Source organism: Thermobia domestica, chromosome 1, assembly GCF_964235325.1.
Source record: "Thermobia domestica chromosome 1, izTheDome1.hap1.1, whole genome shotgun sequence".
Lineage (NCBI taxonomy): Eukaryota > Metazoa > Arthropoda > Insecta > Zygentoma > Lepismatidae > Thermobia > Thermobia domestica.
In genome coordinates this window covers 188,861,296-188,990,076 of record NC_137454.1, presented here as the reverse complement: position 1 = coordinate 188,990,076, position 128,781 = coordinate 188,861,296, and the positions used below count along the sequence as shown (strand labels likewise).

General features: G+C 36.8%; 2 protein-coding genes across 4 annotated transcripts; both read left to right on the top strand.

Annotated features, from left to right (window-relative positions):
- The first annotated feature begins 27,398 nt into the window (after nt 1–27,398).
- On the top strand, nt 27,399–93,639 carry LOC145692130 (uncharacterized). Of its 3 annotated transcripts, none has more exons than XM_081767428.1 (5): nt 27,399–27,495; nt 51,964–52,112; nt 67,772–67,932; nt 77,116–77,303; nt 92,266–93,639. In XM_081767428.1, the coding sequence occupies exons 2-5, from the start codon at nt 51,983–51,985 to the stop codon at nt 93,317–93,319; spliced, it is 1,533 nt and encodes a 510-aa protein (XP_081623554.1). In that variant the 5' UTR covers nt 27,399–27,495; nt 51,964–51,982; the 3' UTR covers nt 93,320–93,639. The 3 variants fall into 3 exon arrangements, with proteins under 3 accessions (XP_081623554.1, XP_081623556.1, XP_081623558.1); XM_081767430.1 differs by lacking the exon at nt 27,399–27,495 and adding an exon at nt 27,532–27,663; XM_081767432.1 differs by lacking the exon at nt 27,399–27,495 and adding an exon at nt 29,587–30,104.
- Nucleotides 79,486–87,670, top strand: LOC145692137 (uncharacterized). Its single transcript, XM_081767438.1, has 2 exons — nt 79,486–80,817; nt 82,564–87,670. The coding sequence occupies exon 2, from the start codon at nt 82,589–82,591 to the stop codon at nt 83,627–83,629; it is 1,041 nt and encodes a 346-aa protein (XP_081623564.1). The 5' UTR covers nt 79,486–80,817; nt 82,564–82,588; the 3' UTR covers nt 83,630–87,670.
- Nucleotides 93,640–128,781: the final 35,142 nt, after the last annotated feature.

Here is a 128,781-nt window from a genome sequence, read left to right as displayed (position 1 = left end):
ATATTGATGTTGGTGTGGACAAGGTTTCCAAAATTTGTCAGTTTCATTTTTACAGGGAATCATGCATGGAATGATTAATTTTAATGTGTTTATAAAATAAATGGCGAAGGTGAATAAGTTTACATTCAACCCTCCTGACTGTTTGTGCATTGGAACATTGGAACTGTAGTTGATTGAGTGATCGACTATACTGCAAGGCTTTCTGTTCCGTGGCAAAAAAAAAAAAAAAAAAAAAAAAAACCTCTCCCAATTCGCTCCTGTCCTTTTGTCATGCTTAAGAAAAAGAGATTGAGCATTAGATGACGAATGGTTTGGTATTGCTACTATTATTATTATTTTAATATAACCTTTTTAGTTGCTAATCTGAAATATTTTGAATATATGCGTTCTTCTCTACACACTTTAAATGAAAGGTACGGGCTACCGCACTAAATTTTCTTGCTCCAATTCCTTAAAGTAAATCATATTGTGCTGCAGTTATTAATGACACACTTTCTTATGAAATACGAACGAAGTTATAAGATGTTTTCGGAAAACTTGGTCCAAAGAAAACACCAACTAAAACTAAATTACCGCTTGAGATTATTGCTTAATCAATTACTTATGCCATATGTTAGAGCTATTAATGAAATATTTTATGAAATATCAACAAAATCACACGAGTCATACTTTAGAAAACTGGAGAAAAAAAAAAAAGTCACTCTTAAGAGTAAACTATCCATTGTGGATATTCTCATGGGAGTGAAGCCACAGTGTAAAGTTATTAATGAAATACGAAGAAAATCACCTCTGGGTCGTTTCTGAAGAAAAGAAACTAAGAAGACACCCCAAAAATGAACTACTAGTCAATTTTTTCAACTATTCATGTGAATCGTTTGTGTGAAAATAGCCCGGAAAAAAAAGTACCCTACTACTACTCGACTTCTCCCAGAGAAATTACTTAATATCACAGTATGGGGATGTTATTGAAGAATTTATTTGTGAACTATAAACAAAATAGAGCCGTTTTTTTGGGAATATAACTTTTTCTTTCTTTTTTTTTTTTTTTTTTTTTTTTTTTAATTTTCACTCCAGTAAACTATCCTTATTTTTAGGGGTAGAAAGAAAATTCGACTCCTCGCCCCTGACAATCATTTAAAAACATCAAGTTTAAAATTTTGTTCATATATTTGAACCATGAGTGAGTATATATTGCTACGAACAGGCGGAAGATGTCGAAAAATACTTTTTTGTTATCTATGAGCCATGAAAGTCTTAATCCGTTGCAATCTCGAATCGATTTTTTCACGATCACCATAGTTTCTTCTTTCCGTTCGTCACTCAAAAGTGTTTTAAAAAACATATTTTCTTTTAAGGAAGTCAGTGATCTTCCTATTTCTGTAATAATACATATATTCCAGGGATCTCCACTTTTTAGTCCAAGGGCCAAGACTTACCTAGCTCATAGTACCAAGATACTGTAGCGCCAGCACTATCTTATGAAGAGCGACAGAATTACGCTAAACCACTTGTGCTTGGTTAGTCGAAGTATACAGTGACATCTTGTAACGAGTAGCAGAACTAGAGCATGTTCTGGAAAAGTTCTGCTGCGTGGTCGCATGTCTGCAAGATTCGAGTGTTTTTGAATATGTTCTACGCACTAAGGACGTGTGGTATAAATACGGGAAACAACCAAGAATTGGACAGCATCAAATTTTGAGTTCGGAGCGATAAGTGTGATCTGAAGAGGGAGATATAGTGTGAGTACTGTGTTTTGTAACTATAGCTTTTGAGTGAATATTCAATGTGTGTAATTGTGACTAGATAAAACCAGTGCATTATATGCATTTAGAACCTAGCTTGTAATGGTATTAATTAGCCTTATTTTGATTGGAATTTACATGCCTTTTATATGAATTTGTATGAATATGGAAAAGAAACGGAAGATAATGTTAGTGAGTGCAGAACATTTCAAGAACGATAGGAATATAAATATTTCATGATTGAGTCAAGCAATAAGAATAAGGCAATGTGTGTAACTTAAATTAAACACCAATCCTGAAAGAATACAGTATAAAATGTCAGTATGAGACTAAACCTTCTCAGAATTATTCCAAATTTACAGGAAGTCTACTGTTAGAAAACTATGAATCTTTGAAAAGCAGGTTGAAATCTCAGCAATTGTTGTTTAAGAAAGTAAATGCTGAACAAGAAGCATAATAATTTCCTCGTGGTTCATTCAATAGCGAAACATAGGAAACCATTTACTGACAGTGAATTAATCAAGGATTAGTGATTGCAGCAGCAGCAGAAATGTATCCAAAAACATAGTTTGTCAGCAAACATTGTGGCTCGAAGAGTATACTTGATATTGCAGAAAATATATTAACGCAATTGTTGGCAACAATCGACACTTAGAGTGGTTCTCTTTGGCCCTGGATGAGTGAACAGATGCTTCCGATACTGCTCAGGTGTTATGTTTTATTTGAGGGATAGATAAAATTTATGAAGAGCTTCTTGGCATTCATAGCATTCACGGCATGACTATTGGAGAAAATATTTTTAGAGTTAAAAACAGTCTTCAATGGAAAAAGTAAAGGTGTTGCTCTCGTAGAAAATGACGGTGGTTTAAAACCATTAATCATACATTGATTCATTCATCAACAGTCTTTGCGGAAAATGTTCGCATGTCAGAGGTTTTAAAGGTAGTCATATCAGCTGTTATATATCGCGCTCAATCGTCGTCAATTTCGCGAGCTTATTGAAGAGAAATTTAACGCGATTTTTTGAGCTCCGAACGGCAATCGAAATGTTTTTGAATGAAAAGAATCGTCCTCTGGTTGAGTTACACAACAGGGAGGGGTTATGGAAATTAGCAGTTTATACCGATTTAATGAAAACGTATGAATGACCTTAGTTTGAAGTTACAAGGGAAAAAACTATCTTGCGCCTGATTTATAAACTCACATTAAGACCTTTTGACAAACAAAAAAAAAAAAAAAAGTTACACGCTCTATAATACATGCAAACATGCAGTCATGAAACTAAGACTCCGATTTCCGATAGATTATGCAGTTGGAAGTTTCGGGTGCTTTAAAAATAAATTTTGAGTCTCGTTTTACAGATTTTGATGCAGTTGCAAGCAAAATCAAGATTTTTCAAAATCCTTCTAACACCGACATAGAAACTCTCGTCCGAGAACTTCAAACGGAATTGATTGATTTGCAGTGTAGCGATATTTTAGAAGAGAAAATATTTAAATTCATCGTTGCTAGAATTTTATGTCTTCCACTTTCAGTTTGATAAGTTGCATAAATTTGCTCGTGACATTCTTTCCATTTGCGGAACTACTTATCTGTGTGAAAATTCGTTCTCCAAATTGGATTTGTAAATATTCTTTGTATATTTCAAGTTAACTGGTGAGCATTTGGAGTGGCTGCTGATGATTTCCACAAGAGCCTGTCTATTCCACATATGCCCTCGGAAAATATGCGAACTATACTTCGGCCACACACTGGCGAATGAAGCCCTCCCTTTGCTTAGGGAAAGAAGTGAATAACGTCAGCTGTGTTGCCAATTTATCATCAGTCGTTTGGTCTTGACGCGTGAAGATCCTAGGCTACTTAGAATGGCGAACAAGACAGAGCACAGCGAAGTCCGTGAAATAATTTATTGTGGCAACGCTTCCGCATCCAACAATTGAAAGATCTCGGCCGCAGCAACTGTTTCTCCTCTTTCGAGGGAGGTATGGGAAATAACATCGACAGAAGCGCCAGCAAGGGCACAGTTGAAATAGAAAGACTCTAGTAAACTTCATCCACAACTGCAAATTATTGTCAGTGGAAGATTACAGCTACGTATTTTGGACAATTGTGTTTGTTGAGTTGATTTTCAGTTTAACGTCCTTTCAGTAGCGAGGCTATATGAGACGGGGCCTACTGATTAACGTGGAATCCAAACCACATTAGCTCCCGCCGGGAATCGAACCCGGGTCTTCCACGCCAAAGGTGCGTACGCTAACCGCTTAGCCACGAAGGAGCTCTACGATAGTCTGTCGGACAAACAGAATGGACACACGATCAAAAATAATTTCCCTGCGGTGCTTTTGACTGCGGCGACTTCTCCGTCTAGCTAATCTTCCCCCTCACCTTCCCGAACATTCCTGCTCAATCACTCCGTTATCCTTTGTTAAGTTTAACTACTAGTGATTGTTTAGTGATTCTGCGGTGCTTTCCACCGCGCGCGACTAACCGTGTAATGTTTTTTCTCAGTGTTTCGCTCTGCACATGATCTTTGCTTTGGAGATGTTTTAAGCTTTATAAACATAAATATTATTTTAATGGACGGAAGAGAGATCGACAGAGTTAAAAACTGATACCAAGTGTGAAAAAAGAGAAAATTAGAAAGGAACAGCTTAAAACAACGGAGGGAAATGTTAGGAATGGGCTATTTGGATAAATCAGCCGAGATGATCTCGTGGAAGCTTTGTCTGAGGAAGATCATAAGAAATATATATGTGTAAGTGAGTGAACACGAAAGGTGAAGTGAGGAGTCTGCGAGCGAATCTGAAGATCTTAAACCAGAAATGGCCAGTGATTCCCCGAATGTAGTGTAGAACAGTGTAAATTTGAAGATAACCTAAAATAATTAAATGTAGTGCTGTATAGGTGAAGTTTCAAAATAACAGGACCGTAAAATAATTCAATGTAAATTTGATTTGATTTCAAATTAGCGCCCTTTTCAGCATCAAGGCCATGTAAGACGTGGACCTACTGCTTAACGTGGGATCCGAACCACATGAGCTCCCACCGGGAATCGAACCCGGAAGTCCCACGTCAAAGCTAACCGCTTAGCTACAAGTGAGCTCTAATGAATATAAAATGCGATGTGAAGCTTTGTTTTAGTGTTATGTTTATGTAGTATATTTTTTACTAATTTACTATTGCATTTCTAATTTTAGACAAACCAGAGTTGACAAAAACAAAAGATCGTCATCAGATTTAGAATTTTCAATAAAACCAGTGCGTAGCTATCTATCTAAAGAAATATGTAACGAAAAAAAAAAACATTTTATTCCAAATAAGAAATAAAAAAACAGTACATGTCTAATTGTAGGTTTCTCTAATAGTTATTACTGTAAAACGTATCATAATAATAAAAATGTTATTCCCTCTTAATCAGAAAATAAACAAAATTACGTTTCTTATACAAGAAAATGTTGAAAACGATATTTGCAACACATTATGTTCGTGCGGTCCTTTTGACCGCGCGCGACTACTCGCGTTACTTTTTTAGCGCGACTTCTTGAGGGTTAAAAAAAATAGCTGGACCCTTTCTCCTAAACATTGTCCATCAATCGGATAGAGCAGTAAAAGCCGACAAAATCTAAATGTTTATTTTGTTTCCAAACGGCATGGAACTGGAGTTTCAGATAGCTTTGTATAAACAGGTCCGCAAACGAAGAATTTTATATACGAGAGTGTAAAGAGGACCTCATATATATGGATGCTGAATACGGTGTTAGATTTGTGCAACAATATAAGTGATAATCAGGAATCGAAATTTGTGCACTAACATTGTAAGAGGATTTTTTGTCGAGGATGAAAGGTCCAAAAAGAACTTTACACCTCTGGTAACAAGTTGCTAGAACTTAATGCTTAATTAGTATTTGGGTTCTACTTCTCAACGGCTTCTACTACGTAACATCAATCCACCATAGCATTCCATCACAATATTTACCAAAAAAAATTACTTTTATTGATCCTAGTTTTACCATTTGTTTTCTTTCTTTCGTGATAATACATATGCCGCTTTATGCAGAGTAGCTAGTTTTGACGTATGATTAGCGTCATACGAAAGGCCTGACCACTGCAGGAAACATGTTAGTCAAACTCTAGTATGGCATTAATAACGCGTCAGAACGACTCTGCATAAGACCTATTGTATCTTACTACGTATTTATAACATTGTCTCCAAGATAAACATTTACTTAGTTTTCTTTTATTGGAAATGTTTACATTTGTCATAACATATTTTAATCCAATCCATTAGACCATGTATAACTTTTCCTCGTGCTTTTTTTTTTTTTTTTTCCACACTTTAATTTACACTTAACTCCTGTACTCTTCGAGTTATATTGTCAGCCCCATGGAATCAACCGGATGCAGTTTTCGTGTATTTTTCTTTCAGTTATTCGTCGTCTGTATTTGAGTCATTAAAGGAATTGGTTGTACCCACGAACGTGTTTGATATGGAACTTGATTAAATCAAACAACTTTTCTTGAACCTGTTCAGACCGGTAAGAAAATGTAGTTAAAGAAAGACATTTTTGCAATTAGAAACAACAAGATGGGTTATCGATAAATCAATACGTTATTCAATTGAAAGAGCAGACCAAGAGCTGCAAATTCGATTCATAGAGCTGGCCATAACTGATGAACTAATTTGTGGTATAAAGAGCAAAAGTGTAAGGAAGAGACCGCTAGATGTTCTAATAATGAATTTTCTCCATGGAACAGATCAGGGTTTAACAGAAGTAATCATACGGTGATTTCCTGTGCTTGCCGACGACAAATGCAACAGAGCATATAGATCCAAAAGATGCTGGCCCACGAACTACGTGGAGGTCGCAATGGGAATATGGTAATATTGCAGAGGAATCCACTTCTTTCACGTTGAATTAAGTTTCTATGGATAAGCCGAATGATGACAGGATGCTTCCCGTGATATAGGTAATGAACAAATTCACGAAAAAGATGAGTAGTCGAAGATCGCCAACACTTTGGATAGGGAATTTCGAAAGATAGTGATAACTATAATGTCAGGGGATGATCATTCATTTTTTTTTTTTTTCTGATGAGACTACAAGATGATAGGAATTGCAATGGACAGATTGCTTGAACATAACACTGTGAATGATATTGCAGGGTATTCGGTTTGAGGAACGAGGTACAGTGTCAATACGTCATAAAACTGGAGGACAAACAGGTGAGAGTATTATTATGAGATTGCAACTGAGAAGGTGAAAGCTTTGTTGGTTTGATGAAGATGTGGCAAATGAGGTACTATAATGTGCAAATAGTCCTAAAAGAAAATATTGACCTATTATTAAAGAGGATAGGTTTCACGAATATCTCGATTCTTAGCTGCTGGAATAGCTTTCAATATTGCCGGAGCATAAATGGAGTGTGAAGCTCCAACTTCTGATCCTGCACTACAATTTGAAAGGTTTAAAATTGTTCCGAAAATGACAATAATCTGTCGTGATGTAGTTTGAAATATTGAGGATAGCCTACACATAGCATTTCATTGGAATAAGCATCTCTTACGGCAGCCATTCAAAACGGTATCGACATTCACATACCTACAATTACGTATGAACCACAATATCTATTGTTGATAAGTCTGGCTCGTAATACTAAAATGATTATCACCGCACTCGTAAACCTACTACTTTCCTTTCGCAAAAGGCGTTCAATAAGTTCTGCACAGATTGCTATATTGTTTATAGGTTGCAATATTATGATGGAATTTTAAGTAAACATACTTTGGCTCTTTGGCTACAAGATTATGTCACTAATGTAGCCTCCGTCTGCTGTGATAGAGACCTGCACGGGCCGGTCTCGGGCGGGCCGACACTGATTTCTCTTGAGGTCGGGCCGGGCTGGGGCCGATTAATTGCAATTCTTTAATAATTATTGACTTTCGTTAAACGATAATTAGAATAAAGGCAAACGTTGAAGAAGTGTGCCCGTGAAAAATGTTACAAAATTAAACTTTAAAGATTTATTGGGCCCGGGCCGGGCTTGGGCCAAGAATTTCAAAAAAACTTTTCGGGCCCGGGCTGAGCCGGGCCTAGGTATATTCGGGCTGGATTGAGCTCGGGCCGAAAAATTCGGCCCGTGCATGTTTCTATGCTGTGACACATCTTGTTCAACGTTCTTTCCATACCTTGAAATCACTTTAGTACAATTCAGGTGGCTAACTTTTACATCATTGTTTCACTAAGAAATGAGGGCCTTGTCATTGTCGAATGTTTTTCCTCACAAGTGGGCCTCAGACAAACAGGAGCCAAGTCCGGACTATAGGGAGGCTCCGGACTATATGGTCTTCCTATCCCATTTTCATGATTTTCTGCTGTGTCGTCATGACTGTGTGAAGCTTGACGTTGCCATGAATCATCACTCAGTTTGATGACCTCACCTTGCAACTCCGGTCTCTTGGTCTGAAGAGCACGTCGTACCTTATCCAGTAACAGTAATGCTCCTTGTTAATTGTAAAGCCGTGGCCCAAGAAGTCTCAGTCACTTCACTGCACTTGATGGTCTATCACACACCTTGGTTTATCCAAAAGAGTGAAATCACCATCTTTAAATCGCTGCAACCAGTGTGTGATCCCCATAAACAGGAAGCAGCTTCTCATGAATTGATGTGGCTGATTCATCACCGGTTTTGAACAGGAAATCCATTACCAGGGGTGCCCACAAGGGGGGGGCTATGACGCAAACTGCGTCATTGAAATATTTAGGGGGTAAAAATCTATATAAATATGTTTGAAGGGGTGTAAAAATTAATCGAAAAGTTTTTTTTTCATGGAAGAACACCTACGGATAGACAATTGAGGGGGGGTGCGTCATGGACATGAGGGGGGTGGGCACCACTGCCATTACCAACCGTTGTTGGGTCCTGATGTCTATTTCAGTGTCCATTGTAGTTTACCTGTGAACAATAGGAAACAATTGTTACCATTTTGAAGCCAAAGGATCAAAGTATGCTAACGTAAAATTTCATCGTCATATTGACACATAATCTCCGGTATCCCCATATGCTTCGAAATTATTTTCCTATAAGAAAAACCAGGATGGTCATTGATATTCAAAATGCTTTTGATCTCGGAACCTAAATAAACGTTTTAATTCGGTTGCTTCGAAAAGAGCACCAAAATATGTACAATTCTGTTGACAAAACTGAGTTACATTTTGACAGATCAGTTCTGATCACAAAATCAATGTTTTACTCAATTGTGTTTTAAAACTGCTAGCATTGTTGTTTAAAAACATCATTAGAAACTGCAAGCAATATTGAGTAACTAAAATTATCGGGCCTTATGCAGAGTCATTCTGACGCGTGATTAATACCATACTAAAGAGTTCGACTAACACAAGTTTCCTACAGTACTCAGGCCTTTAGTATGACGCTAATCATACGTCAAAACGATCTGCATAAGGCGGATCAAGTGAGCTACCTAAAGCAACGAAACAATGGTTCCGCTAACGGGCCCTTTTTTTTTTTTTTTTTTTTTTTTTTTTTTTTTAAGTATTGCAGTATAGGAATCAGAACCGATTTTCTCAGAAAATTAATTTGAGCTTTGGGCTTGAAACAAATTTTATCAGAAAATTGGTTTCGGTGCCGAGACAGATACTTTCTTTTTAATTCAAACTCGATTTCTCACTTGAAGCAGTTTTTTTCGGGAAATCTGTTCCGAAACCGAAAACCAGTAGAACCTCGGTTCCGTTACTTTTAATAATCCTGAGAAAAGTTCATAACTCGCATTTAAAGATACTCATAAGGGACATAACCCAGGTGTCCGGCTCGGATTTGAATGAAATTTTCTGATAGAAGGCACGTATGCATTGTTTGTGATGACAGAAATTTTTGCCATGGTGCATATATATACAGGGTGACCGCGTGACTATGTTACAAAATTTAAGGGATGATTCCTGACACGGAAACAAGAAAAAAAGTTCAAATAAACTTTTCTCCAACGTACATAATTTCGGAGCTACAAGGTGCCGAAAGCGTGGGAAAATGACATTCAAAGCTCTATAGCTCGACTATCGTGAATGATAGAGCTAATGCGGCATGGTCACGTCAAAGACACCGAAGCTGCTGTATTCAAAAATGCTTAGGTCGAGATCGTGCAATTCGTACACAAGGGATTCCCCAAAGGAGCGTAGGGATTCCCGGATAATTTCTCAAGAAAGATGGGTCGAAAAGGATACGGATGAATAGCTGTCCCTACTGCTAGCAATGATGCGTCTGTACTAAGTCGATATTTTGCACAAGCACAAAATGGCGAACAGTTTTATAAGTGTCATGTGTGGTTGCATAACGCGCACTAAATAAGAGTGGGAAATATGAAAGGAAAATGTGAATAAATTTGTGCAAATGGTAAATACATGATAGTACACTGTCCTGTTTATTGTACGTATAGACGCGTTTAATAAAGGGAATAATCATGAAATGTACTAAAATGTTGTACAAACATCACACTAAGATTGTTTTCTTCCATGTAGTTTCGTCATTAAAAGCAAGTAAAACTAAGGGGAAAAACTTGGGTATATGGGTGTTTTCTTCCAGGCAGAAATCTTATATTATTTGATGATACGAGCCGAGGATACTTTTTACGCCATCCCATGTTAATTTGACCACTGCCAGAGAACAACAGTAAAATATCCGTTTCTTATCATTAGTCGTAATGTGCGTTACCCGAACATTGAAAAAAAAAAAAAAAGGAAAAACAATTTATCAGGACGTTTGTTTTAGTCGCTGCTTCCGATTTTTGCAGGACTGATTTCGAGATTTTGTCTAAAATACTTTACATGTCGTCATATTGTTATCGTTTAGAAGATATTTTAGAAGATATTTCGTAGCGTTTGCTTAGTGCAGTTTGTGCTTTGCTTGTTCGAATGTGAGATCAAATGGAGCATTCGATAGCAGAACTTGCGACATGACATTTGTATAGGTCAAGCAAATGACAACTGTCGAGAAGCTAATAGGTTATATCGACTGAAGTATAAACAAAGAAGACATCCAGCCCATACTATGTTTGCCAGACTTTTTCAACGCTTATGAAACACGAGGAATTTACAACCTCAGTACTACGACCAAGGAAGACGAAGAACCACAAGGATTCCAGACTTTGAAGAACAAGTGCTTGATCGTTTCGCCCAAGACCCAACAGTAAGTACCCGGAAAGTAGCACGTGAAAGCGGAGTAGCACACGATACTGTTTAGAAAGTAGTACACGAGCAACAGTTACACCATTATCACCCGCAGAGGGTTTAGGCCTTACGTCCAACTGACTTTCAACCTCGCGTTCGTTTTTGTGAGTGATTTCTCCAACGCTCTGTAATTGATCCGCAGTTTGCTTCCTGCGTGCTTTTCACCGACGAAGCTTGTTTCACGAAAGACTGGATATTTAATAGTCACAATAATCATGTATGGGCAGACGAAAATCCTTATGCAATTGTGGAAAGGGGCCACCAATACCGATTCGCCATAAATATGTGGGCGGGTATTATCAGTGATCACATAATAGGTCCATATTTACTACCACCACGATTAACTGCACCAGTGTATATGAAATTCCTGCGAGACATACTTCCATAGTTATTAGAGTATGTCCCTCTCGGTGTTCGTCAACGGATGTGGTTTCAACATGATGGTGTCCCAGCCCACTTTTCAGCTAGTGCTCGAGAGTATTTGAATCAAACGTTTCGTGACAGATGGATTGGAAGAGGCGGTACTGGTAATTGGCATGCACGTTCCCCAGATTTATTCCACTTGATTTTTTCTTGTGGGGTCATGTCAAAACACTTGTCTATGAAACGCCTATAGACAACGCAGAAGAACTATTAGCACGAATACTCCTTGCCTGTGATACTATAAGAACACATCCTGGGTTGTTACAGCGGATGCGTCAGAACATACTGCGACGCTGTAACGCTTATGTTGAAGTAGAGGGACGCCATGTCCATCACCTATTGTAGGATAATTGGGAGATTTGTCTCGTTTACAGGTAATTGATGATGTTCTTGGCTGCATTCAATCCTGCTATAAAATGTTGATTGAAGACATTATTCCCATTCTTGTGACTTTTGTTTTTAGGAAACAACCTCTTTTGCATTATGGTTGTTTCGCTTAGGTTTGTTTATTTGTTTTCAATGACAACAATACATAGAAGAAAGACTTTAATCGTGTGATCCTTTTACAAGCTTTTAGTATGTTTCATGACTATTACCTTTTATTAACAGCGTCTGTTCAATGATACGAAAGCGTAATATCATGTATTTACCATTTGTACCAAATTATTCACATTTTCCTTTCATGTTTTACCACTCTTATTTAGTGCGCGTTATGCAACCACACATGGCACGTATAAAACTGTTCGCCATTTTGTGCTTGTGCGAGATATCGACTTAGTACAGATGCATTATTGCTAGCAGTTAGGACAGCTATTCATTCGTATCCTTTTCGACCCATCTTTCTTGAGAGATTATCCGGGAATCCCTACGTTGCTTTGGGGAATCCCTTGTGCACGAGTTGCACGATCTCGACCTAAGCATTTTTGAATACAGCAGCTTCGGTGTCTTTGACGTGACCATGCCGCATTAGCTCTATCATTCACCGTAGTCGAGCTATAGAGCTTTGAATGTCATTTTCCCATGCTTTCGGCACCTTGTAGCTCCGAAATTATGTACGTTGGAGAAAAGTTTATTTGAACTTTTTTTCTTGTTTCCGTGTCAGGAATCATCCCTTAAATTTTGTAACATAATCACGCGGTCACCCTGTGTATATATATATATATATATATATATATATATATATATATATATATATATATATATATATATATATATATATATATATATATATTTTTAAGAGTTGTGATGTGGTTGTTAGAGATTACTGCAGAAGTCATTTACTACCCTTTGTAACGGAGTGTTAATGAAAGAACAATCGTGTAGATACATATAAGGCCTAGGGGGAAGTTGTATGGTAGGTATGACCTTCACGGCAGCCATCTTGAAATCCGTCATTTTGAATTAAGGTCAAGTTTTTTAAATGGGAATAGGGTAATATGATACATAATTTCGGTCCAGAATTTAATCAGGAAAACAATGGTAATTAGTTTTGAGATACGGATATTTTGGGAAAATTTACAGGGATATTAATTGTTTATACTTACTAATTGCGTAAGTCCCTTACTTCCGCTTCTAACCCGCGTATTAATGATAATAAGTAGATAAAAGCTTCGGTAATATATATTATGCCTAGAGGTAAGGATAACCTTGACGGAATCCGCCATTTTGAATTAAAGTGGTTTCGAAAAATGAAAACCACTGCATGTGACACCTCATTTTAATTGTAATTTCTCCCCAAAAAGCCAATGGTATGCTTATTTTTGTTCTATAGTTAACTAACTGGTATGAATTTAGGACTGCTTCTAATGTGCACCAAATGTCCCTTATTCGATCTTTCTAATTGGCAACACTCCTAATTTTCACCGCATGTTTTAAGATTCCAACTACACTTTGCAATTGTTGTCATGGCTCATGTTTTCTATGGATTGCTTATGGAGGTTTTTAAAATTAACGTTCAAAGACAGAAATATTTTAGTTAAAAAGTTTAATAATGTTAGCGATAATTATCCTGAAACTGTAGCAGATTTCCTGGAAGAAAATTGCCATTTAAAATTTATTATTAATGAGCTAGAAGTTCATAATAACTACACAGAACATTTATTGAGGTTGCAAAAACCGAGGGGGAGAACTTCAAAACGCTATCCACAACTTCTTCACAATTTTGATATATTTGTATCAGAAAAAAAAAAAAAGGATTCTGTAAATATTTTTTTTAAAATTAAAACCATAGCCAAAATAGCCATGTGTACTGAACTATCTGAAACTCAGGATAAAACGTTTTTGGAACAGAACGAAGTGCATGAAAGACTATATAAAGTAAAAAGTCTTTTTATCAGTTTCTTCCTTTGTGGCACATTTTTCTTGCCATCCAGACTGAATTTAGACAACTAGCAAAACAGAGTCTGCATACATTTCCAGCGCCACCTTCGAGCAGTTCCATTAAACTGCCTGAGGAGAAGGAGTAAGAAACCTAGGCAGGGTTACATAAGCTTGACACCTAGTTTCTCGATAAAATGAGCTCATAATTACTTAATATGTCATGGCTGCAACAAGATGCACGTTCGACATTGCATGCTATTCCATTTCAAATTTGGCAAGTATGCTCAGAAGCCAAAAGAACGATCGATAAAGCATATGGAAAGGACAGTATTGATACAAGTACGGTGAGGCATGGGCGGAGCTATGAAGAGGCATTGCCTTCCAATTTTTTGACAACTTCGCATCTTTATTCTTGACTTCATTACCATCTTTATTCCTGAAATGAAAGATTCGAGACCGACCGAAAGATCTGCCCTCCTCCCCCAGCAGACAATTCCTAATTCCGCTTATGGGTGAGAGATAGGTTTGCCAACTTCAAGAAGGGAAAATTTCGAACTGAAAGACAAGCAAAGGAATAGAAAACCTCAAGAATTCGAAAACAATGATCTGGAAACGCTACCCCCCCCCCCCAAAAAAAAAAAGACATGTGCGAAACAACCCAGGAACTGGGCGAAAAGCTTGGAGTCGACCATTAAACAATCGTTAAACGTTTTCACGCGCTTGGCAGATCCAAGAAGCAGGTAAAATGATCCTACATGGGCTTACAGAACGCATTATTGAAAGTCATCTGCAAACTTGTGTGTCACTTCATGTTCGCATTAAAAGAGACTTGTATGAGGGAAATCGTGGGTAAATCCTAGTCAGCCGTCGAAAAGGTTTTATTGTGAATCTGGTGGGGTATGAAGGACGTGCTTTGTTACGAATTGCCGAAACCTGGATAAATCATCAAGGTCGGACGCTACAAAAAATATATTATTCCGTTTGAACGAAAAAATCGAGGAGAAATGACTTCTTACTGCTCAAGGAACGCAAGAGGTCATACTGTTGCATGACAATGCTACTTAGTCAATAAAGAAACAATCTTCAAGCTGGGTTGGGAAGATCTTCCATATACCCAGGGGTGTAGCTATCTGTTTTAGGTAAGAGGGGCCCGTCATTTTTGAAGGGGGCAGCTACAATGTACAAAACAAAGAAACATGTTGCAGCTTGTGTTTCAGAGGCCTGACAAACTGGAAAATTTTTGTTCCCTTCCGGAAAACGAAACCACTGTTTTTTAGCTTATTCTTCTTCTTCTTATTATTATTATTATTATTATTATTATTATTATTATTATTATTATTTATTTTTGCTTTTTGTCCATAAATTATATTCCAGGTAGTTTTTATTATGTCTAACCAAGAACTATTGCCCAGCACCAAACATTATACCTTTGTGCATAACTATTTCAATTTAAGCCCTTGTACACAGAACTAGGGATGGTATCGAGACGAGACGAGACTTTATACAGTCTCGGTCTCTTCTCGGTTGATAAGTAGCGGTCTCGATCTCGTCTCGAGTCAAAAATCGCCTTCTTGGTCTCGTCTCGGTAAACAGATGCCTGTCTCGATCTCGGTCTCGGTCTCGAAGGTCAAGTCTCGGTCTCGTCTCGAAAGTCTCGAAATATAGTGTGAAATTAAAATTGTGAAAGTATTATTATCGTACAGTCTGTCGTTTCCGCTTCTTATTTTTTGCCTTCATTCTTGACTTAGAATTATGGTATGATGTAACTCTTCGTAGCTAATTTGGTAGCGCTAATGCTTTCCATGTGTGTGTTCCAGGTTCAATCATCAGTGGGTATAACATACCCGGGATAAAACCCTAATAATAACTCATATTTCATTTTCAGTAATAGACTTTGTCTCAAACAGCTTCAGTACTGCATATACAATTAAACTCTATTAAATTAACCCCAGTATTATACAGTAGTTTATTTCCTTCCTTTGAATCAGAATTGTTCAATACCTCCTAACGGATAACGCAATACATAGCAGCACGAATGTATTTAATCGTACCGAAATTGAAATTTTACAATTTCTCAGTTATTATCCAAAGCATTCTGCTTTGACTGTCATTTTAAAAACAGAATATATTTATTATCTTAACAAATAGAGTAAATTATTACTACAATATATTTTGTTTCAAATTGATCAAATGCTTTATTACAGTTTCACATCTCAGTGTTTAATTGACACTATAAAACAGGAACTTTCATATAATTTCATTAGTTGCCAAATAATTCATCTCTACTGCATATATTTCTCCTACAAATACAGTAGAGCGTCGATTATCTGAACGTCGGTCAACCGAACGACCGCTTAACCGAACTGTGTACTCGCTCGCACCTGTTACTCTCCCACCCCACCGTCCATCATCCCCCTCACTCCCAAACCAAGTTTCCCACAGTAGTCGCCGCACTGAGCCACCGCTGGCGGAACATTGCTTCTAATGGGGCTTTCATAAGGCACATTTTCCAGCAAATGTCCAGCACATTTTCCAGTCCATATTAAAAATAATTTCATTAGTACCAGTCATTAGTTGCCAAATAATTCATCTCTACTGCATATATTTCTCCTACAAATACAGTAGAGCGTCGATTATCTGAACGTCGGTCAACCGAACGACCGCTTAACCGAACTGTGTACTCGCTCGCACCTGTTACTCTCCCACCCCACCGTCCATCATCCCCCTCACTCCCAAACCAAGTTTCCCACAGTAGTCGCCGCACTGAGCCACCGCTGGCGGAACATTGCTTCTAATGGGGCCTTCATAAGGCGCTGCTGACCTGCCAAGCCGCCAGTCGCTGTGTTTCAACAATCAGCACACTTCTTTTTATGAATAAATTTACTGTACAGTACTTCTTTTTGGCAAATAAACATGTACAGTTCGATTATCCGAACAAACCAGTTTTCCGAACACCCATGCCCCCCAATTACTTCGGATAATCGACGCTCTACTGTAGTTCAAATCCGCTACTTTTGGAGCACAGACACGATATTTTTTGATCTTCGAATCTGACAACACTGACTCAATGATTTAAATCAACACAATATTATACTTTTATTTGGTCTAGTGGCTAGCACGCTTGACTTCGGTTCGTATGGTCCCGAATTAGATTCCCGGTGGGAGTACAGTTGAACGACCGAAGTATTTCGGATTCCATTATAATCATTAGCTCCAGTCTCCTTTAGACGCCTTAGCATAATCGTGGGACGTTAAACGAAAACAAAACAAAACAAAAATCAACACAATGTGTATTGCTAACTGTAAGTCCTTGAATAACTGCATATAGCTATGGTATGGATCGAGTTTGAGGTGGTCGGTGGTCAAACTAAAACAAGTGAAATGTAACTAGGGTGTAATTAGAACTTTTAATTAACCATGGTTTTGTGTACATCACGATTAAGGCTTAGGGGAACAACTAGGGTTACTGAAAGGTTATCAGTTACATTTAATTTCAGTTACAATTTGCATTTACGTGTATTGCTGGAACCAAATCTTTGTCATTAACATTAAGATTATAAAGACTATGAAAAACATTGTCTTTTGAAAACATTCTTGCACCATAAAACAAATTACGAGTAATTTTAAAATGTTTTGCAGTTTAGCTACGTTATTTGCACTATATTTAGAATAATATTTAGCAATTTATTCAAGTTGGCAACACTACTTAGAATAATGGAACTCTGACTTGTAAACAAAACAACTAAAAATATTGTTGTAATGTTATAGAAGCAAACTAAAGCAATAATCATTATAAAAATTTAACACAAATACACTATTTTAAACAGTACAACAATCACTATCCATGTGTTTAGTATCTCTAAAACGGTTTGAAATAACAATTGTTGTAAATGACATTATGATCACTTAAGTCTTTTGGAAGCGTGATATAATGAAATGTGATATGTCAGCACGTTTTCGAAGTGAAATCTTTAGAAAAAGTTAAATTTTTCATTTCTTGTAACTTTGATCCTTCATTCATTCGAAATACATTATACCACGATCATAGTATTTGACGCTAAGATACAAATGATGCGCATTGCACCGTCTATGCCATTTGAGTTATTAGAGATTTCCAAAATGTTGATGTTGGTGATACTATATTGTCCCTTGTTAGACTGAATAATGTATGTTGTAATGTGGTTTCATTTAATATCTAAATTAGAAATAGGTAATACCTTACATAGTTCAATTTGAGAAAATACAACTTTATTTTGCGTTGGCAACACTGCTTGTTTATCTAGTGGTATTGCAGAGTATCTAGAAGAATTTTTCCTTTAATATATCACACAACATGGTACAAATTTTCAGCATTTTAAATATATATATGTAGGGGTGGGTTCAGGATACGATCAAGGGAGGGGCTAAACCATATTTTGCCGTTTTATCTAGTGTAAAGCAGGATTGAAGCCCATTTTATCCAGTGTATACCTCAGCGTCAAGGGGGGCTATAGCCCCTATAGCCCCCTTGGATCCGCCACTTTGTATATATATATATATATATATATATATATATATATAGAGAGAGAGAGAGAGAGAGAGAGAGAGAGAGATAGACAGACAGACAGAGAGAAGATTATTTACAACAGCAGTGGATTTTGTTTCGGGAGAAGCTTGAGGAACGGGTAAGAAACATTTATGTTGTGCGTGCAATGCGAAAAATAATCAAATTTATTTCGGGAGGGGCTTGAGCCCGACATCTACCCCTAAATACGCCACTGTACATCAGTCAACCGTTCCCATATTTTCTCACACAGCAGCGAAACAAATTTTGAGTATAGGCAAAATAGCTGTCAATATTCGAGACGAGACCGAGACTTTCGAGACTGACCAAGGTCTCGTCTCGATTTATAGAGGTCTGTCTCGGTCTCGGTCTCGGTCTCGTCTCGGTATTTAAAAGTCCGTCTCGGTCTCATCTCAGTATATAAAAGTCCGTCTCGGTCTCGGTCTCGGTACTATCCCTACACAGAACCTATCTATTGTAATATCCCACGTGCTATTGTGTATAAACAATATTATAAGCTTGTATTTACAAACACCACATGGTTTTACGCCAGGATACTACGAACCACATGGATTCACTACAACATGCAGACGACGGACTTCTGGCTCCTCCTACGAAGCAGACGACAACATCGAAGTAGCAGCGCCACCGCCGCCTGGAGCCGTATAAATTCGGTAGCCACCAGCAGACCAGTACCAGTTCTCTGGTGTCCCTCCTACTGTTTGCCACGGAACATTAGGAGTATCCTAACCCCAAACCTCTAGTCTGCTACGGGACTCTTGGCTTGTTTTATTGTTTTCTCACCCGCCACGTTCAAACATCGATATGTCTGCTAAGACGAACCTGAAAGATCACAAATAGTCCCCATCAGCATCGACGATCTTCTGTCAACGTTCTGGGAAGCCATGGATTCCATCGCGGTAGATCTTTGTGGGCCGTGAAGCGAAGAAGGTATAAAGTGCATTTTGCACCTCTACTAGAGATTTTAACTAGCGTCTTATAAGATGATTGTCCAAGGAATGGAACAGGTGATAATCAGACGGTGCAATGTCCGGGGAGTGTGGTGGATGCAATAGTGTTTCCCATCCAAGGCGTAGAATGGTGTCCCGGGTCATCTAGCCACGTGGGGTTTATTGTTGTCTTGAGACAGGAGGACCTCTTTGCGATCCAGAAGAGCTGGCTTCAGAGTTTTGAGTTTTTCTTGAACACTGCTCAACTGCTGACAGTACACAGTTTCTTTGATGCTCTGAGCAGCTGGAAGCAGTTTCCGATGCAGATGCCGCGAGCAGTCCACCAAACACACAGCAAAACCTTCTTCTGGTACAGTGCTGTTATCGGCTGTTTTGGAACTGGTTCATGGGATGCTAACCAATGATGACTGCTCCATGGAGCTTCGTACAGGACCCACTTCTCATCACATTTCAACACCCTGTCCAGCTTGCTCAGACGAGATTGCAAAGAAACACAGGTGACAGCTCGCGTTGCCTTCTAGCCTGGAATCAAATCATGTGGGACCCATCGACCCGACTTGCAGTGTTTCCCAGTTGATGGAGGTACTGCCGAATGGTTTCTCCACTCACACTGAATTGTAATCTCAGTTTCTCACGTGTTTCGCTATTGTTCGCCTCAATTGCTGCCTGAAGAACTTTCTTTTGTACATGTGTTGATCGTGGTGCGTCTTCGAGTGTTTCGTCACCGTCCTTAAACTTGTTAAACCACCTCTGTACTGTCCGCTTAGTCACGACACGCTCATTAAAGGCCTGGCATATCTTCCGCCTCGCTGCAGCGGCATTTGATCCCAGTTTGAACTCGTACAGCATACGCGACCTTATGACGCTCTGTGGAGGTCCCATGTTCACTCTGTCCTTACGCAAGTTCACGGTGTAACTGAGCTGCTAAAACCAGGTAGTACGTTGGATATACCCACACCAACAATTGACCTTCGCCTTATGAGAACCTGGGTATTGCATACAATACGTTTTTCGAACTCCCGTCATGGCTATGAATATTTAAGAACATGCCCGAGTCTCGGTTATTGTATTCGGGAAGTGTCGAAATTACTGCAGAAAAGGCAGCTGGTTTTTGTTTTTACCTACAGGTGGCTCTATTGTCTGCTGAAGGCGGGAAGAAGGCAATTGGGGTTATGGACGCATCTGATCCAAGTACATTGATTGAATAATTTCTTAGAAAATAAAACATGGTAAAGTAAATTTCAAGTTTAATGATTTACATATTTTATGCTTATATTACGAAGGGAAATATACAATTTTCCTTGTGAATTGTATGCAATACATAGCAATTTGAGACCCAAAGTACTGCATACAATTCGACACATTATCGATCAATAGGAAAGCAGTATGACATAATCGTTTTTAAATATCTACTATTGGGTCTATTGTTACCTAATATACAAAATTTCATCAAAAGTTTTTGACAAATAAATTCTCGGGTCTCAGGAGGTTATGTCCATTCGCATTCAACTCACGGTGTGAGGGCCAATGGATCACAGACCTCCACAAAAAGTGATAGAACATTCTTGGTTATCTTCATAAATAAGATTGGTTTTCTTTGAAATTGTACTTAGTTTCTTTAAGATTTCATCTCAAAAATATTTGTTTATTATTCGTGACTAAAAAAACATAATTATTTTTAATAGCTATATCTTACTTCCTGTTTTACACCAAGTAGCGTTAAAAAAAAGAGTGAATGAAATCCAAACTGAAAAACTGAATAAAATCTATATTTTTCACCAAATTTTCCATCTGATACAAAAATGTTTTTTAAAACACTAGTTACTAATTAGTTTAGTACCATTATTTAATGGTAGCATTTATAGTACCTTGTTAAAACATTTGTCTTCCAATTGTCAAATATAAATCGCAATAAGTTGTGTAATCTGCTGTCACAAAAAGGTATACTATATTATTTTCCGATCGGTATAAGGAAGAGATAACATACTATTCGATCGGTATGGTAAAATAGTGTTTTTCCATATATTTTACCGTAAGTTATTTGGTAAACTGGTCGTTTGGAGGCCAAGAAATCATTTGGGGGGCCCTGGTCCCGATGCCCCCCCACCATGGCTACACTCCTGCATATGCCACATATTCACTTGATTTCGCTCTTTCAGATTATCATCTATTTAGGTCCCTACAGCATACACTTTCTAACCAGCCCTTTGCAAACATTGATAATATCAAGAATTGCATCGATAACTTCATCGCCTCTAAATCGCAATCCTTTTCGAGCAGGGAATACGCAGTCACCTACTTATGGACTAGAGTGATAGAAAGTCAAAGAAAATGCTTTGGTGATTAAGATTGTATTTCGTTGCTTAAAAATGTAATTTTTATTCGCAGTAAAAAAACACTGGAAACATATGGACACTACTAATATATTAAGATGTACAACTTCCAGGTACCTGTACTTGATAAATTGACTAGACAACCAGAACAACATTTGAACAATGTACACTTTTGGCAGAAACTGTAACAGTTTGGAAACCATTCAAGTCAGGGAGTTCTGCATTGAATATGGGACTCACAAGTACTGGATGTTGTTACACATTTTCTTAATTGTATAATCCATTACATGGAAACAGAAGTGGTACTTAAACAAGAAAATTTCCGTTTAAAGAAACTCCAGCGCGAGAAAGAGTTTTTTCTCTACTCTCAGATGAAAATTATTGAATTTGTGTATGTTATACCAGTCTCTATACAGAGTGTTTACCGTAAATTAAAAGGATTTCTAAGCATAACTTAATAGTTCGGAAAAAGTCTGTAGTATTATGAAACCTGAAAAGTTAATTTTAACATCCTAACATCATAAGTTTATCTTCAAAACTTAAATGGATCCTTCTTTTGCCGTGCTTTCCGCATTGCGGGCGCTGCGAGCCCGTAGTTACGCCACTAATCATGATGGGCCTTATGCAGAGTCGTTTTGAAGTTTTATTAGCGTCATCCTGACTACTACAGGCAGGGTCGTCGCAAGGGGGGTCAAGCCATGCGACCGCCCAGGGCGGCAAGTCTAATGGGCGGCAAAATTTGAAAAGAAAAGAATACTATTAAAATATAATGCTTGTAATAGACCTACATGTAAAAATAAAATTGTGTTCCCCTGTGAATGTAATTGAACTTACTTCACTCACATTCAAGAAAATACTCAGGAAATTCAGAGCATTCCCCCTCATTTTCAATTATCAAACTACTAGCCACAAGTATCTCGTTCAATATTTCCCTTGCAGCGGCGTAGATAAGATTTGCACAAATATCATACATAGTGATGTCGTTATAGACCAAGATCCAACGAATTCGAATCGTAGTATAAATTATTTTATTAGAACCACCCTAGTCAAAAGAGGTCCTCCAGGGCAATTAACCAAGCTTGACAACTGTCCCAGAGATAATTTCAACCGTCGGTTCACAGGTAACTGTTACAAGTACACATTATGTAATGGCGAAACTGTGTTCAGAAAGTAGTTAGTTCATTCAGAAAGTAAGAATGCTGTTTTCTGTTTTTGTTACAAATTGTTTTCCATAAGTAAAATATATATATTTCACAGTTGATGGCTATAAAAATTGGCGCCTCATTTCTGAAGCTTTGCTTAGTCATGATAGATCTCCAATTCACTTTTAGTCTCAAAGAAAGTGGATGGAGCTTTCGATACGACTGAAGAGTGGTCTTACAATTGACGCAGAACACTAGAAAATGTTAAATGCCAAAACACAACATCGGAAGAACGTAATAGAACGACTAGTTGCTATACTACTGTTTTTAAGTGAACAATGTCTACCGTTACGCGGAACATGAGATAACTTTACACAAGTAAAAATAGTAATTTTCTGGAACTGGTAGAACTCTTTGCAAAGTTTGACAGCGTCATGGCCAAACACATTAAAAGAACCATAGGAGGACAAAATAAATATCACCATTACTTAGGAAAAGATGCCTAAAATGTAATTATTCAAATTCTTAAGTGAACAAATTAGAAGTAAAATACTGTCTTTGTTGAGAGTTGCAAAATAATACTAGACTATACGCCAGATATTTCTGGTACAGAGCAAATGACAATAATCGTTCGTTTTGTATTTACCTAGTTTCTTTGGACTGCTAAGGATGCACTAATCTTCATCGTTTGTCCTACCTTTGTGAAACAATTAAAGTAATATTCGATAATTTTAAATTCGATCCCGTCCCACTTATCCATTAATAACTCCTAAATTATGATAGAACTAACGTTAGTGCTTTGAGTTTTATGTAGCACTAACGATGCACTAATCTTTAGCATTTGTCCTATCTTTATGGGAAAATTAGTGTAAAATTAAGTAAGTTTGAATTCTGTACCATCCGTGTAATTCATTAATAACTCCTAAATTATGATAACACTAACGTTAGTGCTTGCTGTTTAATGGAGGTCCAACAATACACTGACTGCTGATATTTATCTTATTTCTGTCTGACAATTAGTATAAAATTCTACAAAAAATTGGAATATGTGAAGTTAGTCCCGCACGAGTTATTCATCAGTAACTCACAAACTATGATAGCACTAACTTTAGCGCTTAAATAGCACTACCGTTAGAACCTTTTGGAGTACTACCGATGCACAAAAATTCGACGTTTATTCTACCTTTGCGAGACAATTATTGTAAAATTCGATAAATTTAAATTTAAATTTAGTCCTGAGTTAGTTATTCACTTATAACCCCTAAATTATGTTAGTACTAACTTTAGGGCTTACTGTTTCATAGAGCTCTAACAATGCACTAACCGCTGGTGTTAGTTCTACTTTTGTGGCATAATTACTGTAAAATTGTGTGAAAGTTGAAAAATCTAAACTTAGAACTGCCCGAGTTATTCATTAATAACTTCTAAAGTATCATGGTACTAAGCTTAGTGTGTAGTGCACTAATGTGCACTAAAGAAGCACTAAACATGTAAAAGGTTTTAGTAGCATTTGAGAACCGTGCGGGGCTAACTTTAGGGACGTATCATTTTCATTTTGTAAAATTAAGGCCAAATTTAAAAGCACTAATGACCACGTATATTGTAATGGTTACTACTTCGTTAGTAGGACTTATTGGAGAACTCCACATATTAGTGCTTCAAGTATGGAAATTATAAGATAAAACTTCGGGGATGCTAACTACACGTTAGCTCTTCCCTACAAAAACATTCAAGATGACAAGCTCTAATGTTCGGAGTTGGTGCACTAGCAACCACTAACGAAGCAGTAACGATTGCACTAGAAGAGATCATTACTGTTTTTGAACTTGGCGAGGATTTGGCCAGTAGAAAAATTAACATGTTTTTATTTTGGGACTTTCGTGACATATAAATGATACCGTATCTACAACAATAATGAAGCACAAACGAAACTATTAGCGTTTTTAGATACATTAACGATGCACTAACAAGCGGCACTAATTTTTTTTCGTTAGTGCTTAAAGTGGGGCTCATAGGGTAATTACTCCCTATCATTGGTTTGGCTCTAGAGAATACACTAATGAAGCACTAACGTCATTGGTTGGCGCACTCAGAAGCAATAACGATGCACTAATGAGGGCACTGATTTTTTGTTACTGCTTGAAATGGAGGCAGCGTGAACTTGGCTCCCCAAAGGTTTTTAAATTGTAGCATCTACACTCAAAAAGCACTTACGTTATTGGTTGGTTAACTACGAAGCACTAACGATGCATTAAGGATTACAATAGAAGATATCATTAGTGCTTTTGAATTTGGCGGTTAACGCAACAAAAAAATTCCCATGCATTTCTTATGGGAGTTTTGGAACTTATAATTGGCTATATCTGCACTAATAGTGAAGCATTCATAAAACAATTAGTGTTTTCTAGAAGCACTAACGATAAGCACTAATTTATTCGTTACTGCTTAAAGTAGGGATCAAGATCACGCTGACCTCAAAGGTTTTTCACTTGTTGGATCGACAGTAATGAAGAACAAACGTTAGGGGTTGGTGCACTAAGAAGCACTAACGATTGCAGTAGAATAGGTTATTAGTGCTTTTGAATTTGACCGCAATTTCACGCAATGAAAAATTTCACATGCATTTCTTAAGGGAGTTTTGTGACATATAATTGACTATATCTACACTAATAGTAAAACATTAACAAAACTATTAGTATTTTCTAAAAGCACTAACGATACACAAACGAATGGCACGAATTTTTTCATTAGTGCATAGTGTGGTGAAATTAGCGTGAACCATTGCTTTCGTTCTAGAACCTACACTAATGAAACATTAACGTTAGCGGTTAGTGCACTAATAAGCACTAACGATGCAATAACGAATTGCACTAATTATTTCGTTAGTCCTTAAAGTGGGGTCCACCGTCAATTTGGAACCTTAAAAGTTTTTTTTTACCTGTAGCATGTACACTAATAAAGCACTAATGTTAGAGGTTGGGTCACTAAGAAGCACTAACGATGTAATAATGGTTGACACTAATTTTATCCTTAATGCATTAAGTGGAAGCCTCAAGTTCACGATGTGTAATTTCAACACCACTAACGAACAAATTGAAGCACGACCAAGCACCAACGTAGCAAAAACGTTTGGCAGTAGAAAATCAGTTTTATCTCAATTAGGGAAAAAGTGGGACAACTTCACGCGAATTAATTTCGTTATAACGGCGTTATTTGAACAGCACTAACGCTCAAATTTGGCCACTAACCAGCACTAATATAGCACAAACGTTTGGCGTTAGGAAATCCATTCTATCTCAATTAAGGAAGAAAAGCGGGGCCAACTTCACACTAATTAATTTCGTTATAATGGAGTTATTTGAACAGCACTAACGCCCAAATTTGGGCACTAACCAGTACTAACGTAGCAAGCCTTTGGCGTTAGAAAATCAATTCTATCTCAATTAGGGAAAAAGGCGTAGTCAACTTGACTCTAATTAATTTCGTTATAACGGCGTTATTTGAACTGCACTAACGCTCAAATTTGGACACTAACCAACACTAACGTAGCACAAACGTTTGGCATTAGAAAATCAATTCTATCTCAATTATTGAAAAAGCGGGGCCAACTTGACGTCAAGTTGGCCCCGAAATTTAAATTGTTCATAACTTTGTTATTTTGATTGCACGAACGCTGAAATTTTGGCACTAACCAGCACTAACGTAGCACAACCGACTAGCATTATTTATTTTTCTCCGTCCAAAATTGGTGGGGCCAACTTGATGCTAGTCATACTCTATTGGAAACACCATTTGATATAAAATAAGCTTAAAAATGAAAACTTAGTCGCGACCAAAGCATATTTTTAAAATTTTATTTTCTGCATGCGCTGCTGTATATCATAAATATACACCGAAATCGAACATACTAAATATTGTCATGTATGGAGTCTTAAATATTACGTAAGCATTCGAGAGAGATAGTTAATTTTTTGTCTGCTTTTCTATTTCATACTACATGTTTTTAAATGGGGCATCTTATTTTTCGTGACACTTGAATGTCGTCTGTCAAAATAAGAATTCCGGATTAAAGGGGGCGGCATGTGAAAGTAGCTACTGCCTACGGCGGCGAAACTGCTAGTGCCGGCCCTGCGACAGGAAACATGTTAGGCCTAGTCGAACTCTTTAATATGGCACTAATCACGCATCAGAACGACCCTAGGCCCTTAAAACTAAAAGTAACGTAAGATAGGACCCAGGGGCGGATCCAGGACCGACTTCTGAGGGGCGGTGGGTTCTCATGCTGCTACTTTTAAGGGCTCCAAACTTTGGGATCAGTTTTATTTATATATATAAGAAAGTTTTGTCTTCTGGGGGGGAAGGCGATTGCCCCGATCACCCCCTGGATCTGCCCCTGATAGGACCTATGTTAACGTTTTCTTACCTTGATTCCTCCTTCTGCTTGGACAACCCTACGACCTTTTTCAACATAAATTATTGCTAAGCTCACTAACGCGTTTCTAAGTATAGAAGTTAGCATCACACGTCAGCCAAGCACTTAATATAACGCTAAAAACGACTCCGGATAGGGACCAAAATGTCTAAAATCGAACTTTTTTTTAGTGAAGGGAAATTTTAGATAAGAATGGAAAATTCCCTTCTTTAAAAGGAGATTATTTTATGGGGTTTCTGAAACACTGCGTCTGTGCGACGTTGCCAAATTTGTGCAGTGGAGAGACTGACGGGCGGCTGACAGACTTCTACTCTCTTATAATAACTATATTTGTAACAACCGGTAGTAAAGGTAAGTACTTCCTGTGCTGAGTTTCAAAGTGAATTACACATTATCCACCGTTGGTTAGATGTTCTGGGAAATCTAATTAAATGCTGATTGCCAATGATCATTAAGCAATGTAGCAAAGCCAGAAGTATGTGAGCCGTTGGTGATTGAGAGACTGAATTACTCTAAAAAGTCAGTGCTATAACATATTTGCACTGGAATTGAGGTTACATCAAGTGTCTTTTGTTTTCCTTCTGAAAAGTTGGAATGTTTCATTTGGTTGTCAAACTTATTGTTTTGAGAAAACTGATCCTCTTAAAGTCTAAACAAAATATTGTTTCTTACTGTTGTATTTTACAGAATCTTACATACATTCATGATTTATATACTTCTTTCGTGAAATCGACTTCTAATACTTAGTTTCTTATGGGAAGAGTTCCACAGATTTATTTTATGAGAGCTTATCCGTTATGGTTATAAATACAGCATCGGAACCTGTGCCATAAAAATAACATTGAAAAAATTGGTTCTAGGTGGCCATTAAAAGCAGCTCCTATTGAATTTAAACCTCGTAAGGGCAGGACGAACCTGGTGGGTCGGTGTGGAAGCAAGCACGTCAGCAACAATTGGTATGCGTGTAAGCGAGGATGGTGGAAGCACACTTTGTTCCTTCATGTTACTGGATGCCTTACCTGTCGTACAACTATCCTTACTGATCATGAATTAACACAATGTATCCAAATACAGTTTAATTCCATCATGATCTCTTCATGAACTGTTAAACGGTTAGAAGTATACACTTTGGATTACGTTTTTAAAGATTATAACGGATGTCACATGTAAGATCCTAATATATTTTTGGTTATTTATACACTCTCATTTTGAAATAACGTTACATATTTTTTCTGTAAATTTTACAAATCTATAACTCCGTAAAGCAGGTTCGCAATTATATTTTAATAGAAAATCGGTTTAGTGCGCCATCACGTTTTCAGCACATTACAGATGTTTAATATCACGAATTGAAAGTAAATAGTAATAATTATCTTGTTTTGTTTTCTTTCAATTTTTATTTCTAGGGAGGCATGGTGGCTTAGTGGCAAAACGCTCACGTCTCATGCATGGGGACATGGTTGTCCCCGGCCAAGTGAGTGTGTGGTATACAACATACTTTCCGTAAGTTTTCTCGTTGTATTCCCACATTCTCATTCCACCATTTCTTCTACCATTCAGTGGCCTTATCATAATCTCCCTTAGCTTAAAGGGCATAAACGTGGGACGTAAACCTGGAAGATTTTTTTTATTTATGTATTTGGTAGTTTTGAGAATTGTATTCCATTTTAACATAGTTTTAAATAACATTTTGATTATTTTAATCTCCATCAAATATCCATAATTTCATACAGTTTCACGACACGGGTGGAAAATGTTTGGAAGTTTCGTCACATGCCGCACCTGAAAATTAAGAAGAGAATATTTATAAGAGTTCCGCGGTGATCGCGACAGTGTAAACATCTCTGATAGTGAGCTGCTGAAGAGGAAATGTTTAAAGTGAAAAATTTTCATCATACACCATTTACTCTTATCACATTAGATCACGAAAACATTTACACACAATTACAATTAATCTACACGTACTCATATCATTTATTTTTCACTTTATTCAACATTTTCACCCCGATTATCTGGGTAACTGGACCTCTTCTTCCCGCTGGAACTCCTTCCCGATTTTGACATTTTACTCGACTATGACATTACAGTTATTACTCGAATTTGATTGTTTCTTTATATACCTTATCTTAACTAATGAATAATTTAACTAACGAACAATTTATTCTTAAAATACACTTAATACTATATGTTACAGGTAAAACGACTAGTAGGTCGACCAAGAAAGAAAAAATTCAAATGGCGGCTCCCGCCATTTGCACGATCAGTTACAAAAACAATACAAACTTTTCAAATTAATCGCATTTATAGCATACTTGCCGTAAGTTGATGCTTTTTAATTACACCGATAATGGTGAAGAAGAAAGAAAGAATATTTATAAAGTTCACTTTTTCAAACAAAACTAATTATTTCTTAACAATTATTTTAAATTAGTAATAAATATTGTCGGAAAGCAATTTGTGGAATCAAATGTTTGTGCATATTAATTGATAAGTTTGAAGAATTGGACAAGATGTAGGAATTTCTAAGTGAATCAACTGGAAATCAGAGGAAAAAAATAGTAAGACATAACGGTGGCTCCGCAAGTTAACAGACAGATATGCTTACAGATAATGTGTTAAAATAAGATACAGCCTTTATTTTCTTCAACATATTCTAGTTACTGTCATAAGCGCAGACACGAAGAAAACATTGGGGCTGCTTAGGTTTGCCCAAGAGAAGATGAGACAGAGCTCTTCCAATACAAAAATAGAAACAGATGTACTTTCCAAGACGAAGGAATCAGTTTCATAGTTTTTAAAACGAGATAGTCTCAACTCTTGTTTTGTAGGTGTTGAGGGAATACAATAATCTGTCAAAGTATTATTGTGATATCGCGACTTAGTAGAGTTTTTGTTTATAGATGTCGCTTTACAGGAACCTGATATATATGAAGATTTGGAGCAAAAAGGCTTACATAGAAGTAAGTTGATATAGATGATTGGTTTGTTCCATTGAATTCTGTTAAGATTACCTCTGGTTAGAGCTGAGTAAAGTAATTACTATACGATTGAAATGTGACTAGTTCATCTATTATTTGCTTAATTCGTAACTAATATAGTGTTTTAACTAATTGTGACTGGGAAAAAATCATTCGGTACAGTTTAAATATAAAGACACGCTTCGAGATAGATAGAAGTGAGAAAGGATCATTGCTTCGTTATCTTTGCTGGAACCTTTCGATGAGATTGGTCAAGTACAGTCATACTTTTTGACAAAAAAAATAAAAAAAAATAAAAAATAATAAAAAATAAAAAAAACTATGTAAGGTAAAAAAAAATATTAAATTTTTTCTTTACTGTTCGTTATCTATTTATCCGGTATCGTTTTATGTCTAATTGAAACTTTATTCCTAATCGATATTCTTTATCTCACACTCTTACGAGTCTGCCATTTTTACCTTACAACAAAAAAGAAAGAAATTCCAAAAGATATAATTCGTCCGCTCGCTGTTGTCTAGGTAACAGGTTCAAAAATACGATTGAGTTAAAAAATAACAAGTCAAAAGATTTACGGAGAATAACTTGATTTATTAAGCTTAATGTTTCTCTAATTTAGGTAAGGTGAGTGACTAAAAATCTGAGATTCAAAGGACGTTAATTCGCCCTTGTAAAATTAATCTTTAATATTTTGCTCGACTTCCCAAAAACTCATCATGAGAGTTCAAGGAGCACAAACTCTAATTTAAATATCACTAAAACATAAAAATAAAAAACTTCTCTAATAATTGTTTGGGAACTGCGGTAATATGGAAACTAGTACTCTCTCTACTCTAGGTCCATATTCCTTACTTTCAAAGACTGCTTAACTTCAATTAGTAACAGTCCGGCCTACACCTGGTTTGGACTCTCAACACTCTGAGAAATCCAGAAAAAGGAAACTAGCTAAAATCTTAAGGATAGGTAACTTAGGGAATTAGGAGTAGCAGCCGTCACTCATGGCCCAGCTATATTACGTCTTCCATTCAAGACTCTAGGTTAAAAGGTGAACACACACTCTAATACTTTCAAACACGAAAGTCGCAGTGTGAAAACCAAAACACCAGCCAAGTCTCATTATTGCATGACTGTACAGGGAAACGAAACCAAATCGCAACTTGGATTCTACTTTAAATGGGAAAAAACCTCCAGCACCTGGAGAGTTTCAAAACCTAAGTGCCCTGGGTTCACTCTCTCCCTAGGGTCACCCCAAGAGCAAATTACTTTTCACTCCTTCTAACCTTTAACTAGAGCCCAGTTAAGTCATTAATCTGACGTAGAGCTCAAAAATCCTACTTCATTCTTTAATCCCTATTCCTAACTCTGGAATTCACCTAAGTTACGGCCAGAGACCAATTTCTCTAGCGGGACTGGAAGCCACGGACTAACATATCCACTGGACAACCAGTAACTAATCTAAAGGACAAAACTCCCAGAAAAAAGCTCTCTTGCTAATTCCCTTCGGACTGAACAGCCACCAGCATAGCCCTCTACTCTACAGGCCTCCTTAGCTGAAACAGCGAAAGCCATAAAAAAATCCGCCTTTTTATATGTTTTGCCGGGGACAGAAAAAATGAAGAAAAAACTTAAGTATTAACGGTTCTAGAAGCTTCCACAGCAGTGGAAAAATACTGGAAAAGTATGAAAGAAAAGGTGAAATCTTCAAAAAACTAGCCTCTCTACCAGGTCTATAATAAAGTGGGAGCGAGAGTAATACACGATCTAACTAACTGAATCTTAATCTTAAAAGAAAATTTGGCTTATATAAATGATTGGGATAATGCACTAATTGATATTTACATATATTTACATATATTAAACATAGTAAAATTATATATTATGCTATACTTATTAAATAGATAAAACCCAGATAAATGCATTAGATAAATACGTGTCAGGCCTGACTTATTATTAATACACACAACTTAATTATGAATAGATAGATTTAATATTAAAATATATAACCTGAAATATCAAAGCAAGGTAACGAAGTGCCCCTTGCATATACCCATTCCAATAAAAAAAAAAAAGAAAAAAGAAAAAGAAAAAAATTCTTGCCTCCAAACTGGGCATGTGAGTTTATAGTCTCGAAACAGTCACTTAGAAACTTTCACTGATCAAAAAATCACAATTTCACTGTAAAAATAAAATGAATTTACACATTTTAAAAACCACTTTAATTCACTTGAGGGATAATATCCCTTCACTGTTTATTGTCTCGTACCGTTCTCAATGAAAGAAATAATTTTTAGAAAAAAAATAAAAAATCACTTTAAATAATTCTCAAATATAATTTTCACAAATCACTCCTCTCTGTTCTCTTGAATTTCTCAGAAACATCACTATATCACTCAGAAATTCATTTTCTTCTTGACGTCTTCTGCACCTTTAGAGGGAATTGGGAACACCAGATTCTTACCTGGAGTATCAGAAAGTGACTCACAGTCCAATTCTTCTCCATCAGTAATGAGATCAAGAACAAACTCATCCTCGACGTGGGCTACGCTCGAGGATCCACCACCTGACGTTTCTTCAACGGCAGCCTTGTTAGCCTTTTCCCGTAAAAGGCTTTGGTAATATTTCCGAGCCGATTTTTGGAACTGAACAGCTCGTATTTCCTTCAAGGTATATTCCGCTTCGTTTTTCTGAAATTTTTTAACTTGCACCTCACCCGACTTATCACTTAAAAGCAACCTTCGTTTATTGTTTTTTGGTGCATCTACGTGACACAAAAGTTCTAATTCGAAACTTGATCCAGCTTTAGGGCGAGCTGCCACGAAAACATTTCTCGAAGTGTTTAGCTTCTTGAATAGTCCTGCCATTTTATTTTACTAAAAAAAAATCTTACGATGTCTACACCAAAAAAGTAACTGTTCAACTGGTGGACTGCCAGGCTAAATCCCTAACCTCTAGCTAATTTCAAAATAAAAAGAAATATATATATATATATATATATATATATATATATATAACAAACATGGGTGAAAGAACTTTAAATAACCTCATCCGTAGGATGTTTTATTTTTCCCCCTGCCCTTGCGACCTTTTCATCTGGAAAAAGTGTCCTCGCAAACTCTGGTTGTAGTTCTTTTACATGTTTACAAAATTTGGGAGCTATAAAAATCGGTTTAAGCATGTCGGCGTTCGTCTTTACTATTCTCCCACTGTCCTGATTCCTTACTAAAAATGTGTTAGCGGCAATCTGCTTCTGTATTAACCAAGGTCCTCCGTACTTCGGCAATAATGAAGCACTAACTTTGTTTGTAGGCGAAGATAACCTTGTTATTCTTAACCATACTCGCTGACCCTCTTTAAATGGATTGGGTTTTCTTCCTTTGTCGTAAATTCTCTTCCTGGCGGCATGTTGTCTCTTCTGAACTTCGTTCGCGCGGTTGAAGGCAGTTTCCATCCGATCTCTAATTTCTCTGACATACTTCAGGTAGTCTGTCTTCCCCTCATTTTTTCTTTCCGCGAGAGGTTCCAAAATAGGGTGACTAAATGGCCTTCCAAAAAACAAATGGGCTGGACTAAAACCAGTAGCAGCACAAACTCTTGAGTTTATTGCAAATTCTATCAATTTTATGTCTTTTGACCAATCCTCATGCCGTTTTGCATATATTCCCAGTATCGTTTTGACGTCCTTAATCATTTTCTCACTTCGGTTTCCTTTTGGTCTATATGAACTAATGAATTTGCATCTAGTTCCAAGCATCTTCATTGTATCTCTCCACAACTTTCCAGAGAAGATAGAATGATTATCTGAACAGAGCTGAGAAAAATAACCAAACTCTGAGAAGAAAGCCATTAAACAATCGACCATTACTTTGGCAGTAAGTTTACGAACTGGGTAAATTTTAACCAATCGAGAAAAACCATCGACTAACACTAAGCCATAACGATAGCGTCCTATTTTACTTGGGACTAGGGGCCCGAAATTGTCGACAAATAGTAACTGGTTCGGCCTATCAGCCAGAGAAGATTCCATAAATCCGTATTTTGTGTTCATATTTTCTTTAAATATACTGCAAGGAACACAGGCTCTACAAAATTCCCTTACATCATTTCTCATTCTTGGCCAGAAATATAGCTCTCGAATTTTCCTAAACGTCTCAAGCCATGATGGATGTCCGGATTCCTTCACGATATGTGCCATTACACAAATCGTTCCTTTCAAAGACTCGGGAATCCAAATAACTTCCCTTTCCTCTCCGTTTACTTTAACTTTTCTCCTTAAAATTTCGTTGTTATCAATATAACAATTCCGCTTGGCTGACCTTAATTTTTTCTTCAATTTCGGGGGAATGTCTATCGTCTCACCATTAATAAACCGGATAATTTTAGAAACAAATGCATCAGTCAATTGTTCTTCTCTAAGTTTTCTTGTATCTTGGATTCTGGAAAAATCACCTTCTTCCTTCTCGTCTTCTTCTTCTACAAGCATACAAAAAGGCAACTCGGAAATTAATTTCCTCTTTTCTTCTAGAGAGAACCTCCTATATTCACTTAAAGCTGGCATTAATCTCTTTCGTTTTTCTTCCTTCATTTGTTTCTTCGTAAGCTTTACTTCCTTATAACTTCTATAATCAATTAATAAAACTTCGGAGATTGGCAACTCTTGAACATTTACTAATTTTCCGTCTTCTGTTTCTACTTTCAGAAAACCGGAGTCGTTTTCTTCTTCTAACGGGAGTATCTCGTTAGCTTCCGGGGTCCCCACGAACTCAGGTCCCTCCGTGTGAGAACTTTCCAGCCTCGATAAAAAATCAACTGGATTTTTCTTCCCTTGTTGAAATCTTAAAACTACAGGAAATCTCATTATTCGGGTCAGCCATCTCTGAACCAACGCTGGAACTTTCACGGAGTTAATCAACGATAATATAGGTCTATGATCCGTGTAAACATAGACAACTGGCGCATGAATTAAGTATAGTTCAAACTTTTCTAACGACGTTAGAATTGCAAGAATCTCTAAATATGTCGATCCATATTTACTTTGTGTCGGTGATAGTTTTCTTGACCCAAATGCAATTACAGCTAGTTTTCCGTCTTCGTCCTTTTGACACAAAGTATACCCGCTAGCTAAAGAACTACCATCAACATACAAGTAATAAGGTTCTTCCAGCTTCGGCAACATCAACTTGGGATCTTTGGCTAACTCTTCTTTCAATTTCTCTAAAGCACGGTCATGTTTTTCTTCCCATACGAAAGGCGTATGTTTCCTAAGTAAATCAGTTAACGGTAGAACTATTTCGGCCATGTTTGGAATTCTGAAATGGAAAAATTGAAAAAATCCGAGGATTTGTTGCAACTGCTTAACATTTTTCGGTCTGTTAATCTGGCTTGCCATTCTCAATTTCTCTGGCGTACACGTGATATACCCGGGTGTAATTCTATATCCCAAAAAATCTAATTCTTGGGTACAAAGAACAGCTTTATCAGGACTGAGAGTTAATCCTGCTTCCTCAATTCGCTTGAGTGTTTCTTCAAAAATATCTAATAATTCGTCAGGTGTCTCAGCTCCGATAAGCACGTCATCATAGAACGTTATGACCTTTGTATAGTATAATTCCTTCAGTACTAATTGCATTAATCGGGCGAGAGAATAGGGATAATTCTTCAAACCATAGCAGCCCCTAAGATAATAATAAGTACCCAAATGTGTAATGAAACCTGTGTACGGTTGGCTCTCCTCATCAATTTCAATCTGAGCATACGCGAAAGACAAATCGACGAAAAGGAAGTACTTCATTTATCCTAAATGTGCTAGTGCTTCCGTCAGACTCGGCAGACTTACCCCCTCCTTTTCCGACATACTATTTATCTTACGGCTGTCCAAAATTATCTTAAAACTTCCATCCTTTTTCTTGTGTAGAATAGGACAACTAACATACGGGGTATTTGCCTTTTTGATAATTCTATCATCCTCCATTTGCTTTAGCACTGTCTCCATAATTTTCCGTTTCTCAAAAGACATGGGTCTCAATCTAAAAGCAAAAGGCTTAGGGTCTTTAACTTTAATATGATGCTTGATCAAATGAGTAAGGCCTGGCTTATTTGAAAAAACCTTATTATGCTTTTCAAGAATGGTGCGCAGTCTATTTTTCCGCTGGGAATCTAGATTTACTTTATTTAACATTTCTTCAATCATCTGTTTCGAGGATCTTTCAACAACTGCACAACCTGTATCTCCCCCTTTCCCCTTGTTTGGGTTGTCAAACTCACAAATGGACATCTTTCCGTCGTCAATACACCAGCCGTTCAAAGAAATAAACAATGCAATTCTTGTTTTCGATAGGAAATCACGACCAACCAGACAATTTTTTAAAAGGCCCCTCAAAACGTAGAACTTCTGCCTGACTATATGCCCATAATATTCTATATTTACAATGACACTTTCTTCAGCCATTGTAGTTCCTTTCGCTAAACAAAGCGACAAAGATTCCTTTCTGAATCTGGCCCCTCTATTTTTCCATATTTTCGCTTCTTCTTCGTCAATGAAAGAGAGCTGGCTTCCTGTATCGCAATAAAGAAGAACATCCCTCCCAAGAATTGAAGCTTTTATGAGAGGTTCTGTGTCCCTTCCCTGAATTGCCTTTTTCTTCCTCGCAGCGCTAAAAAAGGATCTCTGTCTTTGTTTTTCCCTCCTTCTTTTTCTGCTTTTACAACAGCAGGCGCATTACAACCAACACCGTTAGAGCTTTTGGGACAACGTGACCCTGAAAATTTCTCAACTTGAGTATCTTCTGCCTCTGTTTCTGGTTCTATAAACCTAGTAAGACGAGAATCATTCTGAAAACACCAAGAATTCCTTGAGAGGAAAATATTAATTCCAGCCTTGGCAATAAAGTCTGCGCCTAGTACCAACTCGATAGTCTGGTCTTCCAAAACGTAAAACTTATGTGAAAACTTCACTCCTTTTATAAAAAATGTGGGATACACTATCTGCCTAGTCTTTGCCTGTCCTGACGCTAATAATACAGTATCGTTTATTCGCCGTGTTTTCGCTCCTTTCTGAACCCATTGCTTACAAGTCTGTTTGTTTACAAGACATATAAACGAGCCACTATCAAGATAACAGTCCTTTATTTTCCCATAGAAACGCCCAAAAATATAAGGTGGAACGTTTTTTCCCTTAGCAATTTTCCTAGGGAATTTCATTACAGACGCAGTGATCTGGTGCTTATTTTCGTGGTTTACAACCTTTTTCCTACTCGGGCATTCAAAACGTTTGTGTCCAAATCCCGCACAACCATGACATTTAATTACAGGTTTTTCTTTCTTTTCCTGCCTAATTTCACTCTGTTCTTTTGTCCTCCTACTAAAGTACGCTGGATTTAACGCCTGGGGTTTTATCTCTGGTTCTGCTTCTACTTCTAAAGGACTCCTTTTAATGGCGGCAATCTGAACGCTATCTCCCTTCCCAGCATAATGCTGTCTTGTGTAATTATAATTTTCTAACAAAAATGCCTGCACTTTCAAAGCGTACTCTTCAAGCTCCCTCAAATTTCTGAATTCCTTTTCATGCAAATACTGCTTGAATTTCGGATGCGCTTTACTGACTATCTTTTGAATTTGTTCAGCTTCCGGAATTTGCCTTCTTAGACGGGAAAAAAGTAACGCCATTTCCCTTATAAATTTCGATAGGGATTCGTCAGGTTGCTGAATCCTATCTGCCAATTGACTTTCTATCTCACTCTCATAATTGAAACTAAAATATTCCTGTAAAAGACTGTTTCTAAATTCTGCAAAACTAGAGAACTTCTCCTTGAAATTAAACCATTTCTTCGCATCTGCCTGCAATAGCTTAGGAATTACCTTTTCTAACATTTCCTCTAATGAAATATTCTTACTTTTCGCATAGTCCACTACGTTTTCAAGGAAATCAAAAGGATTCTCTGATACCTCACCGGAAAATGAAGGAAGCGTTATTTTAACTTCGTCTAAACTCCTACAGTTACAACTTCGCTGACTGGTTTCTACTTGATTTGCCCCTCTGAGATTTCTTATCTCTTGTACTATATCTTCCACACCTATCTGCGCTTCCAACCCTATTCCCAGAGCTGTCTTTAGTACATTCAAATCCACCATATTCTCCATGTTTCCCCTATGCCTTGCTCTCATTTTCTAACTCAATCCTGGACGAGAACTGCCCCCACTATGTAAGGTAAAAAAAAAAAAAATATTAAAATAAATGTTTTCTTTACTGTTCGTTATCTATTTATCCGGTATCGTTTTATGTCTAATTGAAACTTTATTCCTAATCGATATTCTTTATCTCACACTCTTACGAGTCTGCCATTTTTACCTTACAACAAAAAAGAAAGAAATTCCAAAAGAAATAATTCGTCCGCTCGCTGTTGTCTAGGTAACAGGTTCAAAAATACGATTGAGTTAAAAAATAACAAGTCAAAAGATTTACGGAGAATAACTTGATTTATTAAGCTTAATGTTTCTCTAATTTAGGTAAGGTGAGTGACTAGAAATCTGAGATTCAAAGGACGTTAATTCGCCCTTGTAAAATTAATCTTTAATATTTTGCTCGACTTCCCAAAAACTCATCATGAGAGTTCAAGGAGCACAAACTCTAATTTAAATATCACTAAAACATAAAAATAAAAAACTTCTCTAATAATTGTTTGGGAACTGCGGTAATATGGAAACTAGTACTCTCTCTACTCTAGGTCCATATTCCTTACTTTCAAAGACTGCTTAACTTCAATTAGTAACAGTCCGGCCTACACCTGGTTTGGACTCTCAACACTCTGAGAAATCCAGAAAAAGGAAACTAGCTAAAATCTTAAGGATAGGTAACTTAGGGAATTAGGAGTAGCAGCCGTCACTCATGGCCCAGCTATATTACGTCTTCCATTCAAGACTAACGTCTTCCATTCAAGACTCTAGGTTAAAAGGTGAACACACACTCTAATACTTTCAAACACGAAAGTCGCAGTGTGAAAACAAAAACACCAGCCAAGTCTCATTATTGCATGACTGTACAGGGAAACGAAACCAAATCGCAACTTGGATTCTACTTTAAATGGGAAAAAACCTCCAGCACCTGGAGAGTTTCAAAACCTAAGTGCCCTGGGTTCACTCTCTCCCTAGGGTCACCCCAAGAGCAAATTACTTTTCACTCCTTCTAACCTTTAACTAGAGCCCAGTTAAGTCATTAATCTGACGTAGAGCTCAAAAATCCTACTTCATTCTTTAATTCCTATTCCTAACTCTGGAATTCACCTAAGTTACGGCCAGAGACCAATTTCTCTAGCGGGACTGGAAGCCACGGACTAACATATCCACTGGACAACCAGTAACTAATCTAAAGGACAAAACTCCCAGGAAAAAGCTCTCTTGCTAATTCCCTTCGGACTGAACAGCCACCAGCATAGCCCTCTACTCTACAGGCCTCCTTAGCTGAAACAGCGAAAGCCATAAAAAAATCCGCCTTTTTATATGTTTTGCCGGGGACAGAAAAAATGAAGAAAAAACTTAAGTATTAACGGTTCTAGAAGCTTCCACAGCAGTGGAAAAATACTGGAAAAGTATGAAAGAAAAGGTGAAATCTTCAAAAAACTAGCCTCTCTACCAGGTCTATAATAAAGTGGGAGCGAGAGTAATACACGATCTAACTAACTGAATCTTAATCTTAAAAGAAAATTTGGCTTATATAAATGATTGGGATAATGCACTAATTGATATTTACATATATTAAACATAGTAAAATTATATATTATGCTATACTTATTAAATAGATAAAACCCAGATAAATGCATTAGATAAATACGTGTCAGGCCTGACTTATTATTAATACACACAACTTAATTATGAATAGATAGATTTAATATTAAAATATATAACCTGAAATATCAAAGCAAGGTAACGAAGTGCCCCTTGCAGGTACTTGCAACGTTTCCAACATATGGATATATCAACGGTCTTGCCCAAGATAGAAAAGGGGTCAACTTTTCATCACCAGTGATATGGAGGTCCAAACCATTTGTGTGCACTAGGTATGTCCTATAATAAGAATTTCAAAGATAAAGAAGTTGGTGTTGTTTTGGTGGGGAAAAAAAAAAAAAAAAACATTGGATAAAAGTTTCGTGTTTACAATATTCAACAAGGAGAAATTACCTTATAAAGTAATCGTCATGTTGCAATTGGGGAACATGCCTGTATTTAGGGCTCGAAGAGTCATGCTGACGACACGAAACTAACATTTCAGCAGACAGTAGATTGCGGCAGGGCAGACGGAAAGTCGGTTGAAGTCCTTTAAAAGCAAAAACTACGCTCCTCAAGACTTATACCAACTAGAGATTGGAAAGCAACAGAGGGAAGTATTCTAATCATAGATGTATAGTAAAGCTCATTAGACAATTCTTAGCCTGAGCTTCCTCTCTCCTGAAAACAATCTGAGTGTGTGGTTTCCTAGGCTCTAGAATATATAACCATCACCACGGTTTACCTATCCTGAAGGTTTCTGGATTTTTAAGAAAAGGAATTAAACATATTACAAAACTCTCCTTTAAAAAAAAATAAGAAGAATGGAAAGAATCAATCACTGTTCCAAGTCAAAAGAAAGGCGACAAAACTGATTGTAATAATTTGTCGAGGCATTTCTCTTCTGTCAACATCCTATAAACTCCTCCGAAACATTCTATTAACAAGATTAAACCCATACGCAGATGAAATTATTGGAGATTATCAGTGTGGATTTAGGCGAAATCGATCAATTATTGACCAGATATTTATCATTAAACAAATACTCGAAAAGAAATGGGAATATATCACCCAGTACATCAACTATTTATTGATTTCAGAAAGGCGTACGACTTGGTTATTAGAGAAATACTGTACAATATTCTTACAAAATTTCGAATACCGAAAAATCTAGTTAGATTCATTAAATGTATTTAAATTAATCCAGGAGTAAAGTCCGAGTAAAAAAAATCTTGTCCACGAGTCTTCACGTCGAAAATGGCCTGAAAGAAGGAGATGCGTTATTGCCATTATTATTCAGCTTTGTTCCTGTGTACGCTATAAGGAAAGTCAAAGATAGCAACCAGGGCCTAGAGCTGAATGGTACTCACCAGGTTATGGTGTATGCTAATTATGCAAATCTGATAGAACAATCGAAAGAAATGCAGAGACCTTATTGAACGCTTGCAGCGACATTGGTTAGAAGTAAATGCAGAGAAAACTAAATACATGGAAGTTCACAGGGATCGTTATACGGCAAATTATGGTTGCGAGAAAATATCAAATAATACTTTCGACAAAGTGGATACTTTCAAATGTCTAGGATCAATATTACCAGACGAAAATCATAACTACGAAAAAATTAAATGTGGACTGAAATCAGAAAATTCGTGTTATTATTCAGTTCAAAATATTTTGTCGTCGCTAATTCTGTCGAAGAATTTAAAGCTTAAAATATATAAAACAATAATCATGTCTGTTGTACTTTATGGTTCTGAAACATGGTCGTTTACGCTGAAGGAAAACCGCAGATTGAAATTATTTGAGAATAGAATCCTAAGACAGATATTTGGACCCAAGAGGAACGGGAATGGGGAATGGTGGAAACTTCATAACGAGGAACTACATAATTTATACGGTTTACCAAACATCGTTAGGGTCATCAAATCTAGAAGCCTCAGGTGGGCAGGTCATGTATGAGAATGGAAGAAGGTATGAACGCTTTCAAAGCTTTAACTGGAAATCCAATCGAAAAACGTCCATTAGGAAGGCCCAGGCTCAGATGGGAGGACAATATTAAGATGAATCTCGCAGAAATAGGAATACAGAGTAGAAACTGGATTGAATTGGGTAAGGATAGAAGTGAGTGGAGAGCTTTTCTGAATGCGACATTGAACCGTCGGATTCCATAGGCCGTAGAGAGAGAATACATTTATATTAAGCACAACTGCGCAGCAAACATGATTGAGTGGTTAGCTTTTGTGCTTCTATCGGAAAATCCGGGATTCAACCCCGCATTCGACCATTTTGACAAGTTTATCTTAATTCCATCTGTGAATATAGAGGTTGTGCGTGTACTGAGAGTCCTGACCGACTTCCTTTCTTACCATTTTTCAAATTATTATTATTACTAATTATCAGCAGTGTCAGATTTGCGAAGGGGGTTAAGGTGGGGATGTCTTTCGGATTGAAGCCTGTATCCCGAAATTATGGAATTTCTAACACAAACGAAATATTAGTTATGCCTTTACTCAGAAACTTCAAACTCCCCTCAAATAAAATTTAGGAATTTGTAGAAAAAACTAAACATTAATAAGAAAAATCCCTCCCAAAACACTTCTCTAAATCCGCCACTGATTATCAGTATAGAATGGTCTTCAAGGTGGCATCCGGAAGATTATTGCTGAATATACAAACGAAACGAAATATTAGTTATGCCTGTACTCATAAACGTCAAACTTCTCCCAAATAAAAATTAGGGATTTTTAGAAAAAATAAACTAAACATTACTAGAAAAAGCCCTCCCAAAATACCTTTCTAAATCCGCTACTCATTATTTCTATAAAATGATATTCAAGGTTGTATCCGAAAGATTATTGCTAAATCATCGCACAACTACAGTATAACAGAAATGTGGAAGTACGCCCTGACGGATATATTGAAAAACGTACGCTCTGATGGATATATTGAAAAATGTAGGTTTAATTATGTGCTAGAAGCTAGAGTACTAAGCTCTAAGAAATGAAACACGGATGACTAAAAATGAAATGATCTAGAGAAAGAAAAAATGTTGATAACCCAAAAGTTAAAGTTAAATAGCATCTAAAATTCTCTCAAATACTACCTTTACTTTAATTCTTAAAACATGTGCTTCATCAATCATGATGGTGAATTCCAGAGCGAAATATGGCATTTGTCATGAAATCTTATTTAACTATAGAGTATACTGTAAGAAAGCTATTTAGATGGAAAATTCATGAAAATGAAAAAAAAAAAAAATCCAAAATTTCAGTTTTTTTTTTCAAAAAGCCGGCTTTTTATGTGCAAAAAACCATCGATTCAAGAGACTTTTTGCAGCTCTAGTTAAAGCAAACTCCGTACTACGTGAGGAGCAGCAGTGTGTAGTGGACTGAGTATATTTCTCTGATTTCCAAAGAGAACAAACAAAGTGTTGGTGCGAACGTGACGAAAGTGGCAAATGTGTTGGCTGGAGTATTAAAGTGAATTGTTACTCAGGTCATTGTTCGACTGCGGTGCAAATGAGGGAGAAACTCAAGTAGCAACTCCCACTGCTTGCCTCAATAGAGTTCACCACAAGTTACATATAATGGACATACAGAGTCGGGTTGCACGGCACGTTGCACCAAGGATCCATAACGCTTTAGCAAGAACCTATTGGTACCGCGAACATACAACACAAACCACTGAAGACCGGAAACATGGTATATGGTCGGATGAGTCGTCGTTTATCTTATTTTAAGCCACAGGCCGTGTTTGTGTGGCGGACGCCCAAAGAAGCATATGATTCGCAGTGTCTTCGCCCAGCCGCGAAATGTGACTGTTGTCTGTAATGCTGTGAGTCGCAATATCGTGGTTTCTGGTGGGTCCTATACTGACGCTTACCGGTCATTTCATTGTCTGAGGTTAATTCATCATTTTATGATGCCATGTGCATCGTATTGCCCAGATACTTTCGGGCAATGACACCAAAATTCCAGAATGATAATGCATCCATCCAGACAATGGAGCTGTTGTGGTGTGGTTTGAGGAACATCGAGATGAAGTTGAACACATTCCCCTGGCTCGGTCAATTCCGGATCTAAACATAATTGAGTATTTGTGGTTCATTTTGGAGATATAAACCCGGAGCAGATTTCAGTTTCCATTCTCTTTCATAGAATTAAGATGCTCTGCACGTGGAACGGTGTAATATTCTACTTGCTACTAGTCACGACGTCTGTGACTCCATTCTATATCGCATCAGAACTTTGGAGGACGGAAATTGGTTCAACGCCATATTAATCTGGTGAATTGCACCTTTTTCCAGATAGTTCCACAAAATTGATAAGTATCTTTAGATAAATATGTTCTGTTACACAGTTCTTGTTTCTACGATTTTTTTAGTTTAACGTACCACGTTTATACATCGATGTTAAGGAAAACTGTGATAATGAATGATAATGGTGGAATGACGAAAGTGAGAGGAAACGGGAGAACCCCTAGAAAACCCACGCACATTTTGTTTGTCCACCACAAAGTACATTTTGTGGGAGCTAAGATCAAACCAGGGACACCACGCACTAAAGTGAGCTACCAATGAGCCACGACGGCCCATTTATGCATTTCTCAGATTAAACCTAGGAAATATGAGAGAGGTTGGATTTAGTAATCCCCGGTAGTCTAAGACCAGATGTCTGAGCTATTCCATCGTTATTTTGTCCCAACTGTTAATTATGAGAAAAATTGACTGTGTTGTTCAGTTCATAGAGTGGCGGAATCAGGGCTCGAATGCAAGCCAGTTTACCTGCGAGATATTATGTTATAGGAACGTACCGATATATCGGTATCGGTGATATCGACCACTTTTGAGAGTATCGGTATCGGCAAATGGACACCGATATTTACCGATACATTTTCCGAACTATTTTCAATCTGTTTAATATTAATAGTGGCACTTAAATTTCATCGGTTTCTTTTAGACTTAAAGTTGATCTAAATTATTATTAATTGTACAATCGATTTCTTTATGCATGTGTACGCCTTTGATTTGCACTACTTGTACTCAAATGATATTTTTAGTCCCTCGATGCCAAAATAGTGATGAAGAAAAGCCCAAGTCATCAGTCAGGATGATGAGTGCCCGAAGAAAATTTTCAAGGGAGAGAGGCATTCCATGGTTGCTATATTACGTCTGTTATTTAATACTCGTGGTTTGCTATATTACGTATTCATTTACGTGAGCCAAGAGGAGCCCCACCCTGCCTTCCCCCTTCGGGCGCCCATGGTCAGGATAGCATACCCGTAATTTGAATCCCAAACGAGACGGAAGTTTCGATTCACAAGAAAATGCTATGGAACAAACTCACAAGACGCTGACTTTGTCATTATTTTCTCCTACTTACTGGTTAAAAACAATTAGTTCTGAAGTTAATAGTTTTATCGTTTTCGACTTCGCTTAAATAATCCTCTTAATTTTTTTTTAATGATATACACAGCAACACCTGGTTCAGTACGCATAATTTTGTAAACAATAAAATTTGTAACAGTAGTATCCGTTTGCATTATATGTATGTAATAGAGACTAGTAAATACAGTGTAACTATCAAAGTACATTATCACTCCAAATATCAATAACTGACTCTTAGAATTAAATTTGCACAATACAGGGTATTTCAAAACAACACCGACGACGTTTAGAAGATGATTCCAGACGCCAAGATAAGACGAAAAGTATAGACCAACCTGGGTACACAAATGCTTCTCTTCGGAGTTATAGGCTGCCAAAAACATGGAAAAATGAACTTTAAGGGTCCATAGTTCCAAAACGTAGTCGGGTCAAGACTTCACTTAGGAACTAATATGTGCGATATTCAAAAATAATACAAGGGTCGTTCAAGGTTGACTGGGACTTTTATTTCTTCAGAGGAAACAGATAGCACAAGAAGCACCAAACTATGTCAGCTTTTCAAAGTATTCTCTGTGTGCGTCGAGGTACCGTTGCCATCGTTGTGGCAGCTCCCTGATTTTTTTGGTATAGAAAGAACTTGATTGTTGTCGTAGCCACTGGAGGATATCGTTCCGCAGTATCCCGGCGGGAGCTCATGTGGTTCGGATTCCACGTTAATTAGTAGGTCCACGTCTCATATAGCCTCGCTGCTGAACGGGACGATAAACTCAAAACTCAACTCGTTCCGCAGTGCTTCACCTGTCGTGAATTTCTTCCCTCCTAGACGGTCTTTAAGGAGTGCAAACAAATGATAATCACTGGGGACTAAATCTGGACTGTAGGGGGGATGGGGCAGAACTTCCCAGCGCGTTTCGGCCAGAGTAGTTGTTGCCACATTGGCCATGTGAGGGCGGGCATTGTCATGGAGAAGTATGACATTTCCAGACAACATCTCAAGTCTTTTCTTGCAAATGGACTTTCGTACAGCACCACTCAACAATGTGGAGTAATACTGAGCATTAATTGTGCTCCCATTGTACAGAAAATCCACATAGATAACACCCTTCATGTCCCAGAAGACACTTGCCATGATCTTTCTAGCTCCCGTCCTTCGCAAAACTGTTCACACCATTCGTACATTCTTGTCCGTGACATCGTTTGTTCACCATTCTGTGCTTGCAATCTTCTGAAAATCTCAGGTGGTTTAACTTTCTCCCTCACAAGAAATTTGATTACACATTGCTGCTCCACAGTCCCAGACACACTGTTTGCCGTCCTGTTCGCTGCAACTGCTGCGCATGCACCAAATACGTCATGCCGGGCGCTAGTTACTCAAGAAGGAATACATTACGTCACCTGCAAGTTTCATCATGATCCGGTTATTCATCGATTATTGACGTACGAAAATCCCGGTCATCCTTGAACGACCCTTGTACATGTTTTAGAATCCTGCGGTACTCACGTGACAATTTTTATAGAGGCAGTTTGGCTACGGGTACATAAATTGAAGTACTCACCAACAACCTCTATAAAAACTGTTGCCGAAGTACCGCAGGATTCTGAAGCATGGATATTTCAGGCTTTCCAGTGCTCCTACATTTCCTATATATCTGGTGTAGTAAAAAGTAATCCATTATTTTGCCAATAGATGGGTTCAGTGATCTGTATCTTGCGTTGTATAAGTCCGATCGGATTCAACGAGACGGGGTTCAAACGATGAGATTGCGTACTACAAACACTGTTCAGATAGTTGTGATGAGTTGACTCAGTGTTGTGTGAGCGCGAGTCAAAATGGACACTAGCAAAGAGAAAATACGCTATATTTTACATTTTTTCTTCGATAAAGGCGAAAACGCAAGCCAGGCGGCTGCAAATGTGAATAGTGTTTATGGTCCTGCTACTGTAACAGCCAATCACGCGCAATTTTGATTTCGTCGATTCCGTTCCGATAATTTTGACGTCAAAGATGCACCACGCACTGGAAGGCCAAGTGTCGAAAATGTCGATAAAATCATGGACATTGTCATGTCATGTAAGCACTGTGTCGATTGCCTAAGAATTAACATTGCACCAAAAACCGTGTGGAACCATTTGCATAAGGCTGGATACAAAAAGAAGTTTGATGTATGGGTGCCACACGAGTTAACGCAAAAAAACCTCATGGACAGAATTTCCATCTGCGAATCGCTGCTGAATCGCAACAAAATCGACCCATTTCTGAAGCGGTTGGTGACTGGCCATGGTGGGTCACTTACGACAACGTCACACGAAAACCGCGGTCGAAGCGCGGTGAGCCGGCGCAAACGGTGCCGAAGCCAGTCTTGACGACCAGGAAGGTTTTGCTGTGTGTTTGGTGGGATGGGCAGGGAATTATCTACTATGAGCTGCTCCCCTACGGCCAAACCCTTAACTCGGAACTGTACTGTCAAGAATTGGACCGTCTGAAGGCAGCAATCACCCAGAAGTGGCCAGCTTTGGCCAGTAGGAGAGGCATTGTGTTCCGCCAGGACAATGCCAGGCCACACACATCGATAGTGACTGGTCAGAAGCTCCAGGAGCTTGGTTGGGAGGTTCTTATGCATCCACCTTATAGTCCGGACCTGGCACCGAGTGATTATCATCTGTTCCTGTTCGTGTCGAACACGTTTGCTGGTGAAAAAGTCGCATCAAGAGAGGCTTATGAAAATCGACTGTCTCAATTTTTTGCCACTAGGGATAAGGGTTTCTATGAGAGAGGCATCATGATATTACCTTCCAAATGGCAACACGTTATCGAACAAAACGGCGCATATGTGACCTAAATCGGATCATTATAACTATGGTAAGTCAAGCCTTCAAAGTCATGCCAAAATAATGGATTACTTTTTACTACACCATATATTTTCTAATACACCATATACTTTTTACTACACCATATATTTGTGTGTATATAAGACTGCACGTTTCTCATGTATCTCATAGTGTCTGATGAAGCCAAAATGTTAGTTGGCGAAACTGTAACACGTATGTGAATATATTGTTTTGCTCAGCAAAAAGTTTGTTTGTGTTTAGGTATATACAAAGCAAAGCTTCTACTTATGGAACATATATTTTCGTCTCTTCCTATAAACTCCTATATTTCCTGTAGTTTAACGAAACCTCCTATATTTCTGTGGCATTGCTATTTCCATTTGTGAAAATAACATAAGGAAATAAGGTGTGGGTGGTTGGAGGACCTTTTATCTCCACAGTAGGGTGGTTGAATGAACTACAGAAAATTCAAGATGAGCAGAATAAAGAGAAACGGAAGATGGCAAATAAGCATATTCAGGCACTGAAGAAAATGAGTGTAACTGATACTTTTACTGTTGTATATATTTTCTTAAATGCACTAAGTTCTGTGTATAATTGTGTATTTAGATATTTAACAAACCAACTCTTTGTATCATGTGTTTTGTGATTTTCTTATGGATTTTATATTGATTTTTACGACTTATATATATTATTTGAAAAAAAGGAATTAACATAGAAATGATAGGATCTTGCAAATGATGAAATTATTCACATCTTGGAGACCTATACTTACGAACACTGATTTTCTGATACAAATCCTTTTTATACTTTCCTTGTGGTCGTTGCTTAGTACTGGTGAGCTACGTACGAACACTAAGAAACTCGTGTAAAATTTTTGCAACGAGATAATTACCCATTTAGAGTAGAATGTATGCTCATATAACAATTGGTGTAATTTCAATGCAACTTTTTACATATTGGATAATTGAAATGTTTCTTTTTCACAGCTTCACGAAACCTATTTTTCGTCGTTATTTCCTATTTATTTTTTCATTAGCATTGGAAAGCCTGATATTTGGATAGGGCACGTATTAGTTCCTAAATAGTCTTGACCCGACTACGGTAGGTCTCATAGTATTCGTGCTATGGACCTTTAAAGTTCTTTTTTTTTTTTGGTTTTGTTTTTGTTTTCGGCAGCCTATAACTCTGAAAGGAAACATTTGTGAACCCAGGTTGGTCTATACTTTTCGTCTTATTTTGGTGTCAGGAATCACCTCCCAAACGGTGTCGGTGTTGTTTTGAAACACCCTGTACAAGTATTAGTTCATTTTATCTGAGCTGGATTAAATTTAGAGGAAATATATTTTTTGTGTGGAATCTAATATGAAATTCTGCTTTTTGATTGTCTTTGTATGTCAAATTTTGGTCTTATATCTAATAGCTATATACCCTGTTAAAATGATCATTTTATTATTCTGAAAATTCCTGATTATATAAGAAATGTGTCCAAAAGTATCGGTATCGGCCTCATCGGTATCGGTGAAAAACTGGTATCGGTACATCCCTATTATGGTACTTTATTGCGTTTGGTAAATTGGCTTAGTTCAGTTTTCATCTCAAATATCAATATATTCCCAAGTACTTGTTATAATCTTATTGTTGACTTAACGTTTATTTTGCTGCAATTTCATTATTTGTTTTATGGACACTTTTTAGTCTTTGTTGACTTACAAGGAAAGTACTTGGGCTCGAACGGGTGAATACGCAGTAAAAGGAAAGCATGTGTAATGGTAGCAGTCCGAAAGGAAACAGTGGTGTCCATTTTTCTGCAAGATGCTGTAAACTTCCGCAAGAGCAGGGCAAAGTAGAGCACGTTTTAATAATTGCAGGACGTTACCTTCCATAGTTAGTGCTTCTTACAACATTGCTATGGTGCCTTGCTTGATGATCTTTAACTGTAGTGTACGATTTCCTTTGAACGCAGCCGTGTTTTGCCGTCTCTGCTACATATTGTAACACGCATTTAATATTGCTTTTTGTCTTCAATTTCGGGTATTGTTGCAAGAGATTTTTATACGAGTTGAATCCGCGCACATGATAATCCTTGAATATGTTCTCTAGTGTGGCACCATAAATTATGTGATCACACTGTTGAGATTACACCTTTTCGGCGACGGTTCATTTCACTTTGGCTACTTTCATTGTCTCTTGCAGGACTTAGTGTCATTACACGTTCTCACTTGTTTCTCTTCATTCTCTCCACAATCTTCATCACTGCGCATTTCTTCTAGAAAACATGCAAATATCTCATCTTCCAGACCAATTCCTTCCTAATGACGTACCTTGAGTTGCACTTTCACTCCAACCTATCGCACTACATTCATTGGATTGATCACCACTCTCCGCTCCATTTGATGTGTCACTACACTTTCAACCTTTTCTCATGCGAAGAAGTAGCGTTTGCAGCTTCACTGTTGGAAGTAGTGTAGCGGTAGACATGAGGTGGGATCTCTCTGACACTATGTAGCGCCATCTTGCAGACAGACTGACACTACCTATCGCTTTAGGGGTACTAACATTATTCATACTCTTATTTCTATGCGCGTTTTTTCGGTCGAGCTCACGTACTTTCCTGGAAGTGCAAATGCGTACAAATATAAAAGCATGTGTAATGTTGGCAGCCCTGAAGCAAAAAGTTTTTGCAAGCTGGTGTACACGTCTTCAAGAGCACGTGCCATGTCGACAGAGTGTGTATAAATTCTGACCCCGGTCCATTTTTGCGGAAACGTTTGAGTGGATGGAAACATCGGCGCACACGAATCCAACAAGTTCCAAGACTGTATGCGCACCCTATGCAAAATGGTGGTCATAGACTCTTTCATGCCAACTGTGCTGATATTTTGACTGTCTATCATTTTGTACAGAGTGAGCGTAGAGACTCGATTTCCTTCATCTTGTTTCTTTTCACAATACCTTTCCAATGATATACTACTTGATCCCCCTTACCATTTGAAAAAATTGATTGGACCCTGTCTGAGACTTTTCGGGTGACCCTGGGACACAACTTTTTCATTCAAAATGTGTGCCTCTAAAAATAATGGGATATGTGTTCGTCTATTTTTCCATTCACCTTACCTTCTTTTGCAGAAAATGGCCCGGGGTCAGACAGTATAGACGCTCTGTAATTATGGCACGTGCTCTAATTTGTCCTGATCTTGCGGACGTTTACAGCATCTTGCAAAAAAATGAATATCACTATTTGCTTCCGGGGTGCTAACATTACACATTCTTTCCTTTTTATGCGTATTCACCCGTTCGAGTCCAAGTACCTTCTTTGTTAGTAATAATTCTTCTTGAATATTATGGTATTTACCTATGCATTATAAGTTTTGGGTTGTGTGCGATGTGTTAACTGCTCCCTTTATTTCTAGCATCCTTCTTCTCATATTTTCTTTCATCGCACTTAAAAAAAAAAAATGGCGATGAAAACCTTAAAGATCTGTATCAACACTATATTGGCAAGTTGCAAAATGTTCTTGACAGTGCGCTCCTATGTGTGTTACTGTAAACTTCGGAACTTTTTCTCTATTTAAATGTGAAAGATGTTATTTGGTAGTTAGTTTTCATATGTGGTTGGAGATGTATCTTAAAAAGACGGAGATAGTTATCTAAGAGTTCATATATTTGTCAGCATTTGGCTAGAAAATTAAATGTTACCTGAAGCAGCGTCTGTAATTTTGAACTCTGAAATTGCTTCTATTTCATAATGTAATTTTAAAGGCTGATAAGATTTACATTAGAGAATTAAGACGTTATGATTAATGAAATTAACATAAGTATGTATTTGCCGTGAAAACGTTAAAAGTTACAAAATTTATTTATGTTTTCAGGTAAATAAACGAAGTCAACATGCCTTACAAAAAGTCACCACCATCTTTGTATCATATAGCCATGAAACAATTTGTGTCACACACTACTAGAAACTATGACATGATTCCTTGGGATCCAGATACAGAACCAGGGCCTCTAGATGATTTGCGTAAGTTTTATAATCACTTTCTTTGCTAAATTGAATACTACAGAATTTTCTAACTGAAATAAAAAAACAGTATGAAGTGCTGAGAACTTCATAGTTGTAGGATAAGGCCATATTTTAAAAAGTATAGAAGAATTTCTAGAAGTAAAGATTAGTTTAGGAATTAATATTTGAGTATTAGCGGCATCTTAACGGCTTATCTAAGTTCGTTATGTATGAGGGATGACGTCTCTTGGCGATCACACTATTGGGGGAAGTGGGGAAGGAATGGAGTATCCTTGCAGAGCTCCCACTCATCCTGGAAATCCTGGATAACCTGTTAATGTCCTTAAATTGATTTTGTCCTGGAAATGTCCTTGAAAATGCATTTCTGTCCTTGAAATTTACAGAAATACCGAATGTCAATGTTTCATAATTATAATGAAGATATTTTAATTGATTGCTATTTTTGTTTGCTGTTGCTTCTTTTGTGTTGAGTAATAATTTGTCATGATCCTGCATGTGCGGGTGGTTGGTGGGCTTTCTTTTTCCCAACAGGGTGGTTGGCTGGAAGAATGTGATGAGCTGTTTGTTTTGTATGGAAAATTTACTGAGCAGTTTAAAGATGCACTTGTTGGATATAAGTTGGACCCTGAGAGGCTGGATTGTTTTACACAAAACTATGGGATAGTTCGGAAGAATTTAAGATTGTTATTAATCATAAAGAAGTTCTGGTTTTGTCTCATGGACAGGCTGGTGTCGAACGAAGCTACAGCATAAAGATCTTCGTATTTTCAACAAGTAGGAGAAATCATTGGTCGGTTTGAGATTGGTGTATGATAACATTTCTTATAAAGACCTTAATCAACACCACGAAAGAAATGCTGCATCATGTCTTCCATGCAAGGGAGCGCTATATGGCAGAGCTGGAGAAAATAAAGACTGTTGAAAGAGAAAGTCAAGTGCAGAACAAGAGGAAAGAGGTGTGTGAAAATGTACAACAGCTGCAGAGAAAGAAAAGGAAATTGATGGAAATAAGTGAAGCTTTGGAAACTGAAGTAAACTAGCTTGCACATGAAGCAGAGCAGAAGTTTTGCTTTACTTTATTGACAAAGTCAAATGCTATCCGTAAAGCAGCTTGGCTAAGAAGAAATCATGCAACTCTATACTCAGTTGCAAAATTTGTAATATAATTCCTTTTTTTCCCTAATTATATCTGTCACACAGTCACGCAATGAAGATGCCATGTGCGAAAAATTTTAGTTAGTAAATTTGTTCCGTACACAATTAAAATGTCATGTAGAAAGAATGAAAATACATGTACTGGATGTTGGGTTTATCGGGTGGCTATAAGGGGAGTTGGGAGGCCACCAAAAAAAGGAGCACGTGTTACGCACCGCTTTGTGTGTTTAATTATTGTGTATTAATACTGTACTTGCACTAATATTCACTGCATAAGCTACTGTAGTGTTCATTTCACTGTTGTGAGTTTTGAACCTACAGTTACAATTATGTTATACCTTCCTGTGTCCTGTAAGTCCTGGAAAATTGGTGATTAGTCCTGGAAATGTCCTGGGAATTTTTTTGGGAAAGAGTGGGAACCCTGTTCCTGGGATCATTATGTTAAGTACCATCCCGACATTTGCCTGGTGTGAATGAGGGAAACCCGGGAGAAGCCTCACTCAGAATGGCTGATCTGAAAAACCTTTCACACATTTTCGACCAAGTGTCCCAGCGAGAGTCGAAGTCGGAACTGCTCACATCAAAAGTAATAGCGTTAAAGACTACGCTAGGCAGAGCCACTAGGCGAAGTAAAGGTACGTTTTGATAGTATAGGTACATCTTATAGGATTTTCAGAAATTATAGAAGTTTGGGATCAAAGGAAATAATAGAGAAAAAAAAAAGAAAAAAGAAAATTGAACAGGAAAGTAGCTGTGAAGCGTTTGTAAATAATATACTATTGTTACATGTAACATGAATTCCTGTCATCAGGACGTGGCGCGTCCTCAGGTTGCAGATCGAGAAGAAGGCCTCTAGATATAAAATTTAGCTGCGAATGTTTTGAATAAGCAGTCCTGAAGAAGCAACAGGGGGTCCTCCAGCTTGGAGGTTTGGCGTGAGGCTAACAAATCTATCCTGTGAAAGAAGGTATTTGTTAATCACCTGTTCTGTTGAAATATTCACAGAAGCCTCGGACCAGGACTGATATCTTAGCAGGATCTCAACAAGGTAAAATGGACATGGGATTTGAAACATGGAATATAAGAAGTCTTTATAGGGCAGGCGCAATTAAATCCTTAACGAGTGAATTAGAGAAATATAGGATGAACCTGATAGCTCAGGAAGTTAAATGGGAAGGAAAGGGAGCAGTACAGTTTTAATTGCTCCTAAATGTCGATTGTGTAATTTCTAAATGTACATGCCCCAACAGAAGATAAAGATGATGATATTATTGGGAATACAGTACCCCGGTACATCAATTATTTATTAATTTCAAAAAATCCTACGATTCTGTTAGAGGGGAAACATTGTACAACATTCTTGCTGAATTTGGTCTGTCGCGAAAGCTAAGTTGTAGATTAAATGAGATGTGTTGAAATGAATTTCAAAGTAAAATCCGAATAGGAAAATACTTCCCAACGAACTTGCACATCGAGAATGGCGGGAATCGAGAAGATGCGTTGTCGCTGCTGTTATTCAGTTTTGTTCTAGAATATGCTATAAGAAAAATCAAAAATAGCAACCAGGGCCTAGAGCCGAATGGTACTCATCAGGTTATGGCGTATGTTGATGATATTAATCTGATAGGGGATGATATGAGGAATATAGTGGATGAAGATGAATGCTATGAATGTATAATTTTGCAAATCTTGTCCGGCCTCTTCGTGCGGTGCTGAAAATGTGCATTGTAACTGAATAACCTAATTAATATATATATTTAAGATCATGCTATCTTAATCTTTGCCTCTGAAGGATGTAGTCTGATATTATTTTGTATGCATTTGCATCTATTGTTTGTAAATATCGTTTTGAAGTACGCCTAACTTCTACATCTGTTCCATCGTAAATGAGATATCTGAATCCTTACTGTTCTCGAAGAATATCAAGTTGGAAAATGTACTTATCATCCTAAAAATATGTTTATTTTCATGTAATGTTTGCGAAGTAAGAATATTTTAATGAAATGAAGTCGTCGAGAGATTTATAATGTTTAAACTATTGATTTAATGTAATTATTCAAGTACTACAGGCTGAAAATAATTGTGTTGTTATGCAGTTAGGTTCTTGACCCGATCTACAGTATTCGAGGGTTACTCGAGAAGCTTGTACCAGCAAGAATCTGCTCTTCGACTAAAAACCTTGAATTGATAATTAAGACAGTAGCCTCAGAAATAGTGTAACGTAAACCGACTTCTTAACGTCACACCACGAAATTGAACGTTATGTATATTGCCGTAACCCTTGTCATGTTTATCCTGTGAATGCCACACATAGGGCTGGAACGCGTGATTTGAATTTTCCTCACAATATTGTGTCGCGACAGTGGAATCGTTTCCTTGTTGGTGAAAACATTGGAAGGCAGTATGGGGGAAGTCGTCGACGTGCAACAACTCCACGTGAGGATCGCCATCTGGTCTTAAATACTCGATGAAGACCAACGGGCACAGCAGTGCATTAGCTCGAGTCCTTGCAGCTGCCTCTGAGACCCATGTATCATGTCAAACAGTATACCGGTGTTTACCGGTATACACGAATGCATATTATATACACGCCGAACCTCTAGATTCATTCCTCTCACACAACAGCAGTGCCAGACACGCCTACAATGATATATAGCCCACAGTGATTGGACCCTAGAACAGCGGAATAAGTGTAATCTTCAGTCATGATTCAGTTTGGAGAGTAATTGTCACAGTCTGTTTGTTTGGAGTGCATCAGGAACACGTTATCACCACCAAAATGATGTTGAAAAGGACAGGTATGAAGACGTTGGTGTCATGGTATCGGGCGGCATCCTGTTAGGGGGCTGTACGGACAGAAACAGTTGAGATATACAGGAACATCATCCTTGAACAGTATATCCGACTGTTCTGTGGTACACAGGTTCTAAATTACGTTCTATGGATGATAATAAGGCACAGTTGGTGGAGGATTACCTCCAGCACGAAGACGTCACACGTCTCGAGCGGCCAGCGCGGTCACTAAACCTCAATTCCATTTAGCATACATGGGATCCAGCTTCGAATAGTTGCAGCCCTAACATCGCATAGTGGAGTATTTGGCCTTGAAACCCGCTCAAAAATATTTACCATTTAGTATCATAAAATAATCGATTAAATTAAATAAATTTGTGTTTACCTACAGTCTTAAAGATACATTATAGCCAAAACCTGGTCCTACAGTTTTGAATAGTCAGGAAAATTACATTATTTTGTGTATTAATTATTTTTTTATTGCTTTAAACTGTCTATGGTAAATACCTTAAAACATTTTAAGAAAAAATTCTTAGTTTTGCCATTAATTAACAATTGCTACATCAAATAATTGATAAAAAAGTAACATAAACATATAATAGAAACAGCAATACATTTTTTCTAGATATACTGTACAGGATGTGGCCACCAAATGTCTGGACCGGGTTAAATATTTAAGAAACTGTAAATGCAGTCGATCCGAAGTCAATTGGGATCTAATGTTGGTGGTAGGGAGAAACATTATGACGTGGTTAAGGTTGTCGTGCACCATCTTGGTGGCCGCCATATTGGATTCAATTTTAAATGGCAATATGGTCATGTGACATATTAAACATTCTCGTTCAAAGAGAAATCTAACGGTAAAGTTATTTTTCCAGAAGTTGCAACGGTTTTGAAGTTGTGAATGAATTCAGGATAGGTTATGTTATCTTTCAGACATAAATTTTATTATGTGTGGAGCATTGTATGGACGGAAACTGACTTTCTCTTTATTTATTTTTTATTTATTTATTTATTTATTTATTATTATTATTTTTTTTTTTTACTTGTAGGTAGGATGGGTTGTTAACTCGAGAGAAAAGAATAGAAATTATCCTTTCGGCTGGAGAACATAATTGGGATGTCACTTATCGAAGACAGTTGCTTTTATTGCTGAACTGCGTCCTCTAAGTCGAAAATGTTTGTTTCTAGCTTCAGCTGCCTCCTCTGAGAGTTGCTCAATAAGCAAAATAGCATGCATGATTGCTGGGCCACAAATTAAAACTTCTTAGAGTCATCGGGTACCAATTATATAGTTTCACATAAAGTTCTGCAGTAGCAGTAGCGAACTTTGAAATTTTTCCACGTCTATTTCATGGCCACTAAAAAATGCCTCCAAAATAATCTTAAATTTTTTCTATCATGTTCAAATTCACACCAGTTATTCGGGCAGTAGTTTCGTGGTCAGCAAAAAGCCTCCTTGAAGTGTTCTCATCGTTTGTATTGTCATGGCCTTGATTAGGGGTGTCCTCTAACAAACCCATCTCTTCTCTGACACTGGTTTGAATTTCTTTTCTTCGTCTCTTTAACTATGGTACCATTATTTAATAGAAATTTTGTAGGCTAAGTGTAATATTGATTCGAAAAACCTGATCCTTGTATGAAGGACATACAATCCAAACATGGACAGACAACAAATTTCATGCATCATAATTCATGGTACAGTTTACGAACTTACAAGTTTCAGTACATGTCATTTATTATAGAATTCATTGCATGAAACCCTACTTGAATAAATTAATTCTACTTTTCTGTATAAACTCAATCAAATATAGATTAAAGTCATAGGTTTATGTCAGGAAACTGCTGTAAGACCTTCTGAAGTCACGTAAAATACAAATTTGATATAATATATAAATATTTTCATGGGGCAATTTCGGACAGAATTTTATTCTTGGGCTAAGTTAACAAAAGATTGAACTTTTAAATGCAAAAGGAATCATTGATCAACTAGATTCAGAACATAAACAAAAAAACACTTCCTAACTTGTAAACTTTATATTTTTTCTTGCAAAAAGCTCTTGACATTTCATGACATATTTAACCACCAAGACTGAGAGCTAAAATGTTCATATATCATAAAATTAAAACCTCTATCAGTGCCCTTTAAAACAATATAATTTTTATTGATAATACTTTAATTACTGAAATTAATACCTCAAAAACTGTAATCGCTACACTAATTTAAAATCGCTTGGTCAGAAAAATTGAGTAACTTTAGCAATAATTATTTACAATTATATTTTTTTAAATAATGGAATTTATGTTTACAAGATCCGTCAGTTATCTACAAACAAGAAATAAACTTTATTTCATGTATTTTTCAAATTTTATTTTTTCGATTTTTGACCGGATTTTAGGGTCAAATACTCCACTGGGCGACGGTGACTTTGCTGATCTGCATAGGGTGCTTATGCAAGAGTAGGATGCTTTACTATAGAACCAGCTTGATGGTGTAATTCGTAGTGTGGGTTCACGCTGTGCAGCCTGCATAGGTATTCGCGGTAATCATATCTGAGTTGAACATCTTTCCAACAAAGAGCAGGACTTGTGACGGCTAGTGGTGGGTACAGTAATCGGTATTTCGGTTTCCGGTTTTTAGAAACCGATATCGCTTTTTGAAATTTTTTAAAAAGGTTTTTACCGAAACCGGGTTCTGTTTTTCACCAAATCCGGTTTCGGTTTTCTTCAAAACCGGTTCTGGTTTCTTGCAAAAATCGGTTCGTTTTTCAACGTAACCGGTTTGGGTTTTCTCCAAAACCGGTTCAGTTTTCATCGAAACCGGTTTCAGTTTTTCCAAGACTGTTTTTATTTCTGACCAGAATAGTGTTTCCTTGTTCTTCGGAAACCGATTACGTTTCCACAAATAGTTTTATGTAATTTCCAAAACAGTTTTGGCTTTTTAGTTTTTACTAAAACCAGTGCAATTTTTGCCGAAGCCAGTTTCGGTGAAAACCGAACCAGATTTGGAGAAAACCGAAACCAGTTTCGGTGAAAAACCGAATCGGTTTTTGTAGAAAACCGAATGTCGATTTTTCGGTTTTTCTAGAAACTGGTTTCCGCTTTTATAAAAAACCGATTTTGCCCATTCTTAGTGATGGCTAACAGATGGTGACCCACATGACGTAAGTGTGTTCAGTCAGATCTTTCAGTGTTCATGTGTCATGAAAGCGTTTGCTTTGTCCACAGGTATCTGTTCCAAGCTTCTGAGCGAGTCGAAACATTTTTGTACTAATTGTTGATAATTGTCACTGTTATCCACACATTCTCTCAAGTTTTGGGGATATATATATATATAGAGAGAGAGAGAGAGCGTTCAAAAAGTCTCTATACACCTGAATCGTGGCAAGTCAAAGTCGCATTCAAAGTCATATGAAATAAAATTTTATGCGAAGGTTTGCAACACTGTTATATTATCGCCTTGCGTGAAGTTCCTTTCTTAGATTCCAGTCGGCAAAGTGACGTTGAAGTGATTGTTCCATCTAGTTAGTGGTCTCTGAAACAATGGTGTTAACTTTGGAACAACGAATATTCCTGGTTGAACATGTGTTCCGTGAACCAGGTGAGTACAAACAGACAGTTAAAGATAAGTTTGCAGCTAGGTTTACACATGTCATACATGTATGCACATGTCATACATGAAGTTCCTCTGCATGACCAGAAGGTAGGGGTGTGGATTGCAATATCCAGAAGAAGAATAGTCGGCCCCATATTTTTCAGACAAACAATAGATTCAACTCGTTATTGTGCAATTATTCACCAGTTCATGGGAGAACTAACGGAAGACGAAATTCGCAATGCTTGGATACAACAAGATGGCGCTACAGCACTTACAGCTCGCCAATCCATGAGATTACTGCAAGAGGTTTTTGGAGATCGAATAATTTCAGAGAGATTGTGGCCACCTCGGTCTCCTGACTTGTCTCCTCCGGATTTTACTTCTGGGGTTATGCAAAGAATTCTGTTTATAAAGGGAACCCCCACACGCTACAAGAATTCGAAACAGCTATTCGAGATTTTGCTCATAGCATTCCACATGAACAACTTGTGAGAGTATTTGAGAACAAGAAGAAACGTGTGCAAGCATGTTTGGAGGCATTTGGGGAACATTTCCAACATTTGCTGTGAAAATGTGAGTTAAAATGTGTGTGTATACGCTACGCCCTGTACATAGTGCTTTTATGCCATAAAATATAATAAATTTTGAGTAAAATAATTTTCTCGTTGCTTTGAATATGACAATTCAGGTGTATAGAGACTTTTTGAACGCTCTGTATATATAATATAATATTACCTAGAAGGGAAAGTAAAATGGATAGTTGACGTAAAAGAGAAAACAGGAGTGGGGTGATTCATTTATCTAGGTCAAACACTAAAAAAAAATAAAAACCGCTGCCACGTGGTTAACCACGTTATTGAAAAATCGAAATTTTTTTATGTCAAGATTTTAATAAAGGATTTCGAGATACGGACATTTTATTATTGGAAATTAAAGTTTGAACTGGTTGAAACGAGAATTGCAGTTATGTATGTCCATATCATGCAATCCTTTTAGTTGAAATAAATAAAGTGGTATTTAAATTGTTAATTTAAAGTAATTAAATACATATTTAAACTTCTTTTTTTAAAAAAATTAACGTAGATGGGAAGAAACAAGAGAGGAGATGTTTCAGAATTCCTTAGGTTTAGAGAAATGACATTTGTTATTTAGACATTTCATTTTAATAACTGAACATTTATTTACTGTTGTTGATATTTGATATAGGAGAAAGTAAGAGGCCGAGAGCGAGTCAAGCTCGTGCCACGTCACTACCTTTAATCATTCGCGCCAGCCCGTGCGAAGATTGGGAACTTCTGCTGATATATTAATATTGTAAAACTCTGTCCCATATAGGTTGTAGGTAGAGCGTGTTAATAAAAAAGAGTCCGGAATCTACTTCCACTACCGGCTTTTATTATAAAAAATTCACTAAAACAGTATTTTACAAAATATACTACAACGATAATTTCTCTATGCTTTGTAAGGTTATAGGTAGTCTTGATCGAGAGGTCGCAGACAGGATCTCTACAGAGCCCCGTAGCAAGCTAGGCAGAGTGGCGTTAGGGTTCCCCAATGCTCCGTGGCAAGCAGTAGGAAGGTTAGGTGGTCACAGAGCCCCGAAGCAGCTAAGCGACTGAGTTTGGGATTCCCAAGAAAGCCTCGAAGCAGGCTAGGCCAAGAGAAAGGAAAAGCCAAGAGTCCCGAAGCAGAGTAGAGGTTTGGGGTTAGGTTATTCTTCAAACAATAGGAGGGGCGCCAGTGAACTGGTACGGCGGTGACGCTGCTGCTCCGATGTCGTCGTCTGCTTCGTGGGAGGAGCCAGAAGTCCGTCGTCTGCAGGTTGTAGTGGATCCACGTGGTGTGCAGTATCCTCTCGTAAAAGCATGTGGTGGTGTTTATAAACATAAGCGTAAAGAGTTGTTTGTACACAATACCACGTGAGACATTACAATATAATATGCTTGTCAGCACGCTTCAAAATAAACAATTCTTGAAAACTTTCAAACAATTAATATGTATGGAATGTTCAAATATGAACAGAAATGTCTGTTCTTATAAAGTATGCAAGATAGATGTGAGGTATTGAACGAATGGACATGTTTGAATTAAGCTATTCATTCCTTCGTCACTCTGAGTTTTAATCATAACGTTGAAGGTGGTGGTATCCAGTAGTAGCAGCGAATTGTCTTATTTTTGTGAAATGACTATGTTGGTTCGTGTCACATTTATGGAAGACCTTAAAAAAACAAACTAGAGATACGTATCTTTCATTCTAGAATCTATGATTAATCCGACTCACTGGGAGACAGTCGGAAAAGAATTTAAAATGAACCACATGCCCCTTGAGTAAGACCGCAATCAATGAAAATAAATCAGACTGGTGTTGCAGCACGTAGTTGTTGATAGTAGAAATAATAGCAAAGATTATCTTACATATAGCAGAGTGAGTGTTAAGTGGGTTTTCCACTTTCAAAAGCGTGAAAACAAAGAAGATTAGTTGTAGTCACACAACTTTTGCAGCGATACGGAAGGAATCGACTTTCTAACCTCTCGTAACCTGTGACGAAGCATGGTTGCAATACTTCATTTCAGAGTCAAAACTAGTAAGTATACAAAGGCGACATTGAAGCTTACCTTCGGCATGAAAAGTCAAAACCACGTTCTGGCCTCTACTTTCTTTAGAGAATTTGATTGGTTTGATTTGAGGTTTCACGTCCCTTTCAGCAGCTAGGCTATATGAGACGGGACCTACTGCTTAACGTGGAATCCGAATCACATGAGCTCCCACCGGAAATCAAACCCGGGTCTCCTTTCTTTAAAGAAATTTAAAATAAATATTGTATCTCTGTTTTCTTATAGAACTATCACTCTTGATCTCTATAGTAAAATGTTGAAAAGAGAAAGTAAACCATGTAATTCGTTCCAAGGAGAAAGTTATTTGACTAGTTTTTCGTTTGTTCCTTCCAGCACAATACTTACCATTACAGGATGCTTTGACACTAGAAATATTATGAGAATCTCCAGTGGTGTTCTACTTCATTCTCCTTGTAGCTCAAATTAAGCGCTATGAGACTACCATCTCTTCGGAGCTTCTCCAGCGCTAGAACAATGTATTGCAGTGGCACACAGAAAAAAATAGGATGGTATGTGATTTCATTGTGTTCGATAAATAATCTGTAGCACACCTTTCTGTTCATATATGAACGCCCCACTTATCTTACTTTCGATTAAGTACCGTGATTTTATGAAATGTATTAGACACATTTCGAATAAATTTTCTTAAAAAAAAAAAAATTACGTTATATGTAAATATTAAGTACTCATGAAACAATACACAATTGTGATTCAAAGTGATTATTGGGATTTTTTTTTTTTTTTACTTTCTAGCAACAATTGCCACGTGGAAAATATTTATATAGTTACCTAGTAAACAATAAATTATCGAACCGTTTTCAGTTTAGTACGCGTTCAAACTATATAAACGTTGTACATTGAATAGAAGCCATCATTCTCTAAGTATCCTTCATACAATGTACTGTTCAACTTTGTAATTCAGATTTCGGCGCCAGGTGAAAACCATGGAATAACTTCTTATGTAATCGCAGACATTCCTCACCAGAAGGGCTGGTTAGAAGGAGTATAGCGAATCTCTTTTAGGATATGCTGTCTCAGTGACTGAAATTTTAGTAGAAACGTCATTGCTTTGAAGGGTACCGGCGCCGGCTCTGAACTTGGCAACATTAGTAATACGACCTCACTGGATGTGACAGCACCGAACAAGACTATTGAATAGGACAACTAAGATCGAGGCGACGCCGCAACTACGACATGCAAATTGCTCCACAACCGAGCTACTCTTAAAAGCGAAATATCCACGGTCGCTTTATTCACTAGATCATGCCTGTATCTAAAAGTTAATGTGACTTTTATCCTAATTGTGACGTAACCCGAATTTGACGTAGCATAACTCATGGAGCATGAAAAAAAAAAAAAAAAAAAAAAAACCCTATGGAAAATAGAGTACCTAAATTTAAGGAACCCGACTATGCATCAAGGATTCATTTCTTGAATTTTGCTGAAATGTTGGATCTCAGGTTAGCAAGCACTGGAGGAAGGTCATTTGTTCCATTTGGAAAGAACATGAGGTAGATGAGCCTACATTAGAAGAGATCTGAAATTGAATCTTGGTCTAATTTCAGTCATTTTGTCTGATTCTACTGCAGATCTTGCCATATGATTTATTTTTTTTTAATTTTTTTTTCCGAGAAATAAAGTAGTAAGGAAGATAAGATTTCAAGACCTTTCATCGAGTTCCATGCTAGATCGATAATTCCGAGAGCCGAACAATCAAACTTTAATCTTGATCCGCATTTTTTATGAGTCTGTTGTATGGTGATTTGGATCCATATTCATTATTCTAGGACTTCCGAATTCATTCTTTTGATTTCGAATTTCTGCAGACCATCTGTTGACGCATTTTATGACAAGGAAGACACGTCTCTTAAATATAATTGGATGATCTATCTAGGGAAGTCCGGTAAAATTTCATGAAATCTCGTTCTCTTGTGCCTCATAGAATAAATTGAAAATAGCATTACTTGATGTCTTCACAAATATTTATGTAATTACTATTCCTTTAATAAAATAAAATTACTGTAATATGTACAAATAAGAATCAAAATTTACTAATATAAAAATCATGACACAAACTTGAGATAGTCTTATATACATTGATACGTAAAAACAAACAAAAAAAATCAAAAAGGAAACGCTAAAATTCAACGATCAATGGTATAGGGTTGTTAGCCGAAAGGGAACATTTACTTGCTTCAGTGTTTGATTCTTGTTTAGAAAATCTGTGCTAAATACGAATCTAATTAAAGCAGTGAAAACTGTTAGTCTATGGTTGGATTGGTTACAGGCACGTAGCCAGGATTTCGTGAAGGGAGGGGGGGACGTGACATGAAACACTGAAGGCCCAATCAATCTAAACTACTTTACTATCAACATATATTGGTTTGTTAGGATAATAAAATGAGGATATGTTGATAAGTATTTTAATAACAAACTACGAAGAAATCTCGAGTAAAATAATAAAAAAACTTATTAAAAATGATTTTACAATATTTACGTTCTTTCTCTGTTCATTCAAACATAACAATTTTCCTTTCATTACGACTTCAACTATTATAAAACGTACTTATTCACTATTATAAAAAATACACTCATGTCCAAAATGATTGTCGCATATCTATGACTGTCTTCTTGTAAGAATATAATTTGATAATGATTTTGCAGGGTACTTTTAATACTGACACCATGTGTATAATCAGGAAATGTATAGACCCTATTTGTGGTAAATTTCATAGAAAAAGAATTATAAATACGAAAATTAGACTGAGTAAAACGAAATGTTGCTAAATGGACAAGAAAGTTTTGTTTTATTGTTCTTATTTACTGCTCTTTTGACATGAAATTTACCACATAGGCCTACTTGTCTTTGCCGATTATACACATACTAACATTATAAGAAATGCCGGGCGAATTCGTTATCAAATTGTACTCCTACAACATATTTATAGACATGCGACAATAATTTTGGACATGAGTGTACAAACTTAATAATGTCTTGTAAAATATTTTACAATATCTGCGTTCCTTTCGCTGTTAAATCAAATGTTAACAGAACTTTCTTTTCACATAAATTTTTGTTTTATTATTCCTTCAACTACTGTCTGTTCCAAATGACAGGTTAAAGGAGTAGTAGAAAATTGTTTTTGAAATAACATGTTTAATACTGCAAGAATGCGATGACGAAAAATTATGATCAAAAATGTCCACGCTGTTACACAACCGGCATTATGCTTTCAGAAGCTTGAAATCTTCCTGACTAGTAGCAGAAATTCTAAGAATTGCATAACTTCCGGAAATTTCAAATTCCCTGACTATTTCAGGATATCCCATTCACCTCGCCACCATGTATTGCAAGTAATACGAATCTCCTCATAAGAAAGAATAACCAAAAGCTTTTTGTAGTTTTAATTTTTAACGCCGATTTTTCTTTTTCTCATCTCATTTCGTTTTATCCTTAATTTTTTAAATTTCTGGTCTAGAAGCGGGGGGGGGGGGGGAAGGGTCCGGAGCCCCCGGACCTTCCCTTTGGCTACGTGCCTGTTGGTTATAAAATAACCGATTTGAATATTTTGGTAGTTATGCTGTTAGAATCCTGAGGTTGATATTTGTTGCCTGCATTCAGGCAGTCTATTCTCATCAGCCAAAATATTATAACTACCTGCTACTTTCTGAACGAAGTACTTAGATTGACGTAAGAGGCATGGGGCAAAGCAGAATCGCTCGTCGAATGAGGAAGGCCAGCGATATATGAGTTCGGTACGAGCCTGATTCAGATGGCTAGACGGCTGGGAACGAGCATCTTGAAAACAATGCGACTTGTTGGGTGTTCACGAGCTACTGTGGCTAGTATCTTCCAAAGGCGGGAAAAGGTCAGTGAAACCAGCATCAAACTACAAGACATGGGACAGTCACATTTTATTACAGTTGTTAGACGTCGTAGATTCTCGAGATGGGCACAATAGAATAGGGCATAAGCTAAGGCAGTAGACAAAGCACGAGTGTGTCTGAACACACAGTTCACCGTACCCTGTTAAGACATGGGCTTCTGCCGCCGACGTCCTAAACGTTTCCAATGTTAACCGCACACATCTGCACAGCATCGTCAATTACAACTGGAATGGATATATGCCCGTGGTCACTGGACCGCCGAACAGTTGCACAACGTTGCATGGTCCAATGTATCACGATATTGCTCTCATATTGATGGCCAGATCAGAATCTAATCTTTCAGGGAAACAGCTCTTCGAGACGTGCGCTGTAGGACGACGACAGGCCGATGCTCCATTATGATCTGGGAGAACATCATCCACGAGTCCGATAGTGGGTAAGGAGGGCACCGTGATGCCTCCTAGGTATCGGTGGGTTATTCCTGATGTGACTCCCATTCATATGGGACACATTTCAAGCTGGCAGTGGCATGCAGAATAACGTTCCTTGTTACAAGGCACCGTTGTGCTTCAATGATTCGAGGAACATAGTGGTGAATTTCAGTTGCTGCAAAAGCCTCCAGAACTTACCCAATCTTAACGCAAGCGGTCCCGGGTTCGATTCCCGGTGGGAAGACTGTTGAAAAAGTGTAAAAACTTTTACAGGCCAGCCATCCTGAGTGAAGTTTTCGTGGACCAGGCAAATGCATGGATGGTACCTAGCATACAGGTCCAGGCCGCTTCCTTCCTTCCCTTTCCTCGGATAGTGTGATCGCCGAGAGACGTGATCTCTCATACGGGACAGGCTAACATGGCCATAGATGCTGAAAGCCCAGGAATCTAATTCCTAATCCTAATCCCAATCTTAACCCAATTGAAAACCTTTTAGATGAAATGTTTGTTAGACTTTATATGCTCGACGGCTTTTATCATTGAATACAAGGAAAACGCGACTCTTTGAGCCATACTTCGAATCCGGTATAGTCCGTTGTCTATGTTTCTGAACCTATTGAAGTGCAGGGTTGTGCGTCACAGTGAGAGATGGCCTCTTCCTTGGTGCTCGATCGAAATGTCCATTGCGTGAAGTTAACTTCGCAACAATCTTTACAAAATTAGTTTATGTGAACATGCATTCACATACTGCAGCATTTCCTGTTAGGTTTGAAAATTATATTTATTGATCGTCACGTGATATTCATCTTGTTTAGATTCGTCTTGCAGCCACTGTTCTGATATTTTTCATTCACTCGCCTGTTAGACCGATTCTGTGCAGACACGTTGGTCAATCTGTTTTGATACAACAACAACTCTTGTAACTTCATTTTCGGTGCGCCTAATCACAATTGCTCTGTTTGCCTTTCCGGTACAACTTTGCTTGGACCCACCTTTACAAGCTGGCACATTCGCTCCAGTTAATTGCAATTGTCTTGTATCAGTGGTGATGGGCTACATTTAATCACATTACCATCAACGCCATCTATGACAATATAAATGGACAAATGTTAATTCTATAAGTTTTTTGTCCGGTGATTTATTTATGATTTATATAATAAGTTAAATCTTTTCAGCTGGTGTGTTGGTAGAAGACCTCTATATTTATGCATTATCAGCTTCAGAACATGGTAGAAGGTGGCGAAAAGGATTTACAGTTTTCCTAACTCCAAAGATAACTTGGGCCTGCATCCCATGGGATAAGGACCTCCTAAAATTAATTGAAAAGAAATGCACAGTAAGTTTATTACTTTTTCATTCTTTTATTTATAAAATAATGTGTGTTTAAATCAGCTCATAACCTTAGACCGAAATGTTTTCGAGATAAGTGGGCTAAAGGTATTTACTTTTAAAAGGGAAAAATTAAATGAAATCTTCCAGTTTTACGTCCCACGGTTATGCCGGTTAGCTAAAGGTGACAGTTGTTAAGGGCTTCTCTTTAGATAGTTCCCATGTAAAGGGCTTTTTTATGTTTAAAGCTGGATGACTATGCGTAGTCACCTAAAGTTACCACAATGAATATACTTTCAAATTTCCAGCACATGAGAGATGGGTGGAGGAAATATTGACACCTGTATTTCCTTAACAGATATAAGATAATCTGCTTAACAATAAATAAATAAATAAAAAAAAACTCTGATTAGATTTCATAAGAAATTTGACACCATTAAGCCAAAATGAAATTATTTAGGTAACTAATTTTAATCTTCTTTTACAGAAATCAACATCCTCCTCCTACGTGAGTTTATAGTTTATAGTCGTTTGGCCCTTTAACGACTTCCCCTGGTTATGGCCTTTATAATTTAATTTTATTTGCCATCCCCTTACCAGAGGATCTTTTATTATCAGATAAAATTTTAAATGAAGACTGAGAAAGAGTGTTTACAGCCTCCTCTGGACCCGGCCAAGTGGCACATCTGAAAGAAAGATAAGCAAGTATACAAGAGTACTCACCTCTGCCTGCCTTCGGGAACTTGGACATTTAAAAGATTACAGCTCGAAGATAGACTTATGAATATTTATTTTATTGAACACTAAATTACTAACAAACACTATACGATCTTTTTATACACAAAAACTGATCTTTGTAAAAAAAAAAAAAAAAAAAAAACGAATCGATTGATCATAATGTGTATGAAGATATATATATATATATATATATATATATATATATATATATATATATATATATATATATATATATATATATATATATAGATAGATAGATAGATAGATATAGATATATATATATATATATATATATATATATATAGATATAGATATATAGATATATTCTTAAGAATTTTAATTTTTCACTGTAGGTAGTCCTCTTCTCTTCCGGAATTAGGTTTTGTTACTTCGGGAAGATCCTACTGCTTTTTATGTCTTTCTTGTATTAGTTCTCTGGGCTATGTAATTTTCTATCTTCAAGATCATAGATCTTTCCACCTTTCATTTACTAGGTTAGCATGATTCTTATTTATTATTATTATTATTATTATTATTATTATCAAGGCGTTTATAGCGAAGCCCTTTTTGCCCTGAGATTTTGTCGTCTTGTTTATTAGGAATTAACAGTCCCGAACGAACACAATATGAAACACAACAACAGGCTAGTGGGTACACTGTTCATTACATTTTTACATGATTCAGGTTTTACGTTAATTTACTAGTTGAGTTTTACTAGCGGGTATTAAGCAAAATTAATTTTTTGAACAGTGACGATAATTAATAGTAATTGATAGTTATTATTATTATGATTATTGTTTTTAATAGCGATACACTCCGTTGAGTTTTTTGCGTGTCAATTAAAGCACTAACTATACATTATTTGGGCCGCAGTTTATAAATAGAACTGAACTCAGCTTCCAATGAGAATGACCATGTACTTGAGTTGAACGGATTTGTGGTTAACCAAAAACTAATTGTTTACCCCTTGAGTTTTAGTATTTACTTTTGCTGGTTGTTTTTTAAAAGTTGTAGAGACTTTTTCTACTTTCATTGTTTTTGGGGTGGTTGACCCTTTTTTGTGCTGTGCCACCCGCGTTGAGCCGGCGACATTTTGACAAATTTGTAAATGATTTAAAATTTACTTACTGTCACTCCATTTTCTGTGTTTATACGTACACTTAGTTTATTCACACACCCCCAGTATGCTTTTTATACCAAACAATTATTACAATTTTATTAAATCACGATTTTATATTTTGTTTACTAGTTGTGGAGACCCGTTAGGAATCTCCAAGCAGACGTTTTGTGTCTCTGGTGTTTAGTGCACTCTAATGACAGGTTTTAAAATTATCTTCTAGCAGGCGGTAAATGGTGGACCTGTCTGCTTTCGTTTTTACTTTTACATTTATTTTTGAATTGGCTATGAAATGTTTACATACAACAAATAACTACACATACAGTAAAGTATATAAGTAATTTACTTATTTTTTTTTAGATTCTTGGAGTTATTTTTGAATTCTAGGCGAACAAAAGAAAAAAAAAACTTTCAGGAGGCGAGTTGTCTGATCAACCCTCTCTCAGACATATCACTCACCGCCATCCAGGAGTGGCTGAGAAAAATCTTTTCGACTGAATTGAAAGCATGCGGGAAACAAAATACCGATGCAGGGCCGCGTATTACATTTTTCTTAACTTGTATCGAAATTTCCAAGAACATTTTAATATTAAATATTAATAATAATATACCCTTTAAATGTGGTACTCCTAACATACAATCCATGTTTTTTTTTTTTTTTTTCTGTCAGGTGTGTGAAAATACAGGTCAGATCGAAAATCTAACACCTATTATAACAAAAATTTAGCTTTAAGGTGTATACTCATAAACAATAGAATGAGTTTGGAAGTAACTATAGTTGCTGGTCAATGCTTTTAACTTTATTTTATTTCTCTGATTTCTATTCCACATAGAATATACGTTATAAACCTGCTTCTTTTTGGGCTTGCCCCCTACTTTAGGCTAGCAACTATGTTAGCTCAAAGATTATTGAACTCTTGGCTTCTAGTATTATCCCGGTGTGTGATGCGAAATTTACAATTTTGTAAAAAGGAGTGTTGTTTTTGTAATACGTTTGGATTCTAATATGAATAACCTTTTTGAATGTAAATACTTTCATTAATACATATTTATATATCTGAATTATCGTAATATAATTAAAAATTATTACTTAATTTGGCTTTTAAATTATATTAATATGTATATGTAAATTACTATATTTACATTTTGATATGCAAATCGCAGTGGTGGAATGAAGAAAGTGGGACGACTTGAAAAAAAAAAAAAGGATAAGATTTGTGGCTAACAAAAACTCAAATCTCGTTACAACACGTAGGTATAAAACTATATAATAAATCACTAAAATATGTGAAACAAATACCAAATTTGCAGTTTAAAATTCATTTTAAATTATTGTAACATAATCATCTGTTTTGAAGCATAGAATAGTAGTTTAATCAATTTTTTTTTTTTTAATATAAGAAAAATTAAAATTTCCTTTCTGTGTCGCGAACACTGGCGGATCCACGTGGGGGGCGGTGGGGGCGACCGCCCCCCCCAAAGGTCTTCTACTTCCAGCATGTATCGTTTGGAAATACAAATATTGTCTTTTCCCGGACGATCCAATGTATGTAACAAGCCTAGTAGAGTATAATCAAAATGTGTGATACTTAATGGTACTTAATACAAACATATTTGAATTGTGAATACTTCTGTCCCTAGTTCCTTGGGACGGTTACCATAAACCGCAAACGAGAGAGAATGATTCATACGTTGAACGAACAGCTGTAGGAATAAGGAAAGACGGCTCACTCTATGAACTAAAAATTATATTTTAAAATTGTGTCCTAGAAAAAAATGTGGGGATGGAATTCAAGACCTGAAACTTCAATTACCTTTACCTTGAATAAAGAGAAATATAGAATATTCAGCGCTTCTTACTGTAAAGCTCTCTAAATCTGAGATGAGACTTTTAGGTTGGTGATTGATTGATATGTATTTACGTCGTTCATCAAAAGTGATGCTTTACAGAACAAGAACCAGAGTTTAAAGTTGGATCTGAACCACTGTAGTGCGTTCGATGTTCACTCACCGGGTATCAAACCACAAACCTCATGCATCAAAGATCAAAGGTACTCTCGCTAGATAATACATCAACAAAGAACTGTGACTTTTGAGGTTCAACACGGAAACATTCATTGTGACTTTTAATGGTATTTCATCTTTTCTTGGGAAATAATACAAGCTACAAGCTGTTGTGGTCCTGATCTTCGCACAGGCCAAACCACTTAAACTAGAAACTTGAAATTCGGATAGTAGATAGGATTTGTGATCTAGGATACCACTAAGGAAGGATTTTTGGTAAATTCAAAGAAAGGAAGGGGGAAAGGGGTGGAAATTATTTTAATAAGATGGTCATCACTCCAAATCCCTTAAGGTTAGAGACTTGAAATTTGGATTTGGATTTCTCATTTAAAGGAATTTGACACGCGTTTCAACATTTTTTGATACTTTAGTAAAATGGGAAAAAGAGGTGGAAAGAAAAGGGGGCGGGGATTGCAATTATTATAATAAGATATCTAAGAATCTCTGTAGGTTAGAAACATGGAATTTGATATATGGACTTCTCACTTAAAACAATTCAATACATATTTCAGCGTTTTTGTATTCTTCTTCTTCTTCTTCTTCTTCTTCTTCTTATTATTATTATTATTATTATTATTATTATTATTATTATTATTATTATTATTATTATTATTATTATTATTATTATTATAAGATGCCTATATTTCGGGATTATTTACGGCTAGATATATGAAAGTTGCTAGTTTGATTATTCATTTAAAATAATGAAATATGGATTTGAGCATTTTTTGCCACTTAACGTAGAAGGGTAAAAACAGAGGTGAGGGTTCACTAAAATGTTTGTGAGGTGTTTGAATTTCGTGACAGCGTTTTAGCTCAATCCAATTCTATATGAAAGACACAGAAGGGAGAACGCGAAATATTGTGCCACAGTACCACGTAGAAGCATTTGCTATATTGCGCGAAGCCGTATTCCGAACAAATTGGGGGACTGGGAGCGAAATCCCACCTAAGCGAAGGCTACTATAATATACTTTTATTGTTGTCGTAAGCATAACTATAATTATACATGTTTCTAAATGCTGCTTGTAAGAAATTACCTACCTAATAGAGCCAATTTCCAGCCCCGTGTTCCTAATCTGGTCTAATGCGCTTTTTTTTTTTTTTTTTTTTTTTGTTTACATACTCCATTATACTACTGCAAAAGCGGAGCATTCGGACAAAATACCCTATACGGTGCTCATGGCCCCAGGTTCGATTTCCGGTAAGGGTGCATTTTAACGAAAAAGGTGGTTCGAATTCCACTATAATCAGTAAGTGCATGTCTTCTTTAGCCGTCATGTCATTACCGTGGAACGTTAAACTCAAGCAACAAATCAAAATACCCTATGTACTGAGGTCTATACTTTTGTAATAATGTCCTGTATTTGTCTTCTTGCTCTCTCCTGTTTAAGTAGAAAATTCCTGCATGTACCAGAAATTGAATTCCTTACACATTCATCTTTAAATACAGCAATTGAGTACAGTTGGAAGCTTTTCTTGAGAAATGAACAATTCCATGGGTGTCAGAGTTTATCAGTCAGTGACTCCCCAACTGCTCGTGAATCCTGGGTTCTATACCAATCATAGAAATGTTTTCTTCACCTTTGATACATCAGAAGATTTTGGTACGATTTATATAGCCGCAATCTTAACACGCACTTAAGAAAATGTCAACAATGTTGACAAACTGAAATCATGGTGAAAAACAAAACGTAACGGAAATTCAACACCTTGCCCTCAGGAAATGTTATTCGCATAGCGACAGAGATCAAAGATGATGTCCCTCTCAGAGAGGCACTGAAAAAAAATGTCATGAATACGGATCGACGACCGGAACATACCCTCTCATTCTATTGGATAATGAAATAGAAACAAAGGGAAGCTATATTTATATACACAGAGGAGAAATGGGACAGGCTTCGTGGCAGATAACAGATGACAGGATAAATACCATCGTCAATATAGCACTTTCTTTTGTGTAAGTACTGTCCAATACAGCGCATCTGATAAATCGCGGTGACTAAGTGTGAAGTGAATTATGATACCGCCACGCCTCCGAAACGGAAGTGCGTATTTTATTTAAATCTAGAGAAAGAAATAATTTCATTTTTTAAAAAAACTTCCAAATTCGGGTCATAAAATATAATCTGGGAATCAAGTTTACATCCCCCTCCAGCCCCGGATTCATCAGTGTCCCATTTTTCCAAATTGAAATCCTGGTCACTTTGAGGCTATGCTCATCTTCCAGGAAGCGAACCGCCCCCTCCAAATGATTCTTCTGGATCCGCTAGTGGTCGCGAATATATATTACGTACAAACGGCAGTTGTTGAAACGTTTTGTATCGCGTGACGAAGATATGAACTCAAGAGTTCTTAAAACGAATAATTAATTGAATACATAAATTACCCCAATCGTACTTGCTTGAAGTTCCTATTGCATTCAATAAGTCAGGTTTACTAACTTGGGAGGTCCAATGTTGCCATCTCATCAAGATGCTCATTATGGGGAGGGGGGATGAACCAATTAATTCCGAGTGTGCTAAGCATAAATTATTTATCAGAGTGTAGGAATAGACATAGCTAAGAATCACTAATTTTAAAATATCCGCGTGTTGCCCTTTGTCCACACGTCTGGGAACAAATACACGATTCGTTTCCGCACGTAAATTGCACAACAGACTGCTCGGGACGCACACGATCCTTAGAAGAAAAAACCCTTCTTTAGACAACGAACACCTCTTTGTGTTTTATTGACTTCTCCCTTGTTGCCAACACCCAATCAATACCGTCTCCAGCCAGGTGCCAAGCTTCCAGCATCTCTCGCCATGTCCGTAAGGTCTGGGTTTGTTAGTTACTTCTTTCGCTTCCATAAAACAGGACAAATATTACTTTTTTCCATCTACTGACGGGACGACCTGGACACGTTCCGGAAATGGGACTGTCCTGGTCAAAACGGAACGTATGGCCACCCTAATCAGGTGAAATCTCTACTACTAAAGGGGAAAGGGCATGGTATACTTATATGTGAATATGAGGAGATTAGTGGTACTAAAAGAATATACCAATCAAAGCTTAAGTTTCAGTCCCTAATTGGATTTTCTGTTTAAGAAACCTATTTAATTGAAGTCTAGTCAAATTGATGTTCTTAAAAGGCACTTTCCAGAAAATAAAATAGACAAATAAAAATTTGAGTCTATGGGGAATTATTCCGTCATTTTTCTGGTTCAACTTAGGAAACTTTTGTATTATCTCCAGCTGGAACGATTGATCTAGCTAGTATTGCTAAGACACAACAGTCGTGATGTTCTGTTAAATGTTATTTCGTCCGTCTTGCACCGTCTCATTTCCTTGAAGTTTCGAATGACTCAGGACTCTATAGTTATTTCAATTATCAAACTAAATCACATTTTATTGTTTATATAGATTAGCATAGTCATTAAGTATCTTCGCCTTAACTAAGAATATTTTTATTTATTTATTGTATTTTGGGTCTTTGACTTAATGTTGGATAAACTTCGTAAGCATAGAAAACAAACCAACCCAAAAGAATAAGAAAATTACAATAGTTTTTTTTTTAATTTTTTTTTTACTTTTATATAAGCGCATATTACACGAAAATAAAAACCTTATCTCCTAAAATAATAATAATAATATAAAAAAAAAACTATTCTTTAAAAGGCGGTATCAGTTTCGTGTGCACTTTTCTCAAAATATTGTAAAAATTAAAGAACAATATTAAAATTTCTCTGTGGGATTTTTCTAGTAAGTACAAGATATTAACCAGTAAACTAGTCAGTGTCGTTTAGATGGTTACTTCGTTTCAGTCTACAACATCGTAATTGATTTAAAGACAAATTTTGTTATGTTTTTATTTTATTTTATTTTTATTTCTTTGTTTGTTAAAGTGGCATGCATATCAACAATACATACTATTTCTGTAAGTAATATTGTCTAATAAATAATTACAAAGAAATTTTAGCATTATTCTTCAATTTCCGTAATAATTTAAAAAATGGCGAAATAGATTAAGCATCATTAAAGTTTTCATGTTACTTACGCGAACTACTCGTACGCATAATAAAGAAAATAAACAATTTTACGTACCTTTGCGTAATTTTATTCATTTTACTCGTAATATTTCGCTCACTTTTGCTTCTGTGGAAGAGTTCGCCTTTTGAAACTTAAATCAAGTGGGAATTCACATGTTGCTTATTTAATCTCTTCCTTTCAGAAGTGAGCGAAGTATTAATATTAAAATAAAGCTACGCAAAATTAACATTATTTATTTTCTTTATTAAGCATCCTTAGATTTACCAATCCTATACTTTTTAAAACCCTTTTATAGTAGAAAACTAGTAGTGAACTGTGTAAAATGCAATGAGCAGCGAAGGTCGAAATTCTTTGGTGGAAGAGTTAGCAAGTGTTTGGTTGCTTTACTTCAACGCATTCTCACCAGAACAGACATCGTGAAATGAGTCAGTCAGTCAGTCTCTCTCTCTCTCTCTCTCTTTTTCCTCTTTTTCTTTATCCTACTGTCTCTCCATGCATTTAGTTGTTCATGTGCATTTATTGTCATTCTTGTTAGTTTCAACGTCATAACACTGAACGTCATATTTTAATGACTTAATTTAAACGATAGTTTGTTAAACCTAAAGAAATAAAAAAAAAAAAAAAAAGGTAAATCTTCGTTAAAATTCAGGAAATCCGAAAGTGAAGATCAAACCAGCCAAGAGAATACTAGATACCAAGTTGTTATTTTTCGTTAGAGGTATGGTAGTATTTTATTAACGTTTTTGATTCTGAAATTATTTGATTCTCACACGTATTATACGCCATGATACTTACCTTCCAGATAAATATTAAACCCAAGCATTTGTATTATGTAAATTCTATTTTGGAGCGTCTTGTACATTTTTATAAAATCCATCATACTTCTTAACTATGTTACCGTGGATCTGCGTAGTATTAATTCTGGTTCTGGAGCTTTCTTGAAATATGTAACAAGTTTCATGCTTAACTTTTTAATTTTTACTTATTTATTTACGTCCTTCAGTTCAAATTAAGAGTGGTCTGACTTTCTTGATGTAGGTGAATGCTCTGGTGCTTAGTTATTTATTTGTCGTAATGTAATTAAATGTCTACAAACTTAAATTTACTTGAAACTTTTAGTATTCTTTCACACTTGATAATGGTAGTTGTGGCCGAAAACCTTGAGCGTAAAGTTTTTCGTTGTAATATGTTCATTTTCCCTTGAAGACAAGAAATATTTCCTGTTTTATTCTGTTTCAGAATGTGAAATGTTTATGCATACTATGCATACAAGCAAGGCTGTCACCGATAGCAGTGAATACTGTAATTAATTTGAAAAACAAATACCCAGTGGTGGATTTCAATTGTGATTTTCTGCTTCAGCATCCAATTTATTTAGATCAGAAAATACGTCATCTTTCTATGTCATTACAAGGAGAAGTTGCAAGGTATTTTTTATTTCAATATTATATATTCTTGTGTGAGAGTGAAACTATATTCACCCCTGTTGCTTTAATTACATGGTGTGCAAGTTTTCAGATATAACTGTTTGGTTCCTTTACTCAGGACAAACGGAACTATTAAGTTAGATATTTGTTAATATAAAAACTGAGCTGTTCGTAAATTATAATGAATAATTTAATAAGCCAAAGTAGTTCGTTACACTTGCAGAAATCGTGATTTTATTTTACATATATATATATATATAAGTCACTCATTATTTACTCAAGAAAAAAGTACTGATTATCCCTCTGTTCAAAATCTCCCAATACTACGTTCAAGTTCTTGCAGAACTTCCCTTTTGGTATGTTAAGGAAGGTACAAGTAGAGGAGGAGGTAAGAATAATTACAGAGACAATATTCCGAATCATCAGTGTGAAAACACATTAAAGTTCAATACAACGATAATACATAGAGCGTGTTCGATAGTTGTGCGGTTGTTCTTCTATGTACTTTTCTTAACATACCAAAAGAAGAGCTCCGCAAGAACTATAAACCTCATATTTAAGATTTTGAACAGACGGATGGTTAAGTAGTGCTTTTACTTATTAAATGAATATTAACAGTTATCGTTGTACAACAATCTGGATAAAATACATTAATTTTCTTGAGCAGCTTCGACTGTAGAGTTCTCCGAATGCTAGTTGGGCGTGTCATTATAAAGCTTAAAAACTGGAGTTTGGTAACAGTGTGAAGGTAACAGTAGCAGTTTGGTAACGGTGTGTACCTGTAGAAATAATACATTATCTCAGGTATAGATTATATATTTCAATTTTATTTTGGAAATGGTATACGCAAAGCTAAATTTGCGTTCATGCATATATTTAACTCATTGAAATACAGCTTTAATTTGAAGAAGAAAAAAGTTATGTGGATCTCTCGATATATGTCCACTGAAAACTAGTTATCAGTTGTCTTGATAGCCATGAATCAGAAGGCGTTGTTTTTCTCTTTTTGTAATCATTAAGATTTTATTAAACTTGAAATTGTAATGGGCAATAATTTGATATTTCTAGTAACAAATTGAGGTTACTTTGTTAATTGTAGATGAACAATATAAAGTTGAAACTGATGGGCCAGATTAAAATACTGTAAAGGAATTGTTCGTTTGTAGAGATGCCAGGACGACGTCATGCAAGGTCTGTAGTACAATTAATTGACTTCGAGCGTGGTAGTATAGTGCAATTAGAAAGGCCGAGTGGTCATTCCGTAGAAATACCGCGTGATTAGGTTGAAGATCGAAGTAGGTGTTAAATCACTTGTTTCTCTAGAGATATTTGAATTTAAAGAGCAAATCAAATATTGTATGTAGACTTAACAATTATCTCAAGACTGGAAAGTGATTGATGTGAATTGGTAGCGTATGGTTAATGCACTTTCATACTAAGTCGTAGACCCAGGTTCGAGTTCCGGTCCATGCACACATTGTCTCTTTGAATTCAAATCTTCTGACTTCTTGGATTAGAGTAATATCTGCTTCTCCTCACCACACTGCCACCAAACTGCAAATTTTAATGAACTTTGGTAAATTCACGCGCGTAATCAAGATAAGAAAAGTATGCGCCAATTAAACATCGCTTTTTATGTGTTTCTAATCGTTGAAATTTTTTGTCATTCATAAACTTTTAAAATACATTTCTAAATGGGTATGTTCATTGTCGTCGCTTCATGCAATTTCCTATTTAAATTCACAGTGTATTTGCTAGATGGATTGCGTCGGGTTTTATTTTTATTTATTTATTTATTAACTGATGTATAAAGAAGTAGTTCGAAGTTCAAACACTTCATAGTGACTTCATACTAATTCATTTTCCCAATTTCCAATAACAAGGCAACCATAGAATGATATCGAGTGCTCAATTTAACTTAATGCATTTGTTTTGATTACTGTGTTCATTAGACACTGCTGAAAGAAGTATTCAGTTTTGCAGAAAGTGTTTTCCTTCTCTTGTTGATATGCACGTGTTGAAATTATTATTGTCACTACCACTGACTGGAAGACCTTTGAGTGAAGTTATGTTGTGAAATTAAAAATACAGTAACAACATATATATGAGTGCGACTCGTTGCTGAAGATGATTGCTGATATAATTGTCTGCAGCTCTTGCAGCGACCATTATTTGCGTAAGTATTGTTTTCATTTCCTGTATTTGTAACTCGTATATTTCTAAATACAAAATATGAAAATTGAAATCTAGATTTAAACCAATATTCAGTAGATTTGTAATAAGCAAATAGTTTAATAAATTTATTTATTTGCGTTCAATAGATTTTGTTTTTACATACTGTGTTTATGGTACAGAAGATGTCATACACACAAAATTCTCTCTTGAAGGACTTAGATGTTTTGAGTTTTACGACTAATTTTTAACTTGGACAGTCGTTTTATCAGCGGCATTTGTAGGCCATTGACTTTAGTGTAGCTGAGACAGATAGCTTAAAGTAACGTCCCCATTGTAACTCCCAAGCAATCAATCTAAACTTAGTTTTTTAAGTTAATACTTAGTAATACCGTTATTGAGTTAATTTTCACGCTCGTGAAATTGAATCCCCACGGTAAATAGTTCGGTAGACATCGTTTGAAAGTTCTGTCAAATTTGTGTGTTTCTTATGTTACACTTAAAGCTATTGTAGGTACTTACTCGTATATAGATGGATCCCGTGTATAAAATGTAATATTAAATAGTAGAATGTAACTTCATTTTTGTTTCTTTGTGTTATAGATTTGGATATCAGTATTACATTTCGATTGGTTTGAGATTGTTTTTCTAACAAATATCGTTAACTGAAGTGTATAAAGAGATGGTAGAGGAAGAACATAAAGCTCTGTGAATAGTTGTTTGCTACGTTATTTATGACTTATTAGCTATAATTCTTGTTTTTCTATATATATATTTGAATAGTGCCTTCTTTTGTGATTAATTGTATGATACCATATACTAAAACTGATTGGAGCTGAAGTTGATAAATTATTTAGATAGGTCTAGTCAGTGCTTAAAGTGACATCGGATGAGATGAAGGTATGGAACAAATATGACCATTTAGAGTAGTAATTTAGAGTAGTGACCATTTAGAGTAACCCTAAAAAGCATCTCTACTCCTGATATTTTTGCATCATTTTTGACGTGAAAATCTATTGGAAGAGAGGGAGAGAGAGAGAGAGAGAGAGAGAGGACTAATATGTCAATGTTTTACACCCCAGTATCATCAGCCTAGTATTCAATGAATAGTGTTTTCCGTTGTATTACATTATATTCCACTAGTATTTAATAATTCTTTCCAATGTTATTTCCATTTTTAAAAGCTTCTTCTGGTCTCGTTTCATCTCCTGATCAAGACTAGTTTTCTTACAACTGTGAGCACAGAAGTCCAGACAATGTGAAAAGAATAATTTTGATTTAAAAAAAAAAAAAAAAAAAACTCCTGTCAATGACAGACGCGGATCCTGGTTAAACATCTTAGGTGAGTGGTAAGGTAGTTAGAATTTTTTTAAGTAGGTGGAATTGCTCATCGAAATGTTGAAAAAAAAATAAGAGCACAAATTCTATAATTGAATAGCGTGATAGGGAATTGTTATTTACTATCGAAGCAGCAGCAACGAAATATTTGATAGTACAAACATATTTGTTGACTCAATGCTAACATCGTATTTATTTCTGTGTAAACTGTGTTGTCGTCTGCATGCAAATTACGATTTAAATAAGTTATTTTTACCGGTATGCCATACCGGCCGCTTTTTGAATTTTCGGATGCATAACCGGCACATACCGCCTCACTTTAAGCACTGGGTCTAGTATGTCCTGCACAATTTTTTGTGGAGTAGTGCATATTAAAAGGCATTTTAAGCAATGTATTTATATGTGTCCCATTAATTCTGTTGTTAGACTTCCAAACTCTGCTATGCATAAGTGTCGGATGGCTTATAGAACGGCTTTATCCGTTTGTCCGTCCAGGTATCAGAGCAAAAACGGTAAAAGATACGGAGATGCTGTTTTTTTCAATTCGTTCAGTGTTCCAAAAATAGGTTCCATCTCTTCCGTTAATTCTCTACTTAAACCAGAAGTGGTTCAAATTAGTCATTTCTGATTTCAGCGTTTATCGTTATAGAACAATACGATAACAGGTAGCGAGAAGCTTTTTTTCAAACAGTTCATTATCTCAAGACATGGCTATCGCGAACTTTCTACCAAAACCTCAAGTTCAAATTTATATTATTTCCTGTTTCAATACTGATTTCCACAAAGGAAAAACGGCAAGAGATATCGAGATGCAGTTCTGCAGTCGATTAATTGTTTTAAGAATAAGTTCAGTCTTCTTCACTAACCCTCTATTAAAGCCAGAACTGGTTCAAATTAGTCATTTTCGGTTTCAGCACATCGCCATAGGACAAAAATGGCAATAGATAGCGGCAAGCGGTTTTCTGCAATCGATGTATTGCCTCAAGAAAACATATCGACACAACCTGCAACACTATCAAAACCGGAAGTGGTTGAAATTTACTACTTCCGGTTTCAATACTAATTTTTATAGAGCAAAAACGGTAAGAGATATTGAGATGTAGTTTTTTGCAATTGATTCATTGTCCCAAGAATAGGTTCAACATCTATTAAAACCGGAAGAGGTTTAAATTAACTATTTTCGGTTTCAGCGTTGATCGCCATAGAACAAAATAGTATTAGATATGACTCTTTTTGCAAACGATTCAGCATCTTAAAGCAACGTATCATCACAACCCGCAACTCTCTACCAAAACCGTAAGTGATTGAAATTTACTACTACTGAATTAGTTCAAATTAACCATTTCCCGTTTCAACCTTTATCGCCATAGAACAAAATCAGTAAGGCATAGCGAGTAATGGCTTTTCGATATGGATTCAGCGTCCAAGGAACAAGTTCTGTCTTTGATCTTATTAATGTATTGCAACCAGTAGTTATGCTACTTCAAGTTTGAGTATTGAATTCCCATAGTTTGGAAATCTACTGTAGTTTTACACATATCATGAAGCGAAACTCATTTGTCTATGCATAATCCTAAGAATTTCATTCAGTCGATGTATCTAATACTTTTTATGTCCAATGTTATTGGCTGAATTTGAAACGTTCTTGGCTTTTATTATTATTATTATTATTGCTGTAACTTACTTAAAATTTATAGTTGACACACATTTCATTTTAACATTAGTATATATTATAATTGTCCTTTTGTAGCATTTACTTCAAGAACTACTGTGCAATGATGCTTGCCGAACAAGTGTGTCCCTCTGAACTTTGGTTGCAGGAACTTCGGCTCGATCAGTTTAAAATTTCTGTAAATGACATCTGTAGTATACTACGTAGATGCCCCACTTTACAGATGTTCTGTAACTCTGGCGTAGCCATGGCTTTGCATAGAATTTATGCAGAAGAATCAACCGAGATACGTCAGCTGAATCTTATAAACATCCAGATTGATTTTGTGATGCGAAAGGATGTTTCGTTACCGGATTTAATCCTAAAGGAAGTTATATCATTATGCCCTCGACTGAAAATGGTGGAAATCTTCCTGGAAGAGACAACTTCGCCTGATGCATTAATTCCTTTATTAGCACTAGAGAAGATAGAAATTTTATCTGTACGTCACTCCTATCCGGCTGGATTATTCTTCTATCATTACTTTGAGGAAGGCGTCGTACCAGTTTTGCAGCGCCATGGAAGAACTATTAAAATGCTATGGCTCCAAGCTATTAAAGTTGTAGATATTAGCATTATAATATATCTTTGCCCAAATCTGGAATGGCTCGGTGTAGCGGAGAATATGTATAGACCAATTCAGTATTACGATCGCCCAGCAGTATGTGAACCACTTGAAGAACTGAAGTTCTTGTACTTGACACATACAAATTCTATAAATGATATTTTTCGTGATTCATGGTACAAAGCTCTGTTATCAAGTCCACTTTTACAAGAAGTTTTGTTAGGTGAAATAGGTATAAGTAGTGATGATCTGAAATCAATTCTAGAAGAAAAGTCATTCTCAAATTTGAAAGTTCTTAGTATTTCTTTATGTCCGAATTTACAGTTTCAGCATGTGCTTTTTGTTTTATCGGCAAAGAACCCACTTCAGTTCTTAGAAGTAATAGATTGTGAACAGATAACTGAACATGACTTTGAGGTTTTCCTTACACGAATTAATCAAGGAAACCTGGATATGTTTACATCGTTCCGTGCTCAGTTACCATTTCTGACAGTTCGTCAGAACTTACGATGTATGGTACGAAAATACAGCCTTTTATGAATTTTCATAAAGGTAAAAAGATTCTGCAAGTTTCATGTACAGTAAATGGTATGAACTTTTATTTGTATTTAATGTTACCCCATTTTAATGGATTAGATTAATAATGCGTTCTCTTCCCCGCGTGATGTATAATTTTACTTGTATCCGAAATTTTTAAATATATATATTTAAAAATTCCTAAAATTCCCCATGCATAGAAACAACAAGCTATCATTTCTAGGGATCACATGTGCACATGTCAGAAGATATGTTGCACATGTGCTCAACGAGAACCAGTACCCAGGGAATTAAAAACATTAAGTTGTTACCAAGAAATCCGTGAACCTTGACATGTTTTTAATCCAAGGACTGTAATCACTAAATGGAAACATATATGCCGTTCTATGTGTGGGTTTGTTCTGACGTTACGTGAGGCTGTTATATAATATAATATACACATAACTAGTAATTAGAACAAAGAAATCCAGCGTGGGGTTAAGAAAATTAAAATAAAGGTATGTACATGACAATTACAAGTATGAACAGACACTTACAAAACTATATAGGTACTAAGCTTTCAAGACTGTCGTTTCACCGTCAAAATGTATGAAAAAAAAATGTATGCATTATATTCACATAAGTACGAACAAATCACATTGATAAGAAAAGATGCAGGTATTCAGAATAGTGCAGCTGAACGGCAAATAAAACTTGGATCTCCGGTTCATCATCCGTAGTCATTATTCTACCTGGCTTCTCACTAGATCATACACTCATGTGCAGGAATAGGGTAACAAGTTTCAATTGATGTATGCCTATAGGTACACCGAAATACAATTACTTCCTTCTGTCTTATCTATGCTTCAGTCAATCTTTACTAGCTGTGTACATACAACTGATACACTTCCTCCCGTTAACTGGAATAGTAGCGATAGAAATGGCAGAATGTTAGTACTTGAGGGTGTGACTTAATTCTTTGTGCGGTGTATTTATCTGATAAAGAATGAACATTTAGAATACATATCAGATAATAATCGACTGAATGTTAATTATCAGAAATAAGACATAAGTTACTATTTCCTTTTGTTTAGACCAGCTACTGCATGATTTAGAATGTACTTGCCAACCGAATTGTGATAATTACAGTTAATAAAAAAAAGTATTATGTACTCTTTATAATGTATAAATACTAGATTTTGATACCGAAGCATCTGAGTATGGGAAGAAGTCAAGAAAGAGGATATTAGAAATAGAAACTTGGCCGTTTGTCACTGTCAGACATATTTAATGATGCCAGTGACAGAGAAACAAGCTTGTTTCTAATCTTATATATAATCTTCCGTTTCTGCACTAAGATATACGAGCCATAATTTCGAAAGTATATAACACATTGGCTTAAACTGATTTTAAAACACCAACTAGGAACTCATATATCTGCCCTAGAGTAATACACGAGAAGATGGTAGGTAACATGATGCCAGCATGACATGCATGAGACAGACCGAACTCTTGCACTGTCAATAGCAAAAGTTCCCTTACTCTACTGCTATTATTCCATTGAGTCGGGTCCAGTACTTTTGCTGGTATTACAAACGCCTGGGGAAATGTAACCCATCTTACACATAACATTTCAGCCATGTAAACCTGTGGAGCACTGAAACATGTAATAGGTTATTGCTATGCAGTTGATGCATGGTAGGTGTCTCCAATTTAAGATTAATCTCTGTTGTTTGGAACGTGTCCAATGAGTGTCATAGATCAATGACCATCATTCAATGATCTACTCCAATTCCCTATCCTCGTCATTCGAACATCTCTTTACTTCTCCACAGAAGATCTTGCATATCACACTGAGTATGGACTAAAACTGAAAATGAAACATGTTTAAAATTTTGGACCTGCGAGGATTCGAACCCCGGGCGTCTAAGTAAAAAAAACAATGCAGTAACCACTTAACTACGCCGACCACTTACTTCATGTTGCACAAAAACTGTTTACTAGTTGAAAACCTTTCATATAATACTAGTCCGGATACTAAAGCCTATATGAAGAGACGGTCATTAATTTCCTTCAACTCAGATTAAATAGACCTTTCTCAATGAGGGAAATGTCTCGAAACGTTCCTCAAGTTGAAACAGAGATTTCAATGTTGGTCCCGCAGCCAAGGAAGAAAAGATGGTAGACGTTATTTTGTTGTTCCTTGAATTATATATTAATTAGATTTCGAGATATTTTAAAGTAAAATATACTTAGCAAACGTATATTCTGCGTAATTAGTAGTTTAATTTGTTAATTTTACTAACTCAGTCGTATCTGATTATAAACAAAACCTAGCATGAAACAAAACTGCACTTTACACAAAAGTCAAAACAGCAAGGGAGTCGCAAGGGGAAGCGCGTTCCCTCCCTACTTACAGAAAATATAACTTTTTGTTAGGCCTATATTTTCTGAAAATATAGAAAGCTGTTAAGCATGTTGTCTTAGTATATAGATAAATAAATTATGTTTTTAGTTTTTATAGAAAGTAATAAAAATATTATTATAACTATATATGTATCTCTGTTAATTTGCCCTCTATTAATATCTTGAAATTTATAAGCTGTAAAATAAGTAATTTGATTGTCTGTTAAGATTGAACATAAGTTCAAAAAGTTTGTCGACTAGAAAACAAATATTTATAAATCTTACGATTTAAGAAATTTTCGAGTTCTTTTTTATACTAGAAGAAATATGGCGTAATTAAGTGTCGATTCTCAACTGTGACTGCTTTTGGAACGTAAGCAGAATGGATTTAAAATTAAATATAAATAAGACATCAATAATATATGTTATTACAGTTACCTTTTAAAAACTTCATAAAGTATATACTTTGTCATATTTTTGAGATCTTACTGAAGTTTCATAATTTAGATTAAGTGCACTTTCAACCAAAGCGACGGAAGAAATAATTTAATTTTTGTAAGTAACTAATAATAGTTCTTTTGTATAATGTTATCAATTTAAATAGTGCATAACATTTAAAAATAAACTGATGCCTTCTCAACATATTTCTTACACACAGGTACTGCGACATATTAAGTGATACCTAAAGATTTCGTCATAACATTTAATGTGTATGACTTTTCAAATAATGAATCTATTTGTCAGTCCTTTCTGTTAGAACCAATTGATTACTAGTAAATCTAATAAAAGCATAAGAAAGAATTGGAATATTGATTATCTAGATAAAACATATGTTTAAGACTAGGAAGGCGTATGTACAGTATTTAAAACTTACATATTGTTAATTTTGAAGAGTTCAAGACCTGTCTCGGTATTTCAAGATGGACTGATGTGTGGATGTTCATCATCTGTTGATGTTATAGCCTATACTGTAGAGATATACTCTTGTTCAAAAAAAAAAAAAAAAAAAAAAAAAAAAAAAAAAAAAAAAAAAAAAAAAAACCTTGGGTACACACTTTATTTTGAAAAGCTGTAAACTCACATTCAAAAAGAAACTTGTACCTAAGAATGGATGACTTCCTCTATTTCTTTTAGACTTTCGTTGTGACCTTATTAACTCTTTGCCTTGCATATGAGGTATTTAAATATCTACTCTTTCCTGGTAGGCCGTAAAAAGATCGAGGATATGTTTTTAACTACACCATTGAAAAATTAGAGATTGCATTATTAAATCTATTTTTACTTCATTGCCAGACTGCTTTAAATAGAAGCGAGAAATCGTTAAAACATCCCAAAGCCGTGGAGCTCGTAGCGTAATTCGGGCGTGTTAACATGCACACATCAGAGGAAGAGTTTAAAGTTTTGTGGCTATGGTTGTACGTAGAAACCCTCAAAAGGGAGGTGAGTGATTAGGATGTTTTGAACAAAACTTAGTGTCTGTTCATTAAATGCTTTTGTGGCATAATTATAGATGTTTTTCGTTTTATTCTTCGACATCTAAATTGTTAGATTATTTTACGTTTCTTTTTTTTTTTTTTTTTGTATTACATTGTTAATTTTGTATTCAGTTTATTGTAATTTGTAGTAATTACTGATCTTATTAAATATTCTTATTTATGATTTGAATTATTTTGCATTTTGTTCCTCCTATTGTTGTATTTCCTTATTTAATCTTTTAAGCATCGAATTTCTTCTGGAGATATTTTCATAACTGATGTCGAATTCTTGATGTACGTCAGTATGAGGAATTCGTGGTTGGAGCCCAAATGATATGAACTTGTTGTGGGCAGCATTTTGTTTAAGGGTTTTCTCGGGTTATTGCCGTTTCCTCCTCCATTCTCACTCTACAATTCTTTTATAATCATCCATTTTTCATTAATCATTCGTCGTCTTTAGCCTATAGGGCTTATTCGTGGGACGTTAAACTTTGTTTACTTTCAGATTCCTGGTACATATTACTTTATGCAAACTGTTATACAGTATTTTTTTTCCCTCGTAAAACACACAACTTTATCATGCATAATGAATTACACTTGTTACAAGTATCTGTACTTAGAAAAAGAATGAGGTGGTGGATACTTCCCTTACAAGTCTCATACAGAAAGTATTATTAAAATGATCGTTAATCAGTTTGTATCATATTTAAATGCCAACACTTCTGCTCAGAAATCACATTTAAATTCCCAGGCAGGGGTGTGAGAGTACAGTACATTAAAATAAATGGTAAGAAAGATTTCTGTCGAAGTTTCTGAATATATGAACTTACTAGTACATGTACCATATCAACATTTAATATGATAACTGGGTACCTCATCTCAAAACATTGAGGGAAGTGAAAACATAACACCAAAGCTTTCGCACTGCCAATTGCAATCTTTCCTTTGTCTTATACTAAAGGACATAGCACACCTCTTTGTTTATTTGAGTTTAGCATCCCCTAGGTTATGTGAAACATTGACCTCAGTTTAAGATGGAATATGATGAACCATTGTAATGCGTTCAATACTTTTCCATCAGTACTAAAACCTGGGACCTTATGTACACTCATGTCCAAAATTATAGTCGTATGTCTATAAATATGTTGTTGTAGGAATAGAATTTGATAACGAATTCGCGCGGTATTTCATATAATGTTAGTATGTGTATAATCGGCAAAGACATGTATGAGGCAAATTTCATGTCAAAAGAGCACTAAATAAGAAAAATAAAACAAAAATAAAACTTTCTTTTCCATTTAGCAACATTTTGTTTTACTCATTCTAATTTTCGTATTTATAATTCTTTTCCTGTGAAATTTACCACAAATATACATTTCCCGATTATACACACAGTATCAGTATTAAAAGTACCCTGCAAAATCATTATCAAGTTATATTCTTACAAGAAGATAGTTATAGATATGCGACAATCATTTTGGACATGAGTGTACCAAAGGAGCACGTGCTAGTCGCTAGACCAGCGAGGAGGGCTGACTCACCTCTTTGTTGCGTATTTCTATTTTTTTTTTAGAAGGAATATGCATAAGAAAATGATCTCATAACAAAATAAATAAAATAAAATAAAAAAGTAGAAAATAAAAATATAGCACTCATATGGATCGCGATTGATTGGGAGAAGTTCTCATCACTTGAGTCGAGGGCCAAAAATCATTCTCGCGAGAATTTATCGTCAAATAAGGCGAACGAATTATCACTTCTAATCATAACAAAAATTGTTTAAAGGATTTTTTTTTTTCGAAAGTACTGCACATTGAGCTTAGAAGTGGATTCAATGTGTGTAAGGGGACCAGATTTCTTGATCTACTGTGCATTTATAAACACACACATCAGTTGAGTGTTTTCCGTATAACCAGAAGAAGTTAAGTACGATGTTAAAAATACATTTACCTCCAAATTAATCAAGGCATTGGAGGAAAAAAAAAATCTGGTTTACTGACATTTAGCGCAGATAACAGTGAATTAAATTGAAACTTACAGACGGCTATGAAGTTTATATTTTAAGGAAAACGGAACTATCATATAAAAATTATATATTAGTCTCACAGAACCAATAAGAATTAACCAGAATTAATTAAGTATAGAACACTACATTGTTGGAATTTGTCTGCATGACATCTGATGTGGAACGTACGTGGTATTAACTTTAGATTTCGCAATGCATGGTTCATTATTGTAAAAATATAATTTTTGTTTTTCCAGTGTGTTGTTCGAGAAATACAATGCGACACTATCAAGTGAACCAATATGCGGCAAAAAGTTGTGGCTACACGAACTAAGGATTGATGAAGTTGATTTGTCCGTAAATGATGTGTGCAGAATTCTAGAAAACTGTCCATCGTTACAGTTGTTGTGGCACGCTGATGTTGCTGGAGCCTTACATAAGATCTACGAGCAGCAGAAAATTGAGCTAGTACAGTTTAATTTACAAAATATTCAAATTGACCTTGAAAGAGATCGAGATCTACCCAGTAGGATTTTAAAGGAAGTAATTTGGTTGTGTCCGGATTTATGTATGGTAGACCTATATCTGAAAGAGACAACACCACCTGACGTTTTGAGACCACTGCTGATGTTGCATCGAGTGGAAAGGTTTTGTGTTCACTTCTCATTCTACGGCAATGATTTCTTTGAGCAAGGGATTGTACCTATTCTTGAATGTCATGGACGTGGGATAAAAGTGCTGAATCTTGAGGCTGTCTCACTAGTTGATATTGGCGTAATAATATACTTGTGCCCAAATCTTGTATCTCTTAGTCTAATAGAAAATGTATTCCGATCTATACGATATAACGTGCCGGTATATTATTTACCATTAAAACAGTTGAAATTTTTATACCTGACAGGCACTGGTTCTGATGATGAACTTACTGCATCATGGTATGCTGTTCTTCTATCCGCTCCGCAGTTGCAAGAAATACTACTTAGCTATGTAGGTATTAGTAACGATGATCTAAAATTGGTGTCCGAAAAAAATAATTTTAAATATCTGAAACTTCTTAGCGTGTGCTCATGTGATGCTCTACTATATGAACACGTCTTACTGTTATTATCCTTGGATAACCCATTACATTATTTAGGCATAATCGATTGTGAAAATATAACTGCAGCAGCAATAGAAGACCTCATGGAATTTATACGCAAAAAGAATTTAGATATATATGCTACAATTCGTGCTTGATTACAGTTTGAACACTTTTGTTGAACCTTTCTTACAAAATACATTTATTTTACGACTGTGTCTATAGTGGAGCGGCCACTTTTAAACAGATACACGGTGATATTTCTGAAGTACTTTGTAACATAGCTATATTAGAAAAGTGCAATTGACAATGAACGCTTTGCCATATTGGTGCAAAACTTAGTTGTCTTTTTTTTTTCTGTTTGTGTAATAATTATACTATTGTTGTTCATTTTTGAGTTCCAATACTTATTGGTTTTTAAAAAAATATTTCACGAACTCGGCAGACATTTCGTTGTCTTGCATATGATTATTGTTGCTTGCACACCATGTAGATTTATGGATTTTATTTCATTGTTCTGATTTATTAATGTGTGATTTATTAATTTATTTCTGAATATGTAATGATTTGAGTTACCAACTAACTAGTAAAAAGTTGTAAAGAAGAAAAATACTTTCTAAAGAAAACTGAAAAATAAGTTATGTAGGACCCTGATAGATTTTTTTTTTTTTTTTTTTTTTTTTATCTCATATCAAATTCTTACACGCTTGTGTTGAACTCCCTTCCTTCCGCTAGATGAAATTCTGCGTACATTACTGAATTGTCGTGGGAGGGGTTCCAACACTGTTTGGAATACCTCTCTGTTCATCTGATTTTTTCCCTGCAACTAGAGATTGAACCTTTTGGGTATACCTCGTAGCAGGATGAGGATTGGCTTGTTTCTGCCTTACAGGAATCACACCTACTCCACTCCTCGCCTTTCGATCCCTTTAAACACATGTGCTATGCCATTCTTTTACATTGTGAATATACATTCCCTGCACATCTTGATTATGGCGTTATGTGAGCCTGAGATGTATTACCAATTCGTACTCGAAGTGCAATTCTTTCCTCAAAAATAAACTCCCAGATTCAAGGACGAAACGTTAAACCTGAATAGAGGAAAAATATCACAATTCTTATTTTAACACAATTCATGTGTAAAATTCGTGATGAAAAGTATCGTCAAACTACATTGTTCTTGAGTTACAGAACATAGTTTAAATAACCTTGTGTGTCAATGTTAAAATTTAAATCAGATAATGTAGTTTCAAAAATTTAAACTACAGAAGCTCCTTAACATTGAGTACCTTACTTTCACGAATCACATTGGAGCCCAAAGGAAGCTCATTAGTAAAGATTACTATATTCAGTACCATACAATTGTCACAAAATATATATCTTATGACTGTTCACGATATTGCTGTACAAATGGCATAAAATTCAGTGTGTAACTGTTTCAGTTATGCTGAAACACGAAGGGTTTTGCAGGCTAGAGTAAAAATGGTTCAAAAACCTTAGAACTTGGAGAATTGCTAAACTAAAATATATAATTGTATAGTTCATTAATTGTTTCTTAATTAAAACCTTTAAAAAAAAATGTGATCTTTTTCACCTTTTTGTGGGGTTTTCATGAATTATAATTTTATAATAAATGTGATGCTTAACAATTAGCGTTATTGTGTATTGTGGTAAATTTTCTTTATTGTATTTTCAGAGTGTTATGTAGGAAGTACGAAGCTACTCTGCTAACGGAAGGATTGTCAAGCAAGCACCAGTGGTTGAGTGAACTACGTGCTGACGAGTTCGAATTAACAGTGGAAGAAATTTGTGTGATATTATTTAATTGTCGTAACTTAGAAGTGTTTTCCCATGCTGATGTATCGAAAGCATTGCATCAGATCTACGAAGAACAGGGGAGTGATTATAATAAATTCAATTTGATCAATATCCACATCAATTTTGCGTTTGAATCGATCATGATTTTGCCCAACTCTGTTGTGAAAGAATCTGTGCTATTGTGTCCACGATTGAGAATAGTCGAAGTGTTTGTGAAAGAAGTAACACCACCTGATGTTCTAAAACCATTTTTGGAGCTTGAAAAGGTAGAAGCTTTATCTATTTATAATTCTTTCCCAGTTGGACTGTATTTCGATCACTTTTTTGAGGAAGGCATAGTTCCTATCCTCGAACATCATGGCAGAGAGATAAAAATTCTCAATCTGGAAGCAATGTCTTCCGTAGATATTGGTGTGATCATACATTTATGTCCTAATCTACAGTGGCTTGGTTTGACTGAAAATGTGTACAAACCAATACGATACAATCTTCCACCAGTGTGCCGTATTTTGGAACATTTGAAATTTTTGTTACTTACAGGAACAAGAAATGACGATGATATGTTCTCAAGCATTTGGCATAGGACGCTTTTATCAAGTACGAACATAGAAGAAATCTTATTGAGTGATGCAAGCATTAGTGCTGATGACTTTAGTGCTGTTTTACAAAACAAACAAAACTTTAATCATCTAAAGCTTTTAAGTATATGCTCGTGTCCTAGTTTAGAGCTAGAACATGTGTTGGGTATCCTGTCATTAGATAATCCTTTGCGTTATCTTGGAATTATAGACTGTCAGCAAATCGGGAGACCAAACGTAGATGCAATCATGAGTCAAATAAGAGAATCAAATTTTGATTTAATTCCTGCAGTTCGTGCTCAATCGCCGTTTTATCAAATAGCGCCTCGTCCAGAGTATGTAGTGCACAGATAATGAAAGATGAACAGTATATATACTTTATATTTTATTATTGAGTGATAAACTATTATTCCATGATGGTGCTCCAGTGGTAGCTTCTGAACATCTACATAAGACCCGTTTGGAAGTTATCACGATATACATGTACATATCATATAAGAAAGCGTGACAATAGTTCCTTTTTAAAATAAACATTTAATACAACAGATAAGATCTGATTATGGTGCTTCAACTTAATGGAGTGTGACGATCGATGAACTGAAAGTATTGTGATATTGTGTTTTGTTATAAAGCTCAGTTTGCTTAAAATATATTTACTTACGTTAAAAAATAAATATCTACCTATGTGCGTTTATTTAATATAATGTTAAAAATCCATCTCTGTAGTAAACATTTCTCACTTTCGTTAAAATGTAATTGTCTCGTCATGGCGATAGATCCACATTAACGTCAGTCATGTTTAGTTACGCTGATAATTATCTGTTTCAGTGTATGTAATTTGCTCAATTTGTTCCCTGCTTTTTCTCTTTATTTATAATATACATCTAAATTTTAAATATATCGTACAATTATGCCGAATTTTTTTACTCGTGGTAAACGTACATACCTTCTATGCACGGAATTGTTAAACTCAAATTAAATCTATTTCAATTATACAGAGGTTGTTCAGTGTACATTTGGCCAATTTCGACTTACCTAAAAAATTAGAATAATCCTCGGCGCCAGGTCCGTAAGTGCTCGATGTGTTTCCCTTGGTTCCTAACAATAGCCCGACAGCGTAATTTCCACTGTACTAGGCTTCTCTGAAGAACTGGGAGGGGAATCTGGTCCCATTCCCTTTGCACAGCTTTCCAAAGTCCTTCTACAGTTGTCACACGCCGTTTTCCCAAAGTGCGCTTCAGCAATCTAAATCCACAATAGTCCATATGACTTGCGTCTGGAGATTTAACAGGTACCTCATTGAAAGATATCATCCGTATACCACTTGCCTCCTCCATCTCCCTGTAGAATGCGAGGGACGATCGTGAGGTATGTGATGAGGCCTTGTCCATGTGAATGCGCACCAGATTGGCGTCATTTCCGTGCATTGTTGGGATCTCATGCTCGTAGATCGGCCGCATGATCTGCTCCTGGAAATACTGCGAATTTATTTTGCAGTTCTTCGCCACCCTACGAATCTTCAGTTTACCTCGGTGCCAGTAGCGACCATGAACCCTTTTGGGAAGGATTCTTTACAGACACCTTCTGAAGTTCTTGGAGCCTTTCTCTCGGTACATGATGGCTCTCAGTGTCGTTGTCGGGAAAGGCGCATTATTGCTCCTTTTCACGCACATTTTCGTACAACCGAACAATGAAACACTCAGGAAAATGGTTTAACTACAGGAAAGATATCGTGGCCAGGCAAACACAAATGAGACCTATTCAAAAATAATTGCTAACAAAGTGAGCACGTTCGGGGTTACCTGCAAAAGTGTCGCCTGAGATGCTTCGTAGAATTCATCAACCGGCGGCCCACGAGAATCCAAGACTAGCGTAACATGGGCTAGAGATTACATCTGGCGCAGTCCACTGTCAGTCGCACTATTTGTCACCGTGTTGGCTTGCAATGCTTACGTAAGGGCCGAATTCACAGCATCCTCCTGCATCAAATTGTTAACATTTGACAAATTCCAATAGACTGTTGTCACATTGGATTAAGTCTACATCTATCTCACGCATAATGGTAACATTCGAGCGGTTACGTACCTTGACACCTTTTACCGCTAGTGCCAAGGAAGTTCCCATAGAGAATCATGTTTCTCTCTGGAGAAGGTTACGAGGGGAAGTTAAAGGTACGTAAGAACTACGAAAACGTGAAAGTAAACGCTCCTGCTTCCGGGAATTCATCACTATCTCCATAGTAAGACTATTCATGGCTTTGGATTAATTGTTTTAACAAAAGAGACACTGACCAAAGCTTAAAACTTTACTTTATTTTAAATTATAATTTGTAACTGTTTCGGATATCTAGCATATCCTTCTTCAGACACGATCGAAATTAATGAAAATACAGACATATATATAAATGTTGTTATAACAGAGTTTAAATTCTTTAACCGTCATATATATATATTCATTGTTATAAAAATTTTTAAATTCTTTTAACAGTCATATATAGAGTCATTGTTGTACTTTTTTATTTTTATTTATTTATTTATTTTTCTTATTTACCGAGGCCTTCAGCACATCCTATAAGTCTTCGTGTTCACTTTCCATTTAATCACTTCCTTTATTTTTGGTTCTTATAAGGGCCTTTTATTTTTATTATTTTTTTTCTTTATTTTTCTTTATTTTTTTTTCTCTATGTTATTCAAACTTCCTTGCCATGATTCATTAATTGGTAAGCCCCCTGTCCAGTTCATCAGTTTATCTCTTCCTACCTTCTTTATCCAATCCGCTTCTTTCCACTTCCTTATTATCATTCTTTTCTCCATCTCTAATACTTCCGTCTTATCCCAATTAATTGCGTGATTCGTCTCCTTAACATGTTTGTATATGGCATTGGTATCTTTTTTCTTTCTAACATCATCTTCATGTTGTTTTATCCTTTCTTTCATTCTCTTTCCTGTCTCTCCTATATATGACATATCGCAGTCCTCACACCATACCCTGTAAATGACCCCTTCTTCCTCTTCATTAATCTTTTTAGTTCCTTTTCTATTCTTCTTCTTTATTGATCTTAATAAAGTTTCTCCACTCTTTCTATAAGTTCTGACCCCTCCTTTCTTCAATAAATTCTTCAGTTTCTCCGTTTCTTCTTCCATACTTTCTATGCCATGCCATTTTCCACTCTCATCCTCTTCATTCTTCTTTCTCCCTCTCTTCCTCTTCCTGCGTTCTTCTTCCTTCTCTCTTTCTTGCTGTAACAGTTCTTCTCTGTCTGTAGAATTTCTGTATGCTCTCCTTCCTTCCTTCCTCTTCGTCCTCCATCATTTCTATTCTTCTTATCATATTTGTTATGAAATTTCTCTTTGTACTCCTATCCACGTCGCTCCTCTCACTCCCGCTGAGCACTCTTTCTGGTACCACTCCATCTATGGGAAAGACATCCTTCGTTTGTACGGAGGCAACAAGAATCAAGTGCGGATCCACAGATCATCCTTCCGATTTTATCACGGCATGGAGCGGGAAATGAGCATCTATTCCACGTACATGACATTCCTGTAAAAAGACTTAGCGCCAACCCAATGGATTTCTGGACATTTAGAATTTTAAAATTACGTCTACAATATCGTCTTCATTGGCCTATGTTAAACTTTCTGGGTAAAATGGAAAGAAATTCCCATACTTGTGGTCCAGCGTAGTTTGTTGGAGTGGAAATTTTGATGTCGGGCGATAGCTCATAATCCTGGTAGTCCAATAGAACAATTATTGATGGTGATATAGCTTTTCATAGAGTAATTCAATTTGAAAATCGATCTGGTATAACCCGATCTGCCTTCTATTGCTAGATAGTAAATGAATCAACATTTCCAAAGGTTCTTTCGTGCTCAATCCAAAAGATTAGTTGGCAGCAGTTCTCCATTTTTCGCATTTCTCGGTTTTCCTTTTCATTTCTACGTAGTTTTACATTTAAGATCCTTGATTATTTGGTCTATGTACCGTAGTCGAGGCGTGCCTGTGGTACTTTCCCCATACATATGTCCTTCCATTATTGTATTTAGGAAACATTCATGCCTAATTATGTGACCAGTAAGTCGTTCTTTTAACAACATATTTCCGTAGTCTTGCCTTTGGCCAAAAAAAATTGAATGTAATTCATTACGTCGCTTGGATTCGTTCTTAATAGAAAAAAAAATATTTTCCGTCAGTCAAAATCTAGCATACTGGATGATACGGGATTATTCAAGCCTGAAAGGGACAGGATTAAAAAAAAAAAAAAAAACTAGATACACAGACAGAGCTTCCAAGGTCATGCTTTCGTTGGTTAACGTCACGGAACTCTGTAAAGATTCTTATTTTAGCATGGGTTCGAATCCTATCTGCTTTTTTTTTTTTTTTTTTTTTTTTTTTTTTTAAGTAAAGGATTGTATTTGATTGCAAAGAACATTTATGTTTCATGAATCATGTGTGGATGCAAGAAAATCATAAATCACAGTTACATAAGGTACGAAATTAAACCATACTAGTAAACCCGCACGTCCTGCGCAAGCGCGCAGGACACTATTGTTGTCTGAATGATTGAATATAATACAAAATTAAAAATACTTATGGCTAGCAAAGTAGTTTTAATAACACGTTAAGAAAATCTTAAAGAATTTCTCGATAATTACTCGAATCTAAGACACACCCCGATTTCGCTGGTTTAAATTAAGGAAAAATAGTAATATGTTTTGATACTAAAGCGCTCTTTGATATTGGTCATTTTCGGTGATTTTTATATATCCCTCTCCCCTACCCATGTTGCGGGGCATGTCATAATAAAAAAAGGCCCGAATGTCCATAATAAATAAAGGTAAGTTGAAAATTGGATCGAGATCGGTTGGGTGGTTCAAGAGTTATTAGGTTTTATTCATTTTCATATATTTACCCACCTCTCCTCCCCTCCCCTAAGTAGGATTACCACCCGTCCGGGTTTGACCCGGACATTTCGGGAATTAAACAGTTCGTCCGAAGCAACATCTACTCCGGACGCCAAATGTCCGGGAATATGAAAATTTATAAACCCACATTTCATATCTACAATCAGTGACTAAATTAAATTTGACCGAACGAATAAATGTGGATGCGCTGTACTCTGAATTTGTTTGTTAAAAAAAAAAAAAAAAAAAAAAGTCTCGCTAATATCATCTGCAGGGAAAAAGATAGTCATGTGATACGAAGTGACATTTCTTGTTTCAGAAATGTCAAAATGAAAATCTGCCAAACTTGTACAAGTTAGTTCAATTTGTATTATGTATTCCTGTAACTGATGTTTTTACCAAATTTTTCTTTTCTATTATGGGAAATATTTGGTCCGATAGTACCAATCGCTTAGATGTTAGTGTTGTGAAAGCAGAGATACAGTGTAAAGTTAATCTTTCTCACAACTGCTCAGAATTTTATGACTATTTAATAACAAAACCCTTGCTCCTTGAAGCTACGAAAAGTAACAGAAAATATTCATTCAGATATAAACAAACTTAAGGTGATCTGGTACCCCTAGCAACCTTAAAAGTTAGTCCATTTCAAAAGCATATCAAAGTTTTTCACTATTTTCTTCTCTATTATTAAAGTTACAAACGTCAAAATTTGAACAAACCTAGAGGAAAGACATATCTATGCCCTGCCTGTTTTAGATTTAAAAAAAAAAAACAGTAAAAAAGCTTCCATGTTTGATGGCAACGCAGCTGTAACCCTCCCACTCAAATTTTGAGCTCGTGCCTGCTTTTGTTGAAATTTCTATTGACTATGTGAACCTCTCTATCCGCGTCTAGCGGTCGTCTTTCTGTCTGTCCTTCGAGTTGTGGTTGCTTGAAATGTGAATATCGACGGATAATCACTTCGTGAGTGACAGCAGGATGAATAGCAGTATAAATATCTGTGCCGTGAAAAGACAACGGAAAGCAAGATATTCATGCCGACCGCAAAAATATCACACCGACTTTCGGCTTCAGAAACATAAGAGAAGAAAGAAGCGCTATTGTGTTTCATATTTCCGTGGTTATTTCTTGCGTTACTATGTAGCTTTATTTCTATACAGTATTTGAATGTTGAATGAAATATGATAAATTGAACGGTTGTTAAATAGGTAGACAAATTGATGTTATATATATATATATATATATATATATATATATATATATATTGTAAAACTTTGTCTCATATAGGATTTTTGGGTAGAGCAGTTAATAAAAAGAGCGTCCGGAATCGACTCCCACTACCAGTTTTTATTATAAAACTTCCTCTATAAAAGTATTTTCACAAAATACTATACAAATTAATCTCTCTAGAATCAAGATGAGTTATAGGTGGTCTTTGACCGTAAGGTCGCAGACAGAATCTCCAACAGAGCCCCGAAGCAGACAAAGAGGAGTGGGTTTTAGGTACCCAAAGCTCCGAAGCAAGTAGTAGGTAGCTTAGATGGCCAACAGAGCCCCGAAGCAGGCAAAGCCAGGAGAAGGGATAGGCGTAGTCCCGTAGCAGACTAGAGGCCCTGGGGTTAGGTTACTCCTAAAGTCCCGAAGCAGACAGTAGGAGGGTGACCAGAAAACTGGTATCGAGTTGCCTTCGTCCATCCAATTTATAGGGTCCTTTGGGTGGCGGTGGCGCTGCTGCTCCGATGTCGTCGTCTGCTCCGTGGTAGGGGCCAGAAGCCGTCATCTGCATGTGATTATAGGTCCCTCTGGAGGGAGATCCTCTTGCTGAACCATGTGGTGGTGTTTGTAAACATTGATGCGTGGAATTGCTTGTTTACGACATCACATGGGATATTACACCCCCTGGCTTGTTTAAAAAGTAAGCCGAAGGGTTATTTTTCGTCATATGAGGGTTGGCAACACTGAGGTATCACAAAAAAAAACACTTGCAACACAAAAAAAATCACTTTTCGGAGCAGTAATAAGGTAGCGGAAGAAAGCACTAAACAGTTAGTCCCTAATCACAGGCAGGATCGGTGCATAATATATGTCACTTCATTTCCCTCGAGGTAGGGCTGTTTTAAGCTTTGGCTTAATACACATATATTAGTTCACTTATAGTGAGTGGCGTTGGAGCGTGTAATGTCGGTTGCTCCATAGTTAAATTATTGGTATTAAATCTGTCCATCAAAATTTGAGGAGATATATCTAAGTGAGGCGTTTTGGATATTTTTGGTATCGAGCGAAGACGGATATGTAATATATATAAAATTATAAGAAGTATTAAAAAAGCTACTATTGACACTGAGATATATAGATAATTTATATTAGAAAGTTCGTGATTCGAACGGCATGATTTCTTGGTCACTCTGTATAAGGTGTAAAATTTCTAAAATCTATGCGTTAAAGATATGTATTTCAATAAAATAATTCAATTTTAAATGCCAATGACGATGATAATGATGGTCCAGAATTCCTGGTCATCCTGTATAATGTAAGTGTGCTCATAACTTTTGGAACATCCTGTATAATATTCAAGTTGCATAATGTCGGTGACAATATGTAGTTCACAGACGAAAAGAAAAAAATATCGATGAAAATGTAGAATTATAGGTTATAGTGTCCTTGTAAAGATCAGTTGCCTTTTAAATGCGGAAATGCAGATCTCAACATTCTTTCATTCAGTTGCAGAATAGTGAATCAGCTTTTTATAAAACAAAGAGGAAATGAATGTTTGTATCATTATGAAAAGTGTTTTTATCTATCTGAAGTCTTGTCTTTGTATTTCCTTCTTCCTAGTGGTGAGTGCTTTATTTTTTTTCTCTCGTAGAAAATAAAAAGAAGTTATTTATTCCTGTTCTATGTCTTCTCCATCTTCATAAAATGGCTTAATTCGGTCTACTGAAATCTCCTGTATTGTTTGACGACATGAGTTTGGAAATTTGATCTTATAAAGATTAGGATTAACTCTTTCGATAATTTCTAGAGGTCCTACATATTTGGATGAAAATGATCCTGGTATCCCAACTTGACGATTGGGAAAAAATACAAGTACTTTCTGGCTCTTGTCAAAATTAGTTTGTTGATGTCTGCGGTCAAAATATATTTTCTGTTTATTATAACTTGCGATTAAATTATCCTGGACGATCCCACGTATCTTATTCAGATGTTCTATGTTGACGCATAACGTCGGAGTTGATACTAATGCTATATCAGAGATGGTCTTAGGTTCATATCCATGCATGAGGAAAAAAGCTGAATATTTAGTTTCGACTTGTACAATCCGCGGCAAAAAACCTGCAACATTAGGATGTAAGTTTATTGTGAAACTATGCCTAACAGCACAGGGAATGAACATAACGTCTAAGTGGAACGAATCACGCCAGGATAAACCGCGGCCTCCTCCCGTGCACACTTATTTTGGAACAAAAGACTTCTTCATTTCACAATAAACTTATATGTTCATGTTGCAGGTTTTTTGCCGCGGATTGTACAAATGTATTAATTGCGAATGTTATGTATGGAATTAGTTTTGGCCATTGATTTTGATTTTCCTGTACAAAAAATTTAAGAGCATTCTGTATTATTCTGTGGAATGTTTCCACTACACCCAGATTTTTTGGTCATACGCTGGACAAAATTTAAATTCAAAATTGTAGAATTTTGCTAAGTTCTGCAGCCTCTTAGCGTTATGTACAGGGTGTCTGTCCAATTACAGGTATGAAAAAGCTCCGTACTTAAGAATAATGTCATATATAAGAAATTGTTCAATTTCTTCTGTGATGTTGTCTACAACTCTGGTGACACAATATCGCGTGGACATTTCAATAGCAACTAGTATGTGTTTGAATTTTCCATCTCCGACTGGCACTTGCCCAATTGAATCGTACTGCCAGGCAGTGGCAATGGGTTTAGATGGGTGATGCAGCAATTGGCCCGATGGTTTAGCTGGTAACTTCTTGGCAAAGATTGCATGTCTTTATTCTATTGGCTATGTAAGCTTTCATGTTAGGAAAATAGTATTGGTATGTCTTGGCGAAACCGAAGTGCGGTGCCATTGGGTTGTTATGGATAGCCTCGAAGCATTTGCCTAGTAAAGATTTTGGTACGCAAAGTAAATACAGCAATCCTAATTGAGGGTGTTTCTGAGTCCTATATAATAATCCATGTTTAAGAGAAACATATTTCGCCGCACGGAGTGTAGATAATTTGCTAGGTTCTTTATTCTCCAATACAGTACTGATGTCCGAAAATGAAGGGTCCTTCCTTTGTTCATCTGCTAAATTAGGTAACATAATGGACTGGTCAATTTGAAAAGTGTGCTCTAAAGAATGTGAAGCAAAAACTTTAGCGTCTTCTGTGTCGGAGAAGTTATTAACTTCTTGAATCTCGTCCTTTTGTATATCTTGTTTGTCCTCTAAGCGGCTAAAAATGTCTGCCGGATGCTGCTGACTTTTAATGTGTTGTATTTCAAAATTGTAATCCGCCAAGAATATTTTATAGCGACTAAATTTCCCGACTTTGTCCGGTTGGGTAGTGAGCGAAGCCAAACATTTAGCGTCTATAAATAATTTAAATCTCCAATTCAGTAAGAAATAACGAAATTTTCGAAGAACATATATCAGTGCATATAGTTCTTTTTGCCATGTTGAGGCTTTTCTCTCAGTTTTGGTAAAACGTCGACTACAATAGGAAACAACACCTTCCTGATTGGTTTTATTATCATAAGCCAATATGCCGCCTGGGGAGGTTGACGATGCATCTGAATATGCTCGGATTTCCAATGATGGATCAAAATTAAATAAAGATGGAGCTTGTATAATATCCGTTTTAAGTTTTTCAAATAGCTCATCATGCTGTGTTGTCCATTTAAATTTTGAATTTTTGTCTAAAAGAATTTGAAATGGTTCCACCTTTTCCGTGAAATCTTTAATATGCGCCCTCAAATAGTCCGAGGAAACTCTTCAAGGTCCGTTTAGAGGTTGGTTTCTTAAAATTGCGTATTTTGTTGGCAATTTTAGGTGATATTTTAATCTCCTTTCCATTAACTGTGAATCCTAAAACTTAATTCCGAGTATAATAGATGGGTCTTGTTCGGGTTTGCTGTAAAGTCGTGTTTTCGTAACCTTTTAAAGAGCAATTCCAAGTCTGACAATTGTTGTTTCCAATTTTTGCTCCCTATAACGAGGTCATCCGCAAAGGCTGTTATGCGCGGTGGTAGACCCTCTAAAAGCATTCGTACAGCTATACTTAGGGCAGCGGCGGACGAAGTGTGTCCCATTACGCAGCGTTGAAACTTAAAGGCCTTCCTAGTATGATTGATCTCAAAAGTCATGTATTTTTGACTTTTGGGATGCAATAATAACTGTTTTTTTATGTCGATTGTTGAAATACAAGAATGCTTAAATATTGTGTGAATTTATTACAAGCCTGTAGATTCAGAACTAAGCGGAACTCTGAAGTATTTAGGTGCGTGAAGTTGGCAGGACCACTAAAAGCTCAAATTCTGAAACTCGGTGCAGAATTTGAGTAGAATTTGAGCTCTCAGAAAAACCAACTCCCAGAATTTGAGCTTTCAATTTAAAGGCTCTAAGTCCATTTGAAAGGTGGTCCTGCAAACTTCACGCTGTAGGACCACCGAAAGCTCAAATTCTCAAACTCCATCCAGATATTCACTAGAATTTGAGCTTTCAAAAAAACCAAATCCCGGAATTTGAGCTTTCAATTTAAAGGGTATAAGTCCACTTAAGATCTGCAATTTTGAACACATCGTACCAGGACACCAACAGCTCAAATTCTAAAACTTCGTGCAGATATTGAGTAGAATTTGAGCTCTCAGAAAAACGAACTCTCAGAATTTGAGCTTTCAATTTAAAAGGTCTAAGTCCATTTGAAAGGTGGTCCTCCCAACTTCACGCTGTAGGACCACCGAAAGCTCAAATTCTCAAACTCCGTCCAGATATTCACTAGAATTTGAGCTTTCAAAAAAACCAAATCCCGGAATTTGAGCTTTCAATTTAAAGGGTATAAGTCCACTTAAGATCTGCAATTTTGAACACATCGTACCAGGACACCAACAGCTCAAATTCTGAAACTTCGTGCAGATATTGAGTGGAATTTTAGCTCTCCGAAAAACCAACTCCCAGAATTTGAGATTTCAATTTAAAGGCTCTAAGTCCATTTGAAAGGTGGTCCTGCAAACTTCACGCTGTAGGACCACCGAAAGCTCAAATTCTCAAACTCCGTCCAGATATTCACTAGAATTTGAGCTTTCAAAACAACCAAATCCCGGAATTTGAGCTTTCAATTTAAAGGGTCTAAGTCCACTTAAAATCTGCAATTTTGAACACATCGTACCAGGACACCAACAGCTCAAATTCTGAAACTTCGTGCAGATATTGAGTGGAATTTTAGCTCTCCGAAAAACCAACTCCCAGAATTTGAGCTTTCAATTTAAAGGCTCTAAGTCCATGTGAATGGTGTTCCTGCCAACTTCACGCTGCAGGACCACCGAAAGCTCAAATTCTCAAACTTCGTCCAAATATAAAAGAGAATTTGAGCTTTCAAAAAAACCAACTCCCGGAATTTGAGCTTTCAATTTAAAGGGTCTAAGCCATCTTAAAAGCTGTTAATTTTGAACACATCCTACCAGGACACCACCAGCTCAAATTCTGAAACTTCGTGCAGATATTGAGTAGAATTTTAGATCTCAGAAAAACGAATTCCCAGAATTTGAGCTTTCAATTTAAAGGGTATAAGTGCATGTGAATGGTGGTCCTGCCAACTTAACGCTGTACGACCACCGAAAGCAGAAATCCTCAAACTCCGTCGAGATATTCACTAGAATTTGAGCTTCAAAAAAAAAAAAAAAAAAAAAAACTCCCGGAACTTGAGCTTTCAATTTAAAGGATCTAATTCCACTTAAAAGCTGCAATTTTGAACACATCTTACTAGGACAACAACAGATCAAATTCTGAAACTTCGTGCAGATATTCAGTAGAATTTGAGCTTTCAAAAAAACCAACTCCCGGAATTTGAGCTTACAATTTAAAGGGTCTAAGTGCATGTGGAAGGTGGTCCTGCCAACTTCACGCAACAGGACCCCCGAAAGCTCAAAATCTCAAAATCCGTCCAGATATTCAGTAGAATTTGAGCTTTTAAAAAAACCAACTCCCGGAATTTGAGCTTTCAGTCTAAAGGGTCTAAGTGCACTTAAAAGCTCCAATTTTGAACATATCCTACCAGGACACCAACAGCTCAAATTCCGAAAATCGGTGCAGATATTGAGTAGAATTTGAGCTCTCAGAAAAAGCAACTCCCACAATTTGAGCTTTCAATTTAAAGGCCCTAAGTCCTCTTGAAAGTGGTCCTGCCAACTTCACGCTACAGGACCACCGAAAGCTCAAATTCTCAAAATCCATCCAGATATTCACTACAATTTCAGCTTTAAAAAAAAAAAAAAAAACTCCCGGAATTTCAGCTTTTAATTTTAAAGATCTAAGTCCACTTAAAAGCTTCACCACTAACAGCTCAAATTCTGAAACTCAGTGCAGAAGTTGAGTAGAATTTTAGCTCTCATAAAAACCAACTCCCACAATTTGAGCTTTCAATTTAAAGGTTCTAAGTGCATGTGAAGGGTGGTCCAGCCAACTTCACGCTGCAGGACCACCGAAAGCTCAAATTCTCAAACTCCGTCCAGATATTCAGTAGGATTTGAGCTTTCAAAAAAAGCAACTCCCGGAATTTGAGCTTTCAATTTAAAGGGTCTAAGTCCACTTAAAACCTGGAATTTTGAACACATTGTACCAGGACATCAACAGCTCAAACTCTGAAACTCCGTGCAGATATTGAGTTAAATTTGAGCTCTCAGAGAAACCAACTACCAGAATTTAAGCTTTCAATTTAAAGGCTCTAAGTCCATTTGAAAGGTGGTCCTCCCAACTTCACGCTGCAGGATCTCCGAAAGCTCAAAGTCTCAAAATCCGTCCAGATATTCAGTAGAATTTGAGCTTTCAAAAGAACCAACTCCCGGAATTTGAGCTCTCAATTTAAAAGATCTAAGTCCACTTAAAAGCTGTACCACTAACAGCTCAAATTCTGAAACTCAGTGCAGAAGTTGAGTAGAATTTTAGCTCTCATAAAAACCAACTCCCAAAATTTGAGTTTTCAATTTAAAGGCTCTAAGTCCATTTGAAAGGTTTTCCTGCCAACGTTACGCTGCAGGAGCACCGAAGGCTCAAATTCTCAAAATCCGTCCAGATATTCAGTAGAATTTGAGCTTTCAAAGAAACCAACTCCCGGAATTTGAGCTCTCAATTTAAAAGATCTAAGTCCACTTAAAACCTGCGCCACTAACAGCTCAAATTCTGAAACTCGGTGCAGAATTTGAGCTCTCAGAAAAACCAACTCCCAAAATTTGAGCTTTCAATTTAAAGGCTCTAAGTCCATTTAAAAGGTGGATTATCCAACTTCACGCTCCAGGACCACCGAAAGCACAAACTCGGTCCAGATATTCACTAGAATTTGAGCTTTCAAAAAAAAAAGCAACTCTAGGAATTTGATATTTGAATTTAAAGGGTCTAAGTCCACTTAAAAGCTGCAAATTTGAACACATCGTACTAGGACATCAACAGCTCAAATTCTGAAACTCGGTGCAGATATTGAGTAGAATTTGAGCTCTTAGAAAAACCAACTTCCAGAATTTGAGCTTTCAATTTAAAGGCTCTAAATTCATTTGAAAGGTGGTCTTGCCAACTTCATGCTGCATGACCACCGAAAAATCCACAAACCAAGATAAATGAATCATAGATTATCTTAGAGAGCACTGTTTCCTTCAACGTTTCTATTGCACACACATTAGGGTCTAGTAAAACAATCCTATCTGGGACTCATGTTTTATCATATGAATATTAGGAAAGGTGTTAAAAAGTACTCCGCTGTCAAAATACATGTCTTTGACACGTCGTTTCGTAGATGTAAGCAGCCGAAAACGATGGAAACTGAACTTGAGAGATCTATGTTTCAGAAACTATTCAACGCAGGGAGTATGGCTTAATACTTAACCCTCAAAGTCTTAGCTGCTTTGTTTAGAAAAGCATGTTTCAAATCACTGCAATGTGTTCGGAATGGATTGCACAAAATGGTTTAACAAACGGCAAAGAAATTCTTTATCGCCTAGTTATCTCTCTGGGGAATTTCTTTTCTGAATTTTTGAGACGCACTGTGTACGTTGAATAGTTTCTGAAATACAGGCTTCTGAAGTATGCGACGTTTTGGACAGCTCATATGTCCAAGATGATGCGTCAAGGACCCATGTTAACTATAAGACCTTCGTCCTTTTTTTTTTTTTTGATTCTACGTTAATACACTGGAAGTTTGTAAATTTTTTTGAACACTTAATAACAAAATAAAATCATTTATTTCATTACAAGCGTGAGGTTAATAAAGAAATGCATAAATAAATAATTGAATAAATAAAGCTTTTTCAAATTTGCGGGTAATGTGTTCCACACTGTGTCCGAACATGTGGTTTGAATATGTGTTGATTTTATTTGACTTAAATAAAAAGTAATAACATCCAGAGTCAAACTTTGAGGATGGCCAATCTGGCAGACGACCCAGGGCCCGCGCTTTACGGCACCCGCGTTTTAAAGACATTTCTTCCTTTTTTTTTATATAAGAAACCGTTGTTCATAAAAAGAAGAAAATATTTAAAAATAAATTTGTCTTGAAATTAAAAGTCAAGTATCTGAGGAATTTGCTTACTGCCCAGTCGGCTTGAAAAGTAGCCTGTCGGCGCTCTGCGACTTTTATCGGAACTCCTGGCCCCGCGCTTACCTCAAGCCGCCCAAATATTCCGTAGATATTCAGTAGAATTCACCCTTCACAAGGACTTAGAGCCTTTAAATTGAAAGCTCAAATCCTGGGAGTTGGTTTTTCTGAGAGCTCAAATTCTACTCATCAATCCCAGCCCCCGCCAAGTGAACTTTGTGGTGGACAAACACCGTGTGCGTGGGTTTTCTCGGGGTTCTCCCGTTTCCTCCCACTTTCTTCATTCCACCATTTCATTCATTACTTATTATCACCGTCTCTTTTAGCCTAACCGGCATAACGTGGGACGTAACACTTAAATATTTCATTTCATTTTCAAATTCTACTCAATATCTGCACCGAGTTTCAGAATTTGAGCTGTTGGTGTCCTGGTACGATGTGTTCAAAATTGCAGCTTTTAAGTGGACTTAGACCCTTTAAATTGAAAGCTCAAATTCCGGGATTTGGTTTTTTTGAAAGCTCAAATTCTCTTTTATATTTGGACGAAGTTTGAGAATTTGAGCTTTCGGTGGTTCTGCAGCGTATAGTTGGCAGGACCAGCTTTCTCATGGACTTAGAGCCTTTAAATTGAAAGCTCAAATTCTGGAAGTTGGTTTTTCTGAGAGCTAAAATTCTACTCAATATCTGCACCGAGTTTCAGAATTTGAGTTGTTGGTGTCCTGGTACGATGTGTTCAGAATTGCAGGTTTTAAGTGGACTTAGACCCTTTAAATTGAAAGCTCAAATTCCGGGAGTTGGATTTTTGAAAGCTCAAATTCTCTTTTATATTTGGACGGAGTTTGAGAATTTGAGCTTTCGGTGGTCCTGCAGCGTATAGTTGGCAGGACAACCTTTCAAATGGACTTAGAGCCTTTAAATTTAAAGCTCAAATTCTGGGAGTTGTTTTTTTTGAGAGCTCAAATTCTACTCAATATCTGCAACGAGTTTCAGAATTTGAGTTGTTGGTGTCCTGGTACGATGTGTTCAAAATTGCAGCTTTTAAGTGGATATAGAGCCTTTAAATTGAAAGCTCAAATTCTGGGAGTTGGTTTTTCTGAGAGCTAAAATTCTACTCAATATCTGCACCAACTTTCAGAATTTGAGCTGTTGGTGTCCTGGTACGATGTGTTCAAAATTGCAGATTTTAAGTGGACTTAGACCCTTTAAATTGAAAGCTCAAATTCCGGGAGTTGGTTTTTTTTTGAAAGCTCAGATTGTAATGAATAACTGGACAAAGTTCGAAATTTTGAGCTTTCGGTGGTCCTGCAGCGTGAAGTTGGCAGGACCACCTTTCAAATGGACTTAGAGCCTTTAAATTGAAAGCTCAAATTCCTGGAGTTGGTTTTTCTGAGAGCTAAAATTCTACTCAATATCTGCACCGAGTTTCAGAATTTGAGCTGTGGGTGTCCTGGTACGATTTGTTCAAAATTGCAGATTTTAAGTGGACTTAGACCCTTTAAATTAAAAGCTCAAATTCCGGGAGTTGTTTTTTTTGAAAGCTCAAATTCTAGTGAATATCTGGACGGAATTTGAGAATTTGAGCTTTCGGTGGTCCTGCAGCGTGAAGTTGGCAGCACCACCATTCACATGGACTTAGAGCCTTTAAATTGAAAGCTCAAATTCTGGGAATTCGTTTTTCTGAGAGCTCAAATTCTACTCAATATCTGCACGAAGTTTCAGAATTTGAGCTGTTGGTGTCCTGGTACGATGTATTCAAAATTGCAGATTTTAAGTGGACTTAGACCCTTGAGATTGAAAGCTCAAATTCCGGGAGTAGGTTTTTTGAAAGCTCAAATTCTAGTGAATAACTGGACGAATTTTGAGATTTTGAGCTTTCGGTGGTCCTGAGCGTGAAGTTGGCAGGACCACTTTTGACATGGACCTAGACCTTTTAAATTGAAAGCTCAAATTCTGAGAGTTCGTTTTTCTGAGATCTATAATTCTACTCAATATTTGCACCGAGTTTGAGAATTTGAGCTGTTGGTAACCTGGTACGATGTGTTCAAAATTGCAGATTTTAAGTGGACTTAGACTCTTTAAATTGAAAGCTCAAATTCCGGGATTTGGTTTTTTTGAAAGGCCAAATCCTACTTAATATTTGGACGGAGTTTGAGAATTTGAGCTTTCAGTGGTCCTGCAGCATATAATTGGCAGGACCACCTTTCACATGGACTTAGAGCCTTTAAATTGGAAGCTCAAATTCTGGGAATTGGTTTTTCTGATAGCTCAAATTCTACTCAATATCTGCACCGAGTTTCAAAATTTGAGGTGTTTGTGTCCTGGTACGATGTGTTCAAAATTGCAGATTTTTAGTGGACTTAGACCCTTTAAATTGTAAGCTCAAATTCCGAGAGTTGGTTCTTTTGAAACCTCAAATTCTCTTTTATATTTGGACGAAGTTTGAGAATTTGAGCTTTTGGTGGTCCTGCAGCGTATAGTTGGCAGGACCACCTTTCTCATGGACTTAGAGCCTTTAAATTGAAAGCTCAAATTCTGGGAGTTGGTTTTTCTGAGAGCTAAAATTCTACTCAATATCTGCACCGAGTTTCAGAATTTGAACTGTTGGTGTCCTGCTCGATGTGATCAATAATGCAGGTTTTAAGTGGACTTAGACCCTTTAAATTGAAATCTCAAATTAAGGGAGTTTTTTTTGAAAGCTCAAATTTTAGTGAACATCTGGACGGAGTTTGAGAATTTGAGCTTTCGGTGGTCCTGCAGCGTGAAGTTGGGAGGACAACCTTTCAAATGGACTTAGAGCCTTTAAATTGAAAGCTCAAATTCCGGGAGTTGGTTTTTCTGAGAGCTAAAATTCTACTCAATATCTGCACCGAGTTTCAGAATTTGAGCTGTGGGTGTCCTGGTACGATTTGTTCAAAATTGCAGATTTTAAGTGGACTTAGACCCTTTAAATTAAAAGCTCAAATTCCGGGAGTTGTTTTTTTTTGAAAGCTCAAATTCTAGTGAATATCTGGACGGAGTTTGAGAATTTGAGCTTTCGGTGGTCCTGCAGCGTGAAGTTGGCAGCACCACCATTCACATGGACTTAGAGCCTTTAAATTGAAAGCTCAAATTCTGGGAATTGGTTTTTCGAGGAGCTCAAATTCTACTCAAATTCTGCACCGAGTTTGAGAATTTGAGCTGTTGGTGTTCTGGTACGATGTGTCCAAAATTGTAGTTTCAAGTGAACTTAGGCCCTTTAAATTGAAAGCTCAAATTCCGGGAGTTGGTTTTTTTGAAAGCTCAAATTCTACTTACTATTTGGACGGAGTTTGAGAATTTGAGCTTTTGGTAGTCCTGCGGCGTGAAGTTGGCAGCACCACCTTTGACATGGACTTAGACCTTTTAAATTGAAAGCTCAAATTCTGAGAGTTCGTTTTTCTGAGAGCTCAAATTCTACTCAATATCTGCACGAAGTTTCAGAATTTGAGCTGTTGGTGTCCTGGTACGATGTATTCAAAATTGCAGATTTTAAGTGGACTTAGACCCTTGAGATTGAAAGCTCAAATTCCGGGAGTTGGTTTTTTTGAAAGCTCAAATTCTAGTGAATAACTGGACGAATTTTGAGATTTTGAGCTTTCGGTAGTCCTGCAGCGTGAAGTTGGCAGGACCACTTTTGACATGGACCTAGACCTTTTAAATTGAAAGCTCAAATTCTGAGAGTTCGTTTTTCTGAGATCTATAATTCTACTCAATATTTGCACCGAGTTTGAGAATTTGAGCTGTTGGTGTCCTGGTACGATGTGTTCAAAATTGCAGATTTTAAGTGGACTTAGACTCTTTAAATTGAAAGCTCAAATTCCGGGATTTGGTTTTTTTGAAAGGCCAAATCCTACTTAATATTTGGACGGAGTTTGTGAATTTGAGCTTTCAGTGGTCCTGCAGCGTGAAGTTGGCAGGACCACCTTTCACATGGACTTAGAGCCTTTAAATTGGAAGCTCAAATTCTGGGAATTGGTTTTTCTGATAGCTCAAATTCTACTCAATATCTGGACCGAGTTTCAAAATTTGAGGTAATTGTGTCCTGGTACGATGTGTTCAAAATTGCAGATTTTAAGTGGACTTAGACCCTTGAAATTGAAAGCTCAAATTCCGGGAGTTGGTTTTTTTGAAACCTCAAATTCTCTTCTATATTTGGACGAAGTTTGAGATTTTGAGCTTTCGGTGGTCCTGCAGCGTATAGTTGGCAGGACCACCTTTCTCATGGACTTAGAGCCTTTAAATTGAAAGCTCAAATTCTGGGAGTTGGTTTTTCTGAGAGCTAAAATTCTACTCAATATCTGCACCGAGTTTCAGAATTTGAGCTTTTGGTGTCCTGGTATGATGTATTCAAAATTGCAGATTTTAAGTGGACTTAGACCGTTTAAATTGAAAGCTCAATTTCCGGGAGTTGGTTTTTTTGAAAGCTCAAATTCTAGTGAATAACTGGACGAAGTTTGAGATTTTGACCTTTTGGTGGTCCTGCAGCGTGAAGTTGGGAGGACCACCTTTCACATGGACTTAGACCTTTTAAATTGAAAGCTCAAATTCTGAGAGTTCGTTTTTCTGAGAGCTCAAATTTTACTCAATATGTGCACGAAGTTTCAGAATTTGAGCTGTTGGTGTCCTGGTACGATGTGTTCAAAATTGCAGATTTTAAGTGGACTTAGACTCTTTAAATTGAAAGCTCAAATTCCGGGAGTTGCTTTTTTTGAAAGCTCAAATCCTACTGAATATTTGGACGGAGTTTGAGAATTTGAGCTTTCGGTGGTCCTACAGCGTGAAGTTGGCAGAACCACCATTCACATGCACTTATACCCTTTAAATTGAAAGCTCAAATTCTGGGAATTCGTTTTTCTGAGATCTAAAATTCTACTCAATATCTGCACGAAGTTTCAGAATTTGAGCTGGTATTGTCCTGGTAGGATGTGTTCAAAATTAACAGCTTTTAAGATGACTTAGACCTTTTAAATTGAAAGCTCAAATTCCGGGAGTTGTTTTTTTTGAAAGCTCAAATTCTGCTTACTATTTGGACGGAGTTTGAGAATTTGAGCTCTCGGTGGTCCTGCAGCGTGAAGTTGGCAGGACCACCATTCACATGGACTTAGAACCTTTAAATTGAAAGCTCAAATACTGGGAGTTCGTTTTTCAGAGAGCTAAAATTCTACTCAATATCTGCACCGAGTTTCAGAACTTGAGTTGTTGGTGTCCTGGTACGATGTGTCCAAAATTGTAGTTTCAAGTGAACTTAGACCCTTTAAATTGAAAGTTCAAATTCCGCAAGTTGGTTTTTTTGAAAGCTCAAATTCTACTGAATTTTCTGGACGGAGTTTGAGAATTTGAGCTTTCGGTGGTCCTGCAGCGTGAAGTTGGCAGGACCACTTTTGACATGGACTTAGGCCTTTTAAATTGAAAGCTCAAATTCTGAGAGTTCGTTTTTCTGAGAGCTCAAATTCTACTCGATATCTTCACGAAGTTTCAGAAGTTGAGCTGTTGGTGTCCTGGTACGATGTGTTCAAAATTGCAGCTTTTAAGTGGACTTACACTCTTTAAATTGAAAGCTCAAATTCCGGGAGTTGGTTTTTTTGAAAGGCCAAATCCTACTTAATATTTGGACGGAGTTTGAGAATTTGAGCTTTCAGTGGTCCTGCAGCGTGAAGTTGGCAGGACCACCTTTCACATGGACTTAGAGCCTTTAAATTGGAAGCTGAAATTCTGGGAGTTGGTTTTTCTGATAGCTCAAATTCTACTCAATATCTGCACCGAGTTTCAGAATTTGAGCTGTTTGTGTCGTGGTACGATGTGTTCAAAATTGCAGATTTTAAGTGGACTTAGACCCTTTAAATTGAAAGCTCAAATTCCGGGAGTTGGTTTTTTTGAAACCTCAAATTCTCTTTTATATTTGGACGAAGATTGAGAATTTGAGGTTTCGGTGATCCTGCAGCGTATAGTTGGCAGGACCATCTTTCTCATGGACTTAGAGCCTTTAAATTGAAAGCTCAAATTCTGGGAATTGGTTTTTCTGAGAGCTAAAATTCTACTCAATATCTGCACCGAGTTTCAGAATTTGAGCTGTTGGTGTCCTGGTACGATGTATTCAAAATTGCAGATCTTAAGTGGACTTAGACCCTTGAAATTGAAAGCTCAAATTCCGGGAGTTGGTTTTTTTGAAAGCTCAAATTCTAGTGAATAACTGGACGAAGTTTGAGATTTTGAGCTTTCGTTGGTCCTGCAGCGTGAAGTTGGGAGGACCACCTTTCAAATGGACTTAGACCTTTTAAATTGAAAGCTCAAATTCTGAGAGTTCGTTTTTCTGAGAGCTCAAATTCTACTCAATATCTGCACGAAGTTTTAGAATTTGAGCTGTTGGTGTCCTGGTACGATGTGTTCAAAATTGCAGATTTTAAGTGGACTTAGACTCTTTAAATTGAAAGCTCAAATTAAGGGAGTTGTTTTTTTTTTCAAAGCTCATATTTTAGTGAATATCTGGACGGAGTTTGAGAATTTGAACTTTCGGTGGTCCTGCAGCGTGAAGTTGGCAGGAACACCTTTCAAATGGACTTAGAGCCTTTAAATTGAAATCTCAAATTCTGGGAGTTGGTTTTTCTGAGAGCTAAAATTCTACTCAATATCTGCACCGAGTTTCAGAATTTGAGCTGATGGTGTCCTGGTACGGTGTGTTCAAAATTGCAGATTTTTAGTGGACTTAGACCCTTTAAATTGAAAGCTCAAATTCCGGGAGTTGGTTTTTTTGAAAGCTCAAATTCTACTGAATATCTGGACGGAGTTTGAGAATTTGAGCTTTCGGTGGTCCTGCAGCGTGAAGTTGGCAGGACCACCTTTCAAATGGACTTAGAGCCTTTATATTGAAAGCTTAAATTCTGGGAGTTGGTTTTTCTGAGAGCTCAAATTCTACTCAAATTCTGCACCGAGTTTCAGAATTTGAGCTTTTAGTGGTCCTGCCAACTTCACGCACCTGAAGTATTTGGCTTCTTCACTATGAGAAGTGGCGAGGAAAAGGAACTGTCACTAGTCTCTTTAATAATATTGGCGTCTAAAAGTTGTTTAATTTGTAAATCAATTTGTGGTCTTACTGCCAATGGAATGGGAGGTGATCTCTGATGGAAAGAGTCTCCTTTATCTATCCTTATTTTATGCACATAGCCACGAAAGTAGCCAATGTCAGTTGGTGTATAAAAGACATCCCTGTATCTAAAAAGTAAATCATGCACAGCTTTTTTCTGTTGACTCGTTAAATTTGGATTGATGTCAAATAACTTAACATCAAAAAGTGACTTGGTCTCTTCTAGCCTATTCTGAATTTCTTGTTCCGTTTTATAAAATGTTTCGTCATTTTGTTCATCTTTATGGTAATCACCCTGTAAATCTACTTCTTGAACATTCTCTTTAACATATGCAATTGGGGTGCTCTTTACTAACGTTACCGGTCTACTAGTAGGATTTGATATCAATAAAGTCAAATTATTCTTAGGTACTTCAGTAGGCAATGTTTGTAGTCCGTATTTGTCCAGCAAATTTTCTAATGGAGATATAAAAAAAGTATTCATTATTCTTTTGTCGATTCTTGACATTAATTGGTAAAAAGAAATGTGACCTGGCTGGTATGGTAACCTTTCGAGTTGTAAAAACATTAGCCGACTTGTGCTGTTTTATTGTATGCATAGCGTTAGCAGATAATTTTTCCTAAGTATCAATTTCAATTGAATACTGCGGAGGTCGTGGTTTCTTGTATACTGACAACATGTTATTCTTTAAGTCAATTTTGGTCTGTAATCGATTCAGAATGTCTTTACCGAATAAAGGCAAAAAAATCTCCATGCTCTAAAATTCTGAAATAATGAGAAAATGTCGTTGAGCCAATTCTGAATGTAATCAAAGCTATATAGCGTAAATTTACGATGGAATCCTCAATTCCTCGTAGATTAGTGCTAAAAGAAATCAATTTTGTGTTGGAGGAAGCCAATTTTTAGGCCAAAGACTCAATGAACTGCCAGTGTCTATGATTACAGGATATTTTTCTTTATTAATTGTTACATTAATTAATAATTTATGTTCCTGATTTAACATATTAATGTTCTCCCTTCTATCTGATAACGGAGCCACTGCATAAAGTGATGTATTTGCAATTTTTGTTGTTCACTTTCCTGTTTCTCGGCCCTCAGAACATGTTCTTCAGAGGGTTTGTCCTGGGGCCCCCCTAGGCGTTTCCCTGCTGATTGTTTTTATAGCATGTACTGGAAGAATGACTTTTTTTATAGCATGTACCGCATACTGTAATTGTTTCCGGCCTAGGATTACTATTATTATTTTTAGAACTGTTCTTATTTCCATTTCTCTGCCGATTCTGATTCCCATTATTTGTATTTTTCGACCTATAATTGTTACGTCCTCCTCTCTTAAATTGTGAGTTCTTTATAGCATTTTGAGCTACTAGAAGAGACAGTTCAGTCATTTGATTTGCTAACTTAGTGAAATCTAATGAATTATTTGCACTGGGATTACTAGATGTGCTAGGCGCGGGGGGTTCGGGAGGGGGATTCGGATTAGCAACTTGGGGGGAAGGATTCGGAGTTATCTGATTTTGTGATGCACCCTGTAGCTGCGGTGCTGAAGGTGTAGGAAAATTTGGAGCTGGTTGCTGGTATTGATTCCAACTAGGTGTTGGGTTACATAATGGATAGGTCAGTTGTTGTTGATGCACAGGGAAGGAAGCGCCAGCGATTGCTGATGAGTGTAACTTGCTGACTGGTGTACTCTGATCGCAGAGTACATAAAATGCCTGTTGTAACTCCACGTGATCACGTTTCTTCATTAGATCATTTGCTTTCTCGAGATTGTGTAAATGCGTTTGTAAGGCGTGAACAGTTGTAAATGTTTCTAACGCTATCTTTTGCAAAAAAGTTTTCTTTAAACCTAAGGATAAATAATTTATTTTCTGCTCCTCGGTGACCTGAGGCAAAACTTGTCTAATGACCCTTAATTTTCTGAGAAAATACGCATCTATAGGCTCGTTTTCACCTTGTTGGACTTGAAAAATTTCAAATTCCGCCCGATATGCCGGTAATCTTGGTCTACTGAGTTCAACTAATTTGTCTTTTAATTGTTCATAATTAAGCGCGTCTAACTGATTCTGGGCCTTTAACTGTAGGACTAAGTCAAGTGCTACGACTTGTAAGTACATAGATAATAGTTCTTTCTTTTTCTGATCATTCCACGAATGCAACAATGCAAGATGGTCGAAAAGCATAAAAAATATATCGGGGTCCTCCGTAACCTGTCTCGAATACTTAGTGAGGTGTGGTATATTAAAGGAAGGGCGCGAATTCTGCTCCATATTTGTACCGTCCTCCGGAAAAGTGTTCTTTCCAGTTCTAGTTTGAGGCATGCACTAAAATAGTCAAGTCTGATTCACCAATTGTACACTTAAAAAAATCACATACCTTTGAAAAAAAAAAAAAATCACTTTCAAGTTAATAAAATACTGTCCGGTAGGGGAGTATTCAGATCGATACTGAGTCGGTCAAAGCCTCTACCATGTAAAACTTTGTCTCATAGGATTTTTGGGTAGAGCAGTTAATAAAAAGTCTGATTATCGACTCCCACTACCAGTTTTTATTATAAAACTTCCTCTATAAAAGTATTTTCACAAAATACTATACAAATTAATCTCTCTAGAATCAAGATGAGTTATAGGTGGTCTTTGACCGTAAGGTCGCAGACAGGATCTCCAACAGAGCCCCGAAGCAGGCAAAGCGGCTGAGGTTGGGATTCCCAGAGCCAGAAGCAGGCAAAGCCAGGAGAAAGGATAGGCGTAGTCCCGTAGCAGACTAGAGGCCCTGGGGTTAGGTTACTCCTAAAGTCCCGAAGCAGACAGTAGGAGGGTGACCAGAAAACTGGTATCGAGTTGCCTTCGTCCATCCAATTTATAGGGTCCTTTGGGTGGCGGTGGCGCTGCTGCTCCGATGTCGTCTTCTGCTCCGTGGTAGGGGCCAGAAGCCGTCATCTGCATGTGATTATAGGTCCCTCTGGTGGGAGATCCTCTTGCTGAACCATGTGGTGGTGTTCGTAAACATTGATGCGTGGAATTGCTTGTTTACATCACATAGGATATTACAATATAGATAGATAGATAGATATAAATCAATATACAGGGTGAGTCAAAAGTCCTTGGACACCTGCATAAGTTTGAAAATTGACGGGAAAAGTAAAAAAGTGATGATGGGAACAGAGGTTTGATGGGGTGCCGCAACTTTCGGAGTGTATGTCATTGGCCGCCATTTTGGATTCAAGTCACTTTTTTAAATGGGAGGGGTGTATGACACATCAAATAACACTAGCTTGAGCTCAGGAATTTAGTGGTGTAATTTGTTTTTTCTATCTTGTGTAGTTTAGTAGTTATTAATGTTCAAAGGAGGGAAATTACCTTGATACTGACCCAGTTCTCTCTCTGTCCCAGGTGATCTAAAATGAACAAAAGATCGAAATCATCCTATTTCAGGGGAACGCAGCTACCGAACAATAGCAGCTGACTACAACAGACGGCACCCAGACAGAACCGGTATCGCACAGGACGGTGGCTCACGTGATTACCAAATTCCGGGAGACGGGCTCTATTGAGGATAGGGCACATAGTGGGCGACCAAAAACTGCCACCAATGAGGAAACTGCAACGGCGGTTGTTGCGTCGTTTGTGAAAAGTCCTAAAAGAAGTACCCGCCGTGTGCCCCTAGCATGTGCAATAAGCCAATCCTCCGTTGTCCGGATATTGCACGCCAATCAGTGGCATCCTTACAAGCTGCACATGCAATATAAACTGAACAAGGATGACCCTGATCGCTGGTTGGAGTTCTGCATATGGGCTACTGAACAACATGAACTGGATCCTGCGTTTACCAAGGGCACACTGTTCAGCGACGAGGCGTATTTCACTTTGAACGGGGAGGTTAATCGACATAATTGTCGATACTGGTGTGACGCAAATCCGAACTGGGTTGACCCGAGTCGGGAACATAGTCCAGCGAAGGTGATGGTGTGGCATATGGGACACCCACATCATTGGGCCATTTTTCATTTACAACACCTTAACTGCACCACAGTACCTGATGCTGCTGCAGGACCTTGTGTTCCCTGCCACACTGATCGCTGGCGGAATTTTCCCATTTTATTTTCAGCACGATGAAGCCCCTCCACACTATGGGCTTGGTGTCCGTGAATGGTTGGATGAACAACTGCCAGGGAAGTGGATTGGTCGCCGTGGTCCCGTGGAATGGCCGCGCAGATCCCCTGACTTAACGCCCCTTGATTTTTATCTATGGGGACATCTTAAGCAGATAGTGTATGCTGAGACAATCCGTGATTTGATACACCTGGAGAAACGCATCCAACAAGCCTGTGACCAAATTTCAGGAGACATTTTCCTCCGTGTGCAGTCAGAGTGGTTGCGGCGACTACAGTTGTGCATTGCACGGGATGGACAACACGTAGAACATGTGTTGTAGCATTCAATATGAAGGTAATTTCCCACTTTTGAACATTAATAACTTCTAAACTGTACAAGATAGAAAAAACAAATTACACCACATATTTCCTGAGCTCAAGCTAGTGATATTTGATGTGTCATACCTCCCCATCCCATTTAAAAAAAGTGACGAATCCAAAATGGCAGATTTCAAGATGGTGGCCATGAATGACATACACTCGAAAAGTTGCGGCACCTCATCAAACCTCTGTTCCCATCATCACTTTTTACTTTTCCCGTAGATGTTCAAACTTATGCAGGTGTCCAAGGACTTTTGATCACCTTGTAAAATTGCATTGACAATTAACATGTATTAACAATGTAATTATTTGATATTGTTACATATTACAAATATATATATATATATATATATATATATATATATATATATATATATATATATATATATATATAAACAATTAAAATCTTTTAAATGTAAAACAATTATTCAATAATCTGCTAATGCCGGCAATCAAGAACATTGTTGAGATTTCATTATACATTGTTGAATCATTGTTTGGAATAGAACTTAAATATATTTCATTGTTATTTGACGTTAAATATGAACACCATTGAATTTTTAAATTTAAATATGTAATTATAACGTCAAAAGAAAAACTATTGTCCAGGAACTATTATATATAAAACAATTCTTCTCAGAGTATAAACACCTCATCCAGTTCCTTGCCAGGTGGTAAAGTGCCAAGGACCGACGAGACGTTACCACGTTGGATAGAAACGGATATGCGCTGTATTAGATAAGATATGGAGCGAACTTCGCCGGAAACACAAGAAATGCGTCTTCCTACCTCCCTAATGAATTCAAGACTTCTTGCACCCCAAGCACCACTGGTTTCAATAGCGATTGGAGTAAAAAACTTATCGAGAAGGTTGTATTTTCTTTGCTTTTCAGCTTCTCTGCGATCAGCAACAGCTCCAGCGTTCATTACTGACAGAGGGAGACTTGAATGAGCGTATGTATCAGCGCATGTGAAGTCCTACAATAAACATTTACCTCTCATTCATGGAACCAGTGCCATCCCATCTGGTCGCTTTCCATCCGAACGACAGCAACCATAAGGTTCCCGTATTGAAGGAAATCCAGCTGTGTTGAGGACTCGTAGTATTATATCATTTACAGAGGAATGTCGGGCGAATCTACCAGCGCTCTTCATGCATGAAAGGCCATGCAGGCCACGTTGGTTAACCTCATCCCCACAAACTGGACAGCGATGAGGCTCACAAACTGCTAAGCCTAAACGTAAGGCCACAGCAATTCGAAAGCTTTCATTTGACAAATGAAGGCCTCAAGGCGGATAGCGCTAGCCCACTCGGCCACGAAGATCGACAACAATAATCGTTTGATTTCTGCTATTTGAATGCAATGTGGCAAGAAATGGATAACGTCAACCAATCAGAACTGAGTTTTTCGTTCCTACTTCCGGGAGCATCAGTGTTGCCACACTTGGTACAATTGTACCAAATTCAGCCCTTTTTGTCATTCATCTGCCCGTTGGTACCACGCTGGCATTTTCAGCCCTTTTTTAAAAAAGTTCGTACAATTCTACTCAATTCAGCATCATTTAACATATACTTGTCACATTTTCAAAAGTTTCAGTAAGACTTTTCCTACATCTCACGTTACTCATAGGGATGCGCACGAGACAAGATTTGAGGCTGTCTCGTCTCGAAAATGTGCTGTAAAAGTGATGTCTCGACTCGAAAACCATATTTTTCTATTGGAAGAACTGTGTCTCGACTCGACTCGTGCGCATCCCTAGTTACTCATACCATTGTGACTTAAAATTATTAATAATGTGTTGTGATGTCTTTCAGGGAAGGTTCTAGGACCCTGGACCGGTTTTACATTTTCTACAAAATATCAGTTTACTTACCTTATATTCTCCTTACAGTCTATTATCCTCCTTCGGTCGTGAAATAAGCGAGAATAAGGTAGATAATTACATTTTATTACTTTATATTAACGTACTGTTTACACATGAACTCGGAGATGATTGATTTGCTCCTCGTTTTATATATTTTTTTCATACATGGCCAGAATGCTGTTTTGGTTTATTTCACTTTGAAATAAAGACGCGTTTGATTTTCCTACAGCATATACCGAAGATAAGTTTTCCCAGTGGCAGGTCTAACCTGGGGCCGGGGGCTTAGCCCCTCCCCACTTTTTAGGTGACAAAATAATTTAAAGCTATTACATATATATTTTCGAAAGTTTATAGTATATGAGACCGGGGCTTGTTGTGACAAAAATCAGTTTTTATTTTTTCTAAGATCTAATTTTTATTAAATGTCAGAAAATTTTGTCTTAAAATTAAGTTTGGACATTAGACTACTTCCATAATTTTTTATGCATCTGTATTTTTCATTACAAGAACAATACAATAGGAAAAGCAAACACGAACGTTTTGTCATAACATGCCCCTTGCTGGGGTAGGTTGTGACTTTGATCGGGTAAGTTGTGACAGAAAGAAATTTGCCAGATTTCGCTAATGTAATTTTAATATAAATTGTGATACACATCAGAGCCCTGCACGGGCCGGGCGCGCCCGATTCAAGTAATATCAAACTGGACCGGGCCGGGCACATTTCGGGCCGAACCGAGCCGAGCACATATCGGCCCGATAGTCTGAAAGACGGTTCGGAAACTAATGTTGTCAGCCTATTTGTTTTTTTAATGTCCTCCACTACCTCTATTTTTGCCGTGTTTGTACGGTCTTACTGTCAGCCTATGTTAATCGTAATGTGTTTGGGAAACTGACTCTTTATTCAAGACTGTGATGTACTGGTAATACTATTACTATTACTACTTCTACTACTACTATTACTACTTCTACTATTACTACTACGACCACTGCTAATACTACTACAAGTGCTACGACTTCGCGTCAGAGTTGACATGTCTGATGGTACCGAATTTACCTTCTAAGTACAGAATAAAATTGAGAAATGCTAGTTATTATGGCCGGTCTGCGTAGAATGTGAACCGATGCTTGATCTACGAGGGAGAATAGTGGCTCAATAGAAAAAAACACTCACATCTGGTGCTAGAGGTCGTCGGATCAATCCCTGCTCATGCTATGTGAGCTTTGTTGTGGACAAACATCGTGTGCATGGGAGTTTCTGGGGTGGTCCCGCTTCCTCCCACTGTTTTCTTTCCACCAATTCATCCCATCATCATCCATTCAGCCTGAGCCGTAGTTACCTAAAGAACGTATGGTAAAGTCAAGTACTTGACCTAGTAAGTAGAATTTGGTACGCTACCATTGGACCACGGAGGGCAAAACCATAAACTGGCGTGCTCATAAGATCAGTGCAATTTGTAGTAATGTTCAATTAGCAAGGCAAATATCGAATGGTGTTAAATGTTCATGTATTGTTTATAGTATGATGCTACAAATATAACAAAATATAATGATCAAATAAATCACCAAATCGCCAGGGTTGATTAGGTGTTCCTGGAACGGTGGCTCAGCGGTTGAGCGTTCACCTCTGGTGTATGGGGTCCCTGGTTTGATCCGAGCTCTCGCCAAGTGAACTTTGTGGTGGACAAACACCGTGTGGGGGTTCGCGGCGTTCTCCTGTTTCCTTCCACTTTATTTACTCCACTATTTCATTTATTTCTCACCATCGTCTCCTTTAGGCTAGTTGGCATAACTTGGAACCACCTACCAAGAAGAATAAACTAATGGATTGGGAAGATAGACATTCAGTCTCTGGTGAATTTGATGATGAAGTAGACATCTACCTCAACATGTCATCATGTGTAAGAGAACTAGATATACTGCAGTGGTGGAAGCAACAAGACCAAACATTACCAAAATTGTGTAAATTAACGCGTCAGTATCTCGTCATCCCTGCTTCTAGTGCGTCTACTGAAAGAGATTTTAGTACTCAGGAACGGAGAAATGCTCTAAAGCCTGAAACTGTTGAATCTGTTTCCGTGCTATTCGATGCGTACAAGGACATACAGTAAAGCGATGTTCCTTTTGCACTATTGGTTTCTTAGGAAACCTTATATTTTCATTTTCTTAATATCAACTATCCCTTCTATTATATGTGATGTTAAGAGACATTTTTGATAGCTGATATCTATACATTTTTCATTCAGGGGACTTTTGAGGTATTTTTTGATCAATAATGATATGTGTGGATTTTGTTTTGATTTACTGCCTCGCATTCCGTCATATAGCTCTGTTATTTACTTGTTACGCACCGTTCCAGGAACACTTCATCGGTCCTGGGGTCTGGGTGATTTATTTGATCATTGTTTTTTGTTATTATTATTGTAGCATCGAATTATAAAGAATACAGGAACATGTAATATGATTTGGAATCTGCCGTGCTAATTGAACATTACTACAAATTGCGCTAATCTTATGAACACGCCAGTTCATGGTTTCGGCCTCCGTGGTCTAATGTAGCGGAACAAATTCTAATTAGTAGGTCAAGGACTTGACTTTCTCATATGTTCTTTAGGCAATTACGGCTCAAGACGTATGAATGATGGTGGATGAATTGGTGGAATGAAGACAGTGGACGAAAACGGTCTAATCCAAAAACTCCCACGCTCACGATTTTTGTCCACAACAAAGCTCACATAACACGAGGAGGGATCGATCCGACGACCTCTAGCACCAGATGTGAATGCATTCTACTGGCCAGACTACGCAGACTGGCCATAATAACTAGTACTTCTTCGATTTTTTCTGTACTCAGATTGTAAAGTATGTACCACCAGACATGTCAACTCTGACGCTCGTAGCAGTTGTAGTAGTAGAAGTAGTAATAATAATAATAATAATAGCAGTAGCAGTAGTAGTAGTAATAAGAGTAGTAGAAGTACAGTACTTTACAGTCTTGAATAAAGAATTAATTTCCCAAACACCAGTGGCGGCGGTTGGACGTTAAAAGTGAGGGGGCAAGACATGATCTGAATATTTGTATATAAATGTTAGTTTTCCTGGTTGTTTCTAACATTTTGTTTGACGAAAGGTTGTATAACTAATAGGATACTATATTTTCAGTTAAAATACCGTATATCGTATATAATAGTTTATTAAGTAAATTGAGAAGAACAACGCAAGTAGATACTAGCCCTTTGTACTCTTAAACAACGAAAGTGTAAGAAGAGATTTGATTCCTTGCTCATGAACATCTTAAAATTCTGTCTGGAAAATTGAGTGATCAGATTATTTAATAAATTTGCAAAACAAATAAATAGAAAGGATAATATTAATCATAGTAATGAATAATGATGCTTGTTTTGCAAAAGTTATATTGAAACTGAGGATTAATGAAAAACTTAATATTTAATTCCACACATGCTATTAAATGTATGTTATTACTCTTGGAAAATGAAAGACAGTAAATACTACAAGCATATGCTACGACATTTAAAGAAATATTTGCTTTTGCAACTTCTTGAAATATGTTCGTTGCCATTAGGTGCAGATTTCACTTTCTTGGAACACATCAAAACACAACAATACTTACAATCCACACTTCAGTTATACAAAATAAATTTAAAACCTAGAATTGTGTTCAATTTACTAAATTTTGTTGTATATACACTCGTACATCCTTAAACACAACACTTCACTCGTATATTACACTACAAAACAATGGAAAAGGTAGAAGTTGTTTCTTATCACGCTCTTTTTAATCGATATTCCTTACTTTAGAAAGAAGAAAAGACATTTTAGGAACTGTCAATTTTTGTGCAATTAAAGAATAACTTGTGAAATAGGCCCTACTTTTTTGCATAATGTTCTTTCGATTAGCTTCAAAGCGGCTCACTAACATATCGAGCCCTTGTAAGAAGAAATGAAAGTATGCTGAAATTGTGCTCCAATAGGTTATTTTTTGGGGTTATTTTCTGTGGCGATTAAAACGCAATTACTGTAGCTTTCTTTACTCCACGGGAAGACAACCAATACGTATTCACGCAACAGCAAATATTATATGGCAGCATTTTTTCCTATTAATCAGTAACACGTACAAAATCGTTACATTTCCAAATGAAACTATATACATTAATTGGTTACTTAAAAAAAGTGCGGGGGCAACTGCCCCCCTTTGCCCCCCTAATCGCCGCCCATGCCAAACACATTACGATTAACACAGGCTGCCAACATTAGTTTCCGAACCGTCTTTCACAGTGTTCGGGCCGGCCCGGTTAGAGCCCGGCTCGAGATTCGGGTCGAGCCGGGCACAGAATTCAGATCCATTCGGGTCGGGCCGGGCCGTCTTCGGTCCTGGGTTTGCAGGGCTCTGATACACATAACGTAAAGGTAATGTTTCCTAACAAAAATATTTTGCATACATAAAGAACCTACTTTCAATTTTTCATTTGAATACTCTATCTAAATTATCGTTATCGTACACAGTTAAATGCTCCAACAATACTTCCTTCCTAATACTCAGTTTTATGATAGAATCACAATTTCTTTCAGAAATGACTTATGATGCAAACCTTGACTACATAGACCCTCTATCATCGTCCGAGTTGAAGTTGAGGCATACATAAATAGGATTACCTTCTGTGCACGCTTCGTGTGACCACTGGTTACAGTCAACACATTGAACCCACGATTCTCTGGGTTTGGAAGTAGAAAATGGTTCCAGACATACAAGACAAAAACAATTATCTTCACTATCATCGTTACTATCACTTTTACGTTTTGATATCCCCCCTTTTTCATAGAGCTGTTCAGAATATAACGGTTTATATCCTTCTTCAGAGACTTTTCATGTCTTGCTCCTGCTTCTGCTTCTAATGCTTCTTTAACTGGAGTATCAGTGAGTACAGCGGACACTCCTTTCTTCCTTCCTCGTTTAGATTCCCTGGGTCTAACTTTTGGTAATGGACGAAGGGCGCTAGGACTAACATGATGAGGATTACTGTCATTTCTGGACGTTTCGTCTTAAGGCATTTTTTTTGCATAGACGACAATTGTGTTTTTTCTTTACTTGTAGAAGGTCTATTGTCAACAGTCGATAAGGTTTCAGATTATTTACGGTTTGTTGCTGGATAAGGCTGGTTTGTTTCCTTTACAGGTAAATCTGGGAGTCCTGAATTCACTTCTTGTGTAATGTTAGTTGGTCCTTGTTCTTCATTATGACCTGAAAGGTTCGTTGAGGATGCTGTTGAAGTTGAGTGATGTGTTAGCAAAGTACGTCCTAGTGCTAACTTTATAATGTGGTCATCATCTTCAACGTGACGGTCAGTTACCTGTGATGCCAAAAATTCATCATTTGCAAAAATGTCTCTATTAAAGGGATATATACCAGTTATTCTGAATGCATTAGGAATATTATATGGATTTACACTAAGAGGAAATGCCGTTTTCACAGTAGTCGGAATGACATAGATACTTAATGGACAACCGGGATTGTTTTCCATCCATGCATCCATTCCATTTGCAACTAACTTTTTAAATGAAGAATATACTCCTCTGTCCAGGGATTGCAGCTTATGGGACGTGTGAGATGGGAATGACAGGAGAATAAACCATTTTTCTTGGCATAATTGATTACCTGCACTGAGATATAAGATTCATGGTTATCAAACAACAAAAGGACACGATGTTGAAGAGAACTGCCTGTGTGTGTGACAAAATGCTCCATGAATTGCACAAACAGGTCTCCTGTTATCCAACCTGATGGATTACTTCCTGCAATATTTCCAGTAGGGCCTTTACCATGAAATCGATGTCGGTCAAATCTCTTCTCCATGTAAATTAAGCTCAATCCTAGGTTCTAATTACCTGCAGCAAACTGCTTCTTGTAGAATCTGTACTGTGACTGTCTATTAACCTCATATTGTGCTGCACTTGTCTTAAAGATCCCTTGTTTTCGTGGTATGATCGTGCTGCATCTATGTGCACTTCAATTGATATCTGGCCTTTCTCTTTCTCTCATATGTTCGTACCATCTGCAACGAGAAAGATTGAAACAAACATTAAAATGCAAATTCAAATTGCTGCAAACTACATGCAAAAGGATGTTGTTATTGTTGTTAATGCTGATATGGTGTTATGTCCAAAGGCCAGTCTTTGATTCAAAGTCTCTGGGCAAGATGAACCCATGGCGGTTTGTCTTTCTTTTCCATGGAATGGTGATGACGTCCTAAGGAGAGACCTACAACTAAGGTGGGATCCGAACAATTTGTCTCCACCGGGAATCGAACCCGGGATCCCTTGAGATCATGGGCGGCGATTAGGGGGGGCAGTTTCCCCCCCACTTTTTTGAAGTAGCCCATTAATGTATATAGTTTCATTTGGAAATGTAAAGTTTTTGTGTGTATTACTGATCCATAGAAAAAAAAATGGTGCCATATAATGCTTGTCTTTGCATGAATAAGTATTGATTGTCTTCCCGTGGAGCACAACAGTTGCAGCATAGTTTTCACTACTTCTTACAAGGGCTCGATATATTAGTCAGCCACTTTGAAACAAATTGAGAGAATATTTCGAAAAAAAAAATCTTTCACAAGTTATGCTTTAATTGCAAAAAAAAAAAAAAAAAAATCGACAGTTTCTAAAATATCTTCTTTTGTTCCTAATACTAAGGATTATTGATTAAAAGGAGACTAATAAGAAACAACTTCTACCTTTTCCATTATTTTGCAGTGTAATATACGAGTTAAGTGCTGTGTTTAGGGGTGTACGAGAGCATATACAATTAAATTTAGTGAATTCAACATAATTCTATGTTTTAGGATTATTTTGTATAACTGGAGTGTGGAGTGATGCTAAGTACGAGGGTCATTTAACTCGAAGTGGCAACATAGTTGTGAAATGGAATGCAGTGAATCACTCACCTCAAGAAGCTTATAGTCCTTCGATGTAATCTCCACCAGCCTGTTGAACCCTTCGCCAGATGTCTGGTAACCGTTGAATACCTATCAAAAGCCCCACTTTGTGAGAAGGTGTTGACAGTGCGCCATAAGGCACGAACAATGCTGGGAATGTCTCTGAAACGTTTGCCCCTAAGAGATTCTTTCATTTTTGTGGAGTCTCAGAGACTCATATCCGGGGAATATGGCGGGTGCTCCAGTACCTCCTAACCCCATCGTCGTAACAGAGTCTGTACTGGATTGGTTGTATGCCTTCGCATATGCCCTCCACCGTGCATTTTGTCTGTTGACTGTCGTCCCACCTGAAATGCTGCAACCCATCTGGCCACTATCCGATACGGTAGAGCATCTTCACTATAGGCCTGTACTAATGCTCTGTGAATCGTCCTAGCATTTCGCCCTCGTACCATCTGGAATTTCATAAACACACACTGTTCTGCAAGCGTGAACATTGCGTTACGGCGGTATTTCACACAACAATCACTTTAACAATGTCTACTAGCCACACACATCGTAATATGGTACCGTAATAGCGTTGAATTGACTCGTACACATCAACGGAACACACTATGTTCGTCATTTGTCTCCTGCCTACATGACACTCCAATCGTAGCAGTGTTGCCAGTTCGAGTTAAATGACCCTCGTATTATGTTTTGATGTGTTACAAGAAGGTGA

Excerpts from the sequence above, each read along its gene's own strand:
- LOC145692130 (XM_081767428.1), top strand. The coding sequence starts at position 51,983 with ATGCCTTACAAAAAGTCACCACCATCTTTGTATCATATAGCCATGAAA. Across the intron at positions 67,933-77,115 it reads TAATTGAAAAGAAATGCACA|AATGTGAAATGTTTATGCAT; the intron begins GTAAGTTTATTA and ends ATTCTGTTTCAG. Across the intron at positions 77,304-92,265 it reads TTACAAGGAGAAGTTGCAAG|AGTGTTATGTAGGAAGTACG; the intron begins GTATTTTTTATT and ends TTGTATTTTCAG.
- LOC145692137 (XM_081767438.1), top strand. The coding sequence starts at position 82,589 with ATGATGCTTGCCGAACAAGTGTGTCCCTCTGAACTTTGGTTGCAGGAA.